The sequence below is a fragment of the Euprymna scolopes genome, chromosome 6 (genome assembly GCF_053919585.1).
Source record: "Euprymna scolopes isolate OS-2025 chromosome 6, ASM5391958v1, whole genome shotgun sequence".
NCBI classification, from domain to species: Eukaryota; Metazoa; Mollusca; class Cephalopoda; order Sepiida; family Sepiolidae; genus Euprymna; species Euprymna scolopes.
Window position 1 is genome coordinate 122,964,501 of NC_136487.1, and position 144,179 is coordinate 123,108,679.

Sequence of the window (144,179 nt, forward strand, 5' to 3'; positions counted from 1 at the left end):
TTTTTTTCAAAATCTTTGGATTCGGCATTAAATAATCCAAAAAGGGTTGATATGCCGTAAAACAAAAACAACCAACCAACCAATCAATCTATTGTTCTAATTTCGCGTGTTATTCTCACAACGTTTCGGCTAATGTAACTTCCGATCGACTTCAGGTGAATCTTGTCGAACGCTGGACTTTTTCTTTTAAACTCTGGATGTTGGATTTTGCTAGGAAGATAGATATTCGATGAGTTTCACATACACACGCAAATTACTTCCATTGAAGAAATGGGCGGCTTCTCACTATTGGCTATTGAAATGCATAATTTGACCAGAAATATGTTGAGAAATATCGGTCAAAATGTCGAGACAATAGACAGTGAGAAATTTTAAACCTCCTAAGATGATAGAATGTTTATATAAATCGACACAACAGAAAGCAGGACAGGTAAGGAGTTGGTCACAAAGCTGACACATTTTTTCTTTACTGCCAAAACGTCCGCACCACACGCCACGCGCCTTCACCGATCTCAACAGCAGTCATACTAAATTGAAAAGGTTGTCATTAGGAATAAATAAACAAATTCTTTTTTAAATCAGCTGCGTTGTGTTTTATCCTCTTCCAGATGTATATATTATGGACAGTAACAAAAGTCGATTAAGACAATATTTAGAAATCATATAGACTAAAAAGCACGTTGAACGAGCGAATAAAACACAAGAAGAGAGGCATTCGATTGGTTGCATCTACGTAAATTAATTCGGGTGTTCAACCCATCGACTGCCATATACCTTGGAGTCACCTACCAAATATCCAATATGGAATCGTTTTGTCAAACTCGCGAATCTGCCTGAAATTCCTTCGAAGTAGCATGCTCGACCTATTACGGAATAAAATTCTTAAGCAATTCGCAATTTTATTCATAATATCGTTCGCACTGAGGATTGACCCTTCAACAACTACAAGAGTGAAAAATCTAGTGCGTTATCCGTTACGCCATCGATCCGTACAGACTTATTCTTGATTTTACCAGTACAATCCCATTACTTATCACTGTGGATCACCACTTATTACTACAAGGGGCGTTCCAAAAGTAAGGCCGCCATATTTTTTTAAACGCAAACAGTTAAGGAGCTACAAAGATTGGAGCGGTACCATAAAAACGGCCGAACATTTGTGCTCAAGAATGTATTTATTTTTTATTTTCAATGCCTTTGTTCGAAGAATTCAATAAAAAAATTTATTGATTCTGACGCATGTCCATGATACGGGTGTCTTCTTTAGAGTCTCACACATTCAATATCTGCAATAATCATAACAATGCAATTTGCGATCCACTGGTCAATTAGGGTGAAGGAAGAAGTATTTCTTTACGAACGCCCTTAATATACAATTAAATAAACGTTAAATATATACACATACATTTCTTATATATATATATATATATATATATATATATGTGTGTGTGTGTGTGTGTGTGTGTGTGTGTGTGTGTGTGTGTGTATACTAGCATTTTATCCCAAGTAGTTAATAAAACATGTAAAAAAACGCTTCGATAAAGAGTTAAAAACATATTTAATTTTAAAAAGGAAACATTAAATAAGTGGATAGTCCATAATCCGCGGAGTTTCGAAGAAATACTTTCCTACTCATCAGAGGGTAGGATTCTCTGAATCTTTTCGGAGATGCCTCGTATGTATGGTAGGCAGACCGTTGGAGGTTGTTGGGTTTCATTCTCCTCTCTTATACTATTAACACGTCTGGTGGATAGTATGTTATCGGGGTAGTTGTTACGACGGAGGGTATTCTTCAACCTGACTATTTCTTGGTGGTATGTAATGGTGTCGCTACTTATTGTCTCTGCTCGATTTTGTAAGCAGCGTGCGATTCCATGCTTGATACTGTATGGTTGATGGGAGTTGAAGTTTAGGTATTGTCCGGTGAAGGTAGGCTTGCGATATACGGATGTCTTAAACCCATGCTCTGTGTGTGATATGAATATATCAAGGAAGGCCAGTTGGTTATCTTTTTCTTTCTCCATTGTGAACTATATCGATGGTCTTATTAAGTTCACATGGTCTAAGAGAGCCTGGATGTCTTCTTGATGGGGCCAGAGTATGAAGGTGTCATCAACGTATCTTAGCCACATGGTGGGCTTTAAGGGAGCTGAACCTAAGGCCATGTCTTCGAAGTATTTCATGTATATGTTCGCCATCACTGGTGATAATGGCGAGCCCATAGCTAGCCCCTCCTCTTGTCGATATAGGTCAGCACTCATTCTGAAGTAGGTTGTTTCTATGCAGAATGTCAGCATTTCCATTAAGTTTGGCAATGGTACACATGTGCGCTTTTCTATGGAGAGGTCCGCAGCTAGTTTGTCTTGAATTACTGCTAGTGCCTCACTAGTTGGGACTTTAGTGAACAGGCTAACCACATCTAGGCTTACAATTTGGTTTGTACTGATGGGTGCTCCCTTAATCAGTTCCGTGAAGTGGGCGGATATTTTCATCCGACGCGTATTTAAACTATTAAGCGAAGCCCACTATTAATTTGTTTGTAAACAAACTGATGGTTAGTGCACTGTTGCGACGGGTGTGTGTGGATTTAATACGCACTCAAGGAGAAATGTTTATGGCACTGATTCGTAGCCTGTTTATGAGAGCTGCCGGCTGTCAATGCGACGGTTGTAGGTTCGATCCCGGGCTGGGGGAAAGTGTATGTCTAGCCGCACTGATGAGTTGTGATGCAACGAAACTGTACTGCATGTGAATGACAATATATATATATATATATATAATTATTTTTTATAATAATTAAATACCTACAGACACTAGTGTTTTACCCTTTCGGGAATTTTCAGTGCAGGGTGTCACCATTAACAGCAGTCGACAGATTCGAACTCGGCAACACGAGCCATCTCTGGCTCGATTAGCAAAGACAGTATCTTATCGGCTATCATAAACCGCGTGAAATACCGTTGAATTTAAACATTTTAATTTTAAATGTTCTTTATGTCAGAACAGTTATCTAATCGTTATACGATGATCTATGCATAAAAGCTAAATTGATCGACTTAACTCAACTGAAAGTGCTCAACGATAAGAAACGAGTTTCTTAAAGGGGCTGTCATAATTATTTTTTACTATAATAATTAAATATATATATATATATATATATATATATATATATATATATATATATATATATATATATATTTCAAGCCATGCGGGCCCTGTCGGTGGGGCATTAGAATACGCCGACTGCCCCCCTGCAGAGGGTAAAAGTCCCTCAATGGGCGTCCTGGATATGACCTTAAACTATATCCGATGGTGAGACCCCAGCTTGCGGGCTCTGGAGAGTGTGGAGCCACCCTTTAATTGCCATTGCTCCCCGATCCACTCTTACCCGGAGTGGTAGTACCTGTTAGGGTCCCAACTATGGGTTAAATAGAAACTGACTTGCAAAAAACAAATATATTCTATTAAAAAAATTTTCTTCAAAATCACCGGATTCGGCATTAAATAACCTGAAAAGGGTTGATATGCCGTAAAACAAAAACAACCAACAACCAACCAAGCCATGCGAAATCCGATGTTATGGCTTCTACAGAAACAAAGTTGACTCTTTGGCCGGAAGTAATCATAATCTACTAACACTGGAGTGTGCATGAAACACTAGTGTCTGTATGTAAAATTAAATAGTTAATATTTAATAATTTTAATATATATGTGTGCGTGCGTGCGTGTGCGTGTCAGTGTGTGTGATTTATTTAAACAGGCTCGAAGAATATCATTTCCGTGATTCCATTTTATAAGTTCAAAACCGTCTCCTTTTTTTTATCTCCATTCCCAGGCTTAAATCCGAAGTTCGCCAAGATATCGACCAGTTTCGTCTACTTCCGGTTGCTTTAATGCCTCCCTATCATCGATTTTCTTCCTTGTTCCGGTCATTCGTCTTTAGAACTCGACTTCCGTTCCGATTTTCAGAGACTCCAACTACGACATCTTTCAGAAGATATTGTCCGCAGGGGATCTAATAAAAATTTAAAAAAAAAAAAAAAAAAGTTTCTCATTTTACTGGTGGATGTAAGAAAAGAGAGGTCTGGATACATATAGTTACGACTGTACACAATCAGTGAAAAGGGAATATTCCAACTGTTTTTGTTGCTTTTTTTACTTTACAAATGCGTTTCACACTTTGTTTGAAATTTGACTGTAAACAGATCTTAGGAAATGGGGCTTAATGTTTCTTCTTATTTAAGACTTCTACTATTGTAAAATTGTATTACAATTTGGGGAAAAGTGATTGACAACTGAAATAATAATATCGTTACAAACGGAATGTGAAAATAGAAAATAGATTTAAACATGATTTTTGGTTTGCTTAAACAAATAACTAGACTGAGGTTACATCAGCTATTGGCCTGAGACACGTAATGAGATGTAGATTTAGGGGAGCTTCTAGTCAATCGTTAGCTGGACATCAGAGAGAACGCACGACACAAAAGGGTGAGTTGATCCCTCCATGACGCAGGGAGCAGCGTTTCCTCAGGCAGCCCAGACGTTAAGACGTTGTAATCTTTGAAGATGTCGGCTGAAATCATGAAAATAAATGTTTGTATATAATTCAGGTATGTGTTGTGTTAAAAAGAACTGTTTGTCTACAACTGTTTCGATACATCCACGCTAATCGTTTTCTATTATGACTGTTGCATAAATGTTGAATTATACACACTAGACGATCAACTAAATAATACGACGTGTACACATACACACATTTACACGTACATCAATATACAGATAAAATATAAACCCCACTCTTCAACATGTACGTTGTTTTGGAACGTATTCATATGCACACAGAAAATTTCCTTAGATGATCCCTTAAGCTTCCGTTTGAAAGTTTAGACATTTTCGGGAATCATGTTAGGGTATTGATCATAAATTAGGAGAATAATTCTAGAATTATTAACATTATATCTTGATTTTAATTCAGCGCGTCCGCGGTCGAGATTGAACTCACTACACGAGTTTGTAGTGTAATTCAAATCTTGTCGGTAGCTGAATACTTGATGCTTCGGTAGAGCTATCAAGAGTATTTTTATCGTGACGCCATCACTAGACGGGTTACCTTCCACGGCTTAAGAGAGTCCCATCTACCCTCGAGAGAAGGATAGACCGCGCCAGTTTCTCAACCTGGTATTTTACCTTGCGGTACATACAGCGCATCGCCTTCCAAAATGGTCACCCATCTGGCACTGGTTAGGCTCAACGTTGTCTAACTTCAGTGATCTAGCGAGAACCAGTGTGTCAACGTAATTGTGCCGTATATTTGATTTGAATCAAAGGGAAAATCGTTTTAACCTGTCTGTGACATATTTTTGAAATCCGATATATGCAAATAATTTGGCATGTTCGACATTTAAGTATTCCTAGCGCCAATGTATTAGAACTTCGGTGTTCTAAGTGTATTCGCCCAGTTATATATATTTCTTTTGCATTTGAGTTGATTATTCTGCTTTCAAACAGATTTATATCTATGATTTTTATTTAATGATTTTCTTTAAAAGATTTAACTCTTTTTGTTGTTTTGTAAAAGATCCACCTTCTCTCTCTGTTGTGGTTGCCACCTTACAGATAAAAATGAACTATTTCACATACTACAAAGATATAATATCTGCTTCAGGTATTATGTATCAGTTATACACACTTGACTGTATTTCTCTTGCACTTTGACCATCGGGTATATTTACTAGGTAGTTTATTTTAAAATTGTTTTTATGACCTCGGCAGATTATTTTTATTTTGTATTTTCACGCTAAACAAGGCACACTGCCACTTTGACGTAGGAGGTTACAATGTGGGACATAATTTATAGGGGGAGGCTACTATGTGGGACATAATTTATAGGGGTACTATTGTTGCATAGGGGGGCCATATTGGAAGAAATGACGGGGTTCATAAAGCAGGCATTATAACGAGGATGATAACAGAGATAATGACGATAACGACAATACTGAGGGAGACATTTATAACAGACTGGGATGATAATTCTTTTTTTCATATTATAATACGGAGCTGGGACATTTATACAGTTCTTGTTAACACAGACGAGAGAACACATTACTTGAGAGGGGGGTTATACAAACTTCATTAAAGATGATGACAAAACACATTTACCTTTTCGTTTGTAAAGAATGACGACACGAAGACAACAGTTACAAAATATTATAGAGTGATCTCTTTATTCATCTGTCTGCCAATTGATGAAGTCAGGAATTCAAACTTGTATGACTACATGGTCTACTCTTCTACCCTTCGCCTCTAAGCGGCTCCCAGTCTCCAACTGTCTAACACCGTGTGTGATTGTGATCTCCTCTGATCCTCTCTGATCATCTCTTTTTCTCCACAACTTCGAATCCTCCGATTTAATATATTGAGAAATTCTTTTGTTTATGACTCTCAACCAACGTGACTATATCACGTGGATTCTACATATGTCCGTCCAAACACACTTTTGGCAAACAAAGAATTTTCAATTTTAATTGTTCAACCTATTTTTTATTTATAAACTCGTATTGTCCATTCTTTTAACTGACATATTTAATATCCAGTTATTCTAAAAGAATGGACAATCGCTTCTTTTTTTTTCGACATAAATAATTTTTAGTTATTTCTAAAAGAATTAACAATGGACTGTATTCCTAGGATTTCAATTATCCATTTGCCTACAGAGTTCGATTCTAGTCTTTTCCTAATATCATTTTCACTTATCTAGTCTGTCTCTTACTTACAATCGAAGGGGACAGACCTTCTCCCGCAACATTATGAGGGGAGCTGAATAACAGAATGTCTGTTTACATTACACTTGAATTCTGCATGTCAGTTCAGTGGGGGAAACGGGAACCTGGAAGGGAATTCCAAAGTCAAGCAGTTCTAGGAAAGAAACTATTAGAGTAAACAGCTTTCTTATATCCAAGGATTTCTACTGTGTAGGGGTGAGATTGTGTTGGTTGTCGGGTTTGTCGAGAGTATTTACGTCGAGGGGTAACAGGGCTTGTAGTTCGTAGGAGCATCTACCATTAAAGTACTTGTAAAACAAACAGAGGGATTCAACATTTCTGTGATGGGACAGCGGTTGAAGCCTAGCTGATAGTGCGGGACCTATTAGCTTGTCGACTCTCTTTTGAACCCTGTCTAAGAGGGTAAGACTAATAGCAGATGCATCAACCCAAATGTAGCAACAATATTCAATACATGGGCGAATGGATGCCTTGTAAAGGTACAGGATACTTTCTAGCACGGTAGAGAGAGACTGCCTTCTTTGCAGCAGTCTTAGCAATGCACTCAATGTATCTGTTCCAACTCATGTTCTCCGTGAACGTTAAGCAAACTGGTATGTAAACACATTCTTTTTTGTTATATTTGCTTTTCTTTTCAACATATTTTATCCACTAAATACTGACTTGGGCTCTTTTGCTTGGTCCTTACAAGTCCACAGCACCAAGGGAGGCGATAGATAAAGAAAAAGATGAAGCGGAAGAAGAAAAATGCGGTGGAGGAAGAGGAGGGGTAGAAGAAAAAGAACGAAAATGGGGAAAATAGGTGAAGAAGAAAAGAAATGAAGGGAAATGGTGGAAGAAGAAGAGAAAGGAGGAGAAGAAGAAGAAGAAGAAGAAGAAGAAGAAGAAGAAGAAGAAGAAGAAGAAGTAAAAGAAGGCGGAGGTAGGGGAGGAAGAGGAGGAGAGGTAGAATAAAAAGTTGGAGGTAGAAAAAGAACGAAAAATGTATTTAAAAAAAGTGAAAAGAAGAAGAAGAAGAAGGCGGAGGAAGGCGGAGGAAGGGGAGGAAGAGGAGGAGAGGTAGAAGAAAAAGTTGGAGGTAGAAAAAGAACGAAAAATGTATTAAAAAAAAGTGAAAAGAAGAAAAAGAAGAAGAAGGCGGAGGAAGGCGGAGGAAGGCGGAGGAAGGGGAGGAAGGGGAGGAAGAGGAGGAGAGGTAGAAGAAAAAGTTGGAGGTAGAAAAAGAACGAAAAATGGATTAAAAAAAAAGTGAGAAAAGTAGGAGAAGAAGAAATGAACGGGATAGAAAAAGGAAGTAAGGGGATAGAAGTAGATGGAAGAAATAAAAATTTTGGAAGCGATGTGATAGAAAAAGGCGTAATGGTAGAAGAGAGAATATAAGAGTAAGGGGATAGAAAAGGAAGTGGGGGGAGAAGAAAAAATGAAAAAAAAAGGAGTAAATGAAGCTGAAAAACAGCGAAAATGACCAAAAAAAATGGAAGTTAGAGAGAAAAAAGAAAAAGGAGAAAAATAAAAATATAAAGAAGAGGAAAGAAAAAGACTGATAAAGAAAATAGTCATTGAAAGAAACGCAGCACTATAGACCATGAAAATCACTTCGGTTTACACCAACGGCCAATCAATCCAGAGACGCAAAGTTGACAGTTGCAAAAGAACCAAATACTCTTTGACAACACTCACTACATTGCCTCAAAAACATTCAATAACTAATAAAGCAAACGAAATAAATGAGTCAACCTGTAACTAAAGACACCATTTTAACCAGCTTAATGGCTATCGATGACGGATACAAGCGAACTTTGTATTCACGGTGGACAGTAAAAGCTGGAAGATCATTCAAAGGTAAAAGAAGTCGATTTAGATCAGGTCTGAATCGTATTTGAAGATTAAGCGCCAACAAGTCATAGAGAGAAAGATTCCCGTCAGCCCCCAAGAGAAACAGTAGGCAAATTATCAAAGAGAATCCCTTTATAAAGGACTTTATCAGGATAAAATAGTTAATTTAAAAAAAATTTTTAAAAGAAACACGTAATAATGGCAATCTGCTCCTTTTTATCCCTGAAAAGTGTGTAAGTTCCTTCTATACTACAATAATTACAACCGGGTGTAGTTGAAATTCACACCTGGGATTTGCTTGCGGAAAAGACAAGTTTTAAGTATTTGATATGGTTAGATTTAGTAGGCAGGAAAATAATGTTTGAATAAAACATTAGAAAAGAGCTATAGGAAATATTTGTTTCGGAGAGTGGTGTAGGTTTTAAGCGAATATCTTGCCCAAGCATGGTTGTAGCATATAAGTATCGCGTTGCTTTTTTCTCCAATGTTCTTATAATTTTGTAATTGTTTTTTTTTTTTTCTGGAGATGCAGAATCTTAACGGATGGTGTTTATTTGCTCCCCCACTGAGCAAATTAGGCACAAGGCCGTTTTTAATGTGAGGTAAAAACCAGCTCCCCTAAAAGGGGTCACTCTGGTTACCAAAAATAATAATTGTCCCAGTATAGAGGGTTTCCCCTCCATTGACTGGTACAAATTATCTTAAGTGCAGTATCTGTCGGAACAGATGGTGTTTATTTGCTCCCCCACTGAGCAAATTAGGCACAAGGCCGTTTTTAATGTGAGGTAAAAACCAGCTCCCCTAAAAGGGGTCACTCTGGTTACCAAAAATAATAATTGTCCCAGTATAGAGGGTTTCCCCTCCATTGACTGGTACAAATTATCTTAAGTGCAGCATCTGCCGGAACAGATACTACACTTTGATCATGTCACCCGGGCCCCGGAGGGCGCGCGGGCAAGCGGCCTGACGGCCTGTGATTGCAGAATCTTAACGGATGCCAGCCATTCATAATTCAGACACTTCAACCAAGAGATATTTTGAAAGTTTTAATCGTCCCTGTGTATACAGGCATGTTTGACATTTGAGAATTCCTAGCGCCAATATATTAGAACTTCAGTGTTCTACGTGTTATCGCCTAGTTGTATTAATGTGTTCCCCGTTAGAGTCGATTATTCTGTTTTTATTAACGTTTCCAAACAGATTTATATCTATGTTTTTTTTTTATTTAATAATTTTCTTTTAAAGATTTAACTCCTTTTGTTTTTTTTATAAAAGATACACCTTCTCTTCCTGTTGTGGTGTCCACCTTACAGATAAAAATGAACTCTTCCACTTACTACAACGATCGGGATGATATAATATGTCCTTCTATGTGTTATGTATCAGTTATGCACACTTGACTGCATCTCTCTTGCACTTTTCTCATTGGGTATATTTACTAGGTAGTTTATTTTAAAATTGTTTTTATGACTTCGGCAGACTTTATTTTGCATTTTCACGCTAAACAAGGAACACTGACACTTTGATGTAGGAAGCTACTATCTGGGAGATAATTTATAGGGGTACTATTGTTGCATAGGGGTTCATATTGGAAGAAATGACTGGGTTCATATCGACACGACAAACAGTTACAAAATATTAACGGTGATTTCTTTATTCATCTGTCGGCCGATTGATGAAGTCAGGAATTCAAACTTATTTTAAAATTGTTTTTATGGCCCCGGTCACTCGTACAATTACTGGAATGATGAAGATCTTCCTAAGATTTCAGTATCTTTTCATGTCCTATATAACCCTTAATATTTCGTTATTCCACCCCCGCTCTCTTTTAGCTCTAGCTTAATTTAAGCCAGTATCATTAGGGAACACTGACTTCTAGTAGGGTTGCTACTTCTTGCCCCATATCACTAGGTCAAATTTACCATCTCTGTTTTCTAAGTATCTAGCTGTAGAAATTTTATAGTCATGGTGGATGGTGCATAACTTATTTTCTACTGTTCTCTCTGGTATACGTTACCAGGACTTTCTACTACAGTCGATATTCAATGTCGTTTTCATTTTACTTAGTTCTCAGAAACCAAGAGGTAACTGGATTTGTATATGAGATACATAGATATCTGAGTGTTCAATACACATTCGGCTCCATCTTTAAAACGATGAGTTACTAATACAATGAAGGTCCCTAATTTTTCTTCCCTCTTAATTAATAATATTAATTATTATAATAATAATTCATGGATTAACTATGTTATTGTATTTCTTTCTTGTTGTCTATTAATCTTACCGGATTCCAGGATAAGAATTCATTTAGTCTGATGGATTAACCTGCTAAGCATTGTTACTCGAAGTAAGATGCACCATTCCTCGTATAAGTAAATGTATAGCCGTATAGAAAGGAGCTTTTTGGGGATCGAACACTATGTTACAAGCGGGGAGGGGGCACCCAACTTTTCCCGGCTATAAAATACGCTTGAATATGATTTTTTTTTATTAATGCAGAAAGTGACAGAGGAACTTGGTGAGCAAAATTGTTTAAACAAATATACATACGTATACATAAATATATATATATATATATATATATATATATATATATATATATATATAGAGAGAGAGAGAGAGAGAGAGAGAGAGAGAGAGAGAGAGAAATAAAAAGGAACAAACCGTATTATGCGTTCATCAAGGTTTCGTCTTTATTTCGAGACTTCCTGTGGATGAAATAAAGACGAGACGTTGACGAACACATAATGCGGTTTGTTCCTGTTTATTTCTCTATTTTGTCGGAATACTATTTCCATTATTTTCATCACACATATATATATATATATATATATATATATATATATATAGAGAGAGAGAGAGAGAGAGAGAGAGAGAGAGAAAGAGGTTTGTGTTTACTATAACCTTTTTACGCAAATATTATGCAAGTATAAATCATGTAGAATATCTGCATGGATATAATTACGTGTAATAGTTAACTAAAGATGATCATCCCACAAGAAAACCGAAAAAACAAAAAACAAATAAGGAATTAATAAAAATTAATGTTTGAAAGAATATGCAAATTAACTAGATATTTTGCAGATGAATGCAATTCCACGACCCATATAATACAAAGTTGCATTTTCTTTTTAAATAAATACAGAAAGGATTTTTAATATGAATAGGAATATCGATACACACACAAAAAAAACTTATAAAGGTATAGATTATTATAGAGTCATGATTTCAAAAGTACAAAAAATATATGAGTGCCATCAGCTAGAATCGAAACCGGAAACAAAACTGTAGCATTCAAAGCTGGCGACGTTACCGCTGTACCAACGTGAAAAGCATATGAATAGTTAATAATGAACTAATATGAATGTACAAAATGTATGACGTTTTTTTACAATTTTGACCTAATTTTAATTAGATGAAATATTTTTCATTAAATAATAAAAAAAAATCTTTTCACCTCTTTTAATAATAAGATGAAATATTTTCATGAAATAAATAAAACACTGTTTTTTCACCTCATTTTATAATTTAGATTAAATACTTTCCATATCATAAAAACTACTTTTACCTCATTTAATTATAAGATTAAATAATTTTCATATAATAGAAAAATGTTTTTAACCTCATTTGAAATCTATTTTAACCGGCTAAAGACCCATGAATGAACGGTCAACAAAAATCCAATCATTTGAGGCCCCTAGTGCCGCTCTGCAACTTTTAGCTTCGGTGAGATAGAGTTTAAAAATAGGTAGACAGAAAGACAGACATTGTGAGTTTTATAAATTAGATTGTAGATATTTGGTGAGAGTTACGTGTTGTAGGAAGTGTCCTCGTGGCAGGTTATCAAAACAAATACTTGTACAGAGAAATTGGATCTATTCAAAGACGATGTCTTGTTGGTATTTCAAACTTTATCTATTGTAGAATTGCACCTGCAACAGTAAATCTTACGTACGAGGTGCTTTGAATATGTTTCTAGACTTTTTTTACAATCATTTAAAATTGACTTTTGAAAATTCAGTATGTTATTCCTATATATCTTATGAGTTGATTGACCAATTTTTATAATTTCAGGTTCAGATGAACAGCTAAAGAGAGGAATTCGAATACACCCTTCTAAAGCCTGATTGTCACTGCTGGTGAATTTCAAAAATGCAATCTGACCGCGAGGACACTTTAGAAGAATGATACGCAATAAAATTCTGTTTTAAACTTGGAAAACTGACACAGAAACGTATGGAATGCTTCAGACTGTTTTTGGACCATTTTGCATGGATCGAGCATCAGTTTTTTAGTGGCATAAAAGATTCAAAGAAGGCAAGGAGTCTGTGATGGATGATGAGAGGTGTAGTAGGAATAAGGATGTCAGAACACTAGAGATGATCGGTCAAATAAAGACTTTCATGGATAAGGACCGTCGCGTGTCTATAGAGACAATAAGTGCAGAGTTTCATGTCAGCGTGTGAAGTTTACACACAATTATTTATGAGGAAATAGAGATGTGAAAGAATTGAGCGATTTTTGTCTCAAGAGTGCAGTTCACAACTCCATCCTTGTCACAAATTATTTGACCAACATGGGAATCAAGACAGTTCCTAAACTTCCCCATAGTTCAGGGCTTGCTCCCTATAACTTATAAATATAAGCGGATTCCATGAACAAAGCTTCTTTCACGGATTCCATGAACAAAGCTTCTTTCTCAGAACTGCACGCCTATGGAACTCTTTTCCGTCTGCCTGCTTCCCTCCAGACTACAACTTGGATGTCTTCAAGTCCACTGTTAACAAATTCCTAATGAACCGCCCCCTTAATAAAACACTTCATCAAATCTCCACATTAACGTAATGTACTTGCAATAACCCTTATCGCTGAGTGGCTTCCGGGCCTTGATAAGTGGTGATCACTGTGTAAAAAAAAAAAACTTTTCTTATTTCTTAAGCTCAAGCGAAACTTTAGCGACTGTCGTTATGAGAAAAATGAGGAGATGAAAGAGGCTGTGACGAAGGTCATTGACACACTCACGCAAGAGAACTTCCATTGAGCCTTCCAGAACTTGTTAGAACGGTACAACCAGTGCATTGCAGCAGGAGGAGATTACTTCGAAGGGAGCTATAGTTTCATGTGTATACTATCAATAAAAGTGCACAAATGAACAAAGTCTGAAAACTTATTGAAGGCACCTCGTAAGTTTACACCCAGGCCAAGAAAGAGACCGAATAACGCGAACGGATAACAGTTGTTAAATCTGCGACATTGAATACATGGATGTCCAGCACATTGCGTACACTCTGTAGAGATGATTGTTTAGTGAAACAATGTTCTGAGAATTTCGGTTTGTTAATCCCGTTTTAGAACACGAAACAATCTCTCTTTACAAAGAATCCATACACCCACGGCTGTGAAGCCATGCTGGAATTCAATAATACACAGATTCAATTATCTACCGTTTCCAACGGGTGCAGAAGCCCCAACGCCTTTATACAATTGCTTATCTGTGAAGGACAGGATCTCCAGGGCGGAAGAGACCAGATCTTTACGAACACGGCCGGAAGTGGCTCTATTCCAAAGAAAAAATGAATAGACTATCGTGGCCCAATACGTTGATTACTCATCGCCCTCTATCGTCCAATCCGAGGCATCGGTTACGCAAAATTACCCCGCGTATAAAAATACGGCACTTACTCCGCCTCATCGTCATCTTCTCTTCTCTTTCTCCAGCTCCGTTTTCATCTTCTATTAGTCGTATTTCTTCCTCTCTTTTTTCTTCTTTATCTACCTCTTTTTCTTTTTCTTCTGCTTCTTCATCCTCTTTATTTTCTCCTTTCTTCTTCTTGTTCTTCTTCCTATTCTTCTTCTTCTTCTTTTTCTTCTTCTTCTTCTTCTTTCCACTCTTGCTAAAATGTATTTGGTTGTTTGGTCGATGTTTTGGCAACTTTCATTTCGGCGCATTCTCGACGCTGATTGCTTATTGAGTAAGAGTATAATCGATCAGAGATCAAATGGAAATGTTGATCATCGAACGAGGATGGATATTTTAACGAGATTGTTACATAATTATCATGATTATCCATGCCGACTTGTTGCGGATAAATAAACAGAACGAACAATGCTTTAGTGTGCTCATCGAAATTGTATAAAACCTAATCAGAGAAGAACACTACACACGAACACACACACACACACACACACACACACATATATATATATATATATATACACACCATTAATATTCTACTTGCTTGTCGCTGTCTGAACTATGACAAGCTGGTGTCCATGGTTTAATGAGAAACTTTATTCACTCCCATGTTTACACTTTCTTGTAAAGCCAAGGCTTACTTTATTGAATGGGTTTCAGTCTAGCGACGAACACTAATTATCACGCCCAGTACTGGTGATTGCGTAAGCATGAAACACGAATGTTCGTGGTAGAGCAAGTTATTAATATATTATTAAATTAGTTATTAAAAATATATAATTAATCTCTTATAATCCTAACGCTCTCTCTCTCTCTCTCTCTCTCTCTCTCTCTCTCTCTATATATATATATATATATATATATATATATATATAAATATATATATATTTATATATATATATATATATATATATATATATATATATATATAAATATATATACTTTTCTCATCTTGAGAGTGATTTTCACAACGTTTTGGTCGATTTCACCTCCGACCTTCTTCAGGTGTATCTTTTCGAACTCGGGAATGTTTCTTGAGAGTGATTTTCACAACGTTTCGGTCGATGTCACCTCCGACCTTCTTCGGGTGTATCTTGTCGAATTCGGGAATGTTTCTGTCGAACTCGACAATTTGGACGGAATTCCGAGCGGAACCCTTTATTTACTTCATAAGGGGTAGCATACTCTTTTTTTCTGTCGGTCATGACTAGATAGAGGTTCTAAGCAATTCGCAATTGTATTTTGAGGCCGCCCATACTGAGGATTGACCCTTCAACCTTCAGGGGAATATCACTTTTTACAATTGATTTTTCCAAGTAATCTAACCACTACGCGACGGGTCCTTGAAAACCTCTATCCAGTCTATCCAGTTCATGTGTGTATACATAAATTTACACTTTATAGAAATCGTTGTGGTTAGAACACAATACGACACAATCATATTGACACACTGGTTCTCAACAGACTAACGAAGTTAAGCAAATTTGAGCCTGACCAGTATAAAATGGGTGACCATTTGGGAAGGCGAGGCGCTGTATGTACCGCGAGGTAAAATACCAGGTGGAGAAATTGGCGCGGTCTGTCCTTCTCTCGAGGGTAGATGGGTCTCTCTTAAGCCGTGGTAGGCAACCCATCTAGTGATGGCATCAGGATAAAAAAATACATTTGATAGTCCTGATGAAGTATCAAGTATTCTACTACGGACAAGATTTGAATTACACTATAAACTCGTGTAGTGAGTTCAATCTAGGCTGCAGCCATTTTTTTTTGAACACCAGCAAAAACATACCTCAAATGTTCCTTCCATGCGTCTCTTTCCATGCGTCTCTTTCCATGCGTCTCTTTCCATGCGTCTCTTTCCATGCGTCTCTTTCCATGCGTCTCTTTCCATGCGTCTCTTTCCATGCGTCTCTTTCCATGCGTCTCTTTCCATGCGTCTCTTTCCATGCGTCTCCTTCCATGCGTCTCTTTCCATGCGTCTCTTTCCATGCGTCTCTTTCCATGCGTCTCTTTCCATGCGTCTCTTTCCATGCGTCTCTTTCCATGCGTCTCCTTCCATGCGTCTCTTTCCATGCGTCTCTTTCCATGCGTCTCTTTCCATGCGTCTCTTTCCATGCGTCTCCTTCCATGCGTCTCTTTCCATGCGTCTCTTTCCATGCGTCTCTTTCCATGCGTCTCTTTCCATGCGTCTCTTTCCATGCGTCTCCTTCCATGCGTCTCTTTCCATGCGTCTCTTTCCATGCGTCTCCTTCCATGCGTCTCTTTCCATGCGTCTCTTTCCATGCGTCTCTTTCCATGCGTCTCTTTCCATGCGTCTCCTTCCATGCGTCTCTTTCCATGCGTCTCTTTCCATGCGTCTCTTTCCATGCGTCTCCTTCCATGCGTCTCTTTCCATGCGTCTCTTTCCATGCGTCTCTTTCCATGCGTCTCCTTCCATGCGTCTCTTTCCATGCGTCTCTTTCCATGCGTCTCTTTCCATGCGTCTCCTTCCATGCGTCTCTTTCCATGCGTCTCTTTCCCTGCGTCTCTTTCCATGCGTCTCTTTCCATGCGTCTCTTTCCATGCGTCTCCTTCCATGCGTCTCTTTCCATGCGTCTCTTTCCATGCGTCTCTTTCCATGCGTCTCCTTCCATGCGTCTCTTTCCATGCGTCTCTTTCCATGCGTCTCTTTCCATGCGTCTCTTTCCATGCGTCTCCTTCCATGCGTCTCTTTCCATGCGTCTCTTTCCATGCGTCTCTTTCCATGCGTCTCCTTCCATGCGTCTCTTTCCATGCGTCTCTTTCCATGCGTCTCTTTCCATGCGTCTCCTTCCATGCGTCTCTTTCCATGCGTCTCTTTCCATGCGTCTCTTTCCATGCGTCTCCTTCCATGCGTCTCTTTCCATGCGTCTCTTTCCATGCGTCTCTTTCCATGCGTCTCTTTCCATGCGTCTCTTTCCATGCGTCTCTTTCCATGCGTCTCTTTCCATGCGTATCTTTCCATGCGTCTCTTTCCATGCGTCTCTTTCCATGCGTCGCCTTCCATGCGTCTCTTTCCATGCGTCTCTTTCCATGCGTCTCTTTCCATGCGTCTCCTTCCATGCGTCTCTTTCCATGCGTCTCTTTCCATGCGTCTCTTTCCATGCGTCTCTTTCCATGCGTCTCTTTCCATGCGTATCTTTCCATGCGTCTCTTTCCATGCGTCTCCTTCCATGCGTCTCTTTCCATGCGTCTCTTTCCATGCGTCTCTTTCCATGCGTCTCTTTCCATGCGTATCTTTCCATGCGTCTCTTTCCATGCGTCTCTTTCCATGCGTCGCCTTCCATGCGTCTCTTTCCATGCGTCTCTTTCCATGCGTCTCTTTCCATGCGTCTCCTTCCATGCGTCTCTTTCCATGCGTCTCTTTCCATGCGTCTCTTTCCATGCGTCTCTTTCCATGCGTCTCTTTCCATGCGTCTCCTTCCATGCGTCTCTTTCCATGCGTCTCTTTCCATGCGTCTCTTTCCATGCGTCTCTTTCCATGCGTCTCTTTCCATGCGTCTCTTTCCATGCGTCTCTTTCCATGCGTCTCCTTCCATGCGTCTCTTTCCATGCGTCTCTTTCCATGCGTCTCTTTCCATGCGTCTCCTTCCATTCGTCTCTTTCCATGCGTCTCTTTCCATGCGTCTCCTTCCATGCGTCTCTTTCCATGCGTCTCTTTCCATGCGTCTCTTTCCATGCGTCTCCTTCCATGCGTCTCTTTCCATGCGTCTCTTTCCATGCGTCTCTTTCCATGCGTCTCCTTCCATGCGTCTCTTTCCATGCGTCTCTTTCCATGCGTCTCTTTCCATGCGTCTCTTTCCATGCGTCTCCTTCCATGCGTCTCTTTCCATGCGTCTCTTTCCATGCGTCTCTTTCCATGCGTCTCTTTCCATGCGTCTCCTTCCATGCGTCTCTTTCCATGCGTCTCTTTCCATGCGTCTCTTTCCATGCGTCTCTTTCCATGCGTCTCTTTCCATGCGTCTCTTTCCATGCGTCTCTTTCCATGCGTCTCTTTCCATGCGTCTCCTTCCATGCGTCTCTTTCCATGCGTCTCCTTCCATGCGTCTCTTTCCATGCGTCTCTTTCCATGCGTCTCCTTCCATGCGTCTCTTTCCATGCGTCTCTTTCCATGCGTCTCTTTCCATGCGTCTCTTTCCATGCGTCTCTTTCCATGCGTCTCTTGCCATGCGTCTCTTTCCATGCGTCTCTTTCCATGCGTCTCCTTCCATGCGTCTCTTTCCATGCGTCTCTTTCCATGCGTCTCCTTCCATGCGTCTCTTTCCATGCGTCTCTTTCCATGCGTCTCTTTCCATGCGTCTCTTTCCATGCGTCTCTTTCCATGCGTCTCTTTCCATGCGTCTCTTTCCATGCGTCTCCTTCCATGCGTCTCTTTCCATGCGTCTCCTTCCATGCGTCTCTTTCCATGCGTCTCTTTCCATGCGTCTCCTTCCATGCGTCTCTTTCCATGCGTCTCTTTCCATGCGTCTCCTTCCATGCGTCTCTTTCCATGCGTCTCTTTCCATGCGTCTCCTTCCATGCGTCTCTTTCCATGCGTCTCTTTCCATGCGTCTCTTTCCATGCGTCTCTTTCCATGCGTCTCTTTCCATGCGTCTCCTTCCATGCGTCTCTTTCCATGCGTCTCTTTCCATGCGTCTCCTTCCATGCGTCTCTTTCCATGCGTCTCTTTCCATGCGTCTCTTTCCATGCGTCTCTTTCCATGCGTCTCTTTCCATGCGTCTCTTTCCATGCGTCTCCTTCCATGCGTCTCTTTCCATGCGTCTCCTTCCATGCGTCTCTTTCCATGCGTCTCTTTCCATGCGTCTCTTTCCATGCGTCTCTTTCCATGCGTCTCCTTCCATGCGTCTCTTTCCATGCGTCTCTTTCCATGCGTCTCTTTCCATGCGTCTCCTTCCATGCGTCTCTTTCCATGCGTCTCCTTCCATGCGTCTCCTTCCATGCGTCTCTTTCCATGCGTCTCCTTCCATGCGTCTCTTTCCATGCGTCTCCTTCCATGCGTCTCCTTCCATGCGTCTCTTTCCATGCGTCTCTTTCCATGCGTCTCCTTCCATGCGTCTCCTTCCATGCATCTCTTTCCATGCGTCTCTTTCCATGCGTCTCCTTCCATGCGTCTCTTTCCATGCGTCTCCTTCCATGCGTCTCTTTCCATGCGTCTCTTTCCATGCGTCTCCTTCCATGCGTCTCCTTCCATGCGTCTCTTTCCATGCGTCTCTTTCCATGCGTCTCTTTCCATGCGTCTCCTTCCATGCGTCTCCTTCCATGCGTCTCTTTCCATGCGTCTCCTTCCATGCGTCTCTTTCCATGCGTCTCTTTCCATGCGTCTCCTTCCATGCGTCTCTTTCCATGCGTCTCTTTCCATGCGTCTCTTTCCATGCGTCTCTTTCCATGCGTCTCTTTCCATGCGTCTCTTTCCATGCGTCTCCTTCCATGCGTCTCTTTCCATGCGTCTCCTTCCATGCGTCTCTTTCCATGCGTCTCTTTCCATGCGTCTCTTTCCATGCGTCTCTTTCCATGCGTCTCCTTCCATGCGTCTCTTTCCATGCGTCTCTTTCCATGCGTCTCTTTCCATGCGTCTCCTTCCATGCGTCTCTTTCCATGCGTCTCCTTCCATGCGTCTCCTTCCATGCGTCTCTTTCCATGCGTCTCCTTCCATGCGTCTCTTTCCATGCGTCTCCTTCCATGCGTCTCCTTCCATGCGTCTCTTTCCATGCGTCTCTTTCCATGCGTCTCCTTCCATGCGTCTCCTTCCATGCATCTCTTTCCATGCGTCTCTTTCCATGCGTCTCCTTCCATGCGTCTCTTTCCATGCGTCTCCTTCCATGCGTCTCTTTCCATGCGTCTCTTTCCATGCGTCTCCTTCCATGCGTCTCCTTCCATGCGTCTCTTTCCATGCGTCTCTTTCCATGCGTCTCTTTCCATGCGTCTCCTTCCATGCGTCTCTTTCCATGCGTCTCTTTCCATGCGTCTCTTTCCATGCGTCTCTTTCCATGCGTCTCTTTCCATGCGTCTCTTTCCATGCGTCTCCTTCCATGCGTCTCTTTCCATGCGTCTCTTTCCATGCGTCTCTTTCCATGCGTCTCTTTCCATGCGTCTCTTTCCATGCGTCTCTTTCCATGCGTCTCCTTCCATGCGTCTCTTTCCATGCGTCTCTTTCCATGCGTCTCTTTCCATGCGTCTCTTTCCATGCGTCTCCTTCCATGCGTCTCTTTCCATGCGTCTCTTTCCATGCGTCTCTTTCCATGCGTCTCTTTCCATGCGTCTCCTTCCATGCGTCTCTTTCCATGCGTCTCTTTCCATGCGTCTCTTTCCATGCGTCTCTTTCCATGCGTCTCTTTCCATGCGTCTCTTTCCATGCGTCTCTTTCCATGCGTCTCCTTCCATGCGTCTCTTTCCATGCGTCTCCTTCCATGCGTCTCTTTCCATGCGTCTCTTTCCATGCGTCTCCTTCCATGCGTCTCTTTCCATGCGTCTCTTTCCATGCGTCTCTTTCCATGCGTCTCTTTCCATGCGTCTCTTTCCATGCGTCTCTTTCCATGCGTCTCTTTCCATGCGTCTCTTTCCATGCGTCTCTTTCCATGCGTCTCTTTCCATGCGTCTCTTTCCATGCGTCTCTTTCCATGCGTCTCCTTCCATGCGTCTCTTTCCATGCGTCTCTTTCCATGCGTCTCCTTCCATGCGTCTCTTTCCATGCGTCTCTTTCCATGCGTCTCTTTCCATGCGTCTCTTTCCATGCGTCTCCTTCCATGCGTCTCTTTCCATGCGTCTCTTTCCATGCGTCTCTTTCCATGCGTCTCTTTCCATGCGTCTCCTTCCATGCGTCTCTTTCCATGCGTCTCCTTCCATGCGTCTCTTTCCATGCGTCTCCTTCCATGCGTCTCTTTCCATGCGTCTCTTTCCATGCGTCTCCTTCCATGCGTCTCTTTCCATGCGTCTCTTTCCATGCGTCTCCTTCCATGCGTCTCTTTCCATGCGTCTCCTTCCATGCGTCTCCTTCCATGCGTCTCTTTCCATGCGTCTCCTTCCATGCGTCTCTTTCCATGCGTCTCCTTCCATGCGTCTCCTTCCATGCGTCTCTTTCCATGCGTCTCTTTCCATGCGTCTCCTTCCATGCGTCTCCTTCCATGCGTCTCTTTCCATGCGTCTCTTTCCATGCGTCTCCTTCCATGCGTCTCTTTCCATGCGTCTCCTTCCATGCGTCTCTTTCCATGCGTCTCTTTCCATGCGTCTCCTTCCATGCGTCTCCTTCCATGCGTCTCTTTCCATGCGTCTCTTTCCATGCGTCTCTTTCCATGCGTCTCCTTCCATGCGTCTCTTTCCATGCGTCTCTTTCCATGCGTCTCTTTCCATGCGTCTCTTTCCATGCGTCTCTTTCCATGCGTCTCCTTCCATGCGTCTCTTTCCATGCGTCTCTTTCCATGCGTCTCTTTCCATGCGTCTCTTTCCATGCGTCTCTTTCCATGCGTCTCTTTCCATGCGTCTCTTTCCATGCGTCTCCTTCCATGCGTCTCTTTCCATGCGTCTCCTTCCATGCGTCTCCTTCCATGCGTCTCTTTCCATGCGTCTCCTTCCATGCGTCTCTTTCCATGCGTCTCCTTCCATGCGTCTCCTTCCATGCGTCTCTTTCCATGCGTCTCTTTCCATGCGTCTCCTTCCATGCGTCTCCTTCCATGCATCTCTTTCCATGCGTCTCTTTCCATGCGTCTCCTTCCATGCGTCTCTTTCCATGCGTCTCCTTCCATGCGTCTCTTTCCATGCGTCTCTTTCCATGCGTCTCCTTCCATGCGTCTCCTTCCATGCGTCTCTTTCCATGCGTCTCTTTCCATGCGTCTCTTTCCATGCGTCTCCTTCCATGCGTCTCTTTCCATGCGTCTCCTTCCATGCGTCTCTTTCCATGCGTCTCCTTCCATGCGTCTCTTTCCATGCGTCTCTTTCCATGCGTCTCCTTCCATGCGTCTCTTTCCATGCGTCTCTTTCCATGCGTCTCTTTCCATGCGTCTCCTTCCATGCGTCTCTTTCCATGCGTCTCCTTCCATGCGTCTCCTTCCATGCGTCTCTTTCCATGCGTCTCCTTCCATGCGTCTCTTTCCATGCGTCTCCTTCCATGCGTCTCCTTCCATGCGTCTCTTTCCATGCGTCTCTTTCCATGCGTCTCCTTCCATGCGTCTCCTTCCATGCGTCTCTTTCCATGCGTCTCTTTCCATGCGTCTCCTTCCATGCGTCTCTTTCCATGCGTCTCCTTCCATGCGTCTCTTTCCATGCGTCTCTTTCCATGCGTCTCCTTCCATGCGTCTCCTTCCATGCGTCTCTTTCCATGCGTCTCTTTCCATGCGTCTCTTTCCATGCGTCTCCTTCCATGCGTCTCTTTCCATGCGTCTCTTTCCATGCGTCTCTTTCCATGCGTCTCTTTCCATGCGTCTCTTTCCATGCGTCTCCTTCCATGCGTCTCTTTCCATGCGTCTCTTTCCATGCGTCTCTTTCCATGCGTCTCTTTCCATGCGTCTCTTTCCATGCGTCTCTTTCCATGCGTCTCTTTCCATGCGTCTCTTTCCATGCGTCTCCTTCCATGCGTCTCTTTCCATGCGTCTCCTTCCATGCGTCTCCTTCCATGCGTCTCTTTCCATGCGTCTCCTTCCATGCGTCTCTTTCCATGCGTCTCCTTCCATGCGTCTCCTTCCATGCGTCTCTTTCCATGCGTCTCTTTCCATGCGTCTCCTTCCATGCGTCTCCTTCCATGCATCTCTTTCCATGCGTCTCTTTCCATGCGTCTCCTTCCATGCGTCTCTTTCCATGCGTCTCCTTCCATGCGTCTCTTTCCATGCGTCTCTTTCCATGCGTCTCCTTCCATGCGTCTCCTTCCATGCGTCTCTTTCCATGCGTCTCTTTCCATGCGTCTCTTTCCATGCGTCTCCTTCCATGCGTCTCTTTCCATGCGTCTCTTTCCATGCGTCTCTTTCCATGCGTCTCTTTCCATGCGTCTCTTTCCATGCGTCTCTTTCCATGCGTCTCCTTCCATGCGTCTCTTTCCATGCGTCTCTTTCCATGCGTCTCTTTCCATGCGTCTCTTTCCATGCGTCTCTTTCCATGCGTCTCTTTCCATGCGTCTCCTTCCATGCGTCTCTTTCCATGCGTCTCTTTCCATGCGTCTCTTTCCATGCGTCTCTTTCCATGCGTCTCCTTCCATGCGTCTCTTTCCATGCGTCTCTTTCCATGCGTCTCTTTCCATGCGTCTCTTTCCATGCGTCTCCTTCCATGCGTCTCTTTCCATGCGTCTCTTTCCATGCGTCTCTTTCCATGCGTCTCTTTCCATGCGTCTCTTTCCATGCGTCTCTTTCCATGCGTCTCTTTCCATGCGTCTCCTTCCATGCGTCTCTTTCCATGCGTCTCCTTCCATGCGTCTCTTTCCATGCGTCTCTTTCCATGCGTCTCCTTCCATGCGTCTCTTTCCATGCGTCTCTTTCCATGCGTCTCTTTCCATGCGTCTCTTTCCATGCGTCTCTTTCCATGCGTCTCTTTCCATGCGTCTCTTTCCATGCGTCTCTTTCCATGCGTCTCTTTCCATGCGTCTCTTTCCATGCGTCTCTTTCCATGCGTCTCCTTCCATGCGTCTCTTTCCATGCGTCTCTTTCCATGCGTCTCCTTCCATGCGTCTCTTTCCATGCGTCTCTTTCCATGCGTCTCTTTCCATGCGTCTCTTTCCATGCGTCTCCTTCCATGCGTCTCTTTCCATGCGTCTCTTTCCATGCGTCTCTTTCCATGCGTCTCTTTCCATGCGTCTCCTTCCATGCGTCTCTTTCCATGCGTCTCCTTCCATGCGTCTCTTTCCATGCGTCTCCTTCCATGCGTCTCTTTCCATGCGTCTCTTTCCATGCGTCTCCTTCCATGCGTCTCTTTCCATGCGTCTCTTTCCATGCGTCTCTTTCCATGCGTCTCCTTCCATGCGTCTCTTTCCATGCGTCTCCTTCCATGCGTCTCCTTCCATGCGTCTCTTTCCATGCGTCTCCTTCCATGCGTCTCTTTCCATGCGTCTCCTTCCATGCGTCTCCTTCCATGCGTCTCTTTCCATGCGTCTCTTTCCATGCGTCTCCTTCCATGCGTCTCCTTCCATGCGTCTCTTTCCATGCGTCTCTTTCCATGCGTCTCCTTCCATGCGTCTCTTTCCATGCGTCTCCTTCCATGCGTCTCTTTCCATGCGTCTCTTTCCATGCGTCTCCTTCCATGCGTCTCCTTCCATGCGTCTCTTTCCATGCGTCTCTTTCCATGCGTCTCTTTCCATGCGTCTCCTTCCATGCGTCTCTTTCCATGCGTCTCTTTCCATGCGTCTCTTTCCATGCGTCTCTTTCCATGCGTCTCTTTCCATGCGTCTCCTTCCATGCGTCTCTTTCCATGCGTCTCTTTCCATGCGTCTCTTTCCATGCGTCTCTTTCCATGCGTCTCTTTCCATGCGTCTCTTTCCATGCGTCTCTTTCCATGCGTCTCCTTCCATGCGTCTCTTTCCATGCGTCTCTTTCCATGCGTCTCTTTCCATGCGTCTCCTTCCATGCGTCTCCTTCCATGCGTCTCTTTCCATGCGTCTCTTTCCATGCGTCTCTTTCCATGCGTCTCCTTCCATGCGTCTCTTTCCATGCGTCTCTTTCCATGCGTCTCTTTCCATGCGTCTCCTTCCATGCGTCTCTTTCCATGCGTCTCTTTCCATGCGTCTCTTTCCATGCGTCTCTTTCCATGCGTCTCTTTCCATGCGTCTCCTTCCATGCGTCTCTTTCCATGCGTCTCTTTCCATGCGTCTCTTTCCATGCGTCTCTTTCCATGCGTCTCCTTCCATGCGTCTCTTTCCATGCGTCTCCTTCCATGCGTCTCTTTCCATGCGTCTCTTTCCATGCGTCTCTTTCCATGCGTCTCTTTCCATGCGTCTCTTTCCATGCGTCTCTTTCCATGCGTCTCTTTCCATGCGTCTCTTTCCATGCGTCTCCTTCCATGCGTCTCTTTCCATGCGTCTCTTTCCATGCGTCTCTTTCCATGCGTCTCTTTCCATGCGTCTCCTTCCATGCGTCTCTTTCCATGCGTCTCCTTCCATGCGTCTCTTTCCATGCGTCTCTTTCCATGCGTCTCTTTCCATGCGTCTCTTTCCATGCGTCTCTTTCCATGCGTCTCTTTCCATGCGTCTCCTTCCATGCGTCTCTTTCCATGCGTCTCCTTCCATGCGTCTCTTTCCATGCGTCTCTTTCCATGCGTCTCCTTCCATGCGTCTCTTTCCATGCGTCTCTTTCCATGCGTCTCTTTCCATGCGTCTCCTTCCATGCGTCTCTTTCCATGCGTCTCTTTCCATGCGTCTCTTTCCATGCGTCTCCTTCCATGCGTCTCTTTCCATGCGTCTCTTTCCATGCGTCTCTTTCCATGCGTCTCTTTCCATGCGTCTCTTTCCATGCGTCTCCTTCCATGCGTCTCTTTCCATGCGTCTCTTTCCATGCGTCTCTTTCCATGCGTCTCCTTCCATGCGTCTCCTTCCATGCGTCTCTTTCCATGCGTCTCTTTCCATGCGTCTCTTTCCATGCGTCTCTTTCCATGCGTCTCTTTCCATGCGTCTCTTTCCATGCGTCTCTTTCCATGCGTCTCTTTCCATGCGTCTCCTTCCATGCGTCTCTTTCCATGCGTCTCCTTCCATGCGTCTCCTTCCATGCGTCTCTTTCCATGCGTCTCCTTCCATGCGTCTCTTTCCATGCGTCTCTTTCCATGCGTCTCTTTCCATGCGTCTCTTTCCATGCGTCTCCTTCCATGCGTCTCTTTCCATGCGTCTCCTTCCATGCGTCTCTTTCCATGCGTCTCCTTCCATGCGTCTCCTTCCATGCGTCTCTTTCCATGCGTCTCTTTCCATGCGTCTCTTTCCATGCGTCTCTTTCCATGCGTCTCTTTCCATGCGTCTCCTTCCATGCGTCTCCTTCCATGCGTCTCTTTCCATGCGTCTCTTTCCATGCGTCTCTTTCCATGCGTCTCTTTCCATGCGTCTCCTTCCATGCGTCTCTTTCCATGCGTCTCCTTCCATGCGTCTCCTTCCATGCGTCTCTTTCCATGCGTCTCCTTCCATGCGTCTCTTTCCATGCGTCTCTTTCCATGCGTCTCTTTCCATGCGTCTCTTTCCATGCGTCTCCTTCCATGCGTCTCTTTCCATGCGTCTCCTTCCATGCGTCTCTTTCCATGCGTCTCCTTCCATGCGTCTCCTTCCATGCGTCTCTTTCCATGCGTCTCTTTCCATGCGTCTCTTTCCATGCGTCTCCTTCCATGCGTCTCCTTCCATGCGTCTCCTTCCATGCGTCTCTTTCCATGCGTCTCTTTCCATGCGTCTCTTTCCATGCGTCTCTTTCCATGCGTCTCTTTCCATGCGTCTCCTTCCATGCGTCTCTTTCCATGCGTCTCTTTCCATGCGTCTCTTTCCATGCGTCTCTTTCCATGCGTCTCTTTCCATGCGTCTCCTTCCATGCGTCTCTTTCCATGCGTCTCTTTCCATGCGTCTCTTTCCATGCGTCTCTTTCCATGCGTCTCTTTCCATGCGTCTCCTTCCATGCGTCTCTTTCCATGCGTCTCTTTCCATGCGTCTCTTTCCATGCGTCTCCTTCCATGCGTCTCCTTCCATGCGTCTCTTTCCATGCGTCTCTTTCCATGCGTCTCTTTCCATGCGTCTCTTTCCATGCGTCTCTTTCCATGCGTCTCTTTCCATGCGTCTCTTTCCATGCGTCTCTTTCCATGCGTCTCCTTCCATGCGTCTCTTTCCATGCGTCTCCTTCCATGCGTCTCCTTCCATGCGTCTCTTTCCATGCGTCTCCTTCCATGCGTCTCTTTCCATGCGTCTCTTTCCATGCGTCTCTTTCCATGCGTCTCTTTCCATGCGTCTCCTTCCATGCGTCTCTTTCCATGCGTCTCCTTCCATGCGTCTCTTTCCATGCGTCTCCTTCCATGCGTCTCCTTCCATGCGTCTCTTTCCATGCGTCTCTTTCCATGCGTCTCTTTCCATGCGTCTCTTTCCATGCGTCTCTTTCCATGCGTCTCCTTCCATGCGTCTCCTTCCATGCGTCTCTTTCCATGCGTCTCTTTCCATGCGTCTCTTTCCATGCGTCTCTTTCCATGCGTCTCTTTCCATGCGTCTCCTTCCATGCGTCTCTTTCCATGCGTCTCCTTCCATGCGTCTCCTTCCATGCGTCTCTTTCCATGCGTCTCCTTCCATGCGTCTCTTTCCATGCGTCTCTTTCCATGCGTCTCTTTCCATGCGTCTCTTTCCATGCGTCTCCTTCCATGCGTCTCTTTCCATGCGTCTCCTTCCATGCGTCTCTTTCCATGCGTCTCCTTCCATGCGTCTCCTTCCATGCGTCTCTTTCCATGCGTCTCTTTCCATGCGTCTCTTTCCATGCGTCTCTTTCCATGCGTCTCCTTCCATGCGTCTCCTTCCATGCGTCTCCTTCCATGCGTCTCTTTCCATGCGTCTCTTTCCATGCGTCTCTTTCCATGCGTCTCCTTCCATGCGTCTCTTTCCATGCGTCTCTTTCCATGCGTCTCTTTCCATGCGTCTCTTTCCATGCGTCTCTTTCCATGCGTCTCTTTCCATGCGTCTCCTTCCATGCGTCTCTTTCCATGCGTCTCTTTCCATGCGTCTCTTTCCATGCGTCTCTTTCCATGCGTCTCTTTCCATGCGTCTCTTTCCATGCGTCTCCTTCCATGCGTCTCTTTCCATGCGTCTCTTTCCATGCGTCTCTTTCCATGCGTCTCTTTCCATGCGTCTCTTTCCATGCGTCTCCTTCCATGCGTCTCTTTCCATGCGTCTCTTTCCATGCGTCTCCTTCCATGCGTCTCTTTCCATGCGTCTCTTTCCATGCGTCTCTTTCCATGCGTCTCTTTCCATGCGTCTCTTTCCATGCGTCTCCTTCCATGCGTCTCTTTCCATGCGTCTCTTTCCATGCGTCTCTTTCCATGCGTCTCCTTCCATGCGTCTCTTTCCATGCGTCTCTTTCCATGCGTCTCTTTCCATGCGTCTCCTTCCATGCGTCTCTTTCCATGCGTCTCTTTCCATGCGTCTCTTTCCATGCGTCTCTTTCCATGCGTCTCTTTCCATGCGTCTCTTTCCATGCGTCTCTTTCCATGCGTCTCTTTCCATGTGTCTCTTTCCATGCGTCTCTTTCCATGCGTCTCCTTCCATGCGTCTCCTTCCATGCGTCTCTTTCCATGCGTCTCTTTCCATGCGTCTCTTTCCATGCGTCTCTTTCCATGCGTCTCTTTCCATGCGTCTCTTTCCATGCGTCTCTTTCCATGCGTCTCTTTCCATGCGTCTCTTTCCATGCGTCTCTTTCCATGCGTCTCTTTCCATGCGTCTCCTTCCATGCGTCTCCTTCCATGCGTCTCTTTCCATGCGTCTCTTTCCATGCGTCTCTTTCCATGCGTCTCTTTCCATGCGTCTCTTTCCATGCGTCTCCTTCCATGCGTCTCTTTCCATGCGTCTCTTTCCATGCGTCTCTTTCCATGCGTCTCTTTCCAGTCGTCTCTTTCCATGCGTCTCTTTCCATGCGTCTCCTTCCATGCGTCTCCTTCCATGCGTCTCCTTCCATGCGTCTCTTTCCATGCGTCTCTTTCCATGCGTCTCTTTCCATGCGTCTCTTTCCATGCGTCTCTTTCCATGCGTCTCCTTCCATGCGTCTCCTTCCATGCGTCTCCTTCCATGCGTCTCTTTCCATGCGTCTCTTTCCATGCGTCTCTTTCCATGCGTCTCCTTCCATGCGTCTCCTTCCATGCGTCTCCTTCCATGCGTCTCCTTCCATGCGTCTCTTTCCATGCGTCTCTTTCCATGCGTCTCTTTCCATGCGTCTCTTTCCATGCGTCTCCTTCCATGCGTCTCCTTCCATGCGTCTCCTTCCATGCGTCTCTTTCCATGCGTCTCTTTCCATGCGTCTCTTTCCATGCGTCTCTTTCCATGCGTCTCTTTCCATGCGTCTCCTTCCATGCGTCTCCTTCCATGCGTCTCCTTCCATGCGTCTCTTTCCATGCGTCTCTTTCCATGCGTCTCTTTCCATGCGTCTCTTTCCATGCGTCTCTTTCCATGCGTCTCCTTCCATGCGTCTCCTTCCATGCGTCTCCTTCCATGCGTCTCTTTCCATGCGTCTCTTTCCATGCGTCTCTTTCCATGCGTCTCCTTCCATGCGTCTCCTTCCATGCGTCTCCTTCCATGCGTCTCTTTCCATGCGTCTCTTTCCATGCGTCTCTTTCCATGCGTCTCTTTCCATGCGTCTCCTTCCATGCGTCTCCTTCCATGCGTCTCCTTCCATGCGTCTCTTTCCATGCGTCTCTTTCCATGCGTCTCCTTCCATGCGTCTCCTTCCATGCGTCTCCTTCCATGCGTCTCCTTCCATGCGTCTCCTTCCATGCGTCTCTTTCCATGCGTCTCTTTCCATGCGTCTCTTTCCATGCGCCCTGAAATTAAAGGTGCTCCTCTCCGAAAATGAAAACGCTCAGACGGAAATTATATTTTTAAATATAATCATTTATTCTTTGCTGGGTTCTTTTTCAGAGTCAGTTTTGTATGAGGTTACATTTTTCTAAATGGCTCCTTTCTGACTTCCGTTGGGCGTCCAGTCATAAAAACCCCATCTGATCTCCCACGTAATTACATCTCAAAATTTATATTTTTATTACGTCATCACTACACGCAGTCTAAAGATCGTATATTTTTGCTTATATTATGGTTAGCTTAAATTCCATCTGTCAAATTAACATCAAGTTAACATTCCTAACAACTATTACATGTAAATATTTTAACTTAACATAACTTTTTACATCTTTAAAATATTTCTATCTAACAATATACTTTTATCAATAATAATAATCCACCGTTTTAAGAGTTTCCGGTGTTTTCCGGGAGACTAACAGCATAACAATTTCACTTTCTGAAAACTTCTGCAGCTAAACTTACTACCAAGCATTATGTTCTAATTTCTTTGGATAATAGCAATGAAACCGGTAGGAATGATTTAGCGAATGATCAACTTACGATAATGATACTTTCTGCTATGGGATACTCCCTACAAAGCCAAAAGGTCGGTTCCTCCTACCGTGCTAGAACATCATCCACACCCGAGAGTATCCCGCATCTCTGCAAAACAACCATCAGCCTATACATTGAGTACTGTTGCCACATATAGACTAGTGCATCTTCAACTAGTCTCTCCCTCTTGGACAGAGTCGTAAAAAAGGAGTCTCCGCACGATCAACCACGCTCCAATCTCTGTCCCATCGCCATACTGTTTCATCCCTGTGCCTGCTTTACATATAATCTAATGGAACGTGTTTGGCGAACTCATCGTACTTGTTCCCCCCCTCAACGTACATACTCCCGACAAAGCAGCAAAATCCCACCCCTTCAGTGAACAGGTCCCTAGATTCCGAACAACCATTCTTCTCTAATGGTTTCTTTCTGCTTTCTGCATGCTGCTAGAGTTTGGAATTCCCTCCCCGTTCCCTGCTTCCATAACTGTTCTGATATGCAGAAGTTTAAATGTAATGTGAACAGGCATCTCACTCATCTTCTGACATCGTCCTTAGTAAATATAGTGTTAAATAATAGCCGCTTAAGTCTAATTGGCAATATTCCTTATTTCGGGGTGAACAAGAATAAAAGAAAGGTTTACTAACGTCAATAGAAACGGAGTCCAAAATGATGGGTTCTCTGTAGACACGATTCCAAGTAATAGCCCCTTACATTCGAGTGGGCGACGTTCGGCACAGTCGTTGGATGCCGGAGAAGTTCCACAACACTTCTATAAGCCGAAATTGCACAAAAATGGTTATGGTGACTCTTTGGTGGTTTATGGCCGGTCTCATCCATCACATCTTCTTGAATCCGGGCGAAACGATTGCGGCAATGTACTGCCGACAAATTTACATAATGCACCAGAATCTCCAACGTATGTGATCCAGATTGGTCAATATGAAGGGACCAATTCTCCTTCATGACAACTCTCGGCCGCATGTTGCTCAACGAATTTGGCTACGAAACTCTGCCTCATCCGTCATATTCACAGTATCTCCTGCCCACTGATAATTACCTTTACAATCATCTCGACAACTTCCTGTGCGAAAAATGCTTCAAAAGCCGAGATGATGCTGAATCAGCCTTCAATAACTTCATCGCTTCCAGAACTCCGAATTCTTATGCTAATGGGATAAATAAACATGTTTCTCATTGGCAAAAGTGTCTCGATTCTAATGGTTCTTATTTCGATTAATGAAGTTTATTATGAAAGATGTTATAATTTTTGAAGTTGAACGTCAAAAAACGACCTTATTTTCACACTAATCTCATATCACAATGTTTAAACTAAAATCAAATAATAAAGAATCAACGTGTCATATTAATTTTTCTTCTTATTTTTCTTTTTCTAAATAAACGGCACTTCGTCTTTATGCTGTCAGCTCCGAAGGAAAAACGAAATAAGAATTTCCAATAAAAAAAAAAAAACGGACTCTGCCGACCGTAGCAGGATTCCGATTAATCGAAATCCGCTGTCAAAACAATTACTCCCGCTTCATCAGTTCTGAATCCGGCGTATCAATAAAACTACGTTGCCAGTTTCAACTCATTTTTTTTTTTTTGTAATTCTTATTGAAGGACGCCTAATTACTATAAACGTTTATATTTCCGCTGTAGTCAGTCCTTTGCACCATTCAATTAAAGTACGGTAGATTTCGCTTTTTTTTTAATTTTGTCCTTTAGTCCTCAGACTCCATAAACGCTGTTTCTGACAAAGGGGGGGGAAACTGCTGTTTTATGGGTTAGAATCTTAACAGTTTACGTTGGCAAGATTTTGATCTTGAAGTAGCATATTTTTAGCTCTTTACACTTAGTGGTTTCATGCTTTGTCTGGAGCGATTTCAATAAAAAAAAATTGTCTTCTTTTAAGTGCTTTACACTCTGTCTTTCAATTCAGACGGTCATTTGCGCATAATTTAGCACTTGTAGAAATTGCTTCTAAAGCCGCCTACAGCAGCAAGTAAGTTGTGATAAAAGTCTCTCACACATAGCACTTCAATTAATGGTGAAAAACCTTTAATATAGAAGTCCATTTTGTTCATGAAAGAGAGGACATTAACACTTAAAATTACACGCTTTTATGTTTTTCGTTAGTCATATTTTTATTTTTCATTAGTCATATTTTTATTTTTCATTAGTCATATTTTTATTTTTCGTTAGTCATATCAAAGAAACACAATGTCTTTTATATTTCGTCTCTTATACATCTATTAGAGAGAATAAGAGTTAATAGAAGATCTTGCCCGATATTCAATAGTTGGGAAGTGTGTGCCAGATCCCATCAAAAGTCTTTGTTGAAAGCTGTTAACATAGGAGCAAAGATCGCAGTAACGAATTCACTGATTCCATGCGATATTACAGTCAGCACATCAGTTGGTGAATTTCAAAAATGCCGGACGTGAGAACACTTTAGAAGAACAATATGCAATAAAATAATGTTTTAAACTTGGAAAAAATGCCACACAAACGTATGAAATGCTTCACACTGATGTTGGACTATCTTGCATCAATCCAGCATCAGTTTGTGAGTGGCATAAGAGGTTCAAGGAAGGCAAGAAATCTGTAGAGAATGATGAGAGGTGTGGAAAGAGTAAGTTAAAACACCAAAGTTGATTGACTAAATAAAGCATTTCATGGTAAGGACTGTCGTGTATCTACAGAGACAATAAGTACACAGTTTGATGTCAGTGTGGGAACTGTGAACAATTATTCAGTTGAGATGCAAACTGTGCATTTCAACTTGCAGACATATTTATATTATTTTTGCGCATGCTCAAATTGATTCATAACTTGAAGTGGTTTGATTTTACATTTTTTTTATCTACCTAGCAGAAACCGTACGCAACGCGGCTGGAGCGGTAAATGCTTTGGTTTCAATCATTTTTTTAATCTTTTGAAATCAGTACTGTATAGAAGGCGAAATATAATATCCAATAGTGAATTAAATCTATAATAATAAATACGAAATCTGCACCGAATTTAAATATATTTAAGCGGGTTTTACGATCGGGCAATGCCGCCCCACCCCCGCTAGTCAGAAATATACTCCCTTCTAATATTTTTAGCATTTTTGCTATTTCTACGTAACTTCAATTAATAATCAGCTTAAATGAGTTTGTGGATTTTTTCCGGGACGTTTGCTGAATTTGTACGTGTGTGTGTGTGTGTGTGTGTGTGTGTGTGTGTGTGTGTGTGTGTGTGTGTGTAAGATCACGTGTTGTGTAGCGGGGATTCATAGTGTTCTGGGGAAGAAATTATTGGAGTAGAAGGCTTTCTTACATCTAGGAATTTCTACTGTGTTGAGGTGGGGTCTTGCTGCTTGTCGGGTTTTTGCGGGTGTATTTACGTGACAGGGGTTACAAGGGCTTGTAGTTCGTCGGAGCATTCACCATTAAAATACTTGTAGAACAGGCAGAGGGATGCAGTATTTCGTCGATGGGGCAGAGGTTGAAAATTAGATGACTTTTCAGGACGTATCAGGTTGGCAACTCTCTTTTGAACCCTGTCCAGGAGTGAGAGACTAGTAGCAGATGAACCAGTCTAAATGTGACAACAATACTCCATACGTGGGCAAATGGTGGCCTTATAGAGGTACAGGATACTTTTAGACGTAAGTAACTTTCTAGCACGATAGATAGAGTTTACCTTCCTCGCAGCGGCCTTGGCAATGTTCTCAATGTATCTATTCCAACTCATATTCCCTGCAAACGTTAGGCCGAGGAGATTAAAAGAAGTGCTTTCAGGTTATGTATCTTTAGCCATGGCTACTGGTGGTTGAGAAGGTTTCTTGTAATACACAGTAAAGTGTATTTAATATATATATATATATATATATATATATATATATATATATATAAAAGAGAGATTATAAATTTAAAACATTTTTACAAAGAAATCATCATTTACCAAGGCCCAGAATCCACTCGAGGATAAGGGTTAAAGTGTACAGTAGTCAAAAGGACAATATCACAGCAATCGTTAGAAATGTAAATTTGATAAATTGGATTAATTAAGGGGAACGGCTCATCAAGAACTTGTTTACATTGGACTTGAAGACGGCCATATTGTAGTCAGCTGGAAAGTAAGTAAACGGAAGAGAGTTCCACGGGTGGACAGTTCTTAGAAAGAAGCTTTGTTAATGGAATCTACGTTTAGATTTAGGAACAGATAAATATTGGGAGAAATTATTTTTAGTGTTTACAGTCAAGCGAGTATTTCACGTATATGTTTTGAGAAGGGGCATAGATTGAAGCTCAGACGAGCACTTGCCATGAAAATAACGATAAAACAGAGACAGGCTCGCAACGTATCTTCTGTGAAAAAAAGGTTGCAGGAAAGAGAAAGGGGCATCCCCTACGAGGCTACGAAGTCGATGTTGAACTCTATCATGACAGGATAAGTCCTTTCTAGCAGCTCCTGCCCAGATGTGACACCCTTGGACGTACCTGGCTCTTAAACATTGCACTTTAACAATCAAATATTAATCTACTTGTAGAAACCAACAATTAATGCTTATCCCTATGTATACACGCTTCCGCGCTTACTCTTAATCTTTAACTTTACACATGCATATAGAATTCTCCACCCACTACTTAGTTTCAACATTACGTAGTACAAAGCTTGTCCTATGTCTGAATACACTTTATGTAAAATTTCAAATGTTTAAACCAAAAATTGACCAAGTAATTTGCTAGAGACCGCAGAGGTCAACATTTAAAAACTTTGACCCCAATTTTGACCCTCTTAACATTTATTATTTTGGGCTCAAAAAAATTAAAAAGTTTTATCCATGCCCAACTAACCTACATCTAAAATTTCAAGTGTTTATACCCAAAATTGGCGAGGAGTTTGGTAGAGTTCTCAAAGGTCAAATCGTTGAAATTTGACCACTTGACAGCCAAATTTCTGGTCGAAAACTGATTAAAAAGTTTTTTCCAAATCTCAATAGCCTTTATGTCAAGTCTCGAGTCTGTGGATTAAGCATTGACAGAGGAGTTTGGTAGGGAAAACACACAGACACGCACACGCATATATAATTTCACATTTATAGATATATAGATTATGTCATGCGTTCTTCAGCTTTGCCCTTTATATATTTTCCACTTCATTTGTTCTAGCACAATTAACTCGTTGGTCTATTGGTCTGTCTGAGTCACTTCTGTGTTTTAATATCTCATTTTGATACAGATTCTTCTTCAAGGACTTTACTTTCAAGAACCGCTTGTAGAAATCTCTTTTTGTGTCTGTTTTCCACATACATTTAACTTGAGCCTCTGAAAGACTAAGGTACAATACGCACCTCCTGTCTTTGCGATAATCATAGTTCATTCTTGTTAGCTCCTTATATCAAGTGGCTTCGTGTCTTGTCTGGTGTGATCTCCATATAAAAAATACTGATGTAGTAACATTTAATTTCAATCTTCGAACTTCTCCTAGGTTACTTGGTTAAGCCAGCCAAGCAAATTCGACTTTTTATATGTGATTTTACTAAACCATACCGTCATCACCTGTCATTTAGGTGATGTACAAACCTTGTACTATCAAAAATGAATTCTATTGGATATTTTAATTAATTTAAGAAAACACTTCATTGATATGAAACAGTCAATAAATAAAGTTGGATTTTCACAGCGGTTTCATTTAAGATAACTAATTTCTATTCATCTTTCCAGTATGTTGAAAACCGCTACTGACAACTTGTTCGAAAATAATTAGAAAATGGCGTCCGCCGAAAATGTCGCGGGAAGATAACAATATGCGTTTCGACTTTTCACGAAACAACTGACTGTTGACAACAGCTATGAGACAAAGGGATATAGCGAATGCGATTAGTGATGAAAATAATTTTAAAAATATTATGATCAGGTCGTTGCAAAAGTTTTTGCCGATAAAAATGTCATTTTGAAAAATGGAATAATGTGTGCTCTCTATAATTTGACGCCATGTCTCAATGAGCTTATAAATGCCTCGCTTGGAAATTATTTTTAAGTTTTGATACGGAAGACACATCTAAATCATGTTCCATCTCTTCTTCTGATGTTAACCTAAAGAACTATGTAACAGAGCGCGGACGCGCGTATGACAGCAGCAGCAGCTGTATGCAAGTGACCGAAGCGTGTCCGAGGTGTCACTGCGAGAAAGAAGGAAAGAAAAAGATTATAAAAAAGAAAAACATGCCCGAGACGGACAGAGAGAGACGTGTTACACATGTGTCTTGTTAAGCACATTTCTTGTACAGGAATTTGAACACGAGCTAAGGCGTTATTCTGAAAGTACCTGTAAATAAATGCCTGGGTTTTTTCAGTGAAAAAACAGAGTGAGTTGAATTATTTCCTTGTCTTTGTTTCCTCGCGACTATCTGCATACAACGTATAGGTTTCGGGTGTTTACATGTAACAACTACAGCACGCATCTTAGTGGCTTTGTAATCTTCAAAATAAGTGATAAATAGGGCTATGACAAGAGAATAGTCTTATCATTGTTTTGACCCTCGAGTATATATCCACACAATTAGACACAGTTAATCAATTGAGAACCAAATCACTGTATATAAAGACATATACGATATTAACTGATATATACTCGAGAGTCAAAATAATGAAAAGAATATTCTTTTGTCATAGCCCTAGTGATAACCCAAGAAGGCGAGGCTAGGGGAATATGAAGGATGGGACAAGACTTCCCAACCGAATTCTTCTAGGAGATCTTTAGCCGGTAGTGTCGGCTGAAGACGAGCATTATCATGATGCAAGACGACTACCTTTCTGTTGCATATAAAGATCGTTTTCGTGTCAACAAAGGTTAAAAATATTGCAGGAAAAAACGAAAAAATGATTTAATAATTTGAAATAAAAAAATATGTAATTTTTATCATCATGATATCTTTTCAGCAATAGAAACATGCATAAAATAAAATACAATGGTTTATGTTTTTCGTTTTATAAAACATCATAAACTTTTTGCACTGACGTGATACAATAAGAAACTTATTTGATTGTAGTTTTTACACGATCAATCCACGGCAACATCAATTGGCATTCCCTGGAATCTGAGTGCCAGTAAGTATGCATAGATTTATAGTACTCTTCGCTATCGTTGGTTTTCTTTAATCCCAAGAGATCTATGTAGTTATTTTGATCCTCCGTTGTCAAGGTCGCTGGAAAAATGTTCAGATCCTTCTATCGATCCAGTAGATATCTCACTCCTGATGTAATTCTCTACCTATAAAAGAGCCAGATACTCCAAGGATAGAATACTGTCGCCACATCTGAGCAGGAACTGCTAGAAAGGACTTATCCTGCCTTGATAGAGTTCAAGATAGACTTCGTAACCTCGAAGGGGATGCCCTTTTCTCCTCCCTGCAACGCATTTCTCACAGAAGAGATGTTGCGAGTCTGTCTCTACTTTATTGTAATTTTCATGGCAAGTGCTCGACTGAGCTCCAATCTATGGTCCTCTCTCGCCAAACTTTCACGAGAAACACTCGTCTAGCTGAAAACAATATCAATTATTTTCCTCACTATTTATCAGTGCCTAAACCTAAACGTAGATTCCATGGACAAAGTTTCTTTCTTAGAACTACATGCTTGTGGAACTGTCTTCCGTTTGCCTGCTTTCCGGCTGACTACAATATGATTGTCTTCAAGTCCAACGTAAACAAGTTCTTGATGAGCCGTTCTACTTTAGTTAACAAATTTACCAAATTTCCATTACGAACGATCACTATATTGTCCAATTTTACAACTATACACTCTTTCACCCTTCCTTATCCTTGAGTGTCCTCTGGGCCTTGATAAGCGATGATGCCTATGTAAGAAAAAACGCTATTTTTGATACTACAAAGAAACACTCATATACAATCTGCGTTTGACTAAAAAACAAAAAAAAATTATGCATGATACAGAATTAAATTACGGTGACAGTTCATGCTTTACTTGAAAGATTGATACGCGTCGCAAATTGTCGTTAATTGTCATGTAAATGGGTGCCTATGTTCATTTGTGTTTGCATTTACTTTGCCGTAAACTCGTTCGTTTTCCTTCGATTCTACTACGACGTTCCGGATTGTTATTTTTTTAATTCTCTCACCTATTTACAATCTATCTATTTAACTATATCGCATGTGTTATGCATTACGTCATATGCAGTAAGCGCATTAATCATAATCTGAATATTTTAAGGGTGATTTTTTTTTACATGGTAGTCACCACTTATCAAGGCCCGGGAGCCACTTGGGGATAAGTGTTATTGCATGTGCAGTAATCAATGGGATAATATCGTAGTAATATTAGTAATGGAGATTTGATAAAGTGTCTTACTTAAGGATGCGGTTTATCAGAAATTTGTTTATGTTGTACTTGAAGACTTCCAAGTTGTAGTCAGGTGATGAGTTACACAGGCGTTGACTTCTAAGAAAGAGGCTTTGTTCGTGGAATCTACGTTTTGATTTAGGCACAGATAAAGAATAGGGAAAATTATTGACAGTGCTTTCAGCTAGACGGATGTTTTTCGTGAAAGATTGGCGAGGGGGGACCAGAGATTGGAGCTCAGACGAGCACCTGCCATGGAAATAACGATAAAACAAAGACAGGCTCGCAACGTCTCTGCTGTGGGAGAGAGGTTGCAGGGAAGAGAAAAGGGCCTCCCTCACTAAGCCACGAAGTATATTTTGTACTTTGTCAAAGTAGGATAGGCTGTTTTAGGAGCTGCTGCCCAGATGTGGCAGCAGTATTCCATCCTTGGACGTACTTAACTTTAATATAGATAGAGAATTGCATCAGTAGTGAGATATCTTCTGGAGCCGTAGAAGGATCCTACCATTTTTACAGCGACCTTGGCAACAGACTTGATGTACATGTTCCATTTCAGATCAGGAATAAAGGTCAATCCCAGAAGCTTGTCAAATTATGGAGCCTCCGCAAGACGAGAACCATCCATTTCAATTTATGCCAGATGGGGATCAGAGCGTTGATGATGTAAAGATAGAAGCTTGGTATTAGATGCATTAAAAGTAACCAGCCACCTCTTCCCCCATTGTACCACGTGCTCAAGATCAGAGGAGATAGAATCAGAGAGAACTTTGTCATTTATGGCCTTTGATGTGTTGCCATAGATGGTCGTGCATCAGCATAGATGCCAACGAATGAATTAAGTATGTGTTTTGGGAGATCATTGATGTAGATCAGGAAGAGAGTTGGGCCCAGAATGGACCCCTGAGGGACTCCAGCATTAATACTGTAGGCCTCTGACTTCTGACCGTCAATGAGCCTATCAGAAAGAAATGATTTAATAATTGAGAAAACATTTCCAGTTATACCGTAGCTGGAAATCTTGTGAAGTAGGCCTTTATGCCATACCTTATCAAAGCGTGATATTTGTTTATTAAATTTCTAATTAAGTATCTCACCGTTTTGATAATACAATTAGTTTTAGTTATAAGTGGAAATAAAGGGAAATAAAGAGAAATGGCTCTAATAGAAAAAAAATAGAGTTATCTCCCCTAGCTAGACGAGTGACGTTGGGAGAACAGATCCAAGATGGCGAACATGCATTGCAAACAATAATCTTTCTTGTAAACTTATAATTTTGTTTAATTCTTAATAAATAGTTACATGCTCATACAAAGTGCCCTTGATAAGTCTTATAATCTGCAATAAATGATATTGTCTTCACGAATATAAAAAATTGGCGACGAGATGAAATAATTGAGGATTTTAAAACATTTCGTGGACTACATGGTGACTTAAAAAATAACGAAAAAATGATTGAACAGATATTTTTTTCTTTCCGCGATATTTTTTTTTTTTTTTTTGCACAAAATTACTGAAGAAACTGGATTATTTTCGTAATAGACACTAATTTGCTGGATAGAATCATGAGAAGTCAACAGGGACAATTTCTAGAGACATAAAACAAATTAATTGAGATTCTAACGAAGGAACTTCAGACAAAGCTCGCGGCGCTGTCAATCGTGAGTTTGAATACTTTTGATAGTATTGTCAATATAATAACTGAATTTCAGTTTAATTTTGATTTAAAACAAAAATTCACCGCCTGATTTAATCGTTGGAAGAGGCATGTTTTAACATGACTTCACCGAGACAAGATGGTGCATGGAGATTACATTTGTTGTATCGAAAACTTGGAACACAAAGACATTAACATTATACAAATTTTATTTTATCCAGAACACTAGATTTCACATTTAACGAAATGGTAGCGTAGTTAACGGACATTTTTGTTAAATATCATCATTGTTCAATTTTTGGTAATTAAAGAACGTGATAGCGATGATCTTGTAAAGTATTCCGGGGTTGTAAACGTACAATGCGAAATTTTCGACTGAATCAATTCAGATTCCTCATTTTCATTGCAGGAATACAATCTCCAAACAACACTGGCATACGCGCACGTCTATTTAAAAAAACAAAACAAGAAATGACCGTGCATTTTCTGACCACAAAATGTTAACGTTTAATAAGCCTTAAATCATGCCACAACATTTTATTTACCCATCTGTTTCCATCTGTTTAAAATAAGTAATCCTAAACTGGAAGGAGAAAAACACCTCTAACACCTTGTTGGTCATGTGGAGAAATGCACTATGCTCGCTTTCGCTCATTTAATAAACACACAGGCCAACATTGTTCGCGTAGCAGATAGAAAGATGAATAGTGTGAAAAGAATAACCGTAAACCACAACCAAGAGAATTACTTCACAGCTAAGAGGCAAGCCTCATATAAAAAATTTCAGGATCCTGCCAGAAATCAATATCGAATTCAATTTTTGACACATTTAATATTTATTTTGAAGCTTGTAGAAAATATATAGTCGCTGAGATAAATAATAAACCAATCAATTTTCAGTTCGATACTGTTTCAGAAATCACTGATTTCACATCCAACATAAGAGTTGTTGGGAAAACCAACTCTTAAGAATACAACTTATGTTGCTTGTAGTGAATCGGAAAAAGAAAGATACAACTAACTGGTGAACTAATATGTAATATCTCCTTTAAAGAAAAAATATTTTTTACTATTAATGAGGGTAGATATTTGATTGCTCCCCACCAGAGCAATGCGTGACACAAGGTCAAGAAAGTGGGAGATAGGCAAGCTCCCCCAAAAGAAGGGGCACTCTTGCCTCAACAAAAATTGCCCGTCATCCCCGTTGGCATTCCCCGATCGGGGCGCCTCACGAAAAGCAATAAGCTTGCCCCACCCGAAAGCCGGGTGGCAAAGCCTGGGAGGGTGGACCTCCTGGGTGATACTCAAGCGGTGTAACTCAGTCCGACAGATACTGGTTTCCAGCTCCGCACCTGTTGGGCTGAGTGTCAAAAACGGATCCTTGACAAGTACTCTACCCAGTCTCCTTTCAGCCGAAGCCGCTAGGAGACTCAACCCCATCACGAATAATGGGAATATGGTCCCTCACAGTTGGGAGATTCTATTTATAAACGATGCTGCTAGAAACTGGCAAATCAAATAAATTTACGTTCTGCTACCAACCAATCAGAAACCAGAGTTACTCCATAAAAATTAAACCTTTTTCAGCAACCTTGCATATGTTTTGTTTGTGTCAACACAGGAAGAATCTTTTGCTCTGTGACTGCAAAATTATAAAGTCCGGAACCTGTACAGAACAGCTGTCTACTGAGAACTCATCATCTCCAGCACTTGTATTGAATAACTAACCATCGGAAACTGTTCTGAATCTAAACATGGCTTCCAGCTCAAGATGCGTGCTATGTTTCTGATACATTACAGCTAAATCTTCTTGGTCTGTATTTTATTGAAAAACTTGATTTTTTTTAACGTTCGTCTAAACTCAATTTTCAATTCTTTCTATATTAATGCTGCTGAAACACATTTTAAGAACACGTATAAGGCACATTTCAGCAATGTTTTCAAGAATGCCTTAGATATTGTATTAAAGTTAAAACACCTCGAAAACAGATTCAGATGCAAACCCGGTTTCCAAACATAAATCGTCCTGTACCATATGCAGCTTCAGTTACAGTAGAAAAGGAATTGGACGACCTTCAACAAGCAGGCGTAATCCATCTACAAACTACTCATCCTGGGCAGCACCTATTGTCATTGTGAAGAAGGCTAATAGCAAGGTAGGTTTATGTGGAGACGCATCAGTATCCGGAAAGTTTATTCTCAGAACTCAACGGTGGAACTTGTTTTGCAAAACCGAACCTTGAAAATGCATATCTACAAATAGATGTTGTTGAGGATTCCAAAAATCTTCTCATAATCAACACCCACAAAATATTATTCCAATTTAACTTTCTTCCATTTGAGATCAAGTCATCTCCAGCGATATATCAACAAACAATTGATTATCGATAGTTATCAGAGATTCCGATACAAACCTATCTAAAAAAACTGTCGGGGAGATAAAGTACCTTCGTGTAAAATTTTGTAAAAATTGGTCCGGCCGTTTTTTGATCAATAGATCACAAACTCACACACGAAGATACACACAGACACACACAGGCACACACAGACACATGCAGACACATACATACACACGCATACACACACAGACACACAAAGACACACACAGACGCACGCAGACACACGCAGACACACACAGACACAGGCAGACATATGCAGATACATACAGCACACGCAGACACATACAGACACACGCATACACACACAGGCACACACAGACACATGCAGACACACGGAGACACACACAGGCGCACGCAGACACGCACAGACACACACAGACACACGCAGACACACACACAGACACACGCAGACAAAGTTTCTTTTATATAACAGTAGAGATTTTCAGATTCTTTGAAGACTCATTCTTTACGAACATTGTATGTCATAATGTTTGGACAAATCTGACAATAGAAATTAATGATTTTATATGCATCAATTTTGTTTTTCTCTTTTCTGTTGATAAGGTCATATGATCCCATAATTGTCAGGAATTTCTGCCTACATTGATGATATCACCTTTATAAGCACATCCCAACATGAACTTCTACGTTGCCTAACTTCAGTGCTGGATCAAATTCAACAGCATGGATGTCATTTTAGGATAGGCAAATGTAAATTCTTCAAAACTTCTGTAGAATTCCTTAGATTTTGTTTTGACAAAAATTGTCGAAAATCAAATCCGGATAATATTCAGTCAAGAAAGCACATGGCAGCCCAAAGGAATGCTTCAATATTATGATTCTTTCTGAGTCTCCTAAGCCATTATGGTTCGTTCTGATCAGAACTGACCAAGTTATGGGAGCCTCTTTTTTTACATAGGCATCACCACTTATCAAAGCCTAGAGGCCATTCGAGAATAAAGGTTAAAGAATGTACAGTAGTCAATTGGACAATATAGTAATCGTTAGTAATGGAAATTTGTTAACTAAAGTAGAACGGCTATCCAAGAGTTTGTTTACGTTGGACTTGAAGACAACCATGTTGTAGTCAGCTGGCAAGCAGGCAAACGGAAGACACTTCCACAGGTGTGCACTTCTAAGAAAGAAACTGTGTTCATAGAATCTTAATAATCTTTTTCCAAAAAGATATCAAATGGAACTGGCCAAGCACATGCAAAAAGAATCATTAGGAAACATTCAATTTACGTATTCGTTCTGACCTGTTGCTTACATATTACGATTAATCATTAGACATTGCTGTAAAGATTAATAATTCAAACTGTGTAATCGGATTAGTAATTATTACATATTTTTCCTGATGGAAGAGAAAAACTACCTTTACATACGCATAGAAATCATTTAGATCCACTGAACGAAAATATAGATAAATCGAGAAAGAGGTATTGGCAGTTATCTACGCTATTAAGAAAGTTCACAAAATGTTACATAACCGTTATTTTACTCTGATTACAGACTATAAGCCCCGAACAAATATTTTTAGTTCCAAGAAAGAAATTCCAATCTATACAGCAAACCGTTTACATATCCGTGCACCTATGCTTTTGGATTAAGACTTTTCTATAAAATACCAACAAGGCAGCAAAATTAGCCAGGTAGATGCGTTATCCAGATTCATTTCTTCTCAACAAAATGATACCGCCATTGCTGCTGAAATTCCCACAGTAAGATCACTACCTGAAACTTCGGAGATGATCCAGGACACAACATCTGCAGATTCATTATTACAAAAAGTTTTACATTTTCATTCCACAAAGTTGGCCAAAAACTTGCGCTGACCAGCAATTTCAACCATTTCATCGGCGAAAATCTTCTATATCCAAGATCAATGGAACTGTCCTTCTTGCTGCATATGCTGTTGTTCCATTCAAACTCCAGTTCTCAAGCAATTTCGTTATAGAAATCATGGGATTAATCAGATGAAAGCCTTGTATCGCTAATGAGTTAGCTAAGCATGAACAAACAATTAGAGCAACTAGTAAGGAGTTGTATACAATGTAAACTGGTAGCAAAGTATCTTCGGAAAACCATATTGCATTCATGACCTACCACATAAATTTATTGGTCACGACTGTATGTCGATTTTCCAGGACCAATAAATGGACAATATTATCTCATATTTATTGATGCTTATGATATGTGGGCAGAAACCTTTCACATAAACTAGCAACTTCGAATGAAACTGTAAAGAAATTACAAGAGGTTTCCAGCAGTCCGGACGTCCCTGAAATCTTAGTTTTTAATAATTGTACCACATTTTATTTCAGCATAATTTTCTGACTTCTGTAAATAAAACAGAATTCAGCACCTCAGATCTCCACTGTTCCATCCACAATCAAATGGATAAGCTAAACAGTCGACACATTTAAGAGAGCACTCTCGAATTTTAAATGGGTAGTAACTACACAAGAGAAGATGGAGATATTTCTAATTATCTACATAGCTAGCCCAAACCCAAATTACCTAAATGGAAAGTCTCCTGCTGAAACACTAATGGACAGAAAGACGTTTGACAATGGATGCTATTCTTCCATCATCAAATCATCTTTACAGGAGAAACTGAACAGTGGAAAACCAGTTCAATCGCCATCATTGAACAGGTGCACATTAGTTCCTACCCGCACAACGTGTATTGGCAAATATTACCGCAATGATAAAGAAAAATGGACACAAGGTCACATAGTACGCCGTGCAGGTAATGTAATTTGTTACGTGGATGTACACTCATCTATTTCAGTCAGACCTGTAAATCGGCTTCGTCTTTCACACCGTTAAAAGAAAAAATCAGATGACACAATTATTCCCTTAAATATTTTATTTGAATTACCTTAAAGTATTCAAGCAACATACAGTAAACAAAGTTCCAAAAGGACGCAGCGAAGTTTCAAACCAACTTCAACCCTATAAGCATCATATTTTAAAAGGGAAGTGTTATAAGCATTGTTTATAACAGAAAAAGAATAGAGTTATCTTCCCTGGCCAGACAAGTGACGTCAAGAGAACAGATCCAAGATGGCGGACATGCATTGAAAACAATAATCGTTTTTTGTAAAGTTATTTTTTCTCTTGTTGAATAGTTTTATACTTATACCAGGTGTTATTTTTAATTCTTATAACAAACAACATATAATATTATTTTCACGAACATAACAATTTATCCAACCATGCTACCGTTCAGTCTTGAAAGACAAAAGATACCCCTTAGGGGCAGTAGCTCCTGTAATTGTGAGGCAAGGGTTGCGCAATCTCTAACTACACCTCTCCTGAATCTGCACTGTTTGAGTCCAGTGGCAAGGACAAGACCAGGACGACTGGAAACAATGCCGAGATAAGCGGAGAGCACATATAGCACCTGAAAGTCCCAAATTGTCACCTATTTAGTACTGACCAGGTTCAACGTTGCTTAACTTCGGTGATCCAGCGGGAACCGGTGTGTCAACGTGATTATGCCGTATATAATAATTTTTAATTTCTTAATATAACTACAGTTGGCCTTCGGATCAAGATAAAACTGTAGTATCTGTTCTTCAGATGCTACACTTCAATTTCTTATTCTCTGTCAGTGGAGGAGAAATCTTTCACGACTGAGGCAATTTTTATTTTTGTTCCTTTTCTCCACATTAAAAAACGACCCTGGTGTCTAACTCTGTCCCATGGAGAGGAATTGTAAATAGGAACTACAATATGATGCAGAGCTGGGAATACCAGTACATAGTGACGCTCATTTATCCGTAAGGTGTTTTTTAGTGTACATTGAAATAAAAAAAACAACTGCAAATTCGATTGGCACATATAGCAGTGAAAAAGTTATTTTACACTCAAGCGAGAGTCAAACATACAGACTGATCAAACAGAATCTTATTTTTGTCTCTGTAAATGTTCAAATAACTCGATCGAAAATTGTTCCTGCTGAAGAATTGGCACAGCACAAATTACAAATAAATAAATAAACAAATAAATAAACCGAGACGAAGTATTTTCGTATTCTCTTGTTTTAAAGTTATCGATTGAAATCAAAGATAGATGCGGTTCCGTTTCTTAATGAGCTTTGAGTCTTCTCGTCGGTCATAATTGGACGTTCTTGTTTTAATGGAAATTGAATTCTCGCTAGATAACCGAAAAGAAGCCAAGGACAATTCTAAAAAAAAAAAAAAAGCTTTTTTAAAAATATTATTCGCGGTATCCGAGGAATGGTGATAAGGCGCGAACCTGAATCAGGGCATAAATGATTGAATGAATTCGCAAGTTTTATAAACCCATTGAAAGTGTTGCCTGGTGATAATTCTATTAAATAAAAACAACCGTTTTTTTTTTGTTTTTTTTTGAGACGAAAGAAACTTTCTATCAAAATTGATGCTAAGATATTTTCCGAACAAATCAATCAAACATTTAAGAAGAATAGTCAATATTTCGAGATGCTTCTTGAGATTAATACAAATATCGAACAAAAATATACATAAAAATTTTACCTTGTACTTACCTGGTAGACAAAAAAAATCAAATGCATAAGTTTACTGAAATTTATTTTCTATTCTTGTTTTTTTTAAAAAATAAATCCCCGTGAAAATTTAGAAATCATTTTTAACATGGAACAAGGGCTTTGGCGTTTTCCTTTTTTAAATTCCATTTGGAGTTATTTCCCTTGGTCACTAGCCTTCATTAAAACCGAAAATGGCCGTCAAGTGTTTTTATCGATAAAGTTCGTGTTTTTTTATATAATTAAACAAAAATACTGAATAGAGTTTTGTAATTGTTTATGTACTATCATCTTGTTTTGAACATAACACTTATGCAAATAATAAATGGTTTGTGTTTTTCATCTGTTTTCATTTTGAGAGTAGTTTTAAATATTGCAATGAAACTGGGGAATCGCCCATTTGTTATATCATTGAAGGTAGTGTATAAGCTGTAATTTTGTCACGAGACAATCCTCCAGGCATTATTTCACATTTTTATGGAACAGTATGTCATATGTTACATTACCATATATCATGCTCCCAGGCATCACCTCTTAATTTTCTATGCTAGTGTTTAGTATTCGCAGCGGACGTAAACAAGCTGAATTCTGAAGTCGGAACTTGGTTCACATGGGAAAATGGTACTATTTCGTGAGTATTTTAATATATTGTTACTGGTCTGATAGGCAATAATGTTAATTCTAGGTTTTATCTTTTCATTTAAATATCGCTTAGCAGGTATGCAGATAAAAATAAAGTTCTACACAATAATCCAACAGATTTTTTTTGCAGAGTAAATTTTTGACAAAATATTCAATGGTCGCAATAATCCTGTATTAGGATTTTTTACAAGATACTATTTGGGGTGGTGGTGTATTCACGATAAAGAGTCATGAACAGTCATGAACAGTCATGAACAGTCATCATCATCATCATCATCATCATCATCATCATCATCATCATCAAGACGGGCTCCTTGCCCGGACCAATGTGACTTTTCCTTTTCACAGTTTTCTGTCTTCTATCAGCTTCTCCAAATCTTCAGGTTCACAGTTACGTCGTGTGTTCATTGCTGAATGTACGTGGATCTAGGTGGTTCATTGCTTGCGCATCTGTACCGTGGAGTCCATACCAATACATCACTCACCAACAATTCATCCTTGCCCCTCAGACGGTGACCGGCAAATCGTAGGCGTCTTTCTCTGGTGGTATTAGATATGGCAGGTAGGTTGCCATAAAGTTGCGGCTTCGTGGGATAATTTAACCAAGACGTATTTAATACTGTCTGTAGCATACCGGTGTATGTGCCGTCTAGCTTTCTTTCCAATCTTTTGGTGAGTGTCCAGGTAGTAGCATCGTAAACAAGTACAGACTCTACCACTGCCCTGAACAGTAATGGCGTATAATTTATCTGATAAATAAATAAAAATATGCCTTCGTAACGTTAATATTCCTTTTCTGAGTAACGCCTGCTAAGCTTGTTGGTCACCTATGAAAAAAGGATACGCAAATATTGAAATATTTTATAAAGTGTAAGTTGTTATAGAGATTAGAAATTGATGAAAACGAATTTTTATAGTTCAGGTTGATTTTCAATTAACAACAAGTTGAGTTTAAAATATACAGTTATAAACTGTTCTAGGGATCATTTAAAAAAATATGTTGAAGCTTAAATAATATCAAGGCTCGGGGGCCACTCGAGGATAAGGGTTAATGGGTATACATTAGTCAATGTGATTATAGCGTAGCAAAAATAAGTATTTGGAATTTTGTAAATTGGATTACTTAGGAGGTAGGTCCATCAAGAACTTGTTTACGTTGGACTTGAAGACAGATTGTAGTCAGCTGGAAAGCAGGCCTTCGGAACAGAGTTCCACAGGCGTGCAGTTCTAGAGAAAGAAGCTTTGTTCATGGAATCTACATTTAGGTTTAGGCACAGATAAAGTGGGGGAGGATTATTGATAGTGTTTTCAACTAGACGAGTGTTTTTCGTGAAGGTTTGGCGAGAGGGGACCATAGATTCAAGCCCAACTGAGCACTTGCCATGAAAATAAGGATAAAGCAGAGACAGGCTCGCAACATCTCATCCGTAGGAAAGAGGTTGCACGGAAGAGAAAGCCCCCCCCACTAAGCTACAAAATCTATTTTTAACTCTGTCAAGGCAGGATAAGCAGTTTATAGCAGCTCCTGCCGAGATTTTAGGTTTAATTCAAATTTCAAATTTGTCAGCTTCTTTGGAACACCTAGTATATATATATATATATATATATATATATATATATATATATATATATATATATATATATGCAGTGTATGAATTACAAAGCTTTATATTCCAAAGTTCATGATGGTGACCATCTTATAATTTATTCCTTTAATTCAGTTGGCATTTACAATTTTGACAACCGAATTAAAGGAATAAATTATAAAACGGTGATCATCATGAAGTTTGGAATATAGACCTTTGTCATTCACTCACTATATTTCTCTGTAATTACATTGAGCTTCTTAAATAAGGATTGGTATATATTATACGGAAATAACATATATATATATATACATATATATATATATATATATATATACATATATACATATATATATAGAGAGAGAGGCTCCTTCAGTCTTTTGACAGACCATGATACCCACGAAGGGGTGCCTGCGCGTGACATTTTTGTTGCAGGAGTTGCGCAATCTCCAACCACACCTCTCCAGGGTCGACATTGTTAAATACCAGTTGTAAGTTAAGTGTATGTATAGAACGACTGGAAACAAATGCCGAGATAAGCGGAGAGCACATACAGCGTCTAGAATTCCCAAACAGTCAACCAGCTGTACTAAACAGGCTCAATGTTGCTTAACGATTATACCGTATATATATATATATATATATATATATATATATATATATATATATATATATATATATATACTCCTATAACTTCGTTTTTTCGTGTGTGTATTGATATTCATATTAAAATCACTTTCTCTATTTATTTAAAAAGAAAATACAATTTTCTTATATATGAGTCGTGGAATTGCATTCACTATCAAAAGATCTATATTTGCATATTCTTTTAAACATTCAATTCAACTAATTCCCTATTAGTTTCTTTGTTTTTCTTATGGGATGTTAACTATTTCGCGCAATTATATTCATACAGTTGTTCTACATGATTTATACTTGCATAATATTTACGTAAAAAGTTTATAGTAAATACAAAATTGTTTCCATATATATCTATGTATACGTATATATCTTTGTTTAAAAATTTTGCCTACCGAACTGCTAGAGTTTTTGGTCTACAGACATGAAACTTCATATATAAGGTTTTTGAATCCATGCGAAACTTTATATTTAGGTTTTTGCTAGGAAAAATCAGTGCAAAAGTGTGAAAATTAAAAAAATGAAATTTGCCAGGTGAAGGTCGGAACCCGCCATTACGAACTCATAACGTAGTAGCTATTGGTTCATGTTGTAATTTTTCGCCTTGCAGTAAATATGTCTTCATGGCACAGTCATTGGCGCAGAGGCAAAGATAAGTCGTAAGCTGAACATTTTAGTTTCGATTCTCGGTGGTGGCACACGGGCCTTTTTTTTTTGTCTTTTAACTTTTTAAATCATCACTATATTTTGCGTCCAATATAATCTATAATATAAATCTCACCTGTCTGTTTAAATGTATGTATATATGTGTGTATGTTTGTCTGTACAAGATTGTTATCGTTGTGAAGCCGACCCTTCGGACGACAAATACGGAAAAATTGGCTACGAACATTAATCACCCTCAACTGAGCGCTTTTTTCGCCGATGTTTTCGAAAGCCACCCTTCTTTTTTCGATTGACTAGCCTTAATATAAACCTACAACACTCTCGGTTGGCGATGGGCGCAACAGCAAAGACGTCACGTTTTTTTCACGTTCTTTTCCTTCTTCACATTACGGGTTCGAGCCTGCCTGCCTACTACTACTTCTTTTTTTTTTTTGCTCAACACACATATGCAAACATCCGGGCAACGCCGGGCTCCATGGCTTATATATATATATATATATATATATATATATATATATATATATATATATATATATATAATTGTTGTATAGATTGGTTCCCTAGTGGTAAATGTAATGAGTTTGTGTGGTTATAAAATAGTGCTCAATGGTGGACGGAGTTGGTATATAGTCTGTGTATATATATATATATATATATATATATATATATATATATATATTTGTAGTCATCGACATACAGTCCTGTTTCGTTGTATCACAACCCATCAGTGCCGCTAGACTAGCATCTCTCCCAAGTCAAGGATTGAACCTAGAACTGTCGTGTTGACAGTCTATATATATATGCGAAGCTCGTTGTTTTTGTTTTTTTTGTTTACAAACAGGCGGCTTGAGCACTGCAAGAGTTGTGGCGAATGTCTATTTAAATAGACATTCCGACGAGTTATTTGCGGGCGTCCCTTCTGCGGTCGAGTGGGAGAACTGCCGACTGTCAACACGACGGTTCTAGGTTCAATCCTTGGCTTGGGAGAGATGCTAGTCTAGCGGCACTGAAAAAAACAACGAGCTTCGTGTATATATATATATATATATATATATATATATATATATATATATGTATATATATATATATATATATATATATATATATATATATATATATATATATATGCGCGATATCATTAGCTCCAGTTACTCGATCACTGTAGATCGGCATTTAATAACGTTTATGCATTTATAAATGTTTAAATTCACATGAATATCGTTGCAATTGATGGTAGCCCTGTTGTTATGTGCGTTTCGAATAGATGCAGAAATGTCTTAGTTGCAGGATTCTAATCCCATGACTACCAACAATCGTAACTTCCTGCACTGATAATTCCGGAAAGATCAAACACTAGTGTATGTAGCTATTAATTACACCCCCCACACACATATATACACACACATATATATATATATATATATATATATATATATATATATATTACAATAGAAAATGCGAGCAAGAAAAGTCATATGGTTAAGCTTAAACATGGAAAAGTAAATGACTATAGTTGTTAAAACTGGAAAAGAAAAAGACAAGATATTCTAGTAAAAAATATAATAAATTTATTACTTAAAATATTGCAACAGAATTAGTTACATAATGTTTAATCAGATTTAAAAAAAATCGTAATGCTGCAATATTTTAAGTTATAAATTTATATTTTTTACTAGAATATCTTGTCCTTTTCTTTTGCATGTTTAAGCTTAACCATATTACTTTTTATGCTCGCATTTTTCTATTGTTATCTATGATTTTTCACTATGATAATAAATATGTCATCTTCAAGAATTAAAATATCGTATTTAAGTGTATCTTATGACCGGGTAAGTATATAATAATGTACAATATTCTATAAGATCGGATAATAGAGAATCAGATTCTTCCTGTCTTATCAAATAAGATAGTCGATTAATAAAAATACCATTTTATTGGAAGATATTTGAACAATGAACGATTTTCTTGTGTAAAACATTACCCAACATGTTCTGTAACTAGGCTAGCTGTAAAAGTGCAATAAACTACTACTACTACTACTACTACTATATCGATCTCCTTCAATCAACGAGTGTTGTAATATTGGTAAATATTGCGGCTCCACATGGTCGTCTTAAAATATGGTATCCATCACAGTTAGTTGGAAATTATCCAAGAGATTGGCCTCGATCTGGGCTGGGCTCAAGTCGATATAAACCAATCCGAATTCTATTTCTCTCATCGACCGAAGTTTTAGGAAGTTAGAAATATGCGATAATGAAGCTGTGCTTTATTTCATCATAAAATGAAAACAGCAAAGGAATCAAAATTGTAAATGAGGAACACAACGTCAAATTTAATATTAATGACATTTCAATCCGACAATCATTATCGTCTCTATACTGTCGATGGCAGATAGACTTATTGGATATATTTTTACGAATATCATATAGGCCTTCATGAATTTATTGTTGCTTATTACCCAGAACACAATTCACGCTGTTTCTTTGCAGTTGTATAGACAGTAGGTTGCAGTTTCATTCTGTCCGAGCAGTGCACATACTGACCGATTGTCCTGCTGACTATTATGCCAAAAGAAATCTTTTGCTCAGCACGACGAGATACGAAACCATGAACAGAATTATTCCCAATTGCTTCCGTGTTACACCAGTCACCTTCTTTACATGACCAGGGGAGGGATAAAGCTGAGTATCGACCTTGCCCAAGGGTATCCCGCAAACTAATGGAGTAAAGGAGGCGCCTTACCTTTTCCTTTGAGAGTAGTGCTGTTCCCTCACTCTATACAACACCTAATATTCCTAAATGGCTACCCATTTAGTGCTGACCCGGTTCATCGTTGCTTAACTTCAGCCATATAAAGATATATAAAACCGTAACAGGCTCCTGCAGTCTTGGACAGACTAAGGATACCCACGAAGAGGTGCCTGCGCGTGAAATTTTTGTGGCAAGAGTTGCGCAATCATCATCCACACCTCTCCTGAGACGACGTTGTTAAATACCAGTTGCAAGCGAAGTACAGGACGACTGGAAACAAATGCCGAGATAAGCGGAGAGCACATACAGCGCCTAGAATTCCCAAACGGTCACCCATCTGATACTAACCAGGCTCAACGTTGCTTAATTTCGGTGATCTGACGAGAACCGGTGTGTCAACGCGATTTTGCCGTACCTTAATGAGACTTTATATACACAGACATGAACTATATAAATAAAAAAAATGCTTTTGTTTAATGATGAAAACCCGTTAGAAATTTCCGTTAGACCTAGAAAAACTAATATTGATTACTTTACCGATCTGATGAATTAGACACTCACTCGGTTTCCAGAGGAAAGTTGAATCCCGGGGTTTGCAGCAACTTAAAGCCGTTAAGCCCACCTTTAGATTAAACAATAACATAGCTCCTGTGTAACTGATAGTCATAAGGCTTCACTGGCTAGTATAATACTTGAATACTGTAAGATAATAGGTAAAAAAGTTGGGCAAAATAATGGGAAACACCTTAAGACAGTGGTTTTCTGATGGCAGCCCTCTCATGAAATCCAGCTTTGTAGCTCTTAGCGGTTTTTTTTTTGGGGGGGGGATTATTCAGATGATTGTTAATTTCTACTGTTATTTTGGGTATCTGTGTGTTATTTCTTCACGATCTTACAAGAGTTCTATAATCGGATTTCTTTTTCGTATTTCTTCGGGTATTTGGTTTAGAGGAGGATGGTTTCGGATCTATTCCACAGGATAATTCCTCTCGCCAGAGAGCCAGCATATCAGAGTGCTCCGTTACCGTAGCATCTAGAATACGGGCCCAACAACTTACTTTTTTGGGAAATCTGATATATCTGTAATTTCCATTTTTTCTTACTAATATGCATTGTTGGAAATAACATAAATTTAACCAATTATATATATATATATATATATATATATATATATATATATATATATATATATATATATACTAGCAAAAGTATCCGTCGTTGACTGGGTTCAAAAACAGCCTATTGAAAATGGACTCTGATTTATGAAAGTATGATAGGTTATAAAAAGGAAGGGTTATAAAGAGATAGCTTCGAATTTGGGAGCATCAAAACCAAAGCAAAATATGATGAAAGTAAAAATAAAATAGATAAACCCCATAATTTATTATACCATACCTGTTCACACTGAAACACTTATCACAATATTCTGTGGATCTATATTGAAAACCTTGTTAAATTTTGTGACATATTTCCATTCTTTGGAGGTAGGCGCGAACGAACACCACATAATTTTATTATACTATATTTCTTCAAACTGAAATATAATTATCAAAGTATACTTACGCAGATAGATATGAAAAGTCTTTATTAAAGTGTGTGCCTATTTCCATTCTATGGAGGCCAGGTGCGAATTCAGACACTGCAATTTTATTATACCATCCCTATTTAAGTTAAAACATACTTATCAAATTATTATTATGTACATCTATATAAAAAAACTTGTAAACGTTTTTTTTTTTAATTTTTTATTTCCATACTTTGTGGACTAGGCGCGTACGCCGACCCCACAAATTTACTGAATCATCATTATGCCAGATAAAACATACCCATTGCTGTGTCTCAATACATCTATCATTATATGCGATCAGTTTTCTATAATAGGCAACCATATGGGAGCCTAATCCTGACCAGACACACACAAATAGACGTTCAGCTTTATATATATATATATATATATATATATATATATATATATATATATACTGTAAGATAATAGATAAATATATATACTGTAAGATAATAGATAAAAAAGTTGGGCAAAATAATATATATATATATATATATATATATATATATATATATATATATATCTTGGACGCTGAATATTTGAGGTGAACGTTAAGGTTTTTTCTTTAAACAGTAACCCACCAGCGTTAATGAAACCACGAAATCTTTATCTCAGTTGATCAAAATTGTTATAAGAGTAACCTATCAGCAAGTACAACGTCAAAAAACAATGTTATAAAAACAAATAATTCTTCAGATTTTGGACTGTAAAATATGTACAAAGTGTCAATGCTGTGACCAGGATTCGAACCTAGGTTAGCACGGCCACAACGTGGGGTCCTAACCTCTAGACGATCACGGCTAACACTGACGTCTGTCGCTCTTGGCAGAAAGACAAATGACTACTGTCAAACTATTAAAAAATAAGGAGGAAACTTGAAATTCTCACGCATGCGCAAAAATACACTATAGCAACCATTGTTAAATGCAGCTGAATCTCTTCGCTCGCTAAGAAAAGTAGATCAGACCAGTTCTTCTAAGAACTCACCAAACGCCAAAGGAAATAAGTTAAATTAACCGCAAAAGAAACTGCAAGAAAGTCATCTTCTAAGAACTCACTGGAAGCTGACCAAAAAGAATCAAAATCCAAGCCCTAGCCACAAAAATAACTAGATATTGTGGCTACTATACACAATCTACTAATAAAAACAAGTAAGTTTTCTAAAATAAACTACAATAAATTAACCAAGTAACCTCACACTGTCACTGATTAGGACTTCATATAAAGATAACAACTACACTATTGGTGTATATACCGTTCCACACTTTAACTATTGGTGACGGGGCAGTATCTCAATTCTACGAGAGTTGTCTTGCTATAAGATAAGTGATATTATAGTAAGATACACATAAGTGTTATATGTTTACATTTAATAAAAAATGCCAAAGTCAGCACGTAGTAAAAAAGCTCAGAGAAATATAAACTATGAAAAAAAACAAAGTCAAGGTATTATCTGAGCAAAAAGAATACTATCAGAAAAATGCTGAAATAATAAAAAATTAAGTATCATGCAAATCCTGAGGCAGGGAAGGCTGCCTCACGTGCTGACTCAAAAGCACGGTATAACAGGGATCCCGAGGGGAAACAACTGCCTCACGTGCTCTTTATAACAAAGAACCAGAAAAAAAGAAGGCTGCCTCACGTGCTGACTCAAAAGCACGGTATAACAGGGATTCTGAGAAGAAAAAAGCTGCCTCACGTGCTCTTTATAACAAAGAACCAGAAAAAAAGAAGGCTGCCTCACGTGCTCTTTATAACAAAGAACCAGAAAAAAAGAAGGCTGCCTCACATGTTCTTTATAACAAAGAACCAGAAAAAAAGAAGGCTGCCTCACGTGCTGACTCAAAAGCACGGTATAACAGGGATTCCGAGGGAAAAAAGCTGCCTCGCGTTCTCTTTATAACAAAGAACCAGAAAAAAAAGAAGGCTGCCTCACGTGCTGACTCAAAAGCACGGTATAACAGGGATTCTGAGAAGAAAAAAGCTGCCTCACGTTCTCTTTATAACAAAGAACCAGAAAAAAAGAAGGCTGCCTCACATGTTCTTTATAACAAAGAACCAGAAAAAAAGAAGGCTGCCTCACGTGCTGACTCAAAAGCACGGTATAACAGGGATTCCGAGGGAAAAAAGCTGCCTCGCGTTCTCTTTATAACAAAGAACCAGAAAAAAGAAGGCTGCCTCACGTGCTGACTCAAAAGCACGGTATAACAGGGATTCCAAGGGGAAAAAAGCTGCCTCATGCACAAACTATTATAAATATAAATATCAAAAACTGCCAAATCTTTGCCAAAACGCCAAAGAATGAACCAAGAAAAATTTAATAGTGAAGGTATGAACATTTTAGAATTTTATAATACTCTAACTGTTTTATCAGAGATGCGGTAGCACTCTCTATATAATATAGAACCGATGGAGGACCAAGAGGCAACTCCTAAGGCCCAAAACCCAAAGACCTAAAACCCAGCAGGAAGCGACCTGCTACTAATGGAGGCGGCAATGAGCCGCCTCCTAAAAAAGACAATACTATCATGAATGTAAGTTTAAAAATAAGACTGTAAGTAAAAATACTAATTAACAAGAATAAAGAAGCATTGGAAATGCAAAAGGATATAGGGATGGTATGCCAAAAAGTATACAAACAAGATAGCTATGAATGGCTAGGCACATGGAAATAGAATTGCATCCAAAGTATATCCCTATAGCTTTTTACAACCGTAGTAATGGCACGGAATGAAGATTGGAGAAAAGCTATAGGGCTATACTTTGGATGCAATTCTATTTCCATGTGCCTAGCCATTCATAGCTATCTTGTTTGTATACTTTTTGGCATACCATCCCTATATCCTTTTGCATTTCCAATGCTTTTTTATTCTTGTATATATATATTGGTTGGGGGAATACAAAAATCCAATCCCTTGGACAGAACTCTATTTTCGAATGATAGTATTACATGTGTCAATTTAATGTTGACTGTGCCTTTTCCGAAGATATTTAAATAAATGTTTAGAGGTACAGAATTTAAATACACTTTTAAATATAATGGGCGGAAGTCTCTCAAGAGCTCTTTCAGCTATCATCTCATCAGGAGAAAATCGATAGCGTAAAAATAATAATACTATGCCGAAAGTAAAGAGTTATGATGGGGAACTATTGAATGTGCAAAAATTACGGGGACACTGAAATAAAGGTTATTAACGTTTAAAAAATTTTCAGTCTTTCAAAAACGAAACTTACAGAAATTGAAAATAGATTTCTGTCTAAGGGATTTGATTTTTGTATTCCCCCAACCACTATAAATAAAGAGCGAACACTTTCTGCTTTTGAAGTTTTGTTCTCTCAACTGAGACATCATGTTCCAATTTCCCCGGAAAGAATTTCTGGGATGAAATCTAGTTTAGTTGCCTTAGCTCACCGATACAGTAACATACATGTTGATCATAGCGACTTTGTCTGGAACATAACGCAATTTAAAACTATGAAAGCGTTAAAATCCAATGGCGATATTTATTTGTGCAAACCAGACAAAGGTGCAGGAGTGGGGATTTTGGACAAATCGGACTACGTTGAGAAAATGGCAGTTATTCTTAATGATGTTTCGAAATTCCGTAAACTCGGTCCTGTCGAGTTGACGAATAATACTTGCAAGAACGAGCAAAAAATGCAATGACGTCTACTTGCATTATTTAAAAAGAAAGTTTTTTGCAAGGACGTCTATGACAGGATTAGACCCTCTAGTTCACAACGTCCTAGAATGTATGGTCTCCCCAAAATCCACAAGCAAGGTGTTCCACTGAGACCTATTTTATCAATGGTTGGTTAGGTACAACATTCTTTGGCTCAGTGGCTTGTGGAAATTCTGCAACCTGTGCGCGAGTTATATACCACGCACTGTATCCCTGATTCTTTTCAGTTTGTTGATTATGTACGTGGGTTGGATTCTAATACAGAGACATCTTTTATGTGCTCATTTGATGTCTCTAGTCTCTTTACCAACATACCGTTGGATGAGACTATACGTATATGTACCGACGTGCTTTACGATGGTCGCCTGACTGCTCCACGTTTTTCTAAAGAGATTCTTATTGAACTCATTTTAATGTGCACAAAATCTGTGGAGTTTAGTCTTGTGATATTATGTACTGTCAGGTTGACGGGGTTTTAATGGGGAGTCCGTTGGCCCCAACTTTAGCGGATATTTTCGTCGGGTACAATGAATCCATTCTGTTTAATTCAATAACAAAACCCACTGCATATTTCAGATATGTTGACGACACTTTTGCTATTTTTCCATCGCAAAGTGAAGCGTCGATATTTTTTGATAGATTGAATTCTTTGCATGGGCTCTAAAGTTCACTATGGAAAGTGAGAAGGACAATTCGCTTCCCTTCTTGGATGGTTTTGTCGAACGTTCAAGGAGGGGGGGGCTTTCTCACTACAATTTATAGGAAGCCGACATTTACTGGCCTATATGTGAACTGGTTGTCTTTTGTACCAAAACCACGTAAGGTCGGTTTAATTAATACTTTGGTACATAGAGCCCTGATGATTTGTTCACCTTACAGATTGGAGGCCGAACTCGATAAGATCAGGGAAATATTCATCAATAATGGTTATCCTATTGAATATATTGATGACTGTATTTTCAAAACGGTTGCGGATTTTAAATAACGTAAAAAGTTTAGACCTTTGAAATGCCCGCTTTATTTAAAATTGCCGTGGATTGGGGAAAAGAGTAACAGACTTTCCAAACAGATTCGCAGAAGTATTTATGACTGCTTTTATTCTGTGTCCTTGCGTTTGATATACACTACGAGACCTGCATTTCCTTCTTTTCGCAAGGATAGTTTGCCTTACATCCAAAATAGTAATATTGTATATCAATTCAAATACCAGTGCGATGCTTGTTATGTTGGGCGAACATCCTTGCATCTTTTGACTCGTATAAACCAGCATGTTCCATCGAAGTTCAGACAAGGGAGGCTTGGCTTTGGTAGTCTCCCTCCTTCTGCAGTCTTGGAGTCTGCTATTGGCCAGCATTTGGTTGACAACCCGTGCTGTACCGATAGATATAAAATTGAATGTTTCGAGGTGCTACATAGAGCGGACTCCAGAAACCATTTAAAGATTTTGGAGTCTGTCTCTATTGCGGTGCGGAAACCTTCTTTGTACGTCCAGAAAGAAACATCTAACGCATTGTTTCTGTTTGGGGAACTGTGAATCTTTTCTCCCGTTTTTTTGTTTTTTCCCCTCGTTGTGCCATTATTTTAATCGTTTTTTAAACGTTAATAAACTTTATTTTAGTGTCCCCGTAATTTTTGGTACATTCAATAGTTCCCCATCATAACTCTTTACTTTCGACATAATATTATTATTTTTACGCTATCGATTTTCTCTTGATGAGATGATAGCTGAAAGAGCTCTTGAGAGACTTCCGCCCATTATATTTAAAACTGTATTTAAATTCTATACCACTAAACATATATATATATATATATATATATATATATATATATAATATTTCGCAATCATGAAGGGAAGACTTTATAATTCATGATTTAAAGCAACGTTATGTTACTCGAACATCCTAGAGAACTGATTATCTTCTAAAATCTTCCAGTAATATACTTTATTTAAATCGCTTCCCCTATTTTTCCTTTTTTTTCACCACACATAATGGAAAGCAACGTTATTTTATTGTACATTATACATATTTATAATTCCCCTTTTAAAAAAAGTCCTTCGATACAGTTTGGAGGAAGCGAGGGCGAAACCGGTCAGCTGACTTTCCCTTTTTTCCTTTTCTCTTCTTCATCTCGTTTACTTTATTTTGAAACGTTTTTAATCATGAATTATAGAAGTCTTCCCTTCATGATTGCGATATTTACAGTTTGTACCCCCAAAGAATCATGAAATTATGTATATACATATATATATATATATATATATATATATATATATATATATATATATATATACCTATGCACACCCCCACCCCCACACACACGTATATATATATATATATATATATATATATATATATATATATATATATATATATATATAGAGAGAGAGAGAGAGAGAGAGAGAGATGTTGTTTGTTTTGGTATGTGCGATATGTTTTGAAGGAATTCAATTATTTACGAAAGTGCATTTTTACCTAAATGCGAGTTGGGAATAATTTTCGCTTTAACCAATTTATACCCTCACATGGGAAGCGGTATATATATATATATATATATATATATATATATATATATATATATATATATATATATATATATATTATTTTTAAAATATAATGATCCACTGACACGACGCATCATATATATATATATATATATATATATATATATATATATATATATATATATATATATATATATGCTACGACTACTACTACTACTAAAACTCTGTCGTTCTTGGTTGTTTGCTTGCGAACTATCCTCCTCCTACTACTACTACTATGCATCTTCTTCTTGCTACTACTATTACTTCTTCTCTTTACAACTACTACTACGCCTTCTCTTCTTCCTCTTACTACTACTACTACTACGCCTCCTCGGCCTAATTTTTTTGCGTTTTAAATTATACAAATAAACAATTGTTAATACTTTCTGCATCTTTTTACATCGTTCATTTCCGTATTACATTTAAGTTATTTTAACGCAATTTTCTTACAAATAAATCTACTATTTTACAATGTATTGTTTTACTTTGTACGTTTTCAGCGACCCAATTTTTTTCCATGTTTAAATTAAAAGATATTTCAAAATTTGAATTTAACTTTAAGTATTATGGTATCTGTTCAGTGCACATTTACCTATAAGTATGGCAAACCACTTATAATTCAATGGCTGTAAGTTTTTTTTTTTAAGAATAAACAATTATAAACAGAACGACTCATAAAATTCTACCTATATTCTTTTTTCATTTTAATATACTTTCATATAAAAGTTTCTCTTATGTCAAAAAAAAACTATTTTCTTTACGTCACAAGTGTCACGCTCATACATTAATTCCATAGTTAATATATACTGACCCAACCGGTCATGGGTAGTCTAGTATATATATATATATATATATATATATATATATATATATATATATATATATATATATATATGAAATTGGTATATTTAGGCAGCATTTTTTCATTCAAGTAAATATTAAATACCTTTGCTTTACAATTCTTTTTTTTTTAATTTTTCAATTTTCGTATAATCTTTTTATATAAAATCTTTTTATATAATCTTTTCGTATAAAAATCAAAAATATTAATAAAAGTTCCATAATTGTTGCTGTCACGAGCCTTTCGATTCGTCCACGAATCATCTTCACATGTTGAAGTAAAAAAGCGCAGGAGCGAAAATGAGAATTAAAAGTGAAAACTAAAATATACAGTAAACGGCGTTAGGTGCTGATAAGCTAAAATATACAGAGTCGATGAAAAGTCGATTAAAATTCTAGTATTAAAATCAGCAAGTTCGTAGAAACTGTTAACAAAGTCCGTCCACTACGAATTCACTTAGTGTCGGTCCAATATACACTACAGAACTACTCGTCTATGCCCCCAATGGTAACATATATACCCAAATAGACGAAGTGGCAATGGGATCAGTCCTTGGACTGATCCTAAGTGAATTTGACATAGCTGATTTAGAAAACAAAATATTTATGAATAATATAAAGCCCCCCCTATATATGTACGCAACGCGGACGACATTCTTATTTTAAAATAATGAAATGATATACCAACTACAGTAACTTAAAAAAAAACTCACTCCTTAAATTTACAGCAGAGTTGAATAGTGATAATAATAAAATTTCATTTCTTGATGTCCTTATTGACACGTACAATAATACTTTTAAAACTTCTGTATATAAAAAACCAACGAGCACGAACTCCAGCCTCCTGAACTTTAAAAGTGAATGCCCACAAAGCCATAATAAAAAATGGTTAAACCGCGCTAAAATGATATACACAAAAAAGCATTACTCATTGAAAAAAAAAAAATTAAACAAATACTCATTAACAACCATTTTCCTAATTACATTGTTAATGAACAAATAAAACGAACGCTACAAGCCCTTGAAAATCCTAATAATAATATTAGCCAACACCGCAATGCAAACTCCATTAATATATTTTATCAAAATCAAATAAAACCTAACTTCAGAATCGAAGAAAATGCAATTAAAAATATCGTACGTAGATAATTGACGCCTATTGACAGCAACTCTAAAATTAAATTTATTAAGAAGTTTAGAACACAAAACCTTGGGGTTAGAAACAACTCATCACCGGCTATAAAAACGTTGGAACAAACCAATGTAGTGTATAAAATCTAATGCTCTATGGGAGAATGTAACTCCTAAAATAATACATAGATTGGGCATACAACAACAACGTTGTCCCGGCGAATAACCGTCCATCTAAATAATGCTAGTACTATATATATAAACATTTGATGAAAGAAAATAACATCCAATTTTAGAAAGGTCCTCGTTGACAACATAAAAATTATACAACATGAAAATAATATTAAAAAATTAGAAATTCTTGAATCGTCATATATTAGAACCTTTGAACCCACTACAAATGATATTGCATTCGAGAAAAGCAGTAACGTTCTAAAATGTCTTGCGTAGTTCGTAGTGGATGAATTTTGTTAATAGTGTCCAAAACTTGCTGATTTTAATACTCGAGTTTTTTTTTATCGACCTATATTTTTAATAATATTTGCTTGAATATATATATATATGTGTGTGTGTGTGTGTGTGTGTGTGATCGTTCGTGTTTGTATGTGAGTGTCGGTGTGCAGATAAATATACATTGGTATTTATTGTACAATGGATGATAAAGCAGGAGCGATATAAAATCAAAGAATTCGAGAAATGCATTACATTCCGATTATTTCAAAGAATAAAACAAACATTTTACAAAATAAATGCCATTACTACTATTCAGCTTCAAACGTTGAATGAAGATCCCATTAGACTACATTTGCAATTGTAGACTCCATCTTTGCAAACGTTGAAGATGTTTGTTTTTTTTGTTTTTTGCATTCTAACATTAAATCGATCGTTGCATATCCATTGAAAGTAATGCACTTTCTGAATGCAGTCCATACAGGTGCAATTATCTACCCTTGGTTATAAAATAGTAGGTCTGCTAGAACCCCATGTGAAAAGTAAACAGTTGATTATATCATGGCTAGAATTAAAGTATAAAATGCAAAAGTCAAGTATCATGCTTGAATTGGGCTTTAAAAAGAAACATTCCTTTCGAACTCGCCCCGGTTATATCAAAGAATCTACTGTATATTTTATATACCTGGCCTTTCTACTTGTGTGGTGACAAGGGATTGAATTAAAGTTTAAAATGCAAATATCATGTTCGATTGTGCTCTAAACAGATACATTTATTTTGAACGCACTCCTGTCATATAAAAGATCTTACTGTTGATTTTAATCGCTGGGTACGTTTGTGCGGCGATAAAACTTCTCAAACACACTTGTGGTGATAGACGGTGTAAAAAGTGTAAACTTTACTCCAAATCGATTACGAAAAACGTAAAAACGTGTATGCATGTACATTCGCAAATTATAAAATAATATAATGCAAGTAAAACGTCTGGTTAAGTTAGAATATATAAATAGACGACCTGGTGAACTAGAAAATATCGTAGTTCACTAATCCACGTGAAAACACGCAAAACTCAATTAGAACGCCTATTAATATACAAACAATTTTAGCTCGCCTATTAAAGTAGTATTATTTCGTAGCACGGTTATGAAAATACACATCCAGTTCGATTGCCTATCAACGTTAAAAAACTCAATTAGATCTATTACAGTAGAAAGTTTAATTCAAAATGCTTATTACTGTCAAACATTCGGTTGAAGCTCTATCAACGGGGGCAATTGCAGTTAAACATCATATCAACGTAGAAATATTCAGTTTTAGAGTATATTACGAAAAATGCTGATTGACTGATCCATGAAATTGAAGCATAAAAAGAGACAACTGACTAAAAAGGAATCTGTAGATAAACTATTTACAAACAGTCAAATAATAGAGATAGGCTATCTAGCAAAATACAAACACGAAGATAGATAATCTACCAAACGAAAAACATACAGGTAGATTTCCTACCAAATTAAAAACATACGGATAGAAGATCAACCAAGGTAAAAACATACGGATAGATTATCTACCAAATTAAAAACATACAGATAGATTATCAACCAAATTAAAAACATACAGGTAGATTTCCTACCAAATTAAAAACATACGGATAGAATATCAACCAAGGTAAAAACATACATATAGATTATCTACCAAATTAAAAACATACAGATAGATTATCCACCAAATTAAAAACATACAAGTAGATTTCCTACCAAGTTAAAAACATACGGATAGAATATCAACCAAGGTAAAAACATACAGATAGATTATCTACCAAATTAAAAACATACAGATAGATTATCCACCAAATTAAAAACATGCAGATGGATTATCTACCAAATTAAAAAAATACAGATAGATTATCTACCAAAGTAAAAACATACAGATAGATTATCTACCAAATTAAAAAAATTTATATAGATTATCTACCAAATTAAAAACATACAGATAGAGTATCTACCAAATTAAAAAAATACAGATAAATTATTCACCAAAGAAAAACATACAGATAGATTATCTACCAAATTAAAAACGTACAGATAGATTATCCACCAAATTAAAAACATGCAGATTGATTATCTAATAAATTAAAAACATGCAGATAGATTATCTACCAAATTAAAAACATAAAGATAGATTATCTACCAAATTAAAAACATACAGATAGATAATCTACCAAATTAATAACATACAGATAGATTATCCACCAAATTAAAAACATGCAGATAGATTATCCACCAAATTAAAAACATACAGATAGATTATCTACCAAATTAAAAATATACAGATAGATTATCCATCAAATAAAAAACATACAGACACATTATCTACCAAATTAAAACATACACATAGATTATCTAATAAATTAAAAACATGCAGACAGATTATCCACCAAATTAAAAACATGCAGATAGATTATCTAATAAATTAAAAGCATACAGATAGATTATCTAATAAATTAAAAACATACAGATAGATTATATACCAAATTAAAAACATGCAGATAGATTATCTACCAAATTAAAAACATACAGATAGATTATCTACCAAATTAAAATCATACAGATAGATTATCTACCAAATTAAAAACATACAGATAGATTATCTACCAAATTAAAAACATACACATAGATTATCTAATAAAGTAAAAACATACAGATAGATTATCTACCGAATTAAAAACATAAAGATAGATTATCCACCAAATTAAAATCATACAGATACATTATCTACCAAATTAAAAACATACAAATAGATTATCCACCAAATTCAAAACATGCAGATAGATTATCTACCAAATTAAAAACATGCAGATAGATAATCTACCAAATTAAAAACATACAGATAGATTATCTACCAAATTAAAAACATACAGATAGATTATCTAATAAAGTAAAAACATACAGATAGATTATCTAATAAAGTAAAAACATACAGATAGATTATCTACCAAATTTGAAAAGTACAGATAGATTATCTAATAAATTAAAAAATACAGATACATTATCTACCAAATTAAAAACATGCAGATAGATTATCTACCAAATTAAAAACATACAGATAGATTATCTACCAAATTAAAAACATACAGATAGATTATCTACCAAATTAAAAACATACAGATAGATTATCTACCAAATTAAAAACATACAGATAGATTATCTACCAAATTAAAAACATACAGATACATTATCTACCAAAGTAAAAACATACAGATAGATTATCTAATAAAGTAAAAACATACAGATAAATTATCTACCAAATTAAAAACATACAGATCGATTATCTAATTAAGTAAAAACGTACAGATAGATTATCCACCAAATTAAAAAGATACAGATCGATTATCTAATTAAGTAAAAACATACAGATAGATTATCGACCAAATTAAAAACATACAGATCGATTATCTAATTAAGTAAAAACGTACAGATAGATTATCCATCAAATTAAAAACATACAGATCGATTATCTAATAAATTGAAAACGTACAGATAGATTATCTAATTAAGTAAAAACGTACAGATAGATTATCCATCAAATTAAAAACATACAGATCGATTATATAATAGATTAAAAACATACAGATCGATTATCTAATTAAGTAAAAACATACAGATAGATTATCCATCAAATTAAAAACATACAGATCGATTATCTAATTAAGTAAAAACATACCGATAGATTATCCACCAAATTAAAAACATACAGATCGATTATCTAATAAATTAAAAACGTACAGATAGATTATCCATCAAATTAAAAACATACAGATCGATTATCTAATTAAGTAAAAACATACAGATAGATTATCTACCAAATTAAAAACATACAGATCGATTATCTAATAAATTAAAAACGTACAGATAGATTATCCACCAAATTAAAAACATACAGATCGATTATCTAATAAAGTAAAAACGTACAGATCGATTATCTAATAAAGTAAAAACGTACATATAGACCATCTAGCAAAATGAAAACATACAGCTAAACCATAAATAAATATTATAAAAACAAACAAACATACATACATACATACATACATACATACAGACTATCACATTAAAAGCATACTCTCTACTTAAGATACAGATTGGCTAAATTAAAAACATAGAGATAGAACATTTACCAAAGTAAAGACATACGGAAAGTCTGTCTTAATTTTTATGCAATAACCAGGTCTTATGACATGTTATGTAGCAGTATATATATTGTGTATATATATTGTGCATATGTATATATATATATATATATATATGTGTGTATATATATATATATATATTGTTGATATATATTGCAATTTCCTGTAAGTACAACTTGCTAATTCCTTCATTCCTCTATTTATTACTCTTATTTCCTTTCCTTTTAATCAACACGTACTAATGTATTTACACACACACACGCACACGCGCACACTCACACGCACACACACATATATATATATATATATATATATATATATATATATATATATATATATATATTAGTGTTAGGTTGATTAATGGGAATCGGGAATCGGAAAAATCGGAGCTTTTCGGAGTATCTGAATCGGTATCAGAATCGAAAAAATTTTGAACCTATTTTCCAATGCCCAAATCGATTCCTTAAATTACCTTTTTTTTATTTGATTTTGGTTTAAAAAACATCTTCCACTACTTGTAGTTTTAATAAAATAATAAATATGTATTGATTTAAACTTCCAGTAAGACTGAAATCTCTAGATCACCCCTCACAAGTTTGATTTTACGTTTGAGAAAATATAAGCACATTTAACACGTGTTTTTACAGTAATCGAGAAAAAATAATACTTTTTTTGTTAAATATTTAGAGATTTATAAAGAATCGGAAAAGTGTAATTGTATTAGCACACACATATATATGTATATATTTATACAATTATGCTTATAATTATTTTTAATACACAAAACACATCACACACACACACACACACAAACACACACACACACACACACACACACACACACACATATATATATATATATATATATATATATATATATATATATATATATATATATATATATATATATATATATAAGCATGGCCTGTTATCCGGCAATGCCCAGTGGAAGCATATCCATCCTCGCGTAAAAAAGTAAAGTACGATTGTTATTGCTGGGCTTCTCAATCTGCCCATGTTAAGACCGGTTTTCGGAATAGACCCACCAACCTCCCTATGGTAAGAACGTCTGTCAGAATATACACACCCACCTCCCGCAAGTGAATTACAATCTAGAATGCAGGTATTTATATCTCGAAAACTACCTGTTTGCCTTGTCTTGATTAGTATACTGGAAAACTTATAAAACTCGTCATACTCAAGGAAATTTTGGAGTTGGATCTAATGTAAAAAAAATACCCTCGTCCTCCAAAATAAAGAAAATTTGTGGAAGCCCAAAAGTTGAAAACCAATAGAAGCATACCCCTCACTCTCCCAAAATAGATTGCCGTAAACTTAACTATGCAAGCATTAACAACACCCCCTTATCCCTGAAAAAAAAGTCGTAGAAGCCGAAAAGTGAAAAGAAATGAAACATAGGTCCCCTCCTCAAAAAATGAGTTCCCGGAAAACTTAACTATGCAAGCATTAACAACAATCCCCTCATCCAAAAAGGAACTCTGGGCGGAAGGTTGGGAAATTGCTTCTCCCCTCTGAAGTGAATAACGTAAAAATATTGTTCTTCTTTCATGTTCTTCCTTGGTAGTGGTCAGTGTTACTTTCAAAGTATATAAGTTAACGCATTTAATTATTGTTGCGAGAGAGAAAGAGAAACAGGCAGACAGACAGACAGACAGAGAGACAGACAAAAGAACAGTACGTTTTGTTTGTTTTGCGTTCTACCAGCTAGTGAACTCAACCGCCTCCAGGTGTGTCAGAAATGTCGTGAAAAATAGTGAATAATTCCATCCCGTCTTTCCAAGCTTATAACTCCTTAAAAAATGTAACTCAAGCCCTAATTTTTTTCAATTAAAGGAGCAAGGACCAAGGTTTAATTAAAAAAAAAAAAATAATAAAAACAACGTGCTTTTTTGAAGAAAAAGGTTTTAAACTTCGGACTTTACAGGTAAAATTCTAAAAAAACACTACTTTTTTTGTTTTAAATTTGAATATATTATTTATTGACCTTTTCTCTTCAATTTGTGATATATAACACTTTGGTCAGTAAATAAATTATTTACTTTTTAATAGACACTTGAAAATGGGGCGCGTGAATTTTAAAAAAAAACGTTTGTCTAAAATATTATATTCGGTTTACTGGAAAGACCATAAAATTTTACATTGACCCTGAAAATATCGAAAAAATAGAATGAATAGAAAAATTTTGATAGATTTTTAAAGTTTAAAAATTGAAAAATATTGAGTTCGGAAAATTCATTACTGTTTTTTTTAAATACAATAAAAATATTTCTATTACTTTTAAAATAACTTTAATAGTTTATTTTGGAAGTATAATCCATAAAGAAAATAAATAACCCACTTTTAAAAGAGAAATTACGAGTTTTTTATATTTTATTTGAAGTTTCGTGATAGGGGTGTCAAAAATTCCTACAAAAATTCTGATACACCTACTGCCTCGCCCTCACAAATAAAAAAGTAACATGTTTAAATATATGCGAGCGGCCAAGAAGTAAACAAGCTAAGCGCATTTTTGGCTCCTCGTGTGTATATGGGGGCGTACTTTTGCGTAACGTTTGGCGTGGCATTTGTCGTGCAGACGGCATGTTGTATCTAATCCGTGAGCGTTCGTTTTTGTTGGAGTTTTTAAATCTGGAATAAGAGAATTACAGATGGCATCCAATGAGAAAGAGTGGAATGAGCGAAGGGAGTAATCTTTATTTTGTTAATCTGCGAATCGGAAGTGAACATAATTTCTATTGGTTTATGAGTCAGTTTAATAAGGGTGACGGGGTAATACAAGTCTACTGTGTGTAATTTTATGCGGCGTAGAGTTTGGACGGTGAAAGCAGTGATAAATTAGCGAAATAAAATAGAGACTAATTACTCTAATGCTATTGGCGATAGTGATGATTAGGGCTATGACAACAGAATAATCTTTTCATTCTTTTGACTCTCGAGTATATATCCGACACAGTTAGACACACTTAATCAACCGAGAACCACATCCGTCTATATAAAAACATAGAAGATATTAACGGATATATACTCAAGAGTCAAAACAATGAAAAGAATATGCTATTGTCACAGCCCTAGTGATGATTTCTTTCCTAGGATTAATTGTAGGATTGTATTATAGGACCTTAATCTATCTTTTATGATGTTGTAAAGTTACATAATGTAGTGACTAATAGTTTAGACACAATAAATTTGCAAACCTACGGTAATTTGGTCCGGAGGGTAATTTCTACAATAAAAATATTATAAACAGGCTATATATATATATATATATATATATATATATATATATATATATATATATATATATATGGGTTATTTGTTAAGCCCATTGATATTAATGCCGACTTTTCAATTTAAAAAGAAAATACAACTACACGTAGTAGTGGATATGGGAGCGACTTCACAAAAGCAAAACAAATTTGCATATTCACTTGAAAATCCAACTCTCATTAATTAACTATTCGTTTTTTGTTTGTTTTCTTATTCAATAGGTGTATCATTTAGCTATTACGCAACGTTCTATTTATGCATATATTTATATTAAACATAATTGGTGATAAAAATTTCTAGAAACCACATACGAAAAATTCGACCAGGTTTCGCTAGTTTAGTGCAGGCTTTTTCAAGAGTAAAAAAAATGTAAAATGCTCACTCTACATTTTTACTCTTGAAAAATCCCGCACAAAACAGACGAAACGTTGTCGGCTAGACAAGATCGAATCCTGGCCGCCCAAATGACAGTCAAGGCTACTCACCTTTGCGCTATACGACTGCTGCTGAGTGAGTAATGAATTTAATGATGTTTAGTGTTTTTTTTACATCGTCCAAATGCCTCTGCTCGATCTGTTTACACAAAGAGCATCGCTTAATACGCTAAGGGCAGTTTGTATATCACTTACCAATATGCTCAACCCAAGATAGGGAGCATTATATATATCAAGTATGATCACGTTTGATAATCACTTGAAGTGATGAACGAATAGATATGGATTTTTGTATAGATATTCTGAGCAGTATCCCCTCGAGTGCTAAAACAACTAGCAACATCTAATAGATTATCTTTTTTTATAGATATAAAACATACCGGTCACACGTAGTTGATAGGTATACATACACTCATTCCGGCGTGCACTGGTTTTCCTGTTTTTTAGGGGGGGGTACACGTTCATATTATACACGCCAGTCAGAACCGAGCCATTTTATAACGGCGACAGGTAAGTAAAAATCATTTCCACCACTCGATTCAGGTCATGGTTCATCACGTCTGCCACACTTACCATCGCGATCTGCCCACGCTAGACGCTGTAATAAAATAAGTAATTTATAAAATAAAATGAAAACATCATTATAATGAAGACTGCATTACGTCGTACGTCTCAGTCGTAATTGGTCAGTCTATCAGACGCAGACATCTGCTAAACGGATGTTAAAGTTTGCGACGTGCTACGATAATGAGAAAGGAAATATCAAGAGACCATTTATCGATGATGTTCAAGATCAAAATTGTGATCAAAAAAGAATAACATATTGAGTGGCAAATCCAGAGAAAGCTAATCAGTATCTGAGAGACATTTTCAATCCTGTGATTAGTTAGTGTAACGAAGAAAACGTTGATGAGTGCAAATAAAGTAAAAAGGTGCAGAGGGGAGTAGAGGATGAAAGAAAGAAAGAAAGAAAGAAAAAAGAGGGAAGAAGTGGAATAAAAAAAAAGAAATAAAGAGGAGATAGAAAGTTAGAAAATTAGAAAGAAAACAAAAGAAAGGGGAAATTCAAGAGAATAGAGAAAGGAGAGAGAATAAGATGTATAAAGAGGGATAAAAAGAGAAAGAGAGAGAGGATGAGGATAATTAGAAAATTAGTTACAAAAGGATCCATCCATCCATCTATAGCCCTTTGAGCCCCTGGAGGCCATCTACAACTTTTTGTAGATGGTTTTGTAGCGAGGAGTTTTTTTTTTTTTTACAGGGTAAGGGTGCTGGCCCCACGTCCAACCTTGCCAGAAGGTACATACAGGGCCTAGCCTTCCCAAATGGATACCCATCTGGTACTAGCCAGGCTCAACGTTGCTTAACTTACAAAATAATAACTGAAAGAAAATGGAACCGGTAAAAGAGAGCGAGGATGAAGGGCAGAAAGAGAAGAAGAAAGAAAATGAACAGAATGTAGAGGTGAAACATAAAAAGAAAGAAGGAAAAGAGGAAAGAAAACAAAAATAATAATAAAAATAGAAGGAGTATGAGAAAGAATAAAAATGGAATATACTTGTATATATTGTTAGTTTAATAATAATTATTTAAATATTTAAGTGCATTTTTATATAAAATTTATAAATAATTTTTCTACTATACAATATTTTGATTGCAAAGATCCCCCTCTGAACCAAAGTACCGGAGCTTTTCAACAACAGATGCCACATACAACTTCATTACATCTACCCTGAATGTCAGTATCTTATGTAACTTACGAACACCATTTCTGTTATATTCACTCGTGATAATAAAATGATACATAACATCCGATGAGCAACACCATCACAATCGCCCCATCTACAAAGAAAGCAGGTTTTTATCTCTCTCCTAATTTAGTGCTCTCACCGCTACCAGTTGACACCGGCACAAATTCTACACTTTCCTGTGCTATGATGATTGCACCGCCTTTAACTGGTTACTACGTACTTAGACATGACAATCTTTTCATTTTTCACTCCATAAATAATGAAGTCTCTCAATCATAATTCCGATCATTCCGATTGGCTGAACTCTGACTATTCTCAGATTCTGGAATACATTTTTCCCACTTTATAAACGAACGGTTACTAAAAATGTTACAAGGCGTCGCTAACAAACATATTCCTATACAGAAACAAACAACTTTTGTTCTTACAGAAATTGTCAAATACGATATTGCATGTAATTAGACATAAATGTATTTCCACTTTCTATACAGTCCAAAACATTACGTTTATTTATTTTTCCTTTTCTGCATCGCTCCAACTACGCCGCCGCTGCGTCGCGTGCTCTCTGTTATATACATAAAAAAATCTAAGTTCCTTAAGATTACTACTTATTTACGGAAAATTTTACATGTTCTTTGCGTTTCCAACACCCAATTACAAATTTTTACAAACCTCGAAAAAAAAGGACTTTCCTTGCACAGCTTATTGTTAGACTCATTTACAAAATTTTACCCACCTCGCTTGCTTTACACATTTATTCATCGCTAAGATGGTCCGTTATCCGTTATACATATAAACAAACCATGTTTCTCATGGTTAATACTTATTTACGGCAAACTTTGAAGGCGCTTTTTGGTTCTAGCACTCCCCTTTACGAATTTTTACTTCCCCTTAAAAAAACTTATCTTTTAGCGCTTATTTATGATTATTTCATGCTAGAACGTGTGAAGCCAAAAATATGTATCCTGACAGATTTGCATAGAAGAAGTAATTTTAAAAAATAACAACATAAAAACGAGAATTCAACAAAGCAAATAAGTTCAATATTTAGCATTCAATTATTATCCTAAAAATCGTTGATTTGAAAAATAAATAAGACGTTAGATTTCCTTACAGAAGGCTTCCATGTTTCCGTTAAAAACAAATAACGGTTATTGTTTTTCGAGCATAATAAAGGCATTAAAATACACAACATAAAACTAATCCAGTTAGGCGGGAGAGTAACTTATCTCACCTTTGAAACTTATTACTTACTTACTACTTTTAATTATGTTTGGATGTACTGATTTTTATTTTATATTAAAACGCTCTTCTACTTCTGTATTTTGGTATAGCAGCAATTATTACCTAAAAATCCGTGAAGACTAATGTTACAGAATGGATTGAGAGAGAGAGAGAGAGATAGAGAGAGGGGGAGGTGAGTAAACGTGGAGTGTAGACACGTTTACCAGAACCGAGGGTCAGCTGACCAGATTACGTATGAGTGACGTGGTCAGGTTGGCTAGATCTGTGAGACTGGATTTGGGCTTTGAAGAAGACGGACGGCTTAATAGCTGTTCCCTCCCCTTCACTGGGGGTGGGGGACGCTGACGTGTTCAAAGCAAGCAAGATTCACTTCCATATTCTGTGTCGACATCTGGAAGGTAAATAAAAAACTATAAAACCAATTCATCGTCTTGAAGTGATAAATCTTCGTCTAACAGGTACCAGTCTCCCTCCAAGAGAAGATGAATTCCAGATGGATCAACATCGACGAAACATGAAGTAAGGTATGTCGAAGAAAATGCATCTAACACACACACACAAAAGCATATGAACAATTAGATATGAACACACACAACCGCATATGAAACTAGACGATCATACGCACACGGAATTCTTTTATGACACGCATAATCTCCTTTCATTCTAATAATAATCATTCCATGACAACAAATACAATTATGGTCCTCCCCTTTTATGTTATACACCAAACGTCAATTTGGTGCCCCTCTATGATAACCCTAGTGATAACTTCAATGATAATACTATGTAACACTAAGGTTACGGAATAAAATAATTAAAACTAAGTATTGCAGTTATTAAAAAATAAATTTAAAAAAACGAAGAAGTTTCGTTACATTTCCTCAGGATAGAAGATGTTTTCGTTCTTAATTCAACTCCCGCTTTTTAATAAAACTTTGAAACGAGCTATTTGTAGTCGCGGAGGCGGGTAAAGACTTGATCAACATTACCGTTAGGATTTACCGTAAAAAGAATGAAAAAAAAATTAAACAATTCATACAATAGGAAAGTGTATTCATTCAAATATTTTATTACTACGTCGACAACGAAAGATAAACTTACAGTTTAACACGTGACTAAATTGAAAAGGTAGATCCCGATTATTTGCGTTATTTTGCCCAAATAGAAAACATGTTTAAAATAATAAAACAACTAACAAAGTACGAAAGTGTAGTTTTTATAATTTTATCACGACGACCACGACGACCATGATAAAACAATAAAAGTTACAGTTTAACACGTGACTACATTAAAATATTAGCTTCCGATTAGTTGCGTTTTCGTATAATTATTCTTAATTCCCGCACCACGAGGGAAGAGTTAGACAAAAGTCGTATTTTAATGTGGAGAAGTACAGCTTCCTTATAAAGGGCCCTCTGGTACGAAGACAAATAAAAATTAACAACCGTTCTTATATTTTTTACAGGTGGGGTGGAAGGCATATTTCCATCGGGCAACGCCGGTACATGGGTCCTGCTATTATAACATAAATATGGGTAAATTTCTTTACTTATATAGAAAAGTCACTTTGTACGTATGTCTGTGTGTGAGAGTTCGTTTTATATGGACTCCGAAACGGCTTGGATCGTTGTTTTGACATTTCACACAAATGTACTTTATTATGTATGTGGGAGTATTCTTAGATAGGTTTGTACCGGAATGCCCCTGATAAGTATCGAAAATCGATAGTCAAAAAAATCTGATAAAAGACGTAAGAGTCCGATTTTGACAAATATTACGCAGAAATTTATACACCACCTATGCGGAAAGGGCCCAGCGTTCAACAGTACATACTTTAATAAGACATGCACGCGTTTCGAATGAGGGAATGAATGTTTATTTTTAAAGCACAATTGGACCATGATACTTGACTTTTGCATTTTAAACTTTATGTCCGTCCATTATACCAAAAGAATGCTACAAATTCATCAATAGAATCTCTACGTTGTAATATAGAATACAATTTATTAGAAATGGTATCACTGTTGGGAGGCATGTGAAACTACCTCCAGTTACAACCGCTATGAGTCCCCAACTAAACTAGGCAATTAATCGATTAGGTGTACATATGGGCAATTTCATCGATTTCGATGACAATAAAAATGATTTTTTATCCGATTATTTTGATTATCGATTATGAATACTTATTGAAAACATTCCTATACGAAAACTATCTAAGAACATTGCCAGCTACATAAAGTATCTTCCTTTAAAATTTCATTAAAAAACCATCCCAGCCGTTTTCGTGTTCATAGGTAACAAGCACACACACATATACACACATACTCACAGATATGCACGCATACAAAGTTCCTTTATATAATAGTAGCGATGTATATACATATGTACATATATATACACATAAAAACATAAAAATATGTATATATATATATTATATGTGTATGTATATATACATATATCCATATACATATATATACCTATATATATATGTATATATATATATATACCTATATATACATATATATACCTATATATATATGTATAAATATATATATATATATATATATATATATATATATATATATATATATATATATATATATATATATATATATATATACATACAGTAAAACCCCGGGATACAGCATTAAAAATTAGTAATAAAAATACAGTACAGAAACGTAGATTCCATGAGCAAAGCTTCTTTCTTAGAACTGCACGCCAGTGGAACTCTCTGCCGCTTGCCTGTTTCCCACCTGACTACAACTTGGACGTCTCCAAGTCCAACATAAACAAACTCCTGACAAACCGCCCCCTTAAGTAAGACACTCCATCAAAACCCCCAATACTAATGATTACTACAATACTATCTCATTGATATACACGCAATAACCCTTATCCCTGAGTGACCTTCCGGCCTTCATAAGTGGTGACCCCCATGTAAAAAAAAAACAAAAAAAAACATTATAAATAACGCCGCAAGGCAGGGTAAATACCGGAACCAGGGACCGGAATAACACTATTCCACATCGTAACTTGAAAAAACTATCCAGCGGCCACCATATCCCGGCCTATATATATATATATATATATATATATATATATATATATATATATATATATGATGGCTGTCCTCTCGGTTTCGATCGCGACCACCTCCTTTATTTCATGTCCTCTGCCCCATGCCATACTCTCCTCTCGAATTTTATGTGCTCGCAAATGTCTCTTCAGATCAGCCAAAGTGCGACAGATTTTGCCACAAACCTGGCACACCTGATTCATTTTGCTTGCAGCTTCAATCTATGCCTCCCTCTCGCCAAACTTATACGAAAAACACTCGTCTAGCCAAAACCACTATCAATAATTTCTAACACTCTTTGTCTGTGCCTAGACCTAAACGTAGATTCGACGAACAAAGCTACTTTCTTAAAACTGCACGCCTATGGAACTTTTTTCCGATTGACTGCTTTCCAGCTTACTACAATCTGTCTTCAAGTGCAACGTAAACAAGTTCTGGATGGACCGTCCCCCTAAATAATTAAATTTACAAAATTCCCACTACTTATGTTTACTACGCTATAATCACATTGACTAATGTCTACCCATTCACTCTTATCCTCGAGTGGCCTCTGGACCTTGATAAGTGGTGATTTCTATGTAAAAAAGCATGCTTACGATATAGGTATAATGTTCCACATATGTAACACTTGGAGTATACATGGAGCACACAGTAAAATACATAAAGTACATTTATTTGAAATTTTCTAAAATATCGATCTAGCCGTTTAAAAGTTCATAGAGTACGAACCCACACACACACAAGTTCTTTATATCTCTCTATCTATTTAAATATATATATATATATATATATATATATATATATATATATAGGGTCCCGATTTTGAATCTCGCTAGATTCAGCCACTCCAAAGAGCTGTAGACGATGAAACACGTGCTATATTTTAAGCAATATATATGCTGCTCCCCATTAACAAATTGGTAAAAGGGAAAATGATTCCCAACTTGCATTTAGGTAAAAATTGAACTGTCGTATAAATAATTGAATTCATTCAAAATAATCGCAAAAATTGAATTAATTCAAAGGTTGCAAACAAAAAAACAAAAAAACATACAAATAAATAACACACACACACATATATATATATATATATATATATAGAGAGAGAGAGAGAGAGAGAGAGAGAGAGAAGAGACAGACAGACAGACAGATGAGTTGGAAAAGAAGGAGAGTAAGAAGAAAAAATAAAAATGAAAGCAATTAAAATGAAAGAAAAAGGAAAAAAATGTATCCTTTGAAGGTTAATAAGCATTGAAATATCTTGAAGTGTTTTGTAAAGCAATGTAGAAAAAATGAATTAATTCACGAGTTATTAAATAAAGAAAGAGAGGAAAAAAGAAAGAAGAGACAACAAGGAAAAGAAACAGACAAAATTTTAAAGGAAACATGAAGGAAAGATAATCAGGAATAAAAAAAAAAACGAAAGTATAGAAACAGAACGGAAGAAAAAACAGAGAATAAAAGAAAAAGATATACATATATATATATATATATATATATATATATATATATATATATATATATATATATATACATATATATATATACATATATATATAAAGAGAGAGAGAGGGGGGAGAAGATATAGTGCCGCAGACAGCGAGATGCATAATAAAATTTATAGAACTAATAAAAACAGAAAGCTAGAAAAAAATGAAAAAGTAAAGGGAATAAAAAAAGAAAGTCTCGAAAGAGAAAAAATACGAGCAAAGACCAAAAAGAAATGAACGAATATAAAGTATAGCGGCCGAAAGAGAAAGAAGTTCAAGAGGTATATTTGGTAAGTATTCTTATATAGCAACTCGAATTGCAGACAAACAAGTGCACAAATCGATGTCAGTAATAAGAAAATCTAATGACACGCTCACAAAATTTACTGTGCTTACACACACACACACACACACACACACACACACACACACACATATATATATATATATATATATATAGTCTTGGAAGTTTTTAACCTTTAAAACTATACAAAAAATATTTTTTATCATTCGTTTGAAAACCATCTAGTCAGTAAGTCATTTAATCACCTGCAATAACTGCATCAACTCGCTCTCTAATTTACTATAATACCAATAATTTATTTTTCAATGGATCATCAGTTGTTGACCATGAAACACTGTTTCGGGGATTTATATATATATATATATATATATATATATATATATATATATATATACTAGCAGACGGCCAGTCATTGCTCGGTCGTAAAATACGGTTAACTATGGTATTTTGATTAATGCAGATTTCGTATTTATTATTATATTATATTGGACTCAATATATAGTAATGATGTAAAAAGTTTTTTTTTTAAAATGACTTGTGCGCACCACCGAGAATTGAAACCAAAACGTTTAGCTTACGATTTGCTTTTATCTTTTGACGTTAATGCCTGAGCTACAAAGACATGTTTGCTGCAATGCTAAAAATTTAAACATGAACCAATAACTATTACGTTACGCATGCATATTCGTAATGCCGTCGTTTTCCCTTCGCCTGGCAAATTCTATTTCTTTAATTTTCACACTTTTGTGTTTTCGATTTTCCCCGGCTAAACCCAAATATAAAGTTTCGCATAGGTTGGAATACTCTATATATTATGTTTCATGTATGTAGACCAAAAACTGACAGAGGAGTTTGGTAGACAAAATTCTTTAAACAAATATATATACGCATGCATGAATATATATAGAAAGAGGTTTGTGTTTACTATAAGCTTTTTGCGCAAATATTACACAATTATAAATCATATAGAAAATCTGCCTGAATATAATTACACGTAATAGGTAACTAAAGATGATCATCCCATAAGAAAACCGAAAAAAATAATAGGGCAATTAGCTAAAATGAATGTGTGGAACACGATATCGTTGAGCTGTTTCCCAGCTGACTATAACGTGGTCGTTGTTAATTCTAATATAAATACGTTCATGTTGAGCCGACCTTTTAAATAATTGAACTCTATCCAAATTCTACCATTACTGATCGTCAGAGTGCTGTCTCACCGGACACCTAACACTCATTCAACTATGTGTTTTCAGGTGGTCTTTGGATCTTTATAAGCGGTGATTCCCCCTATTAAAAAATATGTCGTTGATTAACTGAGGCATCCTTTACCAGACATGGTTGAGGGCGTCGTTCTCGGCTATTTTTGCAATTCTGTTATGAAATAGGTAGAACAAAATAAATTATCTTATCTCGATCTATCTATCTATCTAACTGGAGAGGTAGACAACAGATGGATATGGTGATGTTTTCATAAAACCTGTCAAAATATGGCAAAGCTATATCATAGACAAGTTTACCGGACGGTCTGGTCAGCTGATCAGATCTACGTGTGAGTCACGTAATCAGGTTAGCTGGAGATCAGGGAGTTGGAACTTGGAATTGAAGCAGAGCGGTTGCCTCTCCTCCCCTCTTGGGAGGGAGTGATGTGTCTCTCAATGTAGACTTTTGAGATCACAAACAAAGAACTCACTTTCCATTTTCTTCAGCGGGACATCCTGAGAAGTGAAATAAAAACTAATATGAAAACCAATCATCGTCTTGGAGTCAATGTGTTTCGTCCAAATGGTTTCAGACCCCTCCAAGAACAAGATGAAGTCGGAATGGATCAGGTTCAGTGAACAGAGAAGATAAAAGTATGTCGAAGATACACATATGACCCACACACGCATGCATATGAACATTAAACGACCACGAAACATAACATGGGTAATACATACCACACAACAAAATAACAACGGGCTCAGAAAGTGAAGAACCACTAACGGACATTTAGTAACACATTTAGGACACGTCACAAACACGAAAAATATACACCCGTTTACATGGGTGTCATTCATGTTAGATTACGTAACATTTCGGGGAAATTGTTTTTCTTTTGTTCAACATCTTACATAAGTAAAAGCAAATGAACCCAACGAACAAATCTATAAGTCTTCACAAAGGAGTCATCCTGGGAGTATAATTACCTCCTCTCCAGGAGATTAGACATAGTGGCAGAAGTGGCTTAGAACAGTCAGAGCTCTAGGATAATCGTGCCCTGGCTTACAAAAAATACATGAATAACCCTATCGGTATTTCTCGGTAGGTGCGCCTCAGACGATTAGCAATAAACCAAACCCTTCTAGGTCCTGGATATGACCTTAAACTATATCCGATGGTGAGATCACAGCTCGCGGTCTTTGGGGAGTGTGGAGCCACCCTTTAATTGCCATTTCTTCCAGGTCATCTCTTACCCGGAGTGGTAGTACCTTTTAGGGTCCCAACTATGGGTTAAATAGAAACCGTTAAAAAATAAATAAATATATTCTATTAAAAAAAATTTCTTCAAAATCACTGGATTCAGCATTAAATAACCTGAAAAGGGTTGATATGCCGTAAAACCAACCAACCAACCAACCCCTTCTAAAAAAAAGAAGTAAATCTTGGAACAGTTAACTTCCTGTTGCTGAACAAAATTATACTTTGGCTGAGAAAGATATCGACTCTGAAGCTTCTTGGTCTTTTTCCCCATCAAATCTTTCTTGGAATTTATATATTAGATTCATTGCTCTTTCTAATTCTTGTAAAATCAATCCTCTCTATCGCTCTAAACTTTATCAAACTCAAGGCTGTTCTCTATCTTTACACATCTACTATCAGACCACATATGGGGTAATGCTGTCATACTTCGGCTGGTGAATCTTTGTCCATTTGAATGTTCCTGATAGGGCGCCTTTTCTTCTTTTCTGCAACCGCTTAGATTCATATTGGTCATAGTTTTGGAAAGACTATGGTCAATAGGAATCTCAGTCTTTTATTATGGCATGGATTCTTTCAGAATTATCTTATCTGTTCCTTGCTTCTTCTGTCCCAGCTCGTTTGGCCCATTGGTCTAGTGATCTCTATCAATTTGCTCTTTTGATACGTCATTGTAACACAGATTTCTATTCCAGTAGTTTCATCCTAAGAACTGCAGGCTTGTGAAACTCTCTTTCTACTGAGTTATTTTCTTCCTACGTATAATCTTAGTATTTTCAAATACGAGGCCAATGGGTATTTATTGTCTTTGTGATAATCTTCTTTTGTTTCTATTAGCTTCTTACGTCAAGTGGTTTTCTAGCGTGATTAAAAAAACAAAGCTGGTTGTTTTCCTCTTGCTTGCCTATAGACTTTGTCTGACCAAGACTATGGCCAATAGGCATCTCCTATCATTGCAATTACTGTCATCGTCATAGCGTTTAACTCTATCCCGAGGTCCATCGTGGGGCAGTGTTCGAAGTATCTTTCAGATCCGCTTCGGATCATGCCTTGCTTAGGGGACAATCTGTTGTTTTTTTTTTTTGTTGTTTTTTTTTTTTTTTAATTTTCCTCCTTTGAAGATTGTAATGCTGGGTATGAGGCAGCCAAACCAGCTGCCAACATTGCCTTGCTTTTTATTGAAACCAGCCGAGAGCTCTTTTTAGAATCCTCCTTGTTCCCTTAAGTTTAATTGTCTGGATCTGTTTTGCACTTAAGTCACCAGGTATATTAGTTAGATAGAACTTCAGGTTCTTCTTCATAAGCCCTGTGTCACCTATGTGTGCAATAATCAGCTTTCGTTCTTGTTAACTCCTTCCCGCCTAGTCTGGAGCGGTTTCCGTAAAAAAAAAAAAAACGAAAAAAAACGGGCAATGTCGAACTGATTGTCGAGTTTTAGAAAAGAAGATGAAGTGTTTTATTTTTTTTTTCTCTTTCTGTTTATTAGTCATGACCAAACGATGTCACCGTTTTTTTAATCATACTCATCGTGAAGGGAATGAAAAGAATAACTGATGCGCTCAGTCTTCCGTCGGAATATAAAAACCTCGTGCAAAAATACACTCTCGCGAACGTCTTAAGTAGCAGTACCTAAGAATAAGGCGAAATCAGCCAAATGTAATCTTCTTTCCATCTTATTAATATTAAGAAGATTTGTCCCTCGTCTTAATCATAAAATGTCAGCCTGGAGAAGAAGACTTAGAGGGATTAAACCTAATTCGCCCTAATGCATCGCCATTTCGTACAGATGCGCAAATAAGACGCGTCTATGTTTAGCGTACGTTCAGTTGAAACGCAGCAGGGACATCCGAAACAGTTACAAATAATAAAGTCGCAGAAAGATAAGCAGCAGAAATACAAAAATGATAAATTAATCTTTCTTAAGACATTCGCTAAAAAAACACACTCGTCTAACAACAACAACTGTCACCAATTTCCCCCACTCTCTCTATGTGCCTAAAACTAAACGAAAATTCCATGAGCAAAGTTTCTTTTCTAGAACTGTCCGTCTATGTAATGGCTGCTTCCCATCTGACTATGGCATAGTCGTTTACAAATCTAATGTAAATTAGTTTCATGGCAAGGGCTCGACTGAACTTCAGTCTATGCCCCCCACTTGCCAAATTTTGACAAAAAACACTCGACTTGTTACAACCACGATATATGATTTCTCACACTCTCTAACCTAAATCTAAACGTATATTCTATAAGAAAAAAAACTTATTTCACAGAATTGCCCATCTATGGAACACCGTTCCGCTGTCTTGATTCCCTGTTGAATACAACATTAAAGTCCAATGTAAATAATTCTTCATCCCAATAAATAATCAAATCCTACCCAATTTGCACAATTAACGATTACTATACCACCGCCTTACGTTTAGTAACTCTTATCCTCAAGTGACCTTCCGGCCTTACTAAGTGATTACTCTCAAGTAAAAACAAAATGTTGAACTGTTCACTTAGATGATTAAACCATACCCAAGCTCAACAATTAATGATCGTCACGGTGTGATCTCAACGCCTTTCTAACACTCATTAAACCTCATCATAGGGTGACCTTGACACCCGAGTACAGCAAAAAAATTCAACGTAAAAAATGAGTTGCTTTTTTCTCATACATTTTTAAAAAATTCTAAACTGGCTATTGCTCGCTTCTTTCTTAAAAAAGAAAATATATTTGATTTAACATTTTCAACCATTTAGGTTTTTTTTCAGTCACTCATGAAAGTTAATGTAATGAAAATTCCTGAAAAAAAACTCAGCAAAAAAAACAGTGACTTATCCATATTAACGAAAATTTCTACATCAATTAATAAATAAATAGTCGTATAAAGTTATTGTTTTAGTTTATATATATATATATATATATATATATATATATATATATATATATACAATTATATTTATACATTTACATAAGTGCAATACATATATATACAATTATGTATATATTCAATTACATAAGTGCAACTTTGTGTGTGAGTTCTTATAGACTCCGAAATAACTGAACAGATTGTCTTTAAAATTTACAGAACGTTAGTGTATAAGTCTGAGATTGATCTTAGTTAAGTTTTTTCTTAGAATACCCCCGATAATTACCGATAATCGATAATGGAAACCGTTATTTTAATTTATCTATCACCGGTAAATCATTTTTCCATGTCGTCGCTTAGCAACAATGATAGAACAACGAGCCGTCCAAATTCTACTCTGCGTAAATTAATAGCGTGTTTTCTTTTGGTACTTTTTTTGTTTGTTTGTTTTGTAGGTTTAAACTCCACACGGAATTTTCTTCTTTTTTTTTTTCGTTAACTGTAAAGAATTTACAACACTTGAAAATGTACGTGTTTTTTTGTTTGTTTGTTTTTTTGCATGACGTGATCTGTAGGTTCAAACCTCGCACGTAAATTTCTTAATATTTTTTTCGTTAACTGAGAAAGAAGTTTATATAAAACAAATTATAAAAGAAACAGTAGGTTCTCTAGAATGCAATGTAGAATGACATATATTTTGGACTAAATTACTGCATGGAGGCATATGAAGCTTCCTACCGGGCAATTTCACGGATTTTGATGACAATAAAAATATAGGAGTGTGAAATATTACTTGATCATCATTCAATCCCGGACAACGTCAGGTCTTCCTGCTAGTATATATATATATATATAATGGATGTTCCAAAAGTAATACCTTCTATTTTTTCCGGCCCAATATATAAGAGGGCGTTGCAAATGGCATTGCTACGATGACTTATGATCAAAAGCTTCATATCTTTGTTGCAGATATTGACGATATGAGCCCTAAGAAAGCAATCTCTGTCATGGACGTGCGTCCATGAATTCCCGGCAAAAATGCATGTATAATGACTATGTCGACAAATAAATTCTGGGGCACAAAAAGTCGCTCGTTTTAATGGTACCACCTTCGTCTTCGTAGCTCTTTAACTTTTGGATGTAAAAAAATAAGAGTATAGAGAACGAAACAAATTAACACGAGTTGCTTACATGAATATATATATATATGTGTGTGTGTGTGTGTTCTAGCTTTAAAAGTCCAAGATGTAATTCATCTTACTAATCATATTTTTCTTCAAGCAAATTTTGACACATTTCCATATCTGTTTCGTTCATGGAAGAACAACCAATATTTATTTGTTAATACTGGATATTTTCTCCGTGACGCATTAAAAAAAAAATTCTCGACACAAAAAAAAATTCTCGACACAAAAAAAATGCACAGGATTGCAAAGGATATAAACATAAACCACTCACATCAAATCCATCTTCAATTGTAATCGCTATGTACTATGGGCAGGCATTTTTTGCGTCATAAGCTGAAATAGCTAACGAAGATAAAACAAGATAGTTGCTCTATGTCGAGTCTTCATTTAAAAGATGGTATACATAAACAATAGAAAATATATGTAAAATGTACATTTTCACAACCCTATATATATACACATACACACACATATAATTATAAAACTCAAATGACCTTGTAACGAATGATGTAACCCACTTTCCGGTTTACGACACCCGGTTGCGCATTCGCGCATAAACATTAACCCATAACAACGTAAACAAATAAACACAAATCGCTTCTTTTGCAGATTTTGACCTGCGCACTGAAATATTAATGTTATTATTTCGAAATTATTATTTAACATGGGAAGAGTGAGGGTGTTTTGCAACTATTCTTTATTACAACTATACTGTAGCTATTTTCTTACAACTAAACAACTTTAACCCGTTGACAAACATAAGAACAATTGTAGTAAAGCCAAGACTACTACTACTACTACTACTACTACTACTACTACTTCTCTCTATCCGTCCCTTTTCCTTCCTTCCTTCCTCCTTTGGTTATTTTTTGTTTATACTTCTAGATACAAAATAGTTGTGTGAGAACGGTGAATTTGTTGATACATTTACTAATTTGTTTCAATATTAGTTTTACTTTATTTTATTGATTTTGGTTTGATTTTTTTGCTTCAGTTTTTATTAATTATTTTTTTTTAGATTTTAAGTTTCTATAACTTGGTTGAAAAATTCCGATATGGGTTTTTCATTCTTATATTTCTCATGGGTAGGCTCATGGGATTTTTTGCTGCTAAATGACTTTCGTCGGCGTTCGATTCGTAGGAAAATCATGTTTAATTTTGGATTTTTGAGCGATTATTCGGAAAAATAGGTAAGTTTACATGAATAAGGAGGATTTTTTTCATGTTTGAGTGATCTGCCCGTGATTTTTCAGTTTAATATACTTTCATAGAAATGTTTCTGTTATGTCAGAAAAAAAACTATTTTCTTTACGCCACAAGTGTCACGCTCATACATGAATTCTCTAGCTAATATAACATACTGACCCAACGGGTCACGGGTAGTCTAGTATATATATATATATATATATATATATATATATATATATATATATATATATATATTAGCTGACCTCATACAAAACGAAATTTTATAGAACATCCTCTCAGCTAACAGATTAAACTATGTCCAATAAACATATGAGATTTACATAGAAATATTATCAATATAAATAAATGTTTATTTATAAAATTTGGTTTATTCCAGTGAATTTCTAAGCCTGCAAATATTGCTAATATAGTTTTATTTATATTAAAAGAACAACTAAGCAAACAAACAATAATTTTTACTTTTATTTACTAATAATTTTCAAAATAAATAATCATAAGAGCCAGATTTATAATGTTGAAAAATAAATCCAAATTTACTATCCAAAATTTGTGTAATTCAGGTTTGTAGAAAAATCAGTTTGCAAGCAGTCGAGAATTAAAGATTATTTTGAATTCTTAAGTTTTTTTTTTCTTTCACGTAGGGATAATTGAGCCGGCGTAACACATCTTCCGTATCCGTTTATAAGATTTAGTAATGGCTGACGATTTGATTTAAAAATACGACGGATATAAAATACAACAGAAACGGAAGTAAAAAAAAGTGTGTGCATTCGGGATTCATATAATCATTTTGTCTTGAAAATACGTAGCCATTTTACATCCGGCATAATCACGTTAACACACCGGTTCCCGCTGGATCACCGAAGTTAAGCAACGTTGAGCCTGGTCAGTACTAAATGGTTGACCATTTGGGACTTCCAGGTGCTGTACGTGCTGGACTTCTCCTTGCCACTGGACCCAAACAGTGCGGATTCAGGAGATGTGTTGTTATATATTGCGCAACCCTTGCCTCACAATTACATGTGTAGCTGCCCCTACGAGGTATCCATTGTCTTTCGAGACTGAACGGAGGCAATGCATTTCACATCCTTTCATCTCGGTTTTTAATCTTACAATATTTAAGCATATGTTTTGTTTGTGACACCATCAATAGAAGATTGCGTACAAGGCACACAGGTTACGTCTATGCGATTTGCTTTTTCAATAGAATTCGCCACCTATATGTAATGCGTCAAGCTATCTAAGAATCTAGCCAGAGATGTGGCTACTTGGGGAAGAATGGACAGCTTAGCAAGGTATAACAAGTTTATTTATATTTCTGATTATTACAAGCAATCGCCATGTCTTAAAAAAAACATTTTTAGTCGCGTGCAAGCGACTCTATAAGTCACTCCGTCGGTCGGTCGGTTTGTCCGTAACACTTTTGTGATTGGCCTTTTTTGTTAAGATCAAAGGTCTGTTGTTAATAGATGCTGTTCTTAGCTTTTCTTTGCCTTTTGGCCAAGATTAATGTGTAAGATCTGTTCCGGCAGATACTGCAAGCAAAGACCATACGTGGGGGCAACCTCACATATAAGACCTTTGTCAATGTAGGGGCAACTCTTCATACCAATTGTCACTATCCAGCTTCCTTACTCCTCGGGGAGCTGGTCTCCATTTCTCCTTCATTTCTCACATTAAAAATCGGCCTTTTGCCTAATTTGCTCGGTGGGAGAACAAATAAATGCCAACCCTACATATAAGACCTTTGTCAATGTAGGGGCAACCCTTCATATCAATTGTCACTATTGCGCTCCCCTACTACCCGGGGAGCTGGTCCCCATTTCCCCTTCACTCCTGCATAAAAAAAAACATCCTGGTGTCTAATTTGCTCGGTGGGGGAACAAATAAATACCCTGTTCTTAGCTTTTCTTGGCCTTTCGACCAAGATTAAAGTGTAGCATCTGTTCCGGCAGATACTGCAAGCAAAGACCATATGCGGGGGGCAACCCCACATATAAGACCTTTGTCAATGAGGGGCAACCCTTCATACCAATTATCACTATCTAGCTCCTCTACTCCCCAGGGAGTTGGTCCCCATTTCCCGTTTACTCCTCACATTAAAAATCGGCCTTCTGCCTAATTTGCTCGGTGGGGAACAAATAAATACCCTTTTCTTTGCCTTTTGGCCAAGATCAAAGTGTAGTATCTGTCTTACTACATGCTTTACTTATGTTTGTAACTTTGTGATATAAATGGGGGATCAGTTTTCTGTATTAATTTAATGTAAAATGATCACTATCTTTACAACCAGTCAGTCTCAAAGCAATTCAAGTCATTCTCCAGATCATTCAACTTGTTTTTGAAGGATTCCAGTTATATTTTAAGCATTCAAGTAATTCTTAAGGTCATTAAATTCATCCTTAAGTTCATTAAAGTCATTCTAAGTCATTTACTTTTTATTTATTTAAGGCATTTCAGCCCATTTTTCGGTCATTTTAGTTTATCTTTAAGAATTTCATGTCAATCCTACATTCACGCATTCATTCATTACACACCGGCTCTGTCTATCTGGTTTGCTTCGTAATCTTAATGCGCATTTTTCATTTTTCGTTTCTTTTTCTCATTTCCTGAACTCTTTGTTAGCATTTATGACTAGTTTTCATATAAGGCAGTTTCAATTTATGCAAACCCCCCGTTTTGCTAATATCTTTCAGTCTTTGGCAGATTATGGATACCCACGAAGGGGTGCTTGCGCGTGAAACTTTTGTGGCAAAGGGTGCGCAATCGACACCCACACCTCTCCTGAGTTGACATTGTTAAATACCAGTGGCAAGTGAAGTGTTTGTATAGGACGAGTGGAAAGAAATGCCGAGATAAGCGGAGAGCACATACAGCGCTTAGAATCCCCAAACGGTCATCCATCTGGTACTAACGACGCTCAACGTTGCTTAACTTCGGTGATATGACGAGAAACTGTGTGTCAACGCGATTATGCCGTATTTATGCAAATACGAACGATTATGCCGTATTTATACAAATACGAAGGATTATGCCGTATTTATGCAAATACGAACGATTATGCCGTATTTATGCAAATACGAACGATTATGCCGTATTTATGCAAATACGAACGATTATGCCGTATTTATGCAAATACCAATGATTATGCCGTATTTATGCAAATACCAACAAATTCATAGCTTTGCTATAACATTCATTTGCTAATATCTTTCCTCTGGTGAAAAGAACGCATTTCTATGAAACACTGCAGATTAAGATGATCTTAATATTTCTCATTTGTGTATCCTTATGAGTAATAAATTCTTGTAATATATCATTTACAGCCTTACATTGTGTTCTTCTATGACAAGCTCTATTTCCTATTTTAGTTGTATTGGGCTTTTTTATTTGGTTGCGATTACTATATACATATCAATATTCGTTTTAATTTTAATAAAAGCTTTCTGCTTGTAAACTTAATTTTTACTTCTTAAGTTTATATATACATACATGCATACACACACACGTGTGTGTGTGTGTGTGTGTGTGTGCAGAGTGGAATGAAAAAGTGTCGCCCTAATAAAACGACAGCTTAATTTTAAAACGTTCATTTAAATAATGAATTCAGACAATTAGATAATGTAGTAGCGCTTCTGTCCATTCAATATAGCTGCCTTAAGCAAGAATCACCACGATACGGGTCCGGAACTAGAAGCATGTTTTTTCCACAAGCGCCGGCCGGAGCTCGGCAAATACTCGGCGATTGGCTGCGATTAGTCTAGCTTTAGCGTTGTTGGAGGTCATGTAGATGACCAAACGAAGTAATATAGCGGGTTGAGGTCTGTGAGGAGGGGGTCAGGGAGAGAAGGGTACAAAGTTGAAGCAGTCCTTCTAAAGCCAAACCTGTATCTGTTTGGACGTGTGGGCAAGCACCGAGTCCTGCTGCAACACCCAGGGTTTGCCAGCAGTAACCAGATTGCACCTGAGGATCACCACACCCTTCAGCCCATATAGGTATACTTTGATGCTGACTTTCAAGCCGATTTCGGAGATATGGGGTAGCATAATGTGACCCTCACTTTAAACCACATCATTACAGTAACCGTGGCCGGAAACTATGTTCATCACCCTGTGCACGTCCCAGTTATTCGTGACAATCCATTACTGAATTTCGGGGGTGCTGGCAATGGTCCTGTTGTCATAAGTTGGATCGGTAGAAAGCATAAGTTGTACACTTTTAATTTTGCCATCATATTTCTTTTGGAAATAATAAATATGAATATCTGCATGGTTTTAAATATATTTAGACGTATTTTACGACAAGCGAAATCAAAAACACTATGGTATTAATATATAGATTCTTGCATCATATTTTGAAATAAGGATTAAAAGATAAAAGATTAAACTAGAAAAGAGAATTATTGCTACTGGCGAGACCCCTATAAAATAAAACGCACCTACTGCTCCTACCTACTGGGGAATATGGAAACCATTATGAATTAATGTTTCGCTGAATAAATACGATAATTATGCATGAGGACGGAACATTCAAATATATCAAATACAACCTGGCAACGCCGGGTACTTCAGCTAGCGAACACCTAAAATGAATACTGTTTTTTTTTTCCAAATTCGTTACGATACCCATTTTTACCTAGTTCGACAATCTGCGAGCGAGACTGCAGAAGAAAACTCAGGATCAAATTTCTATTCTTTATATTCCATTGAGACGTTGTTTCTCATTAGATCTTCAAAGTTGAGCAAAGTGAGCCTGGTCAATCCCAGTAGGGTGACCATTTGGGAATACCAGAGGATGTGTGTAAGAAGACGTCGACACCTCCTTGCAAGAACTACAAAACCTAATGCGGTTATTTCCCCTTGACCTGGACATACATGCAACAGAGATCCGTTTGTAAATTTAATATTCCCTTGAGACTTCATCCTTAAAAGGAAGTTGATCCAAGCCACTTATAGTGAATGTCGCCGCATGTCTGGCTAACATAATCAAGTTACTTTCACTCTTTGAGAAAAAAAAAGGAGGAAGAGAGACCTTTTGGTACAACAGTTACCGCCAGGCCGCTGCGGCGAGCGGACGTGAAAAAAATTCCCACTCCAGCGACAGAGAGACCGATGTCGCCGAGATAGAAGATGTCGACACCCCTCTCCCCATCAATAACGAAAGAAAAGAGATAATGCCAGGGAGAACAAACCGGCGTCGTCGAAATACAGAATGTTAATTTCATGAACACAAGAGACACGATACTCCAGGAATAACCAAAACGTTGGATGGATATACGAATATTGCATGTTATAAACTGTTGGGCGAGGCGAATATAATGAAGGTTAAAGTTCACTATTGAAAGTTAAAAAAAAAATAAAAGTTGAGAAACATAACAACCGTGAGTTACTTCTCTCTCATATATTTAAGTTAACGAGTTCATATTGCCATTGTTTCGTTTGGACTAATATATTTTTTGTTTGGTAGATTTCTCGTTGGTATTTTCAGATAGTAGATAGAGTCACCCCTTCCATACCCTCGTAATTTGTTTTACTTTTATTCTATTTGATCCCATCCCCTCCTACCATAGTTTAAATTATTATGATAAAGTTGATTTTGAAAATATTATTACTGGTGTTCGTTGTTTCGTTCTTTCTCGTGTTTTTGGTTGGGTTCGCCCTCGTGTCTCATTCCTTTATTTTTATCCGTGTCACATGTACGATAAAATAATGGGATTTTGCTTTCTCGTAAATTCCCTTATCCCCCCCTTTTGGTAACCTGTTACAAAGATAAACGCTATTTGCTTTTATCGTAAGTTTCCTTTCATACCCCTACGTTTATTTATTCCTTTATTCCCCACCTTTTATTGCATATGTTACAATGTATATATATATATATATATATATATATATTTGCTTTATATATAATTTTGAAGAGGGTTTTTTGTTCTATCATCAGATAGATCGAACAAACATCTTTAAAATAATGTATAAAGTGTCGTTCTTTCGTTTAAATGACATTTGTTTAAAAACGTAATATCTCCTTTGCAGAACGTTAAATACAAAATGGAGAAAAAAGCAAAATCGCACAATTTTTATTTCAATCGAAGCTAGGCTGAAAAGCTGCCGAAACAGCTCGAGGTATCAACGAAATGTTTGGCATTGATACCACAACTGAACGTATAGCAGAGTGCTGGTTGAAGAAATTCCGTGGCGGCGACGAGAGTTTAGAATATGATGAGCGTAATGGTCGGCCATCAGATGTTCAATTAAGAGTCTTAGTCAAAGTTAATCCATGTACAAATATTCGAGAACTTGCTCCTTAATTAGACTATGGTATAGGACAATTTCCAACCACTTGCGAGAGATTGGAAAGAAGAAAAAAAACTTAATAAATAGGTGCCTCACAAATTGAATGATAGTAAAAGAAACGCAGTTATGAAGTGCCATCTTCCCTTCTTTTACGCAACAAGAACGACCCGTTTCTCAACTGGGTTGTCATTTGCGATGAAAAGTGGGTTCTTTGCGACAACTGACGACGTTCGGCTCAGTAGTTAGACCCCGAAGCCAGAGTTGCATCAAAAGTAGGTCATATTGACTGTTTGGTGGTCTGCAACCGGTCTAATCCATTACAGTTTTTTTTTTGATGCAGACGAAACCATTACGGCAGAGAAGTACTGCCAACAAATCGACGAAATGTATCAGAAACTTCGATGACAACACTCTGCATTAATTTACAGAAAAGACCCAAGTCTCGTCCACGACAATGCCCGACCGCATGTTGCTAAATCGACCCTGCAGAAGCTTAACGAATTTGGGCTACGAAACTCTGCGGTTATCTCCAGACCTCTCACTTGCCGACTACCACTTTTTCAAGCACCTTCACAACTTTCTGTGTGAGCATTGCTCCATAAATACAAGCGATATCAAAATCGCCTTCAGCGGCTTTATCGTCTTCAGAAAGCAAGATTCGTACGTTACTGGCATAACTGCATTTGTTTTGCGTTGGCAAATGTGTAGATTCTGATGGTGCTTATTTCGATCAATAACTTTTTGTTTGAACTGAGATATGTTCATCTGAATTTAAAAGTTAAAAACTGCAAGAACTTTCTTGTCAAAGCGGTTCTGTTTAACGCTGAATCTTCCATGACACTCGCGATACGATACAGAGAAATGCTCTCACGTCAACCACAGCCACGCTGAGCACATCGGAAATACCGCCATTTGTGCGCACGTGCGAGAATTAATAACGCCCCCTCCCCTGGCGAATCACGTTCGACACCTTCAGAATAGCGCATTACAAGCACGTCGGAATCTAAAACAATCACAGTACATTTTCATGCAGGCACAAGCACGAGTAAATCGCACTCTTATGTACAGACCCACTTGTACTTCGGACCGTGCAAGCTCAATTGCACCCGTCATTTCTGACTATGCAAACTCACTCTCACCCCGTCATGTCTGACTGCAAACTCACTTGCACCCGTCACTTCGGACTTTGCAGACTCCCTTGCAGACTCCCTTGCAGACTTATATGCATGTACGATAGATTGCTGTGAACCAAAAGAATGACGAGGACTTTTCCTATACGAAATGCTGCTTTAGCTCAACTCAGCCGTATACTTCAAATGGATACGAACGGTTCATTTCTTTCAGAATTACACAAATTATCGAACCCAGGCAACATCGTAACTCAAAAAATAGATGACGTCGCTTTTCTTTCGGACTGCCATCAACTTGCAATACTTTTATTCCTTCTTCTTTATCGATTTTTCTTCTAGAAGGAGGGTCATGTAGCTACCGCTACACATGGCCGGAACAAATCTTCGGCAGAGACATTTTCATAGCAATCACCGTTTGAACACCCACGGATATCAGAACGTGCAAAGACACAGTTGTAATTTGCTCAACCGCACACATGCGATAAAGGGACTACGTTACACTCTACACGCAGTGATACAACAAACAGACTAGAATTGTCTTCCGTTTTCCTGCTTTCCGGCTGACTACAATATGGTTGTCTTCAATTCTAACGTAAATAAGTTCTTGATGAACCGTTCCATATAAGTTATCAAATTTATCAAATTTTCATTACTAATGATTACTATATTGTCCAATTTCTACTGTACACTCTTTAACCCTTATCATTGAGTGGCCTCTTGGCCTTGATAATGTGGTGATGCCTATGTAAAAAAAAATGTTCTTGAACACGCATATATGTTTTTTCCCGTGAAAATAAAACTAGTCCAGGATGTAGTTTCACGAGTAAACATCACCGCTGCCCATCCTCAAACAGTTTCGCCGAGAATGCCGCAAAACCCAAACCAGTTTTTCTCTTCAGATTTCACCAGCCCGACTCGTGTCTAAAAGATTCGTATCCTTGTGGGACGTTAAATAATCCCCATATGACTTTGCGCGCGTTGTGCACCTAAATTCTCATGGAAAGTTACCATATCGTACGAAAACTCTTCTTCTTTTAAACTTCGTCCCTTTTCCGCGAGACACTCATTTAGCAAAGACTGCCTAATGAACACTCGTTGCAAAAACCTTAACGTTGGAACAATTTGCTTTCATGTTTCTTAAACACGTAAATAAATGTTGTTATATCATTCCAATGCGGCGATATCGAGTTCTTTGTCAGGTGTTATTTTTTCCGAAGTTATTCACTCTTTTTTTTATTTTATATGGGTGAGGATGTGATTTGGTGAAAGCCTTTTGCAAATCGGATCTCACGTTAAATTTATCTTTAACGAACCCGGTGTACTCTACAATTTTCGACTTCTAGAGATTCATGCGCCTGCAACCTTGGTCTTAAAAATCGATAGATTACGATTATGAATTGGTTAACACCGACTCACACCCATAACCTACCCATAGTCCTACAACACTAATACTGTTATAAGCGTCTCCTACCTTGGGGTATATATGGTCTGAGGTTCGAATTCTAAAAGAGTCAAGCTACACTGACGAGCGGTAGAATTTGATTTCTAAATTCAAAATGGCGTAATGGAAACATATTATAAGGTATTTACAGCTTCTCTTTCAATTTTCGGATTTTAATCATGTCAAAACGCATTTTATTTCCTTTTTGACTGATTGATTGTTGCTATTTCTTCTGATGAGTTAAGGGGAAAATAGCTTCACATATTGATATAATATTTTCTGCCTTGAAATAGATACTGTCAAGAATTGTTAATATCAACTGAATTAAAGGAACAAATTGTAATATGGTAAACATCATGGAATTTGGAATATAATCTTTGTCATTCATTCATTATATTGCTCTGTAATTATATTGAGTTTCTTAAATAAGGAGTGTTATATATATATATATATATATATATATATATATATATATATATATATATATATATATTTCTCTCTCTGGAATACCTTTAACTTTATATATATATATATATATATATATATATATATATATATATATATATATACACTAGCATTTCAACCCGGCGTTGCCCGGGTGTTTGGATGTGTATGTAGAGCAACAAAAAAAAGTGGTAGTAGGATGTCAGGCCCGAACCCGTACCGCCAATGAGGAAAAGAACGGGAAAAAACCTGACCTCTTTGTTGTTACGACCACCACCAAACCGGAAGTGGCGCAGGCTTGAATTAAGGCTAGACAATCGAAAGGAGAGGATGACTTTAAAAAATATCGGCGAAAAAAGCGACCCTCTCCCCTGTAGAAAAGTGCCCAGTTGTAGGTGAAGATATTGTTTTAGGCAGTTTTTCGATATTATTCGTCTGAAATGTCGAACTTCAAAAGGATTCATACATACATTTATATATTGGTAACTAAACATTTTCGACCCAAACCCATTAAAAATCTTGCCCAGTCTTTGAATACTCTTTATGTAAAATTTCAAATGTTTAGACCAGAAATTGTTTGAGTAATTTGGTAGAGACTGCAGAGGTCAATTTTTTTTTAATTTGACCCCTATTATGACCCCTTGACATTTATTGTTTTGGGCTCAAATCAAGTTATTAAGTTAGATCCATGTCCAAGTCACCTATATCTAAAATTTCAAGTGTTTGGACACAAAATTGTCGGAGGAGTTTGGCAGAGTTCTCAAAGGCCAACTCTTTGAACTTTAACCCCTTAACAGCCAAAGTTCTGGCCGAAAACGGATTACAAAGATTTCCCAAATCTCAGTAACCTGTATATCAAATTTCGAGTCTGTAGACTTAAAATTTAGAGAGTTATTGCGTAGAGAAATGTACACACACAGACACGCAGACAGACAGATACACAGACACGTTCACTTTTGTACATATAATAGCATTTCAGTCCGGCGTTTTCCGGGTGTGTGTTGAGGTGTATCTTGAGCAAAAAAACGGTCAATTTTTTTTAATTTGACCCCTATTATTACCCCTTAACATTTATTGTTTTGGGCTCAAATCCTGTTATTAAGTTAGATTCATGTCCAACGAACCTGTATCTAAAATTTTAAGTGTTTAGACCCAAAATTGTGCGAGGAGCTTGGTAGAGTTATCAAAGGTCTAATCGTTGAACTTTGACCACTAAATAGCCAAATTTCTGGCCGAAAACCGATCACATCGATGTTTCCAAATCTCAGTACCCTGTATATCAAATTTCGAGTCTGTAGACTAAAAATTGACAGAGTTATTGCGTAGGGAAATGTACACAGACACACAGACAGACAGACACACACACGTTCACTTTTATAGATATATAGACTAGCATGGGTGCCCGGGGATTTGGAGGTATATGGTGAGCAAAAAAAAAAGCGGTGAATGTTTTTAACTTCTTCCCCTATTATAACCCCTTAAAATTTATTGTTTTGGGCTCACATCGAGTTATTAAGTTAGATCCATGTGCAAGGAATCTATATCTAAAATTTCAAGTGTTTAGACCCAAAATTGTCGGAGGAGTTTTGAAGAGTTCTCAAAGATCAAATCGTTGAACTTTGACCCTTTAATCGCCAAATTTCCGGCCGAAACCCGATCATATCGATTTTCCCAAATCTCAGTACCCTGTATATCAAATATCGAGTCTGTAGACTTTAAATTGAGAGAGTTTTTGCGTAGGGAAATGTACACACACAGACACACAAGCAGACAGATGCACAGACAGATACACAGACACGTTCACTTTTATAGATAGATAGATAGATAGATAGATAGATAGATAGAGAGAGAGGGAGAGAGAGTGATATAGATAGATAGATAGATAGATAGATAGATAGATAGAGAGAGAGGGGGGAGTGAGATAGATAGATAGATAGATAGATAGATAGATAGATATATTGATTGATTGATTCATGAATAACTAGATAGCCCAAAATCTGATGAATGTTAAAGTGAATATAAGTACGAAATGTATGAGCCCTGGAATGATGCATTAAAATTAATCCGGCCAAACATACTCAACAGAGCGGAAGTGTGAGCTCGCTTGCATTTGAATGCTGCGCACACGATTCAACCAAAAAATGGCGTTTGAGTTATAGGTGTAAATCTTTATGATGTTATATGCCACAAAATGTAGTGATCATTCAAAGTAAGTCACGACAAACATTCTTTTGAAAAAAAAATAGTATATGAAATGCACAAGTTCGTGAGAAGCAAGCGCCAAATACAAGTGTTTACCAATACACATAAGGCTCGATTTGTGCAAAACTATGTAGTCATGTATATAAGCAATTATAGAAATGGCTTTTTTTATTACATGATTTTACTGTATATCATATATACGTCATTATTATTATTATATATTTTATACAGCGTCTATTATAACGCCTTGATACACCTGCCTCTTGTGAAGATTTTTGCAATGTTTTACGTAAGGCAAATCAAGAAATTTGTACCATTCTATTTGTTAACATACTGAAAATTATATATATATATATATATATATATATATATATATATATATATATATATATATATATATATATAATTGCCCGGGTGTCTGGAGGTGTATGTTGAGCAAAACAAAAGCGGGCAATTTTTTTAACACAGACACACAGACAGACAGACAGACACACACACACACACATAGACACACACGTTCACTTTTATAGATATATAGACTAGCATGGGTGCCCGGCGTTGCCCGGGGATTTGGAGGTATATGGTGAGCAAAAAAAAAAAAAGCGGTCAATGTTTTTAATTTTTTCCCCTATTATAACCCCTTAAAATTAATTGTTTTGGGCTCAAATAAAGTTATTAAGCTAAATACATGCCCAAGTAACCTATATCTAAAATTTTAAGTGTTTAGACCCAAAATTGGCGGAGGAGTTTGGTAGAGTTCTCAAAGGTCCAATCGTTGAACTTTGACCCCTTAACAGCCGAATTTCTGGCCGAAAACGGATTACAAAGATTTTCCAAATCTCAGTACTATGTATATTAAATTTCGAGTCTGTAGACTTAAAATTGAGAGAGTTATTTCGTAGGAGATTTTTACACACACACACACACACACACACACACACACGCAGACATGTCCACTTATATATATATATATATATATATATATATATATAGATAGATAGATAGATAGATAGATAGATTTTCTCTAATAATTATTAAATACCTACAGACACTAATGTTTTATCCTTTCAGGAATCATTAGTGCAGGATGTCACAATTAACACCAGTCGGTAGATTCGAACCCGGCGACAGAAGCCATCTGTCTGACCCTATCCATTCGGCTACCATTAATCGCGAGAATTCTGCTGAATTTAAACATTTATTTATTTATTTATTTTAATGCGTTTTAACGTCTGTCAAAGAGATCGAATCATTATATGATGATCTGCGCATAAGAGCTAAATTGACCGACTTTATTTCAACATAAAGTGCTCAACGATAGGAAACTAGTTTCTTAAAGTGGCTGACATAATTATGTACTATTATATATATATATATATATATATATATATATATATATATATATATATATAATGGGTTAAGAAATTCCAACGAAAGAAAGATGTATATTTAAATAAGGGGGTAGTCACCAACAATGTGTATATATATATGACGTATATTTGTGTGTATTTATGCATAATCGCTTCTATAGTTAACCGATGCCGCAGCTCACACAGATGATGATAACCACAGACCGGGGCTCCGAAACTCGGGTTTCACTTTCCTTTGGATTCATCAGTAGAACATATCTTAACTCAGGAATCGAAACCTGAGTCACCTGTATGCGAAGCGAATACTCAGCCAACTGAGCCATCACGCCACCACATACAAGAAAGTCCATTGACTAACCCAACGATCCACGTTAAAAAATGACCCTGGTGTCTAACTCTGTCCCGTAGGGAGGCATTGTAAATAGGAACAAACGGTCAAACTAACTGCAACAAAATCCGACTGTGTAATATAACAACTTCATCTCCACAAGGAGTGTTGTCATGCAATTGTAAAAAAGAAAAAACCAGTCCGATGTCTCACATAATTGTTTGCTCTATGGTTATTTGTTTTCTCTCTGGTTATTTTAATGGCGAGTGCTCGCGTGAACTTCAATTTATCCTCCCTCATTGCTAAACTTTCATAAAAACGCTCGTCTAGATACAGCCACTAGCATGTAATAGCATATTCTAAAAAAAAAACGTTCAAATAACAATAACACATACGAAAGACACATATTTGTTAATAAAATATTAAATAATAACACATCATATAATAACATATTAACTAATAACACATCAAATAATACTATATTAAATACCAATGCACCAAATGATATCATATGAAATGACATATTTAAAAAAACATATTAAAATAACATATTCAATGATAACACATCAAATACGAAAATATTAAAAATAATAACATATTAAAAATAATAACATATTAAATAACAACATATTAAAGATAATACATCCAATAAGTTTAAATTAAATTATAATAATCAAATAATTACATACAGGTGTCCCAAAATAAGTTGACGGATTTTAAATTTCATTTACTTTATTTAAGTTATGCTTACCAATTTTTATATGTAGGTAGATGAAACTCTCCGTGTTTTTTTTTTTAGATATAGTAAGATATCATAGTCTATTATTCTAATTTTATTTACAGAAATTTATCTAGGGTATGTTTTTCACAAGGTCTTATTTTAGTTATAAAAAATGATGTTACTCTGTGGCACAATGACGTAGCCCATTTTGAGAGAGCTGGAGGCTTCTACATTAATAACCCTTATATCTAGCTCCTAACCTTGTGCCTGCCTTTATGATGAAGTTAAAAACGTTTCATGCAGGTGTTTTGTGGGTTTGGGAAGGTTAGAGCATGTCGGTTGGGTTTGAATGACATGACATGTTATGACATTTCACCGGTGTCAGAATAATTCAAGGAAAGTCAGACTTACACGCGGACATCTGAAGTTGAAAAAATAAAACATTGTGTAAAACGCATCTCTCTCTTTCACTCCTTTTCTCTCTCTTTCAATGAAGAAAGAGAGATATCTGAAATATGATTGTATTGTTTTAAAACATTTAAAGCTTGCAATCCGTACGCGCGGGATATAGTAGTTTGTGTGCACGCAATGGGTCGCCTAAATATGCTTCCTACTTGTTAACTGTTAAATAAATTATATATTTTTTATAAAAAATGCATTTGTTCGCTATTTTTATACAAGTGCTCGATTTCAGCCATGAATGCGACTTCCTCCCATGAATGCGACGACAAAAAGTGCCTGTAACGACGCAATGGACACACAAGAAGCGACCCATGCCAGACAGCTATAGCCGACGACATATCGACCCATTTTTGTTGATGTTTCCAACATGTGTCTATCGTTATATATCGTTGGCTATCGTTTATTCCCCGGGGAGCTGGTTGCGTTCCCAAGACGTTCCTCGACCAAATAACCCTCCCAGGGAGGCGATAGTACCATAAGTCCAATGTCCACCGTTTTAATTTTCACACTCTTGTGCTCTCTGCAGGACATTGTCCAGCACATCACTTAATGTTTCAAAGCTTATGGTCCTAATTTCCTCCTCTATATTGTTTTAAGGGCATTTATAGTGGCTGGTTTGTTTGCCTATACCAACTCTTTGAGGTAACCACAAAGGAAGAAATCTGCACGTGAGATCTAGCGAGGGAATTTATCATTATAATAGTAATAGCATTAGTCATGTGGATTATGGTGATTCAATAATGGCCCGAGAGACTTTAATTTAAACTTAGTTTCTTTCCGAAAAATTATTTTACACGCACCATTTTCTTAAAGAAGTTTGTTTGCGTGTTTTTTGTTCGTGAGTCGGGTTATTTTCTTTAATAAATATTTTGCATTTAAATATATTGAAAAATTATTTTGCATTCAAATATATTGAAAAATTATTTTGCATTCAAATATATTGGGAAAATATTTTGCATTCAAATATATTGAAAAAATATTTTTTGCATTTTAATATATTGAAAACATATTTTGCATTCAAATGCATTCTAAAAATATTTTGTATTCAAATGCATTCTAAAAATATTTTGCATTCAAATATATTGAAAAAATATTTTGCATTCAAATGCATTCTAAAAAATATTTTGCATTCAAATATATTCTAAACAATATTTTGCATTCAAATACATTGTAAAAAATATTTTGCATTTAAATATATTATAAAAAATATTTTGCATTCAAACACATTGTAAAAAATATTTTGCATTCAAACACATTGTAAAAAATATTTTGCATTCAAATATATTCTAAACAATATTTTGCATTCAAATACATTGTAAAAAATATTTTGCATTTAAATATATTATAAAAAATATTTTGCATTCAAACACATTGTAAAAAATATTTTGCATTCAAACACATTGTAAAAAATATTTTGCATTCAAATATATTGAGGAAATATTTTGCATTTAAATATATTAAAAAAATATTTTGCATTTAAATATATTAAAAAATATTTTGCATTTAAATATATTAAAAAAATATTTTGCATTTAAATATATTGAGGAAATATTTTGCATTCAATTATATTGAAAAATATTTTGCATTCAAATATATTGAAAATATTTTGTATTCAAATATATTGAAAATTTATTTTGAGTTCCAATATATAATTTTTTAATCAGGAACTTGTTTTACTTTATATAAACAAAGAAAAATACTAGAATGTCAAATTAAACAGATCTAGTTATTATTAAGTACTGCTTGCAGTTTTTCTTAAATTGCATTAAATGTCGAATTATTTTTGAAGGAATGCATTCGAAAAATGAGAACAATATAGAGAAAAAGAAAAAAAAAACGAATAAGGAATAAGTTGTTTTATTTATTTAAGATAATCGAGCATGAGATTTCCTCCTTCGCACTAAAGTACCCAGATTATTCCTTCACATTATTTCCTTTTTACCCAACACCTCGGTTTATCGGATCGTTTTTCTGGTTAAGATATCTGTCTTGTTGAATCAGTAAATTCCTGCTCGACAAGATCGTGTTTCAAAAATTGAAATTACAAAAACGAACGAAAGGAAACTAAAAAAAAAAAGAAAGAAAAATAGGAGATGAATAAAAAGAAGGAAAGAAATAAAAAAAATAAACTGGAATTATATTTCTAATTGTTTATTTGGATTATTTGGATTATTTGGATCATTTGGACTATTTGGATTATTTGGACTATTTGGATTATTTGGATTATTTGGTTTATTTGGATTATTTGGATTATTTGGATTATTTGGACTATTTGGATTATTTGGATTATTTGGACTATTTGGATTATTTGGATTATTTGGTTTATTTGGACTATTTGGATTATTTGGATTATTTGGTTTATTTGGACTATTTGGATTATTTGGATTATTTGGACTACTGCTCTCATCCCGAATGTCATTCCTACAACGTTGCGGTCGATGTAACATCCGAGCTTCTTCAGGTGTATCTTGTCAAACTCTGGAATCTTTTCGTGTGGAGGTTGAAGGTCATCCTCAGAAGAGCGTAATTTATAACCGAATTTGACTAAGTATTTTATTCTCTACGCCACATACTGTTTCGGATTCCTGAGTTCGACAAGAGAGATGTGAAGTTTGGTGGTATATTGGCGGAAACTTTGCGCAAATACCATTCAAGATGAGAACAGTAGTCTGAATATTCTACTCTAAATGTTCATCTAAAAAATTCATAAAACATGAAAACTAACTGATCAGGCACATTATAAACCTCGGGGCATTCTTCTACAGGTGGCCCACTTAAGATTAGCCCCCAAAAATCTGATAGAAAGGAGTAACATTCTTTTATTGTTTAAATTGCCTGTGCTGTTATAAAAGATGCTGGATACGCCCCCCCCGTTGATATCTATGCATTTCTGGACATGTTTAACAACGTTTGCAGATACTGCCTGTAGATCTTCTCTTGTGATTCTTCTGATAACGTTGGCAATGTTCTCCTTTAGTTGGTCTAGATTGAACATGTAAATAAAAAGAAATAAGTCAAGCATTTGTTATTCCTTTATAGTTTATATTTTCTTTGTTGGTCATCATTTATCAACGCCAGAAACCACTCGAGGGTAAGTGTTATACACCCCAATGATGATCGGTAATGCATGAAATTGGGTAGGGTTTGATTATTTACGAGGACTGTCCAACATGAACTTGTTTACATTGAACTTGGTACCGACCATGTTGCAGTTAGCTGGAAAAAAGATCCGCGATAGAGTGTTCCACAGACGAGCTGTTTTAGGAAAGAAATTTTGTTCATGGAATCTTCGTTTAGGTTGAAGACCAGATAGAGAGTAAGGAAATTTGTTGATAATGGTTGTAGTTAGACGAGTCTTTGGTGCGAACATTTTACAGGTAAGAGGAACATAGATTGAACTTCAGTCGAACACCTGGAGACTTGCAATCTCTCTTCTGTGAGAAAAAACTTAGTAAGAAAGAGAAAAAGGATACCGATGGAGCAAAATTCGTAGCACGTGTCGCCAAAATGGTGTACTACCTCTCGGTCTATTTCTACAACTCGAAAGACTTCATCTCTTGTATTTGGTCGGTTGGTTGTTTTTGTCTTACGGCATATCAACCCTTTTCAGGTTATTTAATGCCGAATCCAGTGATTTTGAAGAAAACGTTCTTAATAGAATATATTTGTTTTGTTTCTATTTAACCCATAGTTGGGACCCTAACAGGTACTTCCACTCCAGGTCAGAGTGGACCTAAAAAGAATGGCAATTAAGGGGTGGCTCCACACACCCCAAAGCCCGCAAGCTGGGGCCTCACCATTGGATATAGTTTAAGGTCATATCCAGAACCTTCTTGTATATGGGTTAGTTCCACAATAGCATCACATAAACAATACAAATGGCCTACCCAAATGCAATTACGTTTCAACAAGCCATGTATTTTACGACACCTGACAAAAAGTAAATGTCTCATTTTCAGCCTTGATGAAGCATATGGCTTCATATATATATATATATATATATATATATATATATATATATATATATATATATATATATATATATGCATTTAGAATGGATTATGCAAATAAAATTACGTTTCAGTAGAAACGTAATTTTATTTGCATAATCCATTCTAAATGCATATATATATATATATATATATATATATATATATACATATATATATTATATATATTATATATATAATATATATATAATATATATATATAGAGAGAGAGATAGAGAGAGAGAGAGAGAGAAGCCGGTTTTGTACTCTGTCAATACAGAAAACAGGTATTCGAAGGACTCTCTCCCCAGATGTGTTAAGAGTACTACATCTTAACACGCATTTAGTTTTTATACACGTAGAGGATTGCTTCTGGAGCAGTAGAATGACCTAACCATCTTTCCAGCAACGCTGGAAAGATATTTGATGCAATTATTCCATTTCATGTTAGAAGCGTAGGCTAGTCCCAGGAGCTTCTCAAAGCAGAGTGATTCCTGAATACAAGAGTCATTCATTTCCAGTTTGGTCAAGTGGCGATCAGAGCGATAGTAGCTTGGTTTCGTAAGCATTAAAAATAACTCGCCACCTTTTATCCCATTGTACCACGCAATCAAGGCCAGAAGAGGGAGAACCAGAAAAAGTCTTGTCATTTGAATAATGTAAACCAAAAATCTACAACTAGTGAATTCTGAGCAAAAACTTGTAAATATGGTATTTAATTGAGAAAATAGCTTAAGTTTTGATGACATTTCAATAGTAAACCATACTATACTTAGGGTTCAAATTTCAATATTAAACCATAGTATAATTAGGGTTCAAAGTAATCTATCAGAGATCAAAATAACTAATACAAAGGTCAGAAGTAATTGATTCAGAGATGTAATAAATTGATCCAGGAGCCATAGTAATTTGTTCCTAGAGATTCAACGTAAATAATTCGGGCCTAAGGAGTCAATATAATTAATTCAGGAATCAAAAGTAATTGATTCAGGGTTAAAAACAATAATTAATTTAAGGATCAAATATGATTAGTTCAGTGACAAAAGTAATTCATATTCGGAGATCAAAAATAATTAATTCTGTGGTCGGAGTAATTGATTCAGGGATCAAACAGTAATTTATTTGTGGATCAAATGTAATCGATTCGATAAACAACTACGACTTCAGCAGTTGTCAGATTTTGCCAGTTTTGAGGCGGAAAGATTTTGCAATATCTTTTGGGTAAAGACATTGTGATGTTTTTTTATCAGTACTTGGATCATATGAGAAAATTTTAGTCGCGATATGGGCGAGGAATTAAGAATTATAGAAGAATGGTGACGATTAAGATGATTTAAAAGTTCTGAAGCCGCTAATGTAGACCGAGTTTAGAATACAATAAAATATAAATAGTAAATTAGTGTATCAGTAATAAAAATACACACGCACTCTTCATTTCACACACACACACACACACACACACACACACACACATATATATATATATATATATATATATATATATATATATATATATATATATATATATATATATAAAGCTGAACGTTTGTGTGTGGGGGTGCGTGTGTGTGTCTGGTCACTAATAGGCTCCTATATGGTTGACTATTTTAAAAAACTGATTACATATAATGATAGAAGATGTATCGAGGATCAGGAATGGGTGTGTTTGATCTGGCAGAACGGTGGTTCATAAAAATTGTGGGGTCTACGTTCGCGCCTGGCCCTCAAAGTATGAAAATAAAAAATGAAAAAAAAAAGTTTACAAGGGTTTTTGATATAGATGTACATAAGAATACTTTGATAAGTATGTTTTAACTTAAATAGGGATGGTATAATAAAATTGGGGGGTCTGCATTCGCACCTGGCCTCCATAGAATGGAAATAGGCACAAACTTTAATAAAGACTTTTCATATCTATCTGCGTAAGTATACTTTGATAATTATGTTTCAGTTTGAAAAAATATGGAATAATAAAATTATGGGGTGTTCGTTCGCGCCTGACCGCATAGAATAGAAATATGTCACAAAGTTTAATAAGGTTTTTTAATATAGATCCATAACATATTCTGATAAGTGTTTCGGTGGGAACAGGCATGATATAATAAATTCTGGGGTTTATCTATTTTATTTTTACTTTCCTCATATTTTGCTTTGGTTTTGATACCCCCAAATTCGAAGCTATCTCTTTACAACCCCTCCTTTTCATAACCTATCATACTTTCATAAATCAGAGACCATTTATTATGATTTTTAATCCAGTCAACGACTAGTACTTTTGCTAGTATATATATAAATGAATCCATAGCTTCCCTCGTCATAACGTCTTATATCCTGTGAATTCTTGTTCTATGTTGGAATAAATAATATCGTTTGAATTCAAAATATTCGACAGTTAAAGTTTTTTTATTTACTGTTTAATTTTTCTTTTTTATGTGTATATGTACTGTGTGTATGTGCGTACTTATATATATATATATATATATATATATATGTATTTAAAACTGACGTGGCACCTTCTCATTGGCTATAACTCCTCCTCCTTCTTCCCTTTCCTTTCCCCTTTTCCCCGTGTATGCTCATCACTTTCACTATACTGATGAAGACTGAAGGATCGGTCGAAAATCATGTACTTGTAAAACATTTTTTTACATTTCTTTTCATAATATTATTTTGTCCCGTCACCAATTGAAAACGAATAAAGAAAAGCTATAAGCTTTTATACTTTTCGTATTCTTTTTTATACATTTTCATATATATATATATATATATATATATATATATATATATATATACATGTATGTATATATAAGAGCAAATAGTTAATAAAACATGTTAAAAACACTTTGAAAAAGAGTTAAAAACATACTTAATTTGAAAAGGAAACACTAAATAAGTGGATAATCCTTAATCTGCGGAGTTTCGAAGAAATATTTTCCTTCTCATCAGAGGGTAGGAATTAGCAAAATGCGGGATCGGATTTTGCATGTAAAAGTATTTGGTGAGACAACAAGTAAGTCAAAGATCTTACTTGATAACAAAAATGTGAAGTAGAGGGAATAAGGAGAAAAAAGGTGATTTCACGTGAATGGATAGTCTGGTGAAGTGTAAAGTATCCAATGACGGTAAAATCCAAAAATGTAAATCCAAGAAAGTTAGTTAAATTACCATTCGCACAAGTAAAATCCAAGGAAATCGAGTAATTGGAAGATGGTCCAAAATAATCCAAAAGACCGAAATCCGAGGAATAATTCAAAAATAGGTATAGGTACAAGGAAAAATGGGAAAGAATTCCAATAACATTATTAAAAGAAAAATAAGATATCCGTTAAACTCGGCTGCCGAGACAAAGTGTAATTAAGAAAAGTGAGTGAAGAAGAGAGAAAAAAAGGTTGAATGTTGATTGAATTTATTATATATATATATATATATATATATATATATATATATATATATATATTGTGAGGTGATACAACGAAACAGTACTGTATATGGATGACTTCATATATTTCAAGCTCCCCTCTTTGGGTAGAGTACCGTCGTAAATAATCTCACCCGCTACTTTTTAGCTGTAAAATGCGAGGTTCGCTGTTTGTAAATAAAAATACAAGCATTGTGAGCACTACAAAAGTAGCGGACAAATGTTTGTTTGAAATGGACATTTGTTTAGGTTATTTGCGGGCGCGGATCCGAGGATCGATGGGTCGAACTGCAGACTATCAACACGATGGTTTTAGATACAGTTCTTGATTAGGGAAAGGTACCAGTCTAGCAGAACTGACGAGTTGTGATACAACGTAACAGTACTGAATATAGTCACCCACATACAAGCAGGGAAACCTGACGTTGCCCGGGGTTGAATTAAGTTCAACGAATATTCCAAACCTTCAATACTTTTATTGTCATCAAATTCGGTGAAATTGCCAATTTTTTCAATAAAATCGACTGATTGCCTGCTCTAGTCGGATATCCACCATGACGAAAATAGAGGAAAATTTACATCCCTCCTTGCAGTGACTATTCCACAATACATTGTTGTCTATATTGCACTGTAGAGAATCTACAATTGATTTTGTTTTTTTTAAATTATATAATGGCTTTAATAAAATTTTAAAATGCAAAAGTCAAGTATCATGGTTCAATTGTGCTCTAAACAGAAACATTCATTTTGAATGCGCCTCTATCATATCAAAGAACTTTCTGTTGGTTTTATAATTTCTTGTTAGAAATATTGATGGTTATTAGATAATGCAATTTATTATTTATTTCATTTTTGTTTTCATCATTTAAGTATGTATGTATGTATGTATGTATGTATGTATGTATGTAAGCCGTGGTGAAGGCAACCTTTCTAGGAGAAGCAAATCTGATTTAAAAAACCATAAAGCGGAAGACCAGTACCCGCACTAAGCTGGTCTGCAGTTTAATTTTTTGCTGGCTATCTTGCTCTTGCTTGTTGCTGGATCTCAACATTTTGAACCGAGAGAGAGAGACTTAGCTGTCGTACAAAGCTAAGACTCTGTAACATCATATTTGTATAGATATTCCCTCAGACATTTGGGCTCCTGGATTTTTAATGTCTGAGGGAGTGGCACTCGTCTGACAAGACGTTGCAATCATCATCATCATCATGTATGTATGTGTCCTTTTTAATTTTCTTCCTTTGAAGATTGCAACGCTGGACATGGGACAGCCAAACTAGCTGCCAACATTGCCCTGCTTTTTATTGAAACCAACTGAAATCTCTTTTTAGTATCCTTAAGTGCTAACTGTCTGGATCTCTTTTGCACTTGGTTCACCACGAATAATAGTTAGGTTTCATAAGCCCTATGACATCTATAATAACTGGTATGATTGATATCTTTCTAAGATTCCATTTTTTTTTAACATCACACATGAGACGTCGGTATTTGGTATGTTTCTCTCTTTCAGCTCTATTTAGAGCTCCATCATTAGGGCATTCACTTCAACACAAAGTTGCAACGTGTGTGTGATAGGTAAAGTGATTTCCGCTTAAGCGTAAATAATTCTTACGGAAACAGAAATTGCATTGATATCTTTAAAAAAATTCTTACATAAACTCTATTGCATTGATATCGTAAAAAAATTCTTACATAAACTCTATTGCATTGATATCTTCAAAATATCCTTACATAAACTCTATTGCATTGATATCGTAAAAAAATTCTTACATAAACTCTATTGCATTGATATCGTAAAAAAATTCTTACATAAACTCTATTGCATTGATATCTTTAAAAAATCCTTACATAAACTCTATTGCATTGATATCTTTAAAAAATCCTTACATAAACTCTATTGCATTAATATCGTAAAAAAATTCTTACATAAACTCTATTGCATTGATATCTTCAAAATATCCTTACATAAACTCTATTGCATTGATATCTTTAAAAAAACCTTACATAAACTCTATTGCATTGATATCGTAAAAAAATTCTTACATAAACTCTATTGCATTGATATCTTCAAAATATCCTTACATAAACTCTATTGCATTGATATCTTTAAAAAATTCTTACATAAACTCTATTGCATTGATATCGTAAAAAAATTCTTACATAAACTCTATTGCATTGATATCGTAAAAAATTCTTACATAAACTCTATTGCATTGATATCGTAAAAAAATTCTTACATAAACTCTATTGCATTGATATCGTAAAAAAATTCTTACATAAACTCTATTGCATTGATATCTTTAAAAAATCCTTACATAAACTCTATTGCATTGATATCTTTAAAAAATCCTTACATAAACTCTATTGCATTGATATCGTAAAAAAATTCTTACATAAACTCTATTGCATTAATATCGTAAAAAAATTCTTACATAAACTCTATTGCATTGATATCTTTAAAACATCCTTACATAAACTCTATTGCATTGATATCGTAAAAAAATTCTTACATAAACTCTATTGCATTGATATCGTAAAAAATTCTTACATAAACTCTATTGCATTGATATCTTTAAAAAATCCTTACATAAACTCTATTGCATTGATATCGTAAAAAAATTCTTACATAAACTCTATTGCATTGATATCGTAAAAAAATTCTTACATAAACTCTATTGCATTGATATCGTAAAAAAATTCTTCCATAAACTCTATTGCATTGATATCGTAAAAAAAATTCTTACATAAACTCTATTGCATTGATATCGTAAAAAAATTCTTACATAAACTCTATGGCATTGATACCGTAAAAAAATTCTTACATAAACTCTATTACATTGATATCGTAAAAAATTCTTACATAAACTCTATTGCATTAATATCGTAAAAAATTCTTACATAAACTCTATTGCATTGATATCGTAAAAAAAGTCTTACATAAACTCTATTGCATTTATATCGTAAAAAATTCTTACATAAACTCTATTGCATTGATATCGTAAAAAAATTCTTATATAAACTCTATTGCATTAATATCGTAAAAAATTCTTACATAAACTCTATTGCATTGATATCGTAAAAAAATTCTTACATAAACTCTTTTGCATTGATATCGTAAAAAAATTCTTACATAAACTCTATTGCATTGATATCGTAAAAAAAAATTCTTACATAAACTCTATTGCATTGATATCGTAAAAAAATTCTTACATAAACTCTATTGCATGGATATCTTTAAAAATTCTTACATAAACTCTATTGCATTGATATCGTAAAAAAATTCTTACATAAACTCTATTGCATTGATATCTTTAAAAAATTATTGCATAAACTCTATTGTATTGATATCGTAAAAAAATTCTTACATAAACTCTATTGCATTAATATCGTAAAAAAATTCTTACATAAACTCTATTGCATTGATATCGTAAAAAAATTCTTACATAAACTCTATTGCATTGATATCGTAAAAAAATTCTTACATAAACTCTATTGCATTGATACTGCAAAAAAATTCTTACATAAACTCTATTGCATTGATATCGTAAAAAATTCTTACATAAACTCTATTGCATTGATATTGTAAAAAAATTCTTACATAAACTCTATTGCATTGATATCGTAAAAAATTCTTACATAAACTCTATTGCATTGATATCTTTAAAAAATCCTTACATAAACTCTATTGCATTGATATCGTAAAAAAATTCTTACATAAACTCTATTGCATTGATATCGTAAATAAATTCGTACATAAACTCTATTGCATTGATATCGTAAAAAAATTCTTACATAAACTCTATTGCATTGATATCGTAAAAAAAATTCTTACATAAACTCTATTGCATTGATATCGTAAAAAAATTCTTACATAAACTCTATTGCATTGATACCGTAAAAAATTCTTACATAAACTCTATTACATTGATATCGTAAAAAAATTCTTACATAAACTCTATTGCATTAATATCGTAAAAAATTCTTACATAAACTCTATTGCATTGATATCGTAAAAAAAGTCTTACATAAACTCTATTGCATTTATATCGTAAAAAATTCTTACATAAACTCTATTGCATTGATATCGTAAAAAAATTCTTATATAAACTCTATTGCATTGATATCGTAAAAAAATTCTTACATAAACTCTATTGCATTGATATTGTAAAAAAATTCTTACATAAACTCTATTGCATTAATATCGTAAAAAATTCTTACATAAACTCTATTGCATTGATATCGTAAAAAAATTCTTACATAAACTCTTTTGCATTGATATCGTAAAAAAATTCTTACATAAACTCTATTGCATTGATATCGTAAAAAAAATTCTTACATAAACTCTATTGCATTGATATCGTAAAAAAATTCTTACATAAACTCTATTGCATTGATATCGTAAAAAAATTCTTACATAAACTCTATTGCATGGATATCTTTAAAAAATTCTTACATAAACTCTATTGCATTGATATCGTAAAAAAATTCTTACATAAACTCTATTGCATTGATATCGTAAAAAAATTCTTACATAAACTCTATTGCATTGATATCTTTAAAAAATTCTTGCATAAACTCTATTGTATTGATATCGTAAAAAAATTCTTACATAAACTCTATTGCATTAATATCGTAAAAAAATTCTTACATAAACTCTATTACATTGATATCGTAAAAAATTCTTACATAAACTCTATTGCATTAATATCGTAAAAAATTCTTACATAAACTCTATTGCATTGATATCGTAAAAAAAGTCTTACATAAACTCTATTGCATTTATATCGTAAAAAATTCTTACATAAACTCTATTGCATTGATATCGTAAAAAAATTCTTATATAAACTCTATTGCATTAATATCGTAAAAAATTCTTACATAAACTCTATTGCATTGATATCGTAAAAAAATTCTTACATAAACTCTTTTGCATTGATATCGTAAAAAAATTCTTACATAAACTCTATTGCATTGATATCGTAAAAAAAAATTCTTACATAAACTCTATTGCATTGATATCGTAAAAAAATTCTTACATAAACTCTATTGCATGGATATCTTTAAAAAATTCTTACATAAACTATATTGCATTGATATCGTAAAAAAATTCTTACATAAACTCTATTGCATTGATATCTTTAAAAAATTATTGCATAAACTCTATTGTATTGATATCGTAAAAAAATTCTTACATAAACTCTATTGCATTAATATCGTAAAAAAATTCTTACATAAACTCTATTGCATTGATATCGTAAAAAAATTCTTACATAAACTCTATTGCATTGATATCGTAAAAAAATTCTTACATAAACTCTATTGCATTGATACTGCAAAAAAATTCTTACATAAACTCTATTGCATTGATATCGTAAAAAATTCTTACATAAACTCTATTGCATTGATATTGTAAAAAAATTCTTACATAAACTCTATTGCATTGATATCGTAAAAAATTCTTACATAAACTCTATTGCATTGATATCTTTAAAAAATCCTTACATACACTCTATTGCATTGATATCGTAAAAAAATTCTTGCATAAACTCTATTGCATTGATATCGTAAATAAATTCGTACATAAACTCTATTGCATTGATATCGTAAAAAAATTCTTACATAAACTCTATTGCATTGATATCGTAAAAAAATTCTTACATAAACTCTATTGCATTGATATCGTAAAAAAATTCTTACATAAACTCTATTGCATTGATACCGTAAAAAATTCTTACATAAACTCTATTACATTGATATCGTAAAAAAATTCTTACATAAACTCTATTGCATTAATATCGTAAAAAATTCTTACATAAACTCTATTGCATTGATATCGTAAAAAAAGTCTTACATAAACTCTATTGCATTTATATCGTAAAAAATTCTTACATAAACTCTATTGCATTGATATCGTAAAAAAATTCTTATATAAACTCTATTGCATTGATATCGTAAAAAAATTCTTACATAAACTCTATTGCATTGATATTGTAAAAAAATTCTTACATAAACTCTATTGCATTAATATCGTAAAAAATTCTTACATAAACTCTATTGCATTGATATCGTAAAAAAATTCTTACATAAACTCTTTTGCATTGATATCGTAAAAAAATTCTTACATAAACTCTATTGCATTGATATCGTAAAAAAAATTCTTACATAAACTCTATTGCATTGATATCGTAAAAAAATTCTTACATAAACTCTATTGCATTGATATCGTAAAAAAATTCTTACATAAACTCTATTGCATGGATATCTTTAAAAAATTCTTACATAAACTCTATTGCATTGATATCGTAAAAAAATTCTTACATAAACTCTATTGCATTGATATCGTAAAAAAATTCTTACATAAACTCTATTGCATTGATATCTTTAAAAAATTCTTGCATAAACTCTATTGTATTGATATCGTAAAAAAATTCTTACATAAACTCTATTGCATTAATATCGTAAAAAAATTCTTACATAAACTCTATTGCATTGATATCGTAAAAAAATTCTTACATAAACTCTATTGCATTGATATCGTAAAAAAATTCTTACATAAACTCTATTGCATTGATACTGCAAAAAAATTCTTACATAAACTCTATTGCATTGATATCGTAAAAAATTCTTACATAAACTCTATTGCATTGATATTGTAAAAAAATTCTTACATAAACTCTATTGCATTGATATCGTAAATAAATTCGTACATAAACTCTATTGCATTGATATCGTAAAAAAATTCTTACATAAACTCTATTGCATTGATATCTTTAAAAAATTATTACATAAACTCTATTGCATTGATATCGTAAAAAAATTCTTACATAAACTCTATTGCATTGATATCGTAAAAAATTCTTACATAAACTCTATTGCATTGATATCTTTAAAAAATCCTTACATAAACTCTATTGCATTGATATCGTAAAAAAATTCTTACATAAACTCTATTGCATTGATATCGTAAAAAAATTCTTACATAAACTCTATTGCATTGATATCGTAAAAAAATTCTTCCATAAACTCTATTGCATTGATATCGTAAAAAAAATTCTTACATAAACTCTATTGCATTGATATCGTAAAAAAATTCTTACATAAACTCTATTGCATTGATACCGTAAAAAAATTCTTACATAAACTCTATTACATTGATATCGTAAAAAATTCTTACATAAACTCTATTGCATTAATATCGTAAAAAATTCTTACATAAACTCTATTGCATTGATATCGTAAAAAAAGTCTTACATAAACTCTATTGCATTTATATCGTAAAAAATTCTTACATAAACTCTATTGCATTGATATCGTAAAAAAATTCTTATATAAACTCTATTGCATTAATATCGTAAAAAATTCTTACATAAACTCTATTGCATTGATATCGTAAAAAAATTCTTACATAAACTCTTTTGCATTGATATCGTAAAAAAATTCTTACATAAACTCTATTGCATTGATATCGTAAAAAAAAATTCTTACATAAACTCTATTGCATTGATATCGTAAAAAGATTCTTACATAAACTCTATTGCATGGATATCTTTAAAAAATTCTTACATAAACTCTATTGCATTGATATCGTAAAAAAATTCTTACATAAACTCTATTGCATTGATATCTTTAAAAAATTATTGCATAAACTCTATTGTATTGATATCGTAAAAAAATTCTTACATAAACTCTATTGCATTAATATCGTAAAAAAATTCTTACATAAACTCTATTGCATTGATATCGTAAAAAAATTCTTACATAAACTCTATTGCATTGATATCGTAAAAAAATTCTTACATAAACTCTATTGCATTGATACTGCAAAAAAATTCTTACATAAACTCTATTGCATTGATATCGTAAAAAATTCTTACATAAACTCTATTGCATTGATATTGTAAAAAAATTCTTACATAAACTCTATTGCATTGATATCGTAAAAAATTCTTACATAAACTCTATTGCATTGATATCTTTAAAAAATCCTTACATAAACTCTATTGCATTGATATCGTAAAAAAATTCTTACATAAACTCTATTGCATTGATATCGTAAATAAATTCGTACATAAACTCTATTGCATTGATATCGTAAAAAAATTCTTACATAAACTCTATTGCATTGATATCGTAAAAAAAATTCTTACATAAACTCTATTGCATTGATATCGTAAAAAAATTCTTACATAAACTCTATTGCATTGATACCGTAAAAAAATTCTTACATAAACTCTATTACATTGATATCGTAAAAAAATTCTTACATAAACTCTATTGCATTAATATCGTAAAAAATTCTTACATAAACTCTATTGCATTGATATCGTAAAAAAAGTCTTACATAAACTCTATTGCATTTATATCGTAAAAAATTCTTACATAAACTCTATTGCATTGATATCGTAAAAAAATTCTTATATAAACTCTATTGCATTGATATCGTAAAAAAATTCTTACATAAACTCTATTGCATTGATATTGTAAAAAAATTCTTACATAAACTCTATTGCATTAATATCGTAAAAAATTCTTACATAAACTCTATTGCATTGATATCGTAAAAAAATTCTTACATAAACTCTTTTGCATTGATATCGTAAAAAAATTCTTACATAAACTCTATTGCATTGATATCGTAAAAAAAATTCTTACATAAACTCTATTGCATTGATATCGTAAAAAAATTCTTACATAAACTCTATTGCATGGATATCTTTAAAAAATTCTTACATAAACTCTATTGCATTGATATCGTAAAAAAATTCTTACATAAACTCTATTGCATTGATATCGTAAAAAAATTCTTACATAAACTCTATTGCATTGATATCTTTAAAAAATTCTTGCATAAACTCTATTGTATTGATATCGTAAAAAAATTCTTACATAAACTCTATTGCATTAATATCGTAAAAAAATTCTTACATAAACTCTATTGCATTGATATCGTAAAAAAATTCTTACATAAACTCTATTGCATTGATATCGTAAAAAAATTCTTACATAAACTCTATTGCATTGATACTGCAAAAAAATTCTTACATAAACTCTATTGCATTGATATCGTAAAAAATTCTTACATAAACTCTATTGCATTGATATTGTAAAAAAATTCTTACATAAACTCTATTGCATTGATATCGTAAATAAATTCGTACATAAACTCTATTGCATTGATATCGTAAAAAAATTCTTACATAAACTCTATTGCATTGATATCTTTAAAAAATTATTACATAAACTCTATTGCATTGATATTGTAAAAAAATTCTTACATAAACTCTATTGCATTGATATCGTAAAAAAATTCTTACATAAACTCTATTGCATTGATATCGTAAAAAAATTCTTACATAAACACTATTGCATTGATATCGTAAAAAATTCTTACATAAACTCTATTGCATTAATATCGTAAAAAAATAAAATCTATACTCCTATAAATTTGTTGGTGTGTGTATCTATTTATACTCATATTAAACCCCAGTTTTTTTATTTATTAAAAAAAAGACAATATAACCCTGTTATATATAGGTCATGGAATTGCATTCATCTGCAAAAGATCTAGTTAATTTGCATATTCGTTTGAACATTTATGTTAATTTACTCCCTATTTGATTTTTCGGTTTTCTTATGAGATGATCATCTTTACTAAACTATTACACGTAATTATATTCATGCAGATATTCTACATGATTTATACTTGCATAATATTTGCGTAAAAAGCTTATAGTAAACAAAAACGTCTTTCTATATATATATTTATGCATGCGTGTATATATTCGTTTTAAAATGTTGCCTACTAAACTCCTCCACCAGATTTTTAGGTTACAGACACGAGACTTAATATATAGGGTATTCGAACCCACGTGAAACTTTATATTTGAGTTTTAGCCGGGGAAAATCAGTACAAAAGTGTAAAAATGATAAAAAAGGGAGTTTACCAGATGAAGGTTGAACGGCGGCATTACGAATATGCACGCGTAACGTAATAGTTATTGTTTTAATTTTTAGCCTTGCAAAAATATGTTAACGTCAAAGTAAAAGGTAAATTCTAAGCTAAACGTTTTGGTTTCGATTCTCAGTGATGGCGCACGATTAATTTTTTTTTAACTTTTTAAGTCATTACTATATATTGGGTCCAATATAATATAATAATAAATACGAAATCTGCATTCATCAAAATATCATATTTAAGCGTATTTTATCACCGGGCAGTCTCCTAGTTTATACTACAGTTTGTTTAATATATATATATATATATATATATATATATATATATATATATATATATATATATATATATATATATATATATTTCTTCCATTTGCATCATCGGACAAATTGGCTCGGAGGCTAGTGCGTTGAACCGTTATTATTGTGAGTTATTGAAGTGTCCGAATTTCGAGATTGCTACATCCGGTTACACGGATGAGTTTCGAAGAGACAAAACATGTGTGCGTGGATTATGTAAATATACTTTGTTGTTCCCTGGAAAGGTCACTAAGGAAAAGCACAGGTACAAATATTAGTACGAAAGGTAAAATATATTGAAACAAAAACATAATATACAAAGAGAAACATTCGTAGCACGTATCGCCAAAATGGTGTACTACCTCTCGGTCTATTTCTACAATTCGAAAGACTTCATCTCTTGTATATAGTTGGTTGGTTGGTTGGTTTGTTTGTTGTTTTACGGCATATCAACCCTTTTCAGGTTATTTAATGCCGAATCCAGTGATTTTGAAGAAATTTTTTTTCATAGAATATATTTAGTTTTATTTGTTCAAGTCAGTTTCTATTTACAGCTAGTATATATATATATATATATATATATATATATATATATATATATATATATATACTAGCTGTACCCGGCCACGCGTTGCTGTGGTTCAGTTTGTTAAAATGGAACACATGTGAAAGTAGAGAAAAGTTTGATTCTTTTTTTCAAGAGAATGTACAAATTATTTTTTTTAACAGATGTTAAGAAAATAAACAGAAAAATACTTCCATCATTAATTATGCAAAAAAATAAATAAAATGTTGATTTAGTGTTTCAATATGCTTATAAATTACGATAAAACTTGCTGAGTATGCACTGTTTTACGGTTGTTGTAAAAATGGAACGGAAACTTAAATTTCGCTTTATTTTAATCTCTCTTAATTTTTTAATTGTGCCCCTCAAACGAATATTATCAAAACAGTAACATTCAACAATTGTACTTTATGTATATAAAACACAAAATATTTATTAAAAAAAAAATTAAAAAAAAAAAAGTTAATAACGAAAGGGAAATAATTCCATTTTTAAACGAAAAAGTCAGTTTACCTAACTTACTGTATTAATGCTATTTTTTTTTTAAGCAAGAAAAAAAAAAGATAAATATCCAGATACGCTACTACAGAACACCGACCACTCTAATTTGTTTTTGTATAGGTAATTGAGGTCGCTGACAACGAATCTGATAGTCAAACTTGGGGCAAATTTACCGTTTGCATGGTATTTACCCCTGAACCCACGAACTTCTTTCCACCATTTTGCACCTTCCGTTTATGCTACGCGCATGCACGCTGTAACATAAACGACGGCTTCACCAAGCAAACTACGTTGGGGGAAGGGTTTTTTTTTTCCAGGACATAGAATTTTCTAATTTTCAAAAATACATTATAGCGCTTTTTGGGTGGAAAATTTAAAATTAGCTGAAAAAGAAATAAAATAAGAAAAGGAAAGCACACCAAGTTGGAGTAGGGGGGGTAATTTATCTGTTTTTTTTGTTTTGTTTTTTTTACCTGGAACATCGAATTTTCAAATTTTCCGTAAGTAACGCACCGACATTTACTAATTAGAACACCATTTAACATTTTCAGAAGATTTTACTTTGTACATTGGGGGGGGCGGATGTGATGTTGGGGCGCGCGCGCACAGCATCACATCCACCCCCAAACAAATTAGAGTGGTCGGTGGGGTTTGTATTACTGTACACATAGATTCGAAAAAGTTGTCAAAAAACAAATATATAACAAATAAATGTTATCAAAGGCAAGATAAGTTACTTTTCTACCAAACTGGATATATTTTTCGTGTTTTTATTCAATGTAACATATTGGGTTTGTATTACTGTACACATAGATTCGAAAAAGTTGTCAAAAAACAAATATATAACAAATAAATGTTATCAAAAGCAAGATAAGTTACTTTTCTACCAAACTGGATATATTTTTCGTGTTTTTATTCAATGTAACATGTTTATTCAGCTCGAAAAACATACAATGTTTACCGATGTATTGGAACATTCAAGATGGCATCTGATTCTCTCTTTAACACGGTAAGTTTGGGAAAAGGTGTTATAAATAAAAACCCAGATAAAATACTGTTAAAAACTCGCTCAATACATGTTACCGTGACATAGGTTGACATATATTCGGCGGGTTTTTAATAGTATTTTGTATAGTTTTTTATTTATAACACCTTTTCCCAAACTTACCGTGTTAAAGAGAGAATCGGACGCCATCTTGAATTTTCGAATACATCGGTAAACACTGTATGTTTTTCGAGCTGAATAAATATGTTACATTGAATAAAAACCGAAAAATATATCCAGTTTGGCAGAAAAGTAACTTATCTTGCCTTTGATAACATTTATTTGTTATATATTTGTCCCCCCCCCAAACAAATTAGAGTGGTCGGTGTTCTGTAGTAGCGTATCTGGATATTTACCAAAATAAATATTTAGGTTTGGCTATAAATTCCTAAACTCATTTCACCCTAAATAATTTAGGTGACTGAAATAGGAATCTAATTGAATCTTTAATTTCCTGAATAGTATTCGATAATTCATTTTTCTTCGAGTTATATCGAATACATTAATACGGACTTTGGGGGCTTTTTTCGTAATGTTACTGTAAAAATTATGTTTTATTGTTACAAATTACGATGCTTTAAATAAAGCAAAAATAAATTCTTACGTTTTTTATTTACTACTGAAAACCATAACTTTAGTAAAGGTATTTTTTGTTTAAACAAAATAAAACATTTTTACTAAGAGTTAAGTAAAAATAATTAGTTCATTATATTCTGCGATCATTATTTGAAAAATACTGCAATTTTCATTAAAATTCGTTAATTTCCTGATTTTTGGTGAATTTTTAAGTAAAGGGAGGAGTCAAAATGTGTATACACTTTGAGCGTCGGCATTCATTTTGCGACCACGTGTGGTTAATTTAAATTAAAGTTCAATCACATGGTTACATTATCAATAATAATGTAAGTAAACCCATTGAAAATTTACCGATATTGTAAACACATTTTGTTTACATTAATCCTGTGGTGTTTTTTTAGTGATGCAATGTAGTACACTGAGATTTAAAAAAAAAAAACCGCGAGATCAGGAGAAAGAAATGTCCAGAGAATCGCTTTTACTGTACACATAGATTTGAAAAAGTTGTAAAAAAACAAATCCATATCAAAAAATGTTATCAAAGGCAAGATACGTTACTTTTCTACCTAACTGTATATATTTTTCGTGTTTTTATTCAATGTAACATGTTTATTCAGCTACAGTGTTTACCGATGTATTGGAACATTCAAGATAGTCTGATTCTCTCTTTAACACGGTAAGTTTGGGAAAAGATCTTATAAATAAAAAACCGGATAAAATACTGTTAAAAACTCGCTCAATACATGTTACTGTGACATAGGCTGACATATATTCGGCGGGTTTTTAATAGGATTTTGTATAGTTTTTTATTTATAACACCTTTTTCCAAACTTACCGTGTTAAAGAGGGTGTGAGACGCCATCTTGAATTTTCGAATACATTGGTAAATACTGTATGTTTTTCGAGCTGAATAAATATGTTACATTGAATAAAAACACGAAAAATATATCCAGTTTGACAGAAAAGTAACTTATCTTGCCTTTGATAACATTTATTTGTTATATATTTGTTTTTTGACAACTTTTTCGAATCTATGTGTACAGTAATACAAACCCAAACTTCGGAGGTTGGAATCCCCCCCCCCACCTAAAATGTACTTGGAAAAATCGATTTAATAGTGAGATTTAAGAATGGTTAGTCGAAATAAAGGTGAAAAACAAAACCAATAATCAATAAATAATTGTTACCAAAGGCAATAAATGCTACTTTTTTTTTTACTTACATTGAATATTTTCAAGCGCTTTTCTTTATTTCATAATAATCTAATGCGGGTGTGTGGGTGCCAAATACCTCCAGATTTTCTAGAATTTCCCGCTAGATTGTAAACGAAATCTCCAGATATAGCAGGAAAACCGCTAAATTGTAACACTGATCACGTGACAGGAAGCGGTAATAAATAATTGTCCCTAAATAAAAAAAATGGCCTCTCGGTACAAAGAAATCAACCTATTTATCATGTAAAAATTAAGTATAATGTTATAATTAAAAAGAAATATATAAAAACACACATGGATATAGTAAACATATTATACCAAAACGTGGAAGCCATCCGTCCAGTGGTTTTTTAGACAATTAATTCCGAACGAACCAACATTTACATTTATATATATATATATATATATATATATATATATATATATATATATATATATATATAACTACTTCATTTACTCACATAAAATTAATATAGGAAAGTATAAATATATGCGCAAACTTTAAGTATTTACTTAAAAAGTTCTCAATACGTAGGTAGAGCTAGTTAGTAAGTTATAAAATATATATGCTGATTAAGCTACACTGAATATTCCGCGTTTCATCCACTGAAGATTCCTAGACTGGATGAAACGCGGAATATTCAGTGTAACTTAATCGCCATATATATTTTATAACTTACTATATATATATATATATATATATATATACATATACATACAGAGAGAGAGAGAGAGAAAGGGAAAGAGAAAGAGAAAAGGAGAGAATAGTAATAATAAACAACTAGACAGTTTAAGACTCCCAGAATTAGCACTAGAATTACATAGGTATATTTCATAACAGGAAAAGCATTGATGAACAATAAATGGGACGGTAGGACAGTTAAGGATATCGAAAGGGGAGGGGAGGAGAGCACCCTAAAGGAGATAGAACCTAAAAGCGGAAGTCGAGAAATTACGTAACTTCCGCTAGAAAGAGCCGAGTTTTTATTGTTTTGTTTTTCTTTAGCCGCCGACAATCGACTCGAAAAGATGCAAAACGCTGTTCTGACCAGTCACGTAGCAAGGAGGTCGAGCACAGAAAGCTAACAGTCGGAGTACCTTCCCATCACTTTTTTTTTTGTCTCTCACCCTCTCTCGTATAGAGCCATTTCAGTTTTCTGTTTTTGTTTCCTGTAAATAAAACTGTTAAAACAAACCAGCCTCCACGAGGTTTTCTATCAAAAGCCGAGTTTAACAACGTAAGTAATAACCATACAAAATTCAGTGGCCTATAATGTCCATGCACTGGCGACTCTAAGCAGTATACTACTGTTGGACACGCCCCTCCATGGAATTAATCGACTATCTCATGACGTCACTTTCTGGTAACGTTACTTCCGGTATCGAGTACCGGTGCCTGGCAGTCTGAGATTGGCACGCGACCAAGCTGAGCGTGTGCAAACGTCCGACCGTTGAGCAATGGTATACTCAACTCACTTTTCCTGTAATTTATGTGAATACATGTTTCGTTCCTAAAAATCCTGTGTTCCTTTTGTTTATTACCATTTAACCCCATAACAACTACGCAGGGGGATTTAGACAATGTGGTTTAATTAATATAAAAACCAACTTATAGTACCTATTTACTATGCCTCCCCACGGGACAGAGTTAGACACCAGGGTCGTTTTTTAACGTGGAGAAAAGGTACAAAAAAAAAAATTGTCTCAGTCGTGAAGGATTTCTCCTCCACCGAAAGAGAACAAGAAATAGAATAGCATCTGAAGAACAGATGGTATTTATTTGCTCCCCCACTGAGCAAATTAGGCACAAGGCCGTTTTTAATGTGAGGTAAAAACCAGCTCCCCTAAAAGTAGGCAAAAAGGGGGCACTCTGGTTACCAAAAATAATAATTGTCCCAGTATAGAGGGTTTCCCCTCCATTGACTGGTACAAATTATCTTAAGTGCAGTATCTGCCGGAACAGATGGTGTTTATTTGCTCCCCCACTGAGCAAATTAGGCACAAGGCCGTTTTTAATGTGAGGTAAAAACCAGCTCCCCTAAAAGTAGGCAAAAAGGGGGCACTCTGGTTACCAAAAATAATAATTGTCCCAGTATAGAGGGCCTCCCCTCCATTGACCGGCACAAACCATCTTAAGTGCAGCATCTGCCGGAACAGATGGTATTTATTTGCTCCCCCACTGAGCAAATTAGGCACAAGGCCGTTTTTAATGTGAGGTAAAAACCAGCTCCCCTAAAAGGGGTCACTCTGGTTACCAAAAATAATAATTGTCCCAGTATAGAGGGTTTCCCCTCCATTGACTGGTACAAATTATCTTAAGTGCAGCATCTGCCGGAACAGATGGTGTTTATTTGCTCCCCCACTGAGCAAATTAGGCACAAGGCCGTTTTTAATGTGAGGTAAAAACCAGCTCCCCTAAAAGGGGTCACTCTGGTTACCAAAAATAATAATTGTCCCAGTATAGAGGGTTTCCCCTCCATGTACTGGTACAAATTATCTTAAGTGCAGTATCTGCCGGAACAGATACTACACTTTGATCTTGCCTGAAGGCCAAGAACCAACTTATAGTAGTCCAAAGTCCAAATAATTATAATCATACAAAAAAGAATAAAGAAGTACATAAGAACGTAAGACCAAAAAGAAACAACGTTAGAAAAGAATGGAAACCATCTCCAATTGATGACGAAAGAGATGACACCGGCCAAAGTTCGACATTTGCAAGGAAAACCGTGAGATACCAACATGGCGGCTAAGACGTCTGTTCATAATCTCAACGGAGAAAGCAAACAATTGACTGCCACCTGCCTAAATCAAAACATACGTCAATTCAATCGACGTCACACGCGAGATATAATATTAACTGACGTATCTGTTTACGTTAATTCCCAAATATTCCTTCTTTTTTTTCTTTTTTTTCACGTTAACTTAATCATCTTTATTTATTTATTTATACCTAGCGAAGTCCCTCTGTCCAGGTGTTGTCTGGGAAATTGAGGAGACCACGATTATTATTTACTGAGAAAATATATACGCCCTCTGGTTACATGATGTTTGAATGCCATAATGATAGCAGGATTCGGCGTCGGCCAACAAGTCCAAACGGACCCAAGTTTCGCTTCAGAAGGAGTGTTACCACTTTATACTCTTCTCTCATTCCCCCCTCTTTCCCCGACCTAAACCAGCTAGACTACTTCGTTTCCTCATACGCCGTGAACATTACCAACTTCCCATAACATCAAAGTCAGTCTAATCGCCGCTATCTGCCAAGTATCCGCCTAGCTGCCGCTGGCGTTGTGGGAAAAGAATGCTCCCAGTTCTAGACCCGTATCGAGGCAGTGATTGAGGCTGGAGAGGAGGATGAAATAAATATGGCGCCTCGTAAAGTGCGAGGTATTTTATTTATACTAGTGAGATCAAAAGTATAAAATATATGACTAGGATGGCATTAGCTAGCATCGAAACCAAAACATACAACTCTCCACCCTTATTAATTAGCCTCTGATCAACGCCTAGACGCATATATATATATATATATATATATATATATATATATATATATATATATATATATATATATACCCGAATACGATGTCCAGCATGTTAAAAATCTACTTTCTGTTGTAAAAATCTAAGTGATAAACATCTGAAGAAGTTGGTGGGGACTGGATATTTTTATGTAAACATAAATCGTAAAATTGACAACTCATCAATGAAACAGCTGTAATGGAAAAAATTCAGGAAACAAACGAAGGTTATAAAAAAGAAAACGTGTCTTTGAATTTTCAACAAATTTTGCACTATATGTATAATATATATATATATATATATATATATATATATATATATTTGTATTATTATTTCATTTTGATCTCAAACAAGACACAGTGCCACTTTGATGTAGGGGGATACTATCGAGGACATAAGTTGTAGGGATACTATGTAGGGAGTTGAGCAGCAAGATGTCTTTTCACATTATACTTGAACTTCTGCATGTCAATGCAGTAGGTAAAGTAGGAACCCGGAAGGGAATTCCAGAGTCTAGTCGTTGTGGGAAAGAAACTATTAGAGTAGACGGCTCTCTTATATCTCGGGATTTCTACTATGTAGGGGTGGAATTTTGCTGCTTGTCAAGTTTGTCAGGGGTATTTATGTTGATGGGTGTACCGGACCTTGTAGTTCGTCGGAGCATCTACCATTAAAATAATTGTAGCACAAGCAGAGAGATGAAACATTTCGTCGATGGGACAGAGGTTGGAGCCTAGATCCTGTCCTGGAGCGAGAGACTAGTGACAGATGCACGAGCCCAAATGTGACAATAGTATTCTATACATTGGCGAATGGTAGCCTTGCAGTGGTACAGGATACTTTCAGGCGGAATAGATTTCTAGCACGGTAGAGTGAGTCCACCTTCCTCGCAGCCGCCCTGGCAATGCTTTCAATATATCCGTTCCAACTCATATTCCCTGTGAACGTTAAGCTGAGGGATTTGAAAGACGTACTATCAGGTAACGAATATTTAGCCATAGCTATTAGTGGTTTAGATTGATTCTTGTAATTATTGAAGGAAACAAGCTTAGTCTTGGCAGCATTGAATGTGACCATCCATTTTTATCATTATTCCACTACTGATTGGGGATATTCCTCTAGTGTTTCTGCCATTTCCTTAGATATGTGTCCATTTGTTTTCCCCTCGTGCCTGTTATAGTGCGTGGTGTCATCATCTAATGTACCCATCCAGAGACAATTTTGTCAGGGAGGTCATTTATGAATATTAAGAATAATAAAGGTCCAAGGATCTACCCCTGGTGTACACCCGCAATTATATCATATTGTTTCGATGTACGACCGTCGATGACAACTTGGATTCTTCTCTTATTTTAGAAAGATTTAATTATGTTAAGTATTCGTCCAGTGATACCGTACGAGCTGATTTTCCTGAAAAGACCATCGTGCCATACCTTGTCAAGAGCCTTAGATATATCTAGGCCTACCGCACCACCCTCCCCTGTTTTTCCAGTGTATGGTATATACGTTTAGAGATTACAGTTAGGATATCTGTTGTAGAATGGGCTTGCCAAAATCCATTATGTTGGTCGGTAAGAAATTTCGCAGCTATAAGGCTTGGTTAATAAAAAATCAAATATTTTGGTGAAAAGCGTAAGTGGGCCAATGGAGCGGTAATTTAATGAGTCAGTTCTTTAACCAGATTTCCTTTAAACTGGTATCACAGAAACAGTTTTCCAGCAGTCAGGAAAGCAAGATTCGTTAAGATATTTGGTGTAAAGTTTGGAGAGGACTGGGGCAAACTCAGCGGAGCATTTTTTTAATAGCACAGCCGAGATGAGATCGGGTACAAATGCTTTTGAGGTGACTAGGCTACTTATATCATGCACCTTAGGAGGTGTAATTTTCAGATGATCTAGTGTGACGTCCCTGCTAGCTTAAATATAAATACTTTTGCAGTGTTAACAAAAGAACTACAATAATATCAGAGCGTCTCCATTTACGCTGAATATCGAAAGGATGACAACATCAATATATTACATATGAATCACCTGTGGAATTTCCACAGAACTCGCTATTATTTATTATTTTAATATCAAGCAACCGATAGCAAACACTTTTCATTATTTTATATGATTTTTTTTCTTTTTCTTTTTTTTTGTGATATTTTCTTCAAATCAATACAAATGTTTGGATTTTCATATAATAAAACCAATACACACAGCAAATTATTTCTTTATGACATTCTGTATTGGATTTAAGGCACTCAGTGTTTTGGCATTTTCTATCGTTTTCCATAAACTGCCCGAACTATTTCCACGATAGCACGGTCCATATACTGAATAAATACTATTTTTGTCCATAATGTCGGATAACTAATCTATCTTTTAAAAGCAATACTTTCAGTTTGAGATTTTTAATTCACTATGAAAAAAAAATAATAAATTAGAAAAATAACTACAGTAAATTCAGCTTGAAATCGGTCGATAATTTTCTATATGAACGCCTTGTAAAAATCTCCGCCTCCAATTTTCTCATATCTTGACCATCGTTTTTATCGCTGATTGGATGTTTGGGGGAGTCAAACGGAGTTCATCGCTGTTGAGATGTAATTTAATAGCAACACCTGTGGCGTGCGAATAAGATCGATATTATGAAGTATGATAATCTGATGATCATTAGTTATGTAGTAGTTATTGACATTTTAAAACATCAGTGTGCAAATTCGCCAGAGTTTAGTTGCATGTGTGTAAAACTTTTTTATATTAAACAAAACTTGAAACGAAGGAAAGCACACGTTCTTCTAATGAATGGGTACTCGCTGCATTTTTGAAGTCTTGGCAGTGTGTAAGTAAGAAACACATTAATTGATGAAAGTATTTTTTACATACGTGCGCGGTCTAGTATTTATTCTTTTATCGTTGTGTTTTCGTGTGTGCGCCGTTCCCTGTCTGACTGCTGATCGGCTGTTTCACTTAAATGAATAAAACTCATGCATGAAGCAAGCAATGGAGACTTGTTGCGGTTTCAAAGGTTTTATTATGGAGAGGAGTTTGTTTACGAGGAGTAAGCCTAAAAAGATACTAAAATTAAGTCCTTTGATAAAAGAGAGGCTGGTTTTAATTTCCGATGATTCGATTTATATACTTAGCCTTGAATATGGTCGAGGAACTTTCCAGGAAATTCACTTAGATTTCTACATTGCAAGGCACGTCTGGTCTGGTTGTTTCACCGACTTGAACAGACTCGAAACTCTGTCCTCCCACGCGGACACACGATCATTTCTTATGTTACCTGCTTCTGCGTGCTTTATTTCGGGAGCTGATATTTAAGCCCCTCGCTTCACTCACGCTAGTCGCAAAGGTTGGCTTGAAATCTAATTAATGAAACCCTCCAGAATGTAAATTAGTTAACATAAGTTCTACTCACTCGTATAGGGTCCCAATATAGATTTGCCCACAAAGCAAAGCAAAACATAAGGTCGATTTATTAACATATCTATATGCCTTCATTGTTTCGATTCTTCAGATTATTCTGCTTATATATATACACTAGCGGGTGGCGGGTGCCCGGTTTTTAATATATTTTAATTGGTTCAGATTTCGTGTATAAATATATATATATATATATATATATATATATAACTACTTAATTTACTCACATATAATTAATATACAAAAGTATAGATTTATGCGTAAACTTTAAGTATTTACTTCAAAAGTGCTCAATACGTAGGTAGAGCTAGTTAGTAATTTATAAAATATATACGGCGATTAAGCTACACTGAATATTCGGCGTTTTATCCACTCTAGGACTCCTCAGGCTTATGCGCTTTCATCCACTCTAGGACTCCTCAGGCTTATGCGCATGAGCCTGGGGAGTCCTAGAGTGGATGAAACGCCGAATATTCAGTGTAGCTTAATCGCCATATATATTTTATAAATTACTATATATAGTAGTTGGGCTCCACCAGCTAGAACTGAAGCAGAAAGTTAAACTGCAGCATTAAAAAATAGCTACGTTACCAGTTTACTAGCTAACAGGCATATGAACTGACTAAAACTAAACCAAGATAAATGTACAAAATGTATAACGTTTTTTTCACTTTGACCCCTTTTCGACCACTTTAAAAATCTATTTAAAACATAAAAGAACGGTCCATAACAAATCCAATCATTTGAGGCCCATAGCGCCACTCTGGGATTTTTAGTTTCGGGAGAAATAGAGTTTGAAAATATGGAAACAGACAGACAGACAGACATAGAGAAAGACATATATATATATATATATATATATATATATATATATATATATATATATATAGCCTTTTATATATTATAAGCGGTCGTAAACTACACTTAAATATGATATTTTAATTAGTCCAGATTTTGTATATATAATTAGAGTCGTGATGTTGTAAAAAGTAAAAAAAAAGATTCGGATGCAAACAGCTAGAATCGAAATCGAAAGCAAAACTGTAGCATTCAAAGCATATGACGTTACCACTGTGCCAACGTGACGCGTATATTAATTCATTAAAATTAAAAGCTAAGATGGATATACAACATGTTTAACGATTTTTTTTCATTCTAACTCATTTTAAAAACTAAAAATCTATTTTAACAGCTTATAGCTCTATAAAAGAACGATCGGCAAAAATCCAATCATGTAAGACACCTAGCGCCGCTCTGCAAGTTTTAGTTTCAGTTGAAAGAGTTTGAAAATATGGAAAAAGACAGAAAGACAGACTGACTGACATATAGCCATTTATATATATATATATATATATATATATATATATATATATATATATATATTAGCAAGAGTACCCGTCGTTTACTGGGTTCAAACACAGCCTACACAAAATGGACTCTGATTTATGGAAGTATGATAGGTTATGAAAAGAAAGGGTTGTAAAGAGATAGCTTCGAATTCGGGGGTATCAAAACCAAAGCAAAATATGATGAAAGTAAAAATAAAATAGATAAACCCCATAATTTATTATACCATACCTGTTCACACTGAAACACTTATCACAATATTCTGTGGATCTATATTAAAAACCTTGTTAAACTTTGTGACATATTTCCATCCTATGGAGGTCAGATGCGAACGAACAGCCCATAATTTTATTATACCATATTTCTTCAAACTGAAACATAATTATCAAAGTATACTTACGCAGATAGATATGAAAAGTCTTTATTAAAGTTTGTACCTATTTCCATTCTATGGAGGCCAGGCGCGAACGCAGATCCCACAATTTTATTATACCATCCCTATTTAAGTTAAAACATACTTACCAAAGTATTATTATGTACATCTATATCAAAACACTTGTAAACGTTCTTTTTAAATGTTTAAATTTTTTATTTCCATACCTTGTGAACCAGGCGCGTACGCAGACCCAACAATTTTAATGAATCATCATTATGTCAGATCAAACATACCCATTCCTGTGTCTCGATACATCTTCTATCATTATATGTGATCAGTTTTCTATTATAGTAAACCATATAGGAGCCTATTCGTGACCAGACACACACACAGACGTTCAGCTTTATATATATATATATATATATATATATATATATATATATATATATATATATATATATATATATATTAGTGAGATAATTAGACCTGGAGTCTAAAGCGCAAAGTTTATTTTAATGTATTTATATTTAAAAAAATTCAAAATTCAATATGATCGCATATGCATTGACGTACTTTAAAACAAATTCTCTAAGGATTATCCGCGTTACTTACTGCAATAGTGCTAGTTTATTTTGGTGTCTTAAACTTCTTCCTCGCCTCTTTCTTTTTTTTTGCTGATGATCATATTCGAAAACATAATTATTGTCAATGCTTATTCTCAATTTTAATAAAATGAATAACGTTTCCGAAACGATCGTACACTCAATTTGATTTTGTTTGTTTTTCCTTTTGAAGTTAATTCATTACTTACAATTATCAATCTTTATACTCAATATATATATATATATATATATATATATATATATATATATAAGACATATATATATATATATATATATATATATATATATATATAAGATATTCGGATATGTATATATTTCGGTAAAAGTTTACACCAAACATTGGATAGCACGAGGGGCTTGCAATAAGTAATGCGCCTGACCTTCCAGTTGTCTGATCTAGCTGAAATTTTGCATGTGCAATGGTTTAGTTTCAGTTGAAAGAGTTTGAAAATATGGAAACAGGCAGAAAGACATATTATCTCTACGGGTTATGTTGCAAATTACAGCTCTGAACTAATTGTGGTTTCTGTTTTACAGGTGTTTGAACTGAATCAGGTGTGAAATGGAGCCTGTTGAATGTCGAGCAGTGATCCGGTTTTTGTATTTGAACGGACACACACCACAGGACACTTTTGATGAAATGAAATAAACTTATGATGATAATGCCCTATCATATGACCTTGTAAAACTCTGGCATCGTGAATTCAAACAGGCCGGAAGTCTATGGAAACAGTTCCCAGACCTGGTCGCCCACCTTTTTCATTGATGAGGCATCTGTTCGTCAAGTTGAGGCTGCTATTTTGGAAGATCGGCGCATTACTATTCGCCAAATAGCCCAGTATGTCAAGATTAGTACAGGGTCTGTGGAAACTATCATTCATGACCATTTGCATATGCATAAGGTGTCTGCCAGATGGATTCCCAGGTTGCTCACACCATTCCAGAAGCGAGAACGCGTCGAGTGCTCGAGGATGAATTTGGAGATGTGCCAAGAAGATGAGTCAAAGTGTTTCAAAAGACTGATTACACAGGATCAAACCTGGGTCCATCACTATGATCCAGAGACCAACTCCCAGTGAATGCAGCGGAAGCACTTGGACTCATCACCTGCAAAGAAGGCAAGGCTGCAGCCCTCCGCTGGCAAGGTCATGCTCACAGTCTTCTGTGACCAGGACGGAGTAGTGGCAAAGGGTACCACAATTACAGGAGCCTATTATGTTTCACTTTTGAGGAAATTAAAGGAAGCTATCAAAATGAAGCGGCGACGCAAGATCAGCAAAGGTATCTTCCTCCTGCAGGACAACGCTCTGGTCCACAACACGCATGTCGCCAGATCAGAAGCACGGACGTGTGGTTATGAAATCTATCCCCATCCTCCCTACTTCCCTGACCTTGCACCCTCTGACTTTCACCTCTTCCCAACCATGAAAGCGTTTCCCAGATAATGCAGCCTTGGTTTCTGAAATCACGTCGTGGTTGGTCGACCAACCTGGGGTGTTCTACAAAAACGGTCTTCAGAGCTGCATCAAACAATGGGAGAAATGCATAATTCTGGGTGGTTCCTATTTAGAGAAAGACTAAAACTGTGCCAAGTTTCGTTGCTCTAGTGCTATTGGAAGTGGGTCAGGGGCATTACTTATTGCACGCCCCTCGTAATCTATGTTCATAATTGTTTTGTTCTTACACATATAAACAAATGAACTACACCGAAAGGAAGAGAGGACTACAGAGAAAGATAGATGAGGATATTAATGAAATAAATTGATAAGTTTTATTACCATCTTTATTATTTGTCTTATTTTTAGTATTATTTTGATTCTACTGTTTTTATCTTGAGTGTAATTTTAAGGCGATGTAACCTCTGACTTGCTTCAGCTGTGTCTTGTCGCACGTGGGAATCTTTCTGTCGAATAAAACTTGCTTATCAGATGATTGACCAATTTTTATGATTTCAGGTTCAAATGACCAGCTACAGCAGTAATTGGAATACACCCTACTAAAGCCTGATTGTCACTGCTGGTGAATTTCAAAAATGCAACCTGTGCGTAAGGACACTTTAAAAGAACGATATGCAATAAAATTCTATTTTAAACTTAATAAAAAATTCCATAAAACCTTACGGAATCCTTCAGTTAGATTTGGGGCCATCTTGCATGAATCTAGCATCAGTTTTTGAGTGGCGTAAAAGATTCAAGAAAGGCTAGGAATATGTGAGAGATGATAAAAGGTAAGGAAGTCAGAACACCAAAGTTGACTGGCCAAATAAAGAAGGATTATCGGTGTTTATAGAGACAATAAATGAACGGTTTGAGGTCGTTCTTGGAACTTTACACACAATTATTCGCAATAAACTAAAGATGCGGAAGATTTGTGTGAAGTTTGTCGCAAGGGTAACTCCATCCTAGTCATGTGTGTATTATCAATAAAAGTATCCATACGAAAAAATCTGGAAACTTAGTTAAAGTAGAACAAAAATAAAATTTTGATTTGATGTTCAGTGTTTTTTTTTTTTTATGAGCAGTTGCACGACGGTCTAGTGAATATCCAGAATTAAATGACGTGCGGTCCCCAGTCGTTTGTATATTCTCGTCAGGGGAGATAACGGTGTTAGGTGTTTGCAGTTCTTACAGGAAGGTGTCGACACCCTCCTGCAGACAGCGCCTGATATTTCCAGATGGTTATCCATTTGGTTCAGGCCAGGCACAAGATCGTTTTACTTCGGCGATTTAATATGTTACTTATTTTTAAAGCAAAGTCAGTAAACCATCATAAACAAACAAATAACATCATTTAAAAAAGCGAAACCAAAAATGAATGTAAAAAAACGCCCGGATAATGTGGAGTTGGTACAAGTATTTTTTGAACACGCAAATAAAAGTTTGTAAAGAAATACCTTTGTCAACTTATGAAAAAGGCATTGCTTGCCAAAATTTCAAAAACATGTTCCATTTGAAACGATCTAGATGACCACAGCACTTGCATGCATACGCATTCATTTAATCTCGGCAAAATGGTTTGTCAAACTTTTAAGTTATCTCTCTCAAAACTTTGCGTTACTAAAAATGGCGACACTCAGAGGAGAAGTAGCTCGACGTATCTACCATGTTAGATATCGAAATATGGATTCTAACCAGTCTCAAAGACTTACTTCTCGCTCAGTTACCTGTCAAATATTGTATGTAGGTGTGTAGGATTGGATGCGCGCACTTGTTCGCCTGGAGTGGAGTGGATGGGTAACGAATGGTGTGTGTGTGTGTGTGTGTGTGTGTGTGTGTGTGTGTGTGTGTGTGTGTGTGTGTGTGTGTGTGTGCGTGTGTGTGCGTGCTGCAGCCGCGCGCACATGCGAGAGACTGAAACACATCTGTAGACGGAAAAAAAAAAAAAAAAGAAACGCTGTTACTTCGATCGGAAGTAGTTTTCCGTTATTCAATCGTGTTGCGTGCGTCGCTATTCCCCCACTTGTTTCTGCTTCTTTCTCTTCCACCCCTCTCTGTCTCCCAATCGAACTTTCTCACCTCCCACCTTTCACTCGCCTTCTTTTCTCCCTCCTCTCTCTTCACAGTCGATCCTTCAATGATTTTATTTTTGCTTTCAGTCAACATTTCTTCAGCTGGTTGTGATTTTTGCTGTTGTTGTTGTTGTTGTTGTTGTTGCTGTTGTTGTTGTTGTACATAAGCTCTTTAACCAAACTGGGAGAGTTGTGTTGGTATTTCTGTTAAAGCTATAAGAAAAATCTTCATTCTCTTGTCACAAATAATAATAAGAAGAAGAAGAAGAAGAAGAAGAAGAAGAAGATGATGATGATGATGATGATGATGATGATGATGATGATGATGGGTGCGAAGAGGGGTGGAACCTTGTGGAGACTTATTGCCACCCAAATTCAAGTGAAGACCAATGGTCGCCACCAATGAGAAATCAATGGTAAACAGCCTTTGTGATAATGCAAACTAGTTTGCAAAGATTATCGAAAAAGTTGGTGAATAGTGGAAATCTGGGGAGACGTGTTCTCACCCAGACACCAGGGAATACCACAGCATTTACGCCCGGCGTTGCTCGGGTGTTTGGAGGTGTATGTTGAGCAAAATAAAAAAGGCGATCAATTATTTTAACTTTGACCCCTATTATGACCCCTTAATATTTACTGTTTGGGGCTCACATCAGGTTATTACGTTAGATCCATGTCCAACGGGCCTATATCTAAAATTTCAAGCGTTTAGGCCAAAATTCTCGGAGGAGGTTGGTAGAGTTCTCAAAGGTCAAATAGTTGAACTTTGACCCCTTAATAGCCAAATATCTGGCCGAAAACCGATCACATCGATTTCCCCAAATCTCAGTAGCCTGTATATCAAATTTCGAGTCTTTAGGCGTAGGGGAATGTACACAGACAGACAGACACACAGACAGACACACGGACACGTTCACTTATATATAATTCTAGTGATGAGGTTTATCATCGAAATATTGATGTAAAACAAATAAATATTTGTTTATGTTGCATAAAATTGCATTGTAATTTGGCTTATAAACATATTATTTCATATTTTAATTTTTAAACAACGCTTATATCAGAGAAAACATAGCTTTGACTTTCTTAATACATGTGTTATATTTTAGTTATTAGCATATATAGGTAACGTTTATTGATATTTGTAAATAAGGGAATGTAACACCTTATTTTTAATTTTCTTCTTTTGAAGATTGTAACGTTGTGTATGAAGCAGCAAAACCAGCTGCCAACATTGCCCTTCTTTTTATTGAAACCAACCGAGAGCTCTTTTTAGTATCCTCGTGGTTCTCTTAAGTGCCATTGTCTGAATCTCTTTTGCACCTGGTTCACCAGGAACATTAGTTTCAGCTTCAGGTTAACATATGGCGTTTTAAATGAATTTTCTCTGAAAATGCTTACCCACAAACCTCACATGAATGAGGCTTTTCACTTTTTTTTCTGTATTTTTTTTTTTTAATTTTCTTCCTCTAAATATTGTAATGCTGAGTATGGAGCAAACAAACAAGCTGCCAACATCGCCCTGCTTTTTATTGAAACCAACCGAGAGCTCTTTTTAGTATCCTCGCTGTTTCTTTATCGTGTAACACATGAAAAAGATTAGATATAACGTATGACGTTACAACTTCGAACATTTTTTAAACGCGTTTTAGGTAGCAAGCTTTCGTATCTCAATAAATTTGTCTTAACGTAGAGCTATTCTTATACTAACTTTTTGATGAGTTGAAACGCATTTTTTTCTTAATACATTTAATTCAATATTATTTTATCAAATGTTAATTGTTAGTAACGTTGAACATATTTTCATGGCTCCGTATTATAAATTCAAAATAGCTGATTGCATGTAAAGAAATTCTTAGTTCGTTTTAAGAACTGGGCTCTATGTAAATCGAATGATAAAGGTTTTTCTTTTGTCTGTTTGCTTAAGGATTTTCTTGAGGAGCGATCTTTTGGTTTTCTGGTGAGCTGCATAGATTCTGGTTATTACATGTTTATTATTCTGTTGTTTGATTCTGTGCGAAACAATTGTCAGATGTCATTGATAATTATAATTAGGGAATCTTCGTTGTAATTTAACATAGCATTATTTACTTAAATTTCTACTATTGGATGTATGTGGATAAAAACTGGAAAAAACTATATATATATATATATATATATATATATATATATATATATATATACAGAGGGTAACTATATATTGTCTCCCTAAAGAAAACAACAATACAGTTTATTTTAAAACTTTTATTGAAACTTTATTATGTAGTAGAGCTGACATCTATTCAATGTAGTCGCCTTCAGCCTCAATCATCGGAACTTGGAGCATGCCTTTTATACAAACGCCGGCAGAAGCTCGACGAATACTCGGCGATCAGTTTTGCTTTAGTATTGTGGGAGGTCATGTTGGTGATGTAAACGAAGTAGTCCATCAGGTTCAGGTCGGAGAAGAGTACAAAGTCGTAGCACTCCTGAAGTCAAGCCTGGGTCTCTTTGGGCTTGTGGGTCAGCGCCGAAACCTGCTGTCAAACCACACTCTTCAGTACATCCGTTAATGTTGTCTTTCAAGCCGACGAAATGTGAGGTGATATGATGTGGCCCTTACTTGAAACCACACCATAGACCATAACCGTGGCCGGAAACTTTGTTTTCATCACCTTGGGCGCGTCCCTGTTATTCGTGGCAATCCAGCGATGCATTTTGAGGGTGCTGGCAATAGTCCTGTTGTCATAACTTGGATCGGTAGAGAGCATGAGTTGTACAGCGGTGCATCGCTGATCTCGCTCTTTGAACATTGTGTCCCTTGCAGACATGATAGAAGATTATCGCGCTTGGGATTTGTACACAAGAAAATGGTCTGCAACAAAAAGTGAAAACCTGTTTTCATTAAACTGAAATGGAATCATGTCGCCTATTCTAGCGCGACGATTTTATCGTTCCACCTTGTATATCTCCTATATAATAAAATGACTGTAGAAATTCTCCTTTAAACCAAAGTATCGTAGGTTTGCAACAACAGATGCCACATATAAAATCAACACATCTCGTCTAATAGCCACTATCTTATGTAGCTTTCGAACACAATTATAGATACATTTAGTCGTTATAATAAAATGCTACATTGCATCCAATGTCAACATCTTTCCAGGAAAAAGTTTCTATTTTTCTCGCGGAATATTTAGTTCTAAAATTGCTATTAGTTGGCATCGGGTCCAGTTCTACAATTTCCACAGATTCTGTGATGACACCGATTGTAACTGCCCCATAGATGCATAGTCTTTCCGATTTCTGATCCATAAATAATAACAGCTCCCCTACAAATTCCGGCTATTCTAATTGGCTGCGCTCTGATAATTTTTATATTCCAGAAACCAATTCTACGCTTCATAAACGAACGGTTATTAAAAGTACAATATGGCGTACCTAACAGATATATTACTTCGCACACTGTCAAGTTCGTTTCATGCTTAAGTCATTACTGTCTTTGTGTGTGTGTGTGTGTGTGTGTGTGTGTGTGTATGTATGTATGTGTGTGTGTATGTATGTGTGTGTGTGTCGCACTTTACAATTCGCTGGGCATTTGCTTGAGACATGTTTGAAACTTCTTCATGTTTATAAACATAAACAAGTCTCAAAATATTGTGTATCTACAATTATCGAGAACATAAACAAAAACATGCGTCGCTAATGGTTCTTATTACAGTCTCTGCATGGGTTTGTTTGTGTGTTTATGTATGTGTTTACCCCCCATCCCCACCCCCAAAAAACTTGTTTTTAAATCAATTGAAAAAAATATAGTGTATAAATTCATTACCGACTCCAACTTTTCGTGGAGCTACAGCAACGCGTGGACGGGTACAGCTAATATATATATATATATATATATATATATATATATATATATATATATATATATATATTGGTCAAGATCAAAGTGTAGTATCTGTTCTCCAGATGTTGCACTTCTATTTCTTGTTCTCTTTCAGTGGAGGAGAAATCCTTCACGACTGAGACAATTTTTATTTTTGTACCTTTTCTCCACGTTAAAAAACGACACTGGTGTCTAACTCTGTCCCGTGGGGAGGCATAGTAAATAGGTACATTCCACCATTGCTTTGCTTAATTATTGACGGGTTTGATGTTTTAATTCCAAGTCGTTCGTACTCAAGAATGCGCAATGCACAATTAGGCGATTACGTATCTTGGAAATAACCGAAACAGGTGCCTAATACTAAAGCGTCTAGTCGCGAATGCCTTACATACGAAATTTTCAACATGATCTAACTCAACAAATAAGAGTCTTTTAATATATTTATTTATTTTTATTTCGGACTATTATTCTCATCTTTATTAGTTGTTTTTTTTTATCTTTTATTGGTTTTGTTTATTCACAACGTTTCGGCCAACTATTCCTCTGGCCTTCGTCAGGTGGTAACCGCGACGGATAGGAACTTCGAATCTCTTAACTGCATTCTCAGCCATCACTTCCATCTGTAGTTGTTGTCGTCTCACCATATTTTGGCCAAGTAAACCTCTGGCACGCTTTGGGTGGGATTGAAACCGCTATCTTCAGACAATGTTCATCTAGAACAGTAGAGATTCGACGTCTCTATCAACTGCGCCACGGGCCCCGAAGGGCGATCAAGGTCGGATTCTTTGATTTTATAAATCCACGTTTATTTATCTGATCTTCTATAATCGGGTCCGTACCGATTGGTATATATATATATATATATATATATATATATATATATATATATATATATATATATATATATATATATATATATATATATATATATATATTATTCCTTAATTGGAATTCATTTTTGAGATGAGCATTACATATTAATTTATTTTTATTTCGGACTATTATTCTCATCTTTATTAGTTGTTGTTTTTGATCAATTTCGAAGTTCCTACCCGTCGCGGTTACCACCTGACGAAGGCCAGAGGAATAGTTTGCCGAAACGTTGTGAATAAACAAAACCAATAAAAGATCAAAAACAACAACTAATAAAGATGAGAATAATAGTCCGAAATAAAAATAAATTAATATATAATTCTCATCTCAAAAATGAATTCCAATTAAGGAATGATATATATATATATATATATATATATATATATATATATATATATATATATATGTATATATATATATATATATATATATATATATCTTAACATAGTTGAGGTTATTACGCAGAATGACAGTTTAAAAAAAAATGACCGAAAATGGCTAAAAAAAAATAAGTGCTAGCTTTGTTCTAGTGATAGATGTGGTCATACAGATAACTTTTTTTTATATATATTAAGCGTATTTATCATAGATTATTTTATTTTTCAACGTTTTATTCAATATATGTCGTGTGCATCTATTATCCGGTCGATTTTATCATTTTCTGATATTTTTATCATAACTCAATCCTTGTGCGTCTTTATATGAGAATGCTGTTTTTATTCTTATGTTCGTAGCTTACATTTTTATAACCTCCTCCCCCCTTTCTTTAAGATTGTTTGTCACATTTTCTTTTCAAAGTGTCTATTTCATACAGATTCCATATGTCTTCATTCGAGATGAAAGAATAACGAAATTGATACGTACAATAAATATCTATATATCTATGACAGTGAGAATGTGTGCGAGGACACTTCTTAACCTATATATTCAACGAATTTTTTATCTACAGACTTGAAATTTGGTATATAGAGTATTCAGACACGCTGCAAATTCTTAATCGGTTTTCATCCGGAAATAAAGAGCTGCTAAGTGGTTCAATTGAGTGATTGGATATTTATCTGTTTTCAACAACGGTTGTGAAACATGACAGCTTTCTTATGTTAAGTATAAGTTGGTTTGAAAACACTTTTTAAAGATCATGTTAAGCTGGTCTAATCGTTATCGTGTTTGGTTCAACGCCAGGCGACATGCAAGTCTTCTATAAAAATTATAATGTGTGTGTGAGGCACTTCTCAACCTATATACTCAACGAATTTTTATCTACACACTTGCAATTTAGTATATAGAATATTCAAATATGTGGAAAACTTTTAAATCCGTTTCATATTTGCTAACTGTTTGCTAACTGTTTCACGACTGCGTATGCGCTACTCGTTCATCTTATGTTAGAATAAAAAGGTTTCAATGCACCATCTGGAGGTCGTGTTCAGGTGGGTTAATAGTTATCGTACTTTACTCACTGTCTTTAAGTTTTAGTTTCGATCTCAGCTCGAGTATTTTTCCCCCTTACAAGAAGTGAACTATTTTGAAAAAAAAACATAATACTCAATTTCACATGTCTCATTTTCCCCCGTTTTTTATGTTATTTTTAAGGAATGTTACGTTACGTTTAATACCGGGCAACGCCGGATCATCTTCTAATCTAGTCTTATCTTATCTATATAACGAATTTTTTTATCTATAGACTTGGAATTTGGTATTCAGTGTACCCAAACACGTAAAAAAAACTTTTTCTTCTGTTTTCATCCGGAAAAAGGGTTGCTAAGGAGTCATTTTTTTTTTAAAAAAACCTAGTACGTGGAAGGCCACCTGATTTTCATCGGTTTCTAACTGTTTCACGACTGCGCCTGCGCGATCGTGAAATATATCAGCTTCCTTATGTTAAGTATGAGGTGGTTTAAAAAACACACTTTATAAGTCATGTCAAGCTGATGTAATATATATCTTGCTTGTCTCACTGTATTAAGGTTTGGGTTTCGATCTCAGCCGAAGCATTTTTTTTTATTTACAAGAAAGAAGTGAAATCCTTACAAAAAACTTAATACTCGCATGCACGTGTGTCAGTTTCTTTACGTGTTTTTCTTTTGCATATTTTTTAAAGGAATTTTACGTAACGTTTTATACATACGGTATTTCTGTTTATAATAAATAAGAATTCAGTATTAATTTAAATATTATATTTATGCGTATTTGACAACTGGGAAACACCGGGCGGTTTACTAGTCTTCTAAAAAAAGAGAGAATGTGTGTGTGAGAACTCTTCTCAACCTATACAGTCAACGAATTTTTGAAATCTGGTGTATAGGTTATTCAGACACGTGGAAAACTTTTTAAGCGGTTTTTATCTGGAAAGAAGAGATGCTAGGATAGAAGAGATGCTACGATAGAAGGGATGCTAGGATAAACGGGATGCAAGGAGGTCAAAACTGAAAAATTGGTACTAGAAGGCGCTGGGTTTTTCTTCTGTTTGTTTATTGTTTCGATCTCAGCTCGAGTTTTGTTTTTTTTACTCACAAGAAGTGTACGGTTTAGTGCACGTGTCTCAGTTTCTTTCCTATTTTTTTACTTCATTTTTTAAAAGGAAGTTCACGTTACGTTTAATATTATCTTATCTTATATTTTATATTTTTGAAATAAGTGACGATAAAGATTTCCAACAGACGATCGAATGAAGAAGTGACTAAATAAAACAAACTCTTTATTTTTTACTTTTTGTTTACTTTTTATTTTTAACCTGAAGGTTAAAAAAAAGTAAACAAAACAAAGTTGGTTTTTACTTTGGTCATTTCGTTATTTGATTGTCAGTTGCAAATCTTTAATGTTATGTTATATATATATATATACATATATATATATATATATATATATATATATATATATATATATATATATATATATATATATATATGTCTAAAGAAGCTTTGTATAAAAATGTAAAAATATAAATAAAGAATGCAGTTTTAATTCCCGGAAAAAACAAACAAACTAAATTATCAAATTTGGTTGACCGATCAGTTTGCACCAGAAGTATCCGAATGAGGACTGAACGTGACATGTCAGGTGTTTCGGTTTTAGTAGGCTGAGTTAGGCATAGTTTAAGTTGAGTGCTAGAAGCAATATTGGTTTTACACGTGTCCCCCATAAGAGGGCGACGGTCTCTAAATGGATGCAGAGAAACGCTATAAGTTTGAGAGAGTCGATTTCGCTTCATGCTGCAGAAGACGAGATGCCTGGAAGTGAAACAAACCAATATATAAAAAACGTACATCGTCTTGTGTCTGTCTGAATCGTTTCTTTAAAATAGACCCCAGGCAGCAACCAAAAGACAGAAGAACCCGCACAGCACAGGTGTGTCGTTATAAATGTATTGTGAATGATATGTAATACACACAAGCACCCATAACACATA

At 35.7% G+C, this 144,179-nt stretch overlaps 1 pseudogene; it reads right to left on the minus strand.

The window, feature by feature from the left end:
- Positions 1-53,880: 53,880 nt before the first annotated feature.
- On the minus strand, positions 53,881-53,997 carry LOC145278619 (5S ribosomal RNA; annotated as a pseudogene).
- Between the last annotated feature and the right edge of the window lie 90,182 nt (positions 53,998-144,179).